This window comes from Pelobates fuscus, chromosome 3 (genome assembly GCF_036172605.1).
Source record: "Pelobates fuscus isolate aPelFus1 chromosome 3, aPelFus1.pri, whole genome shotgun sequence".
NCBI lineage: Eukaryota > Metazoa > Chordata > Amphibia > Anura > Pelobatidae > Pelobates > Pelobates fuscus.
In genome coordinates this window covers 217,954,639-218,098,817 of record NC_086319.1, presented here as the reverse complement: position 1 = coordinate 218,098,817, position 144,179 = coordinate 217,954,639, and positions in this window count along the sequence as shown.

Genomic DNA, 144,179 nt, shown 5'->3' with positions numbered 1-144,179 from the left:
CTGAAATACAATGTGAGTTCTTTTGTACTGTATTGCAGTACAAGGTGTGAAGTACATGTAAGTTTAAAGAATCTAGTTACAATAATTTACATTTATCACTGTGTGAAATCAAGTTATTTATTATCGCTGAAAAATCAGTAAAAAAAAAAGAATATAGATTTACCTTCACCTTGCTTATTTGTTTCATACAATTCTATAAAATAACATTTTGAAAATATTACATTACAGTGTATGTGATACTCATTTTTTAGACATCCAGTTTGATGTAAATACATTTTTTCTATATCAATCCAATAAATCTAATTATTTCTGATATCAAATAAAATTATTCATTACAACTAGGGAGGATGTAGTTTAAAAAAGTACATTATTATTCCTAACGAACCTAACTTTTGACCTTTAACCAAAAAGAAAATAAAACAGTATATTAGAAAATAAATTGTGTGCTACTTGTGTCTTTATGGATCTTGTTAGAACAAACTGTATACTTCTCTGTTTCAAACCAACTCATTTATTATTATTGAGTGTGCATTCAAATTAAAAATTACTTGACTTGATGTTTCTTGTGTTAAAGTGTGTTTGTTAGACACATGTCTTGGGCATACAGGTGCATCTAAAACATTAATTTTTATATCAAATTCAAAAATCTCATCAATTCGTCTTAATAAATACAATAATTTATTACAACTGCAGATGCAGTTTAAAAAAATATTTATTTTTGATCTGGTAGACCTACAGTTTATAATGTAAAATCCTGTTTAATTTAAATATCTGCTGAAATACAATGTGAGTTCTTTTGTACTGTATTGCAGTACAAGGTGTGAAGTACATGTAAGTTTAAAGAATCTAGTTACAATAATTTACATTTATCACTGTGTGAAATCAAGTTATTTATTATCGCTGAAAAATCAGTAAAAAAAGGATATAGATTTACCTTCACCTTGCTTATTTGTGTCATACAATTCTATAAAAAAACATTTTGAAAATATTACATTACAGTGTATGTGATACTCATTTTTTAGACATCCAGTTTGATATAAATACATTTTTTCTATATCAATCCAATAAATCTAATTATTTCTGATATCAAATAAAATTATTCATTACAACTAGGGAGGATGTAGTTTAAAAAAGTACATTATTATTCCTAACGAACCTAACTTTTGACCTTTAACCAAAAATAAAATAAAACAGTATATTAGAAAATAAATTGTGTGCTACTTGTGTCTTTATGGATCTTGTTAGAACAAACTGTATACTTCACTGTTTCAAACCAACTCATTTATTATTATTGAGTGTGCATTCAAATAAAAAATTACTTGACTTGATGTTTCTTGTGTTAAAGTGTGTTTGTTAGACACATGTCTTGGGCATACAGGTGCATCTAAAACATTATTTTTTATATCAAATTCAAAAATCTCATCAATTCGTCTTCTCAAATACAATAATTCATTACAACTGCAGATGCAGTTTTAAAAAAATATTTATTTTTGATCTGGTAGACCTACAGTTTATAATGTAAAATCCTGTTTAATTTAAATATCTGCTGAAATACAATGTGAGTTCTTTTGTACTGTATTGCAGTACAAGGTGTGAAGTACATGTAAGTTTAAAGAATCTAGTTACAATAATTTACATTTATCACTGTGTGAAATCAAGTTATTTTTTATCGCTGAAAAATCAGTAAAAAAAAGGATATAGATTTACCTTCACCTTGCTTATTTGTGTCATACAATTCTATAAAAAAACATTTTAAAAAAATTACATTACAGTGTATGTGATACTCATTTTTTAGACATCCAGTTTGATATAAATACATTTTTTCTATATCAATCCAATAAATCTAATTATTTCTGATATCAAATAAAATTATTCATTACAACTAGGGAGGATGTAGTTTAAAAAAGTACATTATTATTCCTAACAAACCTAACTTTTGACCTTTAACCAAAAATAAAATAAAACAGTATATTAGAAAATAAATTGTGTGCTACTTGTGTCTTTATGGATCTTGTTAGAACAAACTGTATACTTCACTGTTTCAAACCAACTCATTTATTATTATTGAGTGTGCATTCAAATAAAAAATTACTTGACTTGATGTTTCTTGTGTTAAAGTGTGTTTGTTAGACACATGTCTTGGGCATACAGGTGCATCTAAAACATTATTTTTTATATCAAATTCAAAAATCTCATCAATTCGTCTTCTCAAATACAATAATTCATTACAACTGCAGATGCAGTTTTAAAAAAATATTTATTTTTGATCTGGTAGACCTACAGTTTATAATGTAAAATCCTGTTTAATTTAAATATCTGCTGAAATACAATGTGAGTTCTTTTGTACTGTATTGCAGTACAAGGTGTGAAGTACATGTAAGTTTAAATAATCTAGTTACAATAATTTACATTTATCACTGTGTGAAATCAAGTTATTTATTATCGCTGAAAAATCAGTAAAAAAAGGATATAGATTTACCTTCACCTTGCTTATTTGTGTCAAACAATTCTATAAAAAAACATTTTGAAAATATTACATTACAGTGTATGTGATACTCATTTTTTAGACATCCAGTTTGATGTAAATACATTTTTTCTATATCAATCCAATAAATCTAATTATTTCTGATATCAAATAAAATTATTCATTACAACTAGGGAGGATGTAGTTTAAAAAAGTACATTATTATTCCTAACGAACGTAACTTTTGACCTTTAACCAAAAATAAAATAAAACAGTATATTAGAAAATAAATTGTGTGCTACTTGTGTCTTTATGGATCTTGTTAGAACAAACTGTATACTTCTCTGTTTCAAACCAACTCATTTATTATTATTGAGTGTGCATTCAAATTAAAAATTACTTGACTTGATGTTTCTTGTGTTAAAGTGTGTTTGTTAGACACATGTCTTGGGCATACAGGTGCATCTAAAACATTATTTTTTATATCAAATTCAAAAATCTCATCAATTCGTCTAATCAAATACAATAATTTATTACAACTGCAGATGCAGTTTAAAAAAATATTTATTTTTGATCTGGTAGACCTACAGTTTATAATGTAAAATCCTGTTTAATTTAAATATCTGCTGAAATACAATGTGAGTTCTTTTGTACTGTATTGCAGTACAAGGTGTGAAGTACATGTAAGTTTAACCCCTTCCCGACCGCGGACATATCAGGTACGTCTGGCAGAAAACAGTCCATAATGACCTTGGACGTACCTGGTACGTCTGCACCTATTTTGAGCTCTGGAAGCTCTGATAGTATAGCAGTGATGTACTGCATGTGATGAGTGCCTTGAGGGGTCCTGGCACTCCGTGCATATAAAATAATATATATAAAAAAATAAATATAAAATAAAGAAAATGATCAATATTAACTCCCCCCCCCTTTTTTTTCGAAAGGCAGTGAATCATGGGGCTTCTGGGGGCGTCCCTAGCATGCCGCATCATAAGGGGCAGGCTGGAGTCATACAATCACAGCTTGCCCCATTAGCAATTTCATCCCAAGTGTGTTCCCCATTTCTCTGATTAGTGTGGATCTGCCTCCCTCTCTTCACTTGTGTTTTAGTGTGAGAGAGAGAGAGAGAGATCTGTGGTTTAGCTAGAGAGATTTAGGTATTTATAGGTAGGGATTTGTAAAATCTTGAGACCCAAAGGCTCTTTTCAGAGCCATTAACCCCTGTCTTGCCAGTGATCACTATAATCACTGGCTCTTGCACAGCAGATCTTTTCTGCTGTTTGTGCCTTTTTTTTAGGGGTTCATTTTTTTGTGATCTTTTTTGAGACCCAAAAGCTCTTTTCAGAACGATTAACCCCTGCCCTGCCAGTGATCACTATACAGATCACAGGCTCTTGCACAGCATCACTTATTTTGCTGTCTGTTCATTTTTTCAGGGGTTATTTTTTTTTTTTTTTGTGACAGGTCACTAAGTAAAGCAATTGTGATCATGGCACACGGGTCACGGAAGACAACCCGCGCTGAGCAGTCATATGCCACCCTTGCGCTAGAGTCTGACGCGTCTATGTCAGACTCTGACCCTGATTTTGACCCTGCCAGGTGCTCAGATACATCATCACTCGATACAGTGTCTACTGCTAGTGATGTATCTGGTGATGTTGTATCTGTGCCTGCTAGTCCCCCTGCCAGAAGGAGACGTGCTGCTCCAGCTGGCAGAACTGTTGAGGAGTGGGTAGTGCCTCATAACCAGAGGCCAGACATCCCATCCTTTACTGCAAATCCTGGCATTAATTTGGATGTCACAGGATTTAGCCCTCAGCAGTTTATGGAGGTGTTTCTGGGCGATGATGTATTGGGGAACATTGTCGCCCAAACTAATTTATATGCCCATCAATTCCGAGCTAAAAAACCGGACTCTTTTTTGGCAAAGCAGCAATGGGCCCCCATCAATGTGCCATAATTTAAAAGATTCTGGGCATTGACTATGCTGATGGGCATCATAAAGAAGCCCTCCATCCGCTCCTACTGGAGCAGTAGCCCCATCTGCTCTACCCACATTTACTCCCAATGTATGTCGAGGAAGAGGTATGAAATGATTCTGCATTTCATGCACTTCAGCGACAACAGCCTGTGTCCCCCTAGGGAGCATCCCCAGTTTGACAGGCTGTATAAAATCCGCCCCCTGATTACCCACTTTGCTGCCAGGTTTGCAGAGGCTTATACACCTGGAAGGAATATATGCGTGGATGAATCCCTGATGAAGTATAAGGGAAGGCTGGGATTCAAGCAGTATGTTCCTTCCAAGCGCTCTAGGTATGGTGTAAAGATGTATAAGCTCTGTGATAGCGAGACTGGGTATACTCAGGCCTTCCGGGTGTACGAGGGAAAGGATAGCCACCTTGACCCTCCAGGTTGCCCAGAACATATGGGAACCAGTGGCAAGATTGTCTGGGACCTGATATTCCCCCTGATGAACAAAGGGTACCACTTGTATACTGACAATTTTTATACAAGTGTCCCTTTGTTCAAGCTACTGTACTGTTTTGATACAGTAGCTTGCGGCACAATTAAAAAGAACAGTACAGGTTTCCCAGGACAACTTGCACGCACCCGGCTACGGAGGGGGGAGACCTCAGCTCTGCGCCAAGAGGAGCTGTTGGCAGTTAAGTACAGAGACAAGAAGGATGTGTACCTTCTTACCACCATCCACACTGAGGGGACTGTGGAGGTCCCTGTACGTGGCAGAGCTGAGAGAACGAGGAAGCCAGTGTGCATCAAGGCCTATAACCGTCATATGGGTGGGGTTGATCTGGCAGATCAGCTGCTGCAGCCCTACCTAGTTATACGAAAGACAAGGGCCTGGTACAAAAAGGTTGCAATCTACCTAATGCAGATTGCAACCCACAACGCTTTCTTGTTGTTCAAAAAAGCAAACCCCGGGACGCAACTGAGATTTTTACAGTTTCAGCTCCAGATCATTTCGGGGATTTTGTACCGTGATGCACCTGCTCCCCGGGCGGTGATGGGAGAGAGCAGAGTTGGGGCTACACATTTTATTTTTAAAATCCCCCCTACTGTGGCAAAACAGAGTCCCCAAAAAAGATGCAGGGTCTGTTCTAAGAGGGGGCAGAGAAAAGACAGTGTATATTACTGTCCTGATTGCCCTGGGCAGCCTGGACTCTGCATTGGAGACTGTTTCAAACGATACCACACGCTGGCCCATTTTTAATTTATTTTTTGCCGTTCAGTTATTTTTTTTTGGTGTCTTTTTCTTTGGGGGGGGTTGTTACATTTACCCCGTGCATGGGGGGCATGGGTGTCCTTAGGAGGCCTCGCAGAAAACAACCCTGTAAGGGGTCCGTGGGCGGCTAGTAGGGGAGGCTGCTCGCAACTCGCAGCACTCACCCTCAGTCCATCGCCGCCCGCGGTCTCCCCTCCTCCTACCTGTCGGCGAGCGGCGTCTCCTCTCCGCCGCTCGCATCCGTCACGCCTCCCAGCGGCAGCATGTATAACGCTGCACGCTGAAAGGTCGTTGATTTATGCAAACGCCGGGGTCACGTGAGTGACCCGGCGTTAAAGCAACAGTACCACAATCACAGTGGGAGGCTTAGATATCTCCCACATGTGATTGTTAATTCTGATTGGAAGTTATCCAATCAGAATTTAACCTAGGGTATTTATACTCACCTTTCCTGTTCCTCCCTGCCCTGTTGTGGTCTTTGCTGTATAGTATTGATTCTGAACTTGTGATTTGTGGTTACGTACTCTCTGGCTTGTTAAGCTGACTTTGTGACTTTCTCCTACCCTTTGACCTCGGCTTGTTTCTCGTTATTCTGTTTTCTGGTTCCCCTGACTATTCTGTGTGTGCTTAGCCCGGCCACTCTAAGGTCCGGTACGGCACCTTTTCTGTGTGTGTGTGTGTGTGTCTGTTAGCGTGTTAGGTTCCCGGAATCGTGATAAACCCGGGGTGTGTTCCACAGTCAAAAAGCGGTGTGCGTGTCTACGTTTCAAGTATGTACCCTTTTGTGGCGATATATAAAACTGGGGTATGTGTTAAGCCCCAAGCTAAAGATAGGCCTATCAGAAGACATACTCTCAATTTCAACTCAAATGGCAAGTCATTCAATTGTTACCGTACCTTCCCCAAATCCTGGCAGACCTATGCATGGGGGGGGGCATGGGTGTCCTTAGGAGGCCTCGCAGAAAACAACCCGGGGTGTGTTCTTGCAATAACCAACAGCGGGCTCTCCTAAATCACAGTCAAATAGCGGTGTGCGTGTGTAAAATTGAGGATTGAACAGTTACCTCCACACACGTTCTTCAACTTGTTTTATCTTTTTTCTGGCTAAAAAAAAGTTGCATCAAAGCACTCCACATACATGCAATACCTCGGGGTGTCTACGTTTCAAGTATGTACCCTTTTGTGGCGATATATAAAACTGGGGTATGTGATAAGCCCCAATCTAAAGATAGGCCTATCAGAAGACATACTCTCAATTTCAACTCAAATGGCAAGTCATTCAATTGTTACCGTACCTTCCCCAAATCCTGGCAGACCTATGCATGGGGGGGGGGCATGGGTGTCCTTAGGAGGCCTCGCAGAAAACAACCCGGGGTGTGTTCTTGCAATAACCAACAGCGGGCTCTCCTAAATCACAGTCACATAGCGGTGTGCGTGTGTAAAATTGAGGATTGAACAGTTACCTCCACACACGTTCTTCAACTTGTTTTATCTTTTTTCTGGCTAAAAAAAAGTTGCATCAAAGCACTCCACATACATGCAATACCTCGGGGTGTCTACGTTTCAAGTATGTACCCTTTTGTGGCGATATATAAAACTGGGGTATGTGATAAGCCCCAATCTAAAGATAGGCCTATCAGAAGACATACTCTCAATTTCAACTCAAATGGCAAGTCATTCAATTGTTACCGTACCTTCCCCAAATCCTGGCAGACCTATGCATGGGGGGGGGGCATGGGTGTCCTTAGGAGGCCTCGCAGAAAACAACCCGGGGTGTGTTCTTGCAATAACCAACAGCGGGCTCTCCTAAATCACAGTCACATAGCGGTGTGCGTGTGTAAAATTGAGGATTGAACAGTTACCTCCACACACGTTCTTCAACTTGTTTTATCTTTTTTCTGGCTAAAAAAAAGTTGCATCAAAGCACTCCACATACATGCAATACCTCGGGGTGTCTACGTTTCAAGTATGTACCCTTTTGTGGCGATATATAATACTGGGGTATGTGATAAGCCCCAAAGCTAAAGATAGGCCTATCAGAAGACATACTCTCAATTTCAACTCAAATGGCAAGTCATTCAATTGTTACCGTACCTTCCCCAAATCCTGGCAGACCTATGCATGGGGGGGGCATGGGTGTCCTTAGGAGGCCTCGCAGAAAACAACCCGGGGTGTGTTCTTGCAATAACCAACAGCGGGCTCTCCTAAATCACAGTCACATAGCGGTGTGCGTGTGTAAAATTGAGGATTGAACAGTTACCTCCACACACGTTCTTCAACTTGTTTTATCTTTTTTCTGGCTAAAAAAAAGTTGCATCAAAGCACTCCACATACATGCAATACCTCGGGGTGTCTACGTTTCAAGTATGTACCCTTTTGTGGCGATATATAATACTGGGGTATGTGATAAGCCCCAAGCTAAAGATAGGCCTATCAGAAGACATACTCTCAATTTCAACTCAAATGGCAAGTCATTCAATTGTTACCGTACCTTCCCCAAATCCTGGCAGACCTATGCATGGGGGGGGCATGGGTGTCCTTAGGAGGCCTCGCAGAAAACAACCCGGGGTGTGTTCTTGCAATAACCAACAGCGGGCTCTCCTAAATCACAGTCACATAGCGGTGTGCGTGTGTAAAATTGAGGATTGAACAGTTACCTCCACACACGTTCTTCAACTTGTTTTATCTTTTTTCTGGCTAAAAAAAAGTTGCATCAAAGCACTCCACATACATGCAATACCTCGGGGTGTCTACGTTTCAAGTATGTACCCTTTTGTGGCGATATATAAAACTGGGGTATGTGATAAGCCCCAAGCTAAAGATAGGCCTATCAGAAGACATACTCTCAATTTCAACTCAAATGGCAAGTCATTCAATTGTTACCGTACCTTCCCCAAATCCTGGCAGACCTATGCATGGGGGGGGGGCATGGGTGTCCTTAGGAGGCCTCGCAGAAAACAACCCGGGGTGTGTTCTTGCAATAACCAACAGCGGGCTCTCCTAAATCACAGTCACATAGCGGTGTGCGTGTGTAAAATTGAGGATTGAACAGTTACCTCCACACACGTTCTTCAACTTGTTTTATCTTTTTTCTGGCTAAAAAAAAGTTGCATCAAAGCACTCCACATACATGCAATACCTCAGGGTGTCTACGTTTCAAGTATGTACCCTTTTGTGGCGATATATAAAACTGGGGTATGTGATAAGCCCCAAGCTAAAGATAGGCCTATCAGAAGACATACTCTCAATTTCAACTCAAATGGCAAGTCATTCAATTGTTACCGTACCTTCCCCAAATCCTGGCAGACCTATGCATGGGGGGGGCATGGGTGTCCTTAGGAGGCCTCGCAGAAAACAACCCGGGGTGTGTTCTTGCAATAACCAACAGCGGGCTCTCCTAAATCACAGTCACATAGCGGTGTGCGTGTGTAAAATTGAGGATTGAACAGTTACCTCCACACACGTTCTTCAACTACTGTGGGGTGTAAACTTTTCAAATATATGCACGCTCATGGCAAGAAAATACATTGGGATATCTGATAAGGCCCTCAAAACAAGATAGGCAAACAAGATATATAAAATTTGAAAAACGCATATCAGACATTTTGCTTTGCACCCCCCCAGTGAACCCGACAAACGTATGCATGAGTGTTATCGCTGTACTCGGGAGATGATGCCAAGTACATATTGTGGTGTCCTTTGGCAGTAACACCTAACAGGAGCTTAGAATCTATGCACAAAGTAGAATGTGTGAGTGAAAAATAACACCACAAAAACGTTTGACAGAGACTGGTGGTAGAATTAGTGCATGTAAAGTGTTCAAATGCCACCATGTGAAATGCCCTAGGGTGTGTACTTTTCAAAAACATACAGTTTGACTGAGGTGAATTACATTGGTCGGCTTCAGACATGTTCCAACTGGGACATGGGTGCATGATGGCCAGCTGTGTTTTTTTTTTGTTTGTTTTTTTATCATATTTTACTTTTTTTATTCTAGTACATTATATGATATGATGAAAATGATGGTATCTTTAGAATGAGCATTTAATAGCCAGAAAAATGGTATATAATATGTATGGGTACAGTAAATGTGTAAGAGGCAAATTACATCTAAACACAACCACTGCAGAAATGTAAAAAGAGCCCTGGTCCTTAACGGTAATACAATTGAAAAATGGCCTGGTCACTAAGGGGTTACAGAATCTAGTTACAATAATTTACATTTATCACTGTGTGAAATCAAGTTATTTATTATCGCTGAAAAATCAGTAAAAAAAAGGATATAGATTTACCTTCACCTTGCTTATTTGTGTCATACAATTCTATAAAAAAACATTTTGAAAATATTACATTACAGTGTATGTGATACTCATTTTTTAGACATCCAGTTTGATGTAAATACATTTTTTCTATATCAATCCAATAAATCTAATTATTTCTGATATCAAATAAAATTATTCATTACAACTAGGGAGGATGTAGTTTAAAAAAGTACATTATTATTCCTAACGAACCTAACTTTTGACCTTTAACCAAAAAGAAAATAAAACAGTATATTAGAAAATAAATTGTGTGCTACTTGTGTCTTTATGGATCTTGTTAGAACAAACTGTATTCTTCTCTGTTTCAAAACAACTCATTTATTATTATTGAGTGTGCATTCAAATAAAAAATTACTTGACTTGATGTTTCTTGTGTTAAAGTGTGTTTGTTAGACACATGTCTTGGGCATACAGGTGCATCTAAAACATTATTTTTTATATCAAATTCAAAAATCTCATCAATTCGTCTTATCAAATACAATAATTTATTACAACTGCAGATGCAGTTTAAAAAAATATTTATTTTTGATCTGGTAGACCTACAGTTTATAATGTAAAATCCTGTTTAATTTAAATATCTGCTGAAATACAATGTGAGTTCTTTTGTACTGTATTGCAGTACAAGGTGTGAAGTACATGTAAGTTTAAAGAATCTAGTTACAATAATTTACATTTATCACTGTGTGAAATCAAGTTATTTATTATCGCTGAAAAATCAGTAAAAAAAAAAAGGATATAGATTTACCTTCACCTTGCTTATTTGTGTCATACAATTCTATAAAAAAACATTTTGAAAATATTACATTACAGTGTATGTGATACTCATTTTTTAGACATCCAGTTTGATGTAAATACATTTTTTCTATATCAATCCAATAAATCTAATTATTTCTGATATCCAATAAAATTATTCAATACAACTAGGGAGGATGTAGTTTAAAAAAGTACATTATTATTCCTAACGAACCTAACTTTTGACCTTTAACCAAAAAGAAAATAAAACAGTATATTAGAAAATAAATTGTGTGCTACTTGTGTCTTTATGGATCTTGTTAGAACAAACTGTATACTTCTCTGTTTCAAACCAACTCATTTATTATTATTGAGTGTGCATTCAAATAAAAAATTACTTGACTTGATGTTTCTTGTGTTAAAGTGTGTTTGTTAGACACATGTCTTGGGCATACAGGTGCATCTAAAACATTATTTTTTATATCAAATTCAAAAATCTCATCAATTCGTCTTATCAAATACAATAATTCATTACAACTGCAGATGCAGTTTTAAAAAAATATTTATTTTTGATCTGGTAGACCTACAGTTTATAATGTAAAATCCTGTTTAATTTAAATATCTGCTGAAATACAATGTGAGTTCTTTTGTACTGTATTGCAGTACAAGGTGTGAAGTACATGTAAGTTTAAAGAATCTAGTTACAATAATTTACATTTATCACTGTGTGAAATCAAGTTATTTTTTTATCGCTGAAAAATCAGTAAAAAAAAGGATATAGATTTACCTTCACCTTGCTTATTTGTGTCAAACAATTCTATAAAAAACATTTTGAAAATATTACATTACAGTGTATGTGATACTCATTTTTTAGACATCCAGTTTGATGTAAATACATTTTTTCTATATCAATCCAATAAATCTAATTATTTCTGATATCAAATAAAATTATTCATTACAACTAGGGAGGATGTAGTTTAAAAAAGTACATTATTATTCCTAACGAACGTAACTTTTGACCTTTAACCAAAAAGAAAATAAAACAGTATATTAGAAAATAAATTGTGTGCTACTTGTGTCTTTATGGATCTTGTTAGAAAAAACTGTATACTTCTCTGTTTCAAACCAACTCATTTATTATTATTGAGTGTGCATTCAAATTAAAAATTACTTGACTTGATGTTTCTTGTGTTAAAGTGTGTTTGTTAGACACATGTCTTGGGCATGCAGGTGCATCTAAAACATTATTTTTTATATCAAATTCAAAAATCTCATCAATTCGTCTTATCAAATACAATAATTTATTACAACTGCAGATGCAGTTTAAAAAAATATTTATTTTTGATCTGGTAGACCTACAGTTTATAATGTAAAATCCTGTTTAATTTAAATATCTGCTGAAATACAATGTGAGTTCTTTTGTACTGTATTGCAGTACAAGGTGTGAAGTACATGTAAGTTTAAAGAATCTAGTTACAATAATTTACATTTATCACTGTGTGAAATCAAGTTATTTATTATCGCTGAAAAATCAGTAAAAAAAAAAAGAATATAGATTTACCTTCACCTTGCTTATTTGTGTCATACAATTCTATAAAAAAACATTTTGAAAATATTACATTACAGTGTATGTGATACTCATTTTTTAGACATCCAGTTTGATGTAAATACATTTTTTCTATATCAATCCAATAAATCTTATTATTTCTGATATCAAATAAAATTATTCATTACAACTAGGGAGGATGTAGTTTAAAAAAGTACATTATTATTCCTAACGAACCTAACTTTTGACCTTTAACCAAAAATAAAATAAAACAGTATATTAGAAAATAAAATGTGAGCTACTTGTGTCTTTATGGATCTTGTTAGAACAAACTGTATACTTCTCTGTTTCAAACCAACTCATTTATTATTATTGAGTGTGCATTCAAATTAAAAATTACTTGACTTGATGTTTCTTGTGTTAAAGTGTGTTTGTTAGACACATGTCTTGGGCATACAGGTGCATCTAAAACATTATTTTTTATATCAAATTCAAAAATCTCATCAATTCGTCTTATCAAATACATTAATTCATTACAACTGCAGATGCAGTTTTAAAAAAATATTTATTTTTGATCTGGTAGACCTACAGTTTATAATGTAAAATCTTGTTTAATTTAAATATCTGCTGAAATACAATGTGAGTTCTTTTGTACTGTATTGCAGTACAAGGTGTGAAGTACATGTAAGTTTAAAGAATCTAGTTACAATAATTTACATTTATCACTGTGTGAAATCAAGTTATTTATTATCGCTGAAAAATCAGTAAAAAAAGGATATAGATTTACCTTCACCTTGCTTATTTGTGTCATACAATTCTATAAAAAAACATTTTGAAAATATTACATTACAGTGTATGTGATACTCATTTTTTAGACATCCAGTTTGATGTAAATACATTTTTTCTATATCAATCCAATAAATCTAATTATTTCTGATATCCAATAAAATTATTCATTACAACTAGGGAGGATGTAGTTTAAAAAAGTACATTATTATTGCTAACGAACCTAACTTTTGACCTTTAACCAAAAAGAAAATAAAACAGTATATTAGAAAATAAATTGTGTGCTACTTGTGTCTTTATGGATCTTGTTAGAACAAACTGTATACTTCTCTGTTTCAAACCAACTCATTTATTATTATTGAGTGTGCATTCAAATAAAAAATTACTTGACTTGATGTTTCTTGTGTTAAAGTGTGTTTGTTAGACACATGTCTTGGGCATACAGGTGCATCTAAAACATTATTTTTTATATCAAATTCAAAAATCTCATCAATTCGTCTTCTCAAATACAATAATTCATTACAACTGCAGATGCAGTTTTAAAAAAATATTTATTTTTGATCTGGTAGACCTACAGTTTATAATGTAAAATCCTGTTTAATTTAAATATCTGCTGAAATACAATGTGAGTTATTTTGTACTGAATTGCAGTACAAGGTGTGAAGTACATGTAAGTTTAAAGAATCTAGTTACAATAATTTACATTTATCACTGTGTGAAATCAAGTTATTTATTATCGCTGAAAAATCAGTAAAAAAAGGATATAGATTTACCTTCACCTTGCTTATTTGTGTCAAACAATTCTATAAAAAAACATTTTGAAAATATTACATTACAGTGTATGTGATACTCATTTTTTAGACATCCAGTTTGATGTAAATACATTTTTTCTATATCAATCCAATAAATCTAATTATTTCTGATATCAAATAAAATTATTCATTACAACTAGGGAGGATGTAGTTTAAAAAAGTACATTATTATTCCTAACGAACCTAACTTTTGACCTTTAACCAAAAAGAAAATAAAACAGTATATTAGAAAATAAATTGTGTGCTACTTGTGTCTTTATGGATCTTGTTAGAACAAACTGTATACTTCTCTGTTTCAAACCAACTCATTTATTATTATTGAGTGTGCATTCAAATTAAAAAATACTTGACTTGATGTTTCTTGTGTTAAAGTGTGTTTGTTAGACACATGTCTTGGGCATACAGGTGCATCTAAAACATTATTTTTTATATCAAATTCAAAAATCTCATCAATTCGTCTTCTCAAATACAATAATTCATTACAACTGCAGATGCAGTTTTAAAAAAATATTTATTTTTGATCTGGTAGACCTACAGTTTATAATGTAAAATCCTGTTTAATTTAAATATCTGCTGAAATACAATGTGAGTTCTTTTGTACTGTATTGCAGTACAAGGTGTGAAGTACATGTAAGCTTAAAGAATCTAGTTACAATAATTTACATTTATCACTGTGTGAAATCAAGTTATTTATTATCGCTGAAAAATCAGTAAAAAAAAGGATATAGATTTACCTTCACCTTGCTTATTTGTGTCAAACAATTCTATAAAAAAAACATTTTGAAAATATTACATTACAGTGTATGTGATACTCATTTTTTAGACATCCAGTTTGATGTAAATACATTTTTTCTATATCAATCCAATAAATCTAATTATTTCTGATATCAAATAAAATTATTCATTACAACTAGGGAGGATGTAGTTTAAAAAAGTACATTATTATTCCTAACGAACCTAACTTTTGACCTTTAACCAAAAATAAAATAAAACAGTATATTAGAAAATAAATTGTGTGCTACTTGTGTCTTTATGGATCTTGTTAGAACAAACTGTATACTTCTCTGTTTCAAACCAACTCATTTATTATTATTGAGTGTGCATTCAAATTAAAAATTACTTGACTTGATGTTTCTTGTGTTAAAGTGTGTTTGTTAGACACATGTCTGCGGCATACAGGTGCATCTAAAACATTAATTTTTATATCAAATTCAAAAATCTCATCAATTCGTCTTATCAAATACAATAATTTATTACAACTGCAGATGCAGTTTAAAAAAATATTTATTTTTGATCTGGTAGACCTACAGTTTATAATGTAAAATCCTGTTTAATTTAAATATCTGCTGAAATACAATGTGAGTTCTTTTGTACTGTATTGCAGTACAAGGTGTGAAGTACATGTAAGTTTAAAGAATCTAGTTACAATAATTTACATTTATCACTGTGTGAAATCAAGTTATTTATTATCGCTGAAAAATCAGTAAAAAAAGGATATAGATTTACCTTCACCTTGCTTATTTGTGTCATACAATTCTATAAAAAAACATTTTGAAAATATTACATTACAGTGTATGTGATACTCATTTTTTAGACATCCAGTTTGATATAAATACATTTTTTCTATATCAATCCAATAAACCTAATTATTTCTGATATCAAATAAAATTATTCATTACAACTAGGGAGGATGTAGTTTAAAAAAGTACATTATTATTCCTAACGAACCTAACTTTTGACCTTTAACCAAAAAGAAAATAAAACAGTATATTAGAAAATATATTGTGTGCTACTTGTGTCTTTATGGATCTTGTTAGAACAAACTGTATACTTCTCTGTTTCAAACCAACTCATTTATTATTATTGAGTGTGCATTCAAATTAAAAAATACTTGACTTGATGTTTCTTGTGTTAAAGTGTGTTTGTTAGACACATGTCTTTGGCATACAGGTGCATCTAAAACATTATTTTTTATATCAAATTCAAAAATCTCATCAATTCGTCTTATCAAATACAATAATTTATTACAACTGCAGATGCAGTTTAAAAAAAATATTTATTTTTGATCTGGTAGACCTACAGTTAATAATGTAAAATCCTGTTTAATTTAAATATCTGCTGAAATACAATGTGAGTTCTTTTGTACTGTATTGCAGTACAAGGTGTGAAGTACATGTAAGTTTAAAGAATCTAGTTACAATAATTTACATTTATCACTGTGTGAAATCAAGTTATTTATTATCGCTGAAAAATCAGTAAAAAAAAGGATATAGATTTACCTTCACCTTGCTTATTTGTGTCATACAATTCTATAAAAAAACATTTTGAAAATATTACATTACAGTGTATGTGATACTCATTTTTTAGACATTCAGTTTGATGTAAATACATTTTTTCTATATCAATCCAATAAATCTAATTATTTCTGATATCCAATAAAATTATTCATTACAACTAGGGAGGATGTAGTTTAAAAAAGTACATTATTATTCCTAACGAACCTAACTTTTGACCTTTAACCAAAAAGAAAATAAAACAGTATATTAGAAAATAAATTGTGTGCTACTTGTGTCTTTATGTATCTTGTTAGAACAAACTGTATACTTCTCTGTTTCAAACCAACTCATTTATTATTATTGAGTGTGCATTCAAATAAAAAATTACTTGACTTGATGTTTCTTTTGTTAAAGTGTGTTTGTTAGACACATGTCTTGGGCATACAGGTGCATCTAAAACATTATTTTTTATATCAAATTCAAAAATCTCATCAATTCGTCTTATCAAATACAATAATTTATTACAACTGCAGATGCAGTTTAAAAAAATATTTATTTTTGATCTGGTAGACCTACAGTTTATAATGTAAAATCCTGTTTAATTTAAATATCTGCTGAAATACAATGTGAGTTCTTTTGTACTGTATTGCAGTACAAGGTGTGAAGTACATGTAAGTTTAAAGAATCTAGTTACAATAATTTACATTTATCACTGTGTGAAATCAAGTTATTTATTATCGCTGAAAAATCAGTAAAAAAAAAAGAATATAGATTTACCTTCACCTTGCTTATTTGTGTCATACAATTCTATAAAAAAACATTTTGAAAATATTACATTACAGTGTATGTGATACTCATTTTTTAGACATCCAGTTTGATGTAAATACATTTTTTCTATATCAATCCAATAAATCTAATTATTTCTGATATCAAATAAAATTATTCATTACAACTAGGGAGGATGTAGTTTAAAAAAGTACATTATTATTCCTAACGAACGTAACTTTTGACCTTTAACCAAAAAGAAAATAAAACAGTATATTAGAAAATAAATTGTGTGCTACTTGTGTCTTTATGGATCTTGTTAGAACAAACTGTATACTTCTCTGTTTCAAACCAACTCATTTATTATTATTGAGTGTGCATTCAAATTAAAAATTACTTGACTTGATGTTTCTTGTGTTAAAGTGTGTTTGTTAGACACATGTCTTGGGCATACAGGTGCATCTAAAACATTATTTTTTATATCAAATTCAAAAATCTCATCAATTCGTCTTATCAAATACAATAATTTATTACAACTGCAGATGCAGTTTAAAAAAATATTTATTTTTGATCTGGTAGACCTACAGTTTATAATGTAAAATCCTGTTTAATTTAAATATCTGCTGAAATACAATGTGAGTTCTTTTGTACTGTATTGCAGTACAAGGTGTGAAGTACATGTAAGTTTAAAGAATCTAGTTACAATAATTTACATTTATCACTGTGTGAAATCAAGTTATTTATTATCGCTGAAAAATCAGTAAAAAAAAAGAATATAGATTTACCTTCACCTTGCTTATTTGTTTCATACAATTCTATAAAAAAACATTTTGAAAATATTACATTACAGTGTATGTGATACTCATTTTTTAGACATCCAGTTTGATGTAAATACATTTTTTCTATATCAATCCAATAAATCTTATTATTTCTGATATCAAATAAAATTATTCATTACAACTAGGGAGGATGTAGTTTAAAAAAGTACATTATTATTCCTAACGAACCTAACTTTTGACCTTTAACCAAAAATAAAATAAAACAGTATTAGAAAATAAATTGTGTGCTACTTGTGTCTTTATGGATCTTGTTAGAACAAACTGTATACTTCTCTGTTTCAAACCAACTCATTTATTATTATTGAGTGTGCATTCAAATTAAAAATTACTTGACTTGATGTTTCTTGTGTTAAAGTGTGTTTGTTAGACACATGTCTTGGGCATACAGGTGCATCTAAAACATTAATTTTTATATCAAATTCAAAAATCTCATCAATTCGTCTTAATAAATACAATAATTTATTACAACTGCAGATGCAGTTTAAAAAAATATTTATTTTTGATCTGGTAGACCTACAGTTTATAATGTAAAATCCTGTTTAATTTAAATATCTGCTGAAATACAATGTGAGTTCTTTTGTACTGTATTGCAGTACAAGGTGTGAAGTACATGTAAGTTTAAAGAATCTAGTTACAATAATTTACATTTATCACTGTGTGAAATCAAGTTATTTATTATCGCTGAAAAATCAGTAAAAAAAGGATATAGATTTACCTTCACCTTGCTTATTTGTGTCATACAATTCTATAAAAAAACATTTTGAAAATATTACATTACAGTGTATGTGATACTCATTTTTTAGACATCCAGTTTGATATAAATACATTTTTTCTATATCAATCCAATAAATCTAATTATTTCTGATATCAAATAAAATTATTCATTACAACTAGGGAGGATGTAGTTTAAAAAAGTACATTATTATTCCTAACGAACCTAACTTTTGACCTTTAACCAAAAAGAAAATAAAACAGTATATTAGAAAATATATTGTGTGCTACTTGTGTCTTTATGGATCTTGTTAGAACAAACTGTATACTTCTCTGTTTCAAACCAACTCATTTATTATTATTGAGTGTGCATTCAAATTAAAAAATACTTGACTTGATGTTTCTTGTGTTAAAGTGTGTTTGTTAGACACATGTCTTTGGCATACAGGTGCATCTAAAACATTATTTTTTATATCAAATTCAAAAATCTCATCAATTCGTCTTATCAAATACAATAATTTATTACAACTGCAGATGCAGTTTAAAAAAAATATTTATTTTTGATCTGGTAGACCTACAGTTAATAATGTAAAATCCTGTTTAATTTAAATATCTGCTGAAATACAATGTGAGTTCTTTTGTACTGTATTGCAGTACAAGGTGTGAAGTACATGTAAGTTTAAAGAATCTAGTTACAATAATTTACATTTATCACTGTGTGAAATCAAGTTATTTATTATCGCTGAAAAATCAGTAAAAAAAAGGATATAGATTTACCTTCACCTTGCTTATTTGTGTCATACAATTCTATAAAAAACATTTTGAAAATATTACATTACAGTGTATGTGATACCCATTTTTTAGACATTCAGTTTGATGTAAATACATTTTTTCTATATCAATCCAATAAATCTAAATATTTCTGATATCCAATAAAATTATTCATTACAACTAGGGAGGATGTAGTTTTAAAAAGTACATTATTATTCCTAACGAACGTAACTTTTGACCTTTAACCAAAAAGAAAATAAAACAGTATATTAGAAAATAAATTGTGTGCTACTTGTGTCTTTATGGATCTTGTTAGAACAAACTGTATACTTCTCTGTTTCAAACCAACTCATTTATTATTATTGAGTGTGCATTCAAATTAAAAATTACTTGACTTGATGTTTCTTGTGTTAAAGTGTGTTTGTTAGACACATGTCTTGGGCATACAGGTGCATCTAAAACATTATTTTTTATATCAAATTCAAAAATCTCATCAATTCGTCTTATCAAATACAATAATTTATTACAACTGCAGATGCAGTTTAAAAAAATATTTATTTTTGATCTGGTAGACCTACAGTTTATAATGTAAAATCCTGTTTAATTTAAATATCTGCTGAAATACAATGTGAGTTCTTTTGTACTGTATTGCAGTACAAGGTGTGAAGTACATGTAAGTTTAAAGAATCTAGTTACAATAATTTACATTTATCACTGTGTGAAATCAAGTTATTTATTATCGCTGAAAAATCAGTAAAAAAAAAGGATATAGATTTACCTTCACCTTGCTTATTTGTGTCATACAATTCTATAAAAAAACATTTTGAAAATATTACATTACAGTGTATGTGATACTCATTTTTTAGACATCCAGTTTGATGTAAATACATTTTTTCTATATCAATCCAATAAATCTTATTATTTCTGATATCAAATAAAATTATTCATTACAACTAGGGAGGATGTAGTTTAAAAAAAGTACATTATTATTCCTAACGAACCTAACTTTTGACCTTTAACCAAAAATAAAATAAAACAGTATTAGAAAATAAATTGTGTGCTACTTGTGTCTTTATGGATCTTGTTAGAACAAACTGTATACTTCTCTGTTTCAAACCAACTCATTTATTATTATTGAGTGTGCATTCAAATTAAAAATTACTTGACTTGATGTTTCTTGTGTTAAAGTGTGTTTGTTAGACACATGTCTTGGGCATACAGGTGCATCTAAAACATTAATTTTTATATCAAATTCAAAAATCTCATCAATTCGTCTTAATAAATACAATAATTTATTACAACTGCAGATGCAGTTTAAAAAAATATTTATTTTTGATCTGGTAGACCTACAGTTTATAATGTAAAATCCTGTTTAATTTAAATATCTGCTGAAATACAATGTGAGTTCTTTTGTACTGTATTGCAGTACAAGGTGTGAAGTACATGTAAGTTTAAAGAATCTAGTTACAATAATTTACATTTATCACTGTGTGAAATCAAGTTATTTATTATCGCTGAAAAATCAGTAAAAAAAGGATATAGATTTACCTTCACCTTGCTTATTTGTGTCATACAATTCTATAAAAAAACATTTTGAAAATATTACATTACAGTGTATGTGATACTCATTTTTTAGACATCCAGTTTGATATAAATACATTTTTTCTATATCAATCCAATAAATCTAATTATTTCTGATATCAAATAAAATTATTCATTACAACTAGGGAGGATGTAGTTTAAAAAAGTACATTATTATTCCTAACGAACCTAACTTTTGACCTTTAACCAAAAATAAAATAAAACAGTATATTAGAAAATAAATTGTGTGCTACTTGTGTCTTTATGGATCTTGTTAGAACAAACTGTATACTTCTCTGTTTCAAACCAACTCATTTATTATTATTGAGTGTGCATTCAAATAAAAAATTACTTGACTTGATGTTTCTTGTGTTAAAGTGTGTTTGTTAGACACATGTCTTGGGCATACAGGTGCATCTAAAACATTATTTTTTATATCAAATTCAAAAATCTCATCAATTCGTCTTCTCAAATACAATAATTCATTACAACTGCAGATGCAGTTTTAAAAAAATATTTATTTTTGATCTGGTAGACCTACAGTTTATAATGTAAAATCCTGTTTAATTTAAATATCTGCTGAAATACAATGTGAGTTCTTTTGTACTGTATTGCAGTACAAGGTGTGAAGTACATGTAAGTTTAAAGAATCTAGTTACAATAATTTACATTTATCACTGTGTGAAATCAAGTTATTTATTATCGCTGAAAAATCAGTAAAAAAAAAAGAATATAGATTTACCTTCACCTTGCTTATTTGTTTCATACAATTCTATAAAAAAACATTTTGAAAATATTACATTACAGTGTATGTGATACTCATTTTTTAGACATCCAGTTTGATGTAAATACATTTTTTCTATATCAATCCAATAAATCTAATTATTTCTGATATCAAATAAAATTATTCATTACAACTAGGGAGGATGTAGTTTTAAAAAGTACATTATTATTCCTAACGAACGTAACTTTTGACCTTTAACCAAAAAGAAAATAAAACAGTATATTAGAAAATAAATTGTGTGCTACTTGTGTCTTTATGGATCTTGTTAGAACAAACTGTATACTTCTCTGTTTCAAACCAACTCATTTATTATTATTGAGTGTGCATTCAAATTAAAAATTACTTGACTTGATGTTTCTTGTGTTAAAGTGTGTTTGTTAGACACATGTCTTGGGCATACAGGTGCATCTAAAACATTATTTTTTATATCAAATTCAAAAATCTCATCAATTCGTCTTCTCAAATACAATAATTCATTACAACTGCAGATGCAGTTTTAAAAAAATATTTATTTTTGATCTGGTAGACCTACAGTTTATAATGTAAAATCCTGTTTAATTTAAATATCTGCTGAAATACAATGTGAGTTCTTTTGTACTGTATTGCAGTACAAGGTGTGAAGTACATGTAAGTTTAAAGAATCTCGTTACAATAATTTACATTTATCACTGTGTGAAATCAAGTTATTTATTATCGCTGAAAAATCAGTAAAAAAAGGATATAGATTTACCTTCACCTTGCTTATTTGTGTCAAACAATTCTATAAAAAAACATTTTGAAAATATTACATTACAGTGTATGTGATACTCATTTTTTAGACATCCAGTTTGATGTAAATACATTTTTTCTATATCAATCCAATAAATCTTATTATTTCTGATATCAAATAAAATTATTCATTACAACTAGGGAGGATGTAGTTTAAAAAAGTACATTATTATTCCTAACGAACCTAACTTTTGACCTTTAACCAAAAATAAAATAAAACAGTATTAGAAAATAAATTGTGTGCTACTTGTGTCTTTATGGATCTTGTTAGAACAAACTGTATACTTCTCTGTTTCAAACCAACTCATTTATTATTATTGAGTGTGCATTCAAATTAAAAATTACTTGACTTGATGTTTCTTGTGTTAAAGTGTGTTTGTTAGACACATGTCTTGGGCATACAGGTGCATCTAAAACATTAATTTTTATATCAAATTCAAAAATCTCATCAATTCGTCTTAATAAATACAATAATTTATTACAACTGCAGATGCAGTTTAAAAAAATATTTATTTTTGATCTGGTAGACCTACAGTTTATAATGTAAAATCCTGTTTAATTTAAATATCTGCTGAAATACAATGTGAGTTCTTTTGTACTGTATTGCAGTACAAGGTGTGAAGTACATGTAAGTTTAAAGAATCTAGTTACAATAATTTACATTTATCACTGTGTGAAATCAAGTTATTTATTATCGCTGAAAAATCAGTAAAAAAAGGATATAGATTTACCTTCACCTTGCTTATTTGTGTCATACAATTCTATAAAAAAACATTTTGAAAATATTACATTACAGTGTATGTGATACTCATTTTTTAGACATCCAGTTTGATATAAATACATTTTTTCTATATCAATCCAATAAATCTAATTATTTCTGATATCAAATAAAATTATTCATTACAACTAGGGAGGATGTAGTTTAAAAAAGTACATTATTATTCCTAACGAACCTAACTTTTGACCTTTAACCAAAAAGAAAATAAAACAGTATATTAGAAAATATATTGTGTGCTACTTGTGTCTTTATGGATCTTGTTAGAACAAACTGTATACTTCTCTGTTTCAAACCAACTCATTTATTATTATTGAGTGTGCATTCAAATTAAAAAATACTTGACTTGATGTTTCTTGTGTTAAAGTGTGTTTGTTAGACACATGTCTTTGGCATACAGGTGCATCTAAAACATTATTTTTTATATCAAATTCAAAAATCTCATCAATTCGTCTTATCAAATACAATAATTTATTACAACTGCAGATGCAGTTTAAAAAAAATATTTATTTTTGATCTGGTAGACCTACAGTTAATAATGTAAAATCCTGTTTAATTTAAATATCTGCTGAAATACAATGTGAGTTCTTTTGTACTGTATTGCAGTACAAGGTGTGAAGTACATGTAAGTTTAAAGAATCTAGTTACAATAATTTACATTTATCACTGTGTGAAATCAAGTTATTTATTATCGCTGAAAAATCAGTAAAAAAAAGGATATAGATTTACCTTCACCTTGCTTATTTGTGTCATACAATTCTATAAAAAACATTTTGAAAATATTACATTACAGTGTATGTGATACCCATTTTTTAGACATTCAGTTTGATGTAAATACATTTTTTCTATATCAATCCAATAAATCTAAATATTTCTGATATCCAATAAAATTATTCATTACAACTAGGGAGGATGTAGTTTTAAAAAGTACATTATTATTCCTAACGAACGTAACTTTTGACCTTTAACCAAAAAGAAAATAAAACAGTATATTAGAAAATAAATTGTGTGCTACTTGTGTCTTTATGGATCTTGTTAGAACAAACTGTATACTTCTCTGTTTCAAACCAACTCATTTATTATTATTGAGTGTGCATTCAAATTAAAAATTACTTGACTTGATGTTTCTTGTGTTAAAGTGTGTTTGTTAGACACATGTCTTGGGCATACAGGTGCATCTAAAACATTATTTTTTATATCAAATTCAAAAATCTCATCAATTCGTCTTATCAAATACAATAATTTATTACAACTGCAGATGCAGTTTAAAAAAATATTTATTTTTGATCTGGTAGACCTACAGTTTATAATGTAAAATCCTGTTTAATTTAAATATCTGCTGAAATACAATGTGAGTTCTTTTGTACTGTATTGCAGTACAAGGTGTGAAGTACATGTAAGTTTAAAGAATCTAGTTACAATAATTTACATTTATCACTGTGTGAAATCAAGTTATTTATTATCGCTGAAAAATCAGTAAAAAAAGGATATAGATTTACCTTCACCTTGCTTATTTGTGTCATACAATTCTATAAAAAAACATTTTGAAAATATTACATTACAGTGTATGTGATACTCATTTTTTAGACATCCAGTTTGATATAAATACATTTTTTCTATATCAATCCAATAAATCTAATTATTTCTGATATCAAATAAAATTATTCATTACAACTAGGGAGGATGTAGTTTAAAAAAGTACATTATTATTCCTAACGAACCTAACTTTTGACCTTTAACCAAAAATAAAATAAAACAGTATATTAGAAAATAAATTGTGTGCTACTTGTGTCTTTATGGATCTTGTTAGAACAAACTGTATACTTCTCTGTTTCAAACCAACTCATTTATTATTATTGAGTGTGCATTCAAATAAAAAATTACTTGACTTGATGTTTCTTGTGTTAAAGTGTGTTTGTTAGACACATGTCTTGGGCATACAGGTGCATCTAAAACATTATTTTTTATATCAAATTCAAAAATCTCATCAATTCGTCTTCTCAAATACAATAATTCATTACAACTGCAGATGCAGTTTTAAAAAAATATTTATTTTTGATCTGGTAGACCTACAGTTTATAATGTAAAATCCTGTTTAATTTAAATATCTGCTGAAATACAATGTGAGTTCTTTTGTACTGTATTGCAGTACAAGGTGTGAAGTACATGTAAGTTTAAAGAATCTAGTTACAATAATTTACATTTATCACTGTGTGAAATCAAGTTATTTATTATCGCTGAAAAATCAGTAAAAAAAAAAGAATATAGATTTACCTTCACCTTGCTTATTTGTTTCATACAATTCTATAAAAAAACATTTTGAAAATATTACATTACAGTGTATGTGATACTCATTTTTTAGACATCCAGTTTGATGTAAATACATTTTTTCTATATCAATCCAATAAATCTAATTATTTCTGATATCAAATAAAATTATTCATTACAACTAGGGAGGATGTAGTTTTAAAAAGTACATTATTATTCCTAACGAACGTAACTTTTGACCTTTAACCAAAAAGAAAATAAAACAGTATATTAGAAAATAAATTGTGTGCTACTTGTGTCTTTATGGATCTTGTTAGAACAAACTGTATACTTCTCTGTTTCAAACCAACTCATTTATTATTATTGAGTGTGCATTCAAATTAAAAATTACTTGACTTGATGTTTCTTGTGTTAAAGTGTGTTTGTTAGACACATGTCTTGGGCATACAGGTGCATCTAAAACATTATTTTTTATATCAAATTCAAAAATCTCATCAATTCGTCTTCTCAAATACAATAATTCATTACAACTGCAGATGCAGTTTTAAAAAAATATTTATTTTTGATCTGGTAGACCTACAGTTTATAATGTAAAATCCTGTTTAATTTAAATATCTGCTGAAATACAATGTGAGTTCTTTTGTACTGTATTGCAGTACAAGGTGTGAAGTACATGTAAGTTTAAAGAATCTCGTTACAATAATTTACATTTATCACTGTGTGAAATCAAGTTATTTATTATCGCTGAAAAATCAGTAAAAAAAGGATATAGATTTACCTTCACCTTGCTTATTTGTGTCAAACAATTCTATAAAAAAACATTTTGAAAATATTACATTACAGTGTATGTGATACTCATTTTTTAGACATCCAGTTTGATGTAAATACATTTTTTCTATATCAATCCAATAAATCTTATTATTTCTGATATCAAATAAAATTATTCATTACAACTAGGGAGGATGTAGTTTAAAAAAGTACATTATTATTCCTAACGAACCTAACTTTTGACCTTTAACCAAAAATAAAATAAAACAGTATTAGAAAATAAATTGTGTGCTACTTGTGTCTTTATGGATCTTGTTAGAACAAACTGTATACTTCTCTGTTTCAAACCAACTCATTTATTATTATTGAGTGTGCATTCAAATTAAAAATTACTTGACTTGATGTTTCTTGTGTTAAAGTGTGTTTGTTAGACACATGTCTTGGGCATACAGGTGCATCTAAAACATTAATTTTTATATCAAATTCAAAAATCTCATCAATTCGTCTTATCAAATACAATAATTTATTACAACTGCAGATGCAGTTTAAAAAAATATTTATTTTTGATCTGGTAGACCTACAGTTTATAATGTAAAATCCTGTTTAATTTAAATATCTGCTGAAATACAATGTGAGTTCTTTTGTACTGTATTGCAGTACAAGGTGTGATGTACATGTAAGTTTAAAGAATCTAGTTACAATAATTTACATTTATCACTGTGTGAAATCAAGTTATTTATTATCGCTGAAAAATCAGTAAAAAAAAGGATATAGATTTACCTTCACCTTGCTTATTTGTGTCATACAATTCTATAAAAAAACATTTTGAAAATATTACATTACAGTGTATGTGATACTCATTTTTTAGACATCCAGTTTGATATAAATACATTTTTTCTATATCAATCCAATAAATCTAATTATTTCTGATATCAAATAAAATTATTCATTACAACTAGGGAGGATGTAGTTTAAAAAAGTACATTATTATTCCTAACGAACCTAACTTTTGACCTTTAACCAAAAATAAAATAAAACAGTATATTAGAAAATAAATTGTGTGCTACTTGTGTCTTTATGGATCTTGTTAGAACAAACTGTATACTTCTCTGTTTCAAACCAACTCATTTATTATTATTGAGTGTGCATTCAAATAAAAAATTACTTGACTTGATGTTTCTTGTGTTAAAGTGTGTTTGTTAGACACATGTCTTGGGCATACAGGTGCATCTAAAACATTATTTTTTATATCAAATTCAAAAATCTCATCAATTCGTCTTCTCAAATACAATAATTCATTACAACTGCAGATGCAGTTTTAAAAAAATATTTATTTTTGATCTGGTAGACCTACAGTTTATAATGTAAAATCCTGTTTAATTTAAATATCTGCTGAAATACAATGTGAGTTCTTTTGTACTGTATTGCAGTACAAGGTGTGAAGTACATGTAAGTTTAAAGAATCTAGTTACAATAATTTACATTTATCACTGTGTGAAATCAAGTTATTTATTATCGCTGAAAAATCAGTAAAAAAAAGGATATAGATTTACCTTCACCTTGCTTATTTGTGTCATACAATTCTATAAAAAAACATTTTGAAAATATTACATTACAGTGTATGTGATACTCATTTTTTAGACATCCAGTTTGATGTAAATACATTTTTTCTATATCAATCCAATAAATCTAATTATTTCTGATATCAAATAAAATTATTCATTACAACTAGGGAGGATGTAGTTTTAAAAAGTACATTATTATTCCTAACGAACGTAACTTTTGACCTTTAACCAAAAAGAAAATAAAACAGTATATTAGAAAATAAATTGTGTGCTACTTGTGTCTTTATGGATCTTGTTAGAACAAACTGTATACTTCTCTGTTTCAAACCAACTCATTTATTATTATTGAGTGTGCATTCAAATTAAAAATTACTTGACTTGATGTTTCTTGTGTTAAAGTGTGTTTGTTAGACACATGTCTTGGGCATACAGGTGCATCTAAAACATTATTTTTTATATCAAATTCAAAAATCTCATCAATTCGTCTTATCAAATACAATAATTTATTACAACTGCAGATGCAGTTTAAAAAAATATTTATTTTTGATCTGGTAGACCTACAGTTTATAATGTAAAATCCTGTTTAATTTAAATATCTGCTGAAATACAATGTGAGTTCTTTTGTACTGTATTGCAGTACAAGGTGTGAAGTACATGTAAGTTTAAAGAATCTAGTTACAATAATTTACATTTATCACTGTGTGAAATCAAGTTATTTATTATCGCTGAAAAATCAGTAAAAAAAAAGGATATAGATTTATCTTCACCTTGCTTATTTGTGTCATACAATTCTATAAAAAAACATTTTGAAAATATTACATTACAGTGTATGTGATACTCATTTTTTAGACATCCAGTTTGATATAAATACATTTTTTCTATATCAATCCAATAAATCTAATTATTTCTGATATCAAATAAAATTATTCATTACAACTAGGGAGGATGTAGTTTAAAAAAGTACATTATTATTCCTAACGAACCTAACTTTTGACCTTTAACCGAAAATAAAATAAAACAGTGTATTAGGAAATAAATTGTGTGCTACTTGTGTCTTTATGGATCTTGTTAGAACAAACTCTATACTTCTCTGTTTCAAACCAACTCATTTATTATTATTGAGTGTGCATTCAAATTAAAAATTACTTGACTTGATGTTTCTTGTGTTAAAGTGTGTTTGTTAGACACATGTCTTGGGCATACAGGTGCATCTAAAACATTATTTTTTATATCAAATTCAAAAATCTCATCAATTCGTCTTATCAAATACAATAATTTATTACAACTGCAGATGCAGTTTAAAAAAATATTTATTTTTGATCTGGTAGACCTACAGTTTATAATGTAAAATCCTGTTTAATTTAAATATCTGCTGAAATACAATGTGAGTTCTTTTGTACTGTATTGCAGTACAAGGTGTGAAGTACATGTAAGTTTAAAGAATCTAGTTACAATAATTTACATTTATCACTGTGTGAAATCAAGTTATTTATTATCGCTGAAAAATCAGTAAAAAAAAGGATATAGATTTACCTTCACCTTGCTTATTTGTGTCATACAATTCTATAAAAAAACATTTTGAAAATATTACATTACAGTGTATGTGATACTCATTTTTTAGACATCCAGTTTGATATAAATACATTTTTTCTATATCAATCCAATAAATCTAATTATTTCTGATATCAAATAAAATTATTCATTACAACTAGGGAGGATGTAGTTTAAAAAAGTACATTATTATTCCTAACGAACCTAACTTTTGACCTTTAACCGAAAATAAAATAAAACAGTGTATTAGGAAATAAATTGTGTGCTACTTGTGTCTTTATGGATCTTGTTAGAACAAACTGTATACTTCTCTGTTTCAAGCCAACTCATTTATTATTATTGAGTGTGCATTCAAATTAAAAATTACTTGACTTGATGTTTCTTGTGTTAAAGTGTGTTTGTTAGACACATGTCTTGGGCATACAGGTGCATCTAAAACATTATTTTTTATATCAAATTCAAAAATCTCATCAATTCGTCTTATCAAATACAATAATTTATTACAACTGCAGATGCAGTTTAAAAAAATATTTATTTTTGATCTGGTAGACCTACAGTTTATAATGTAAAATCCTGTTTAATTTAAATATCTGCTGAAATACAATGTGAGTTCTTTTGTACTGTATTGCAGTACAAGGTGTGAAGTACATGTAAGTTTAAAGAATCTAGTTACAATAATTTACATTTATCACTGTGTGAAATCAAGTTATTTATTATCGCTGAAAAATCAGTAAAAAAAAAGGATATAGATTTACCTTCACCTTGCTTATTTGTGTCATACAATTCTATAAAAAAAACATTTTGAAAATATTACATTACAGTGTATGTGATACTCATTTTGTAGACATCCAGTTTGATATAAATACATTTTTTCTATATCAATCCAATAAATCTAATTATTTCTGATATCAAATAAAATTATTCATTACAACTAGGGAGGATGTAGTTTAAAAAAGTACATTATTATTCCTAACGAACCTAACTTTTGACCTTTAACCGAAAATAAAATAAAACAGTGTATTAGGAAATAAATTGTGTGCTACTTGTGTCTTTATGGATCTTGTTAGAACAAACTGTATACTTCTCTGTTTCAAACCAACTCATTTATTATTATTGAGTGTGCATTCAAATTAAAAATTACTTGACTTGATGTTTCTTGTGTTAAAGTGTGTTTGTTAGACACATGTCTTGGGCATACAGGTGCATCTAAAACATAATTTTTTATATCAAATTCAAAAATCTCATCAATTCGTCTAATCAAATACAATAATTTATTACAACTGCAGATGCAGTTTAAAAAAAATATTTATTTTTTTCTGGTAGACCTACAGTTTATAATGTAAAATCCTGTTTAATTTAAATATCTGCTGAAATACAATGTGAGTTCTTTTGTACTGTATTGCAGTACAAGGTGTGAAGTACATGTAAGTTTAAAGAATCTAGTTACAATAATTTACATTTATCACTGTGTGAAATCAAGTTATTTATTATCGCTGAAAAATCAGTAAAAAAAAAGGATATAGATTTACCTTCACCTTGCTTATTTGTGTCATACAATTCTATAAAAAAACATTTTGAAAATATTACATTACAGTGTATGTGATACTCATTTTTTAGACATCCAGTTTGATGTAAATACATTTTTTCTATATCAATCCAATAAATCTAATTATTTCTGATATCAAATAAAATTATTCATTACAACTAGGGAGGATGTAGTTTAAAAAAGTACATTATTATTCCTAACGAACCTAACTTTTGACCTTTAACCGAAAATAAAATAAAACAGTGTATTAGGAAATAAATTGTGTGCTACTTGTGTCTTTATGGATCTTGTTAGAACAAACTGTATACTTCTCTGTTTCAAACCAACTCATTTATTATTATTGAGTGTGCATTCAAATTAAAAATTACTTGACTTGATGTTTCTTGTGTTAAAGTGTGTTTGTTAGACACATGTCTTGGGCATACAGGTGCATCTAAAACATTATTTTTTATATCAAATTCAAAAATCTCATCAATTCGTCTTATCAAATACAATAATTTATTACAACTGCAGATGCAGTTTAAAAAAATATTTATTTTTGATCTGGTAGACCTACAGTTTATAATGTAAAATCCTGTTTAATTTAAATATCTGCTGAAATACAATGTGAGTTCTTTTGTACTGTATTGCAGTACAAGGTGTGAAGTACATGTAAGTTTAAAGAATCTAGTTACAATAATTTACATTTATCACTGTGTGAAATCAAGTTATTTATTATCGCTGAAAAATCAGTAAAAAAAAAGGATATAGATTTATCTTCACCTTGCTTATTTGTGTCATGCAATTCTATAAAAAAACATTTTGAAAATATTACATTACAGTGTATGTGATACTCATTTTTTAGACATCCAGTTTGATATAAATACATTTTTTCTATATCAATCCAATAAATCTAATTATTTCTGATATCAAATAAAATTATTCATTACAACTAGGGAGGATGTAGTTTAAAAAAGTACATTATTATTCCTAACGAACCTAACTTTTGACCTTTAACCGAAAATAAAATAAAACAGTGTATTAGGAAATAAATTGTGTGCTACTTGTGTCTTTATGGATCTTGTTAGAACAAACTGTATACTTCTCTGTTTCAAACCAACTCATTTATTATTATTGAGTGTGCATTCAAATTAAAAATTACTTGACTTGATGTTTCTTGTGTTAAAGTGTGTTTGTTAGACACATGTCTTGGGCATACAGGTGCATCTAAAACATTATTTTTTATATCAAATTCAAAAATCTCATCAATTCGTCTTATCAAATACAATAATTTATTACAACTGCAGATGCAGTTTAAAAAAATATTTATTTTTGATCTGGTAGACCTACAGTTTATAATGTAAAATCCTGTTTAATTTAAATATCTGCTGAAATACAATGTGAGTTCTTTTGTACTGTATTGCAGTACAAGGTGTGAAGTACATGTAAGTTTAAAGAATCTAGTTACAATAATTTACATTTATCACTGTGTGAAATCAAGTTATTTATTATCGCTGAAAAATCAGTAAAAAAAAAGGATATAGATTTACCTTCACCTTGCTTATTTGTGTCATACAATTCTATAAAAAAAACATTTTGAAAATATTACATTACAGTGTATGTGATACTCATTTTTTAGACATCCAGTTTGATATAAATACATTTTTTCTATATCAATCCAATAAATCTAATTATTTCTGATATCAAATAAAATTATTCATTACAACTAGGGAGGATGTAGTTTAAAAAAGTACATTATTATTCCTAACGAACCTAACTTTTGACCTTTAACCGAAAATAAAATAAAACAGTGTATTAGGAAATAAATTGTGTGCTACTTGTGTCTTTATGGATCTTGTTAGAACAAACTGTATACTTCTCTGTTTCAAACCAACTCATTTATTATTATTGAGTGTGCATTCAAATTAAAAATTACTTGACTTGATGTTTCTTGTGTTAAAGTGTGTTTGTTAGACACATGTCTTGGGCATACAGGTGCATCTAAAACATAATTTTTTATATCAAATTCAAAAATCTCATCAATTCGTCTAATCAAATACAATAATTTATTACAACTGCAGATGCAGTTTAAAAAAAATATTTATTTTTTTCTGGTAGACCTACAGTTTATAATGTAAAATCCTGTTTAATTTAAATATCTGCTGAAATACAATGTGAGTTCTTTTGTACTGTATTGCAGTACAAGGTGTGAAGTACATGTAAGTTTAAAGAATCTAGTTACAATAATTTACATTTATCACTGTGTGAAATCAAGTTATTTATTATCGCTGAAAAATCAGTAAAAAAAAAGGATATAGATTTACCTTCACCTTGCTTATTTGTGTCATACAATTCTATAAAAAAAACATTTTGAAAATATTACATTACAGTGTATGTGATACTCATTTTTTAGACATCCAGTTTGATATAAATACATTTTTTCTATATCAATCCAATAAATCTAATTATTTCTGATATCAAATAAAATTATTCATTACAACTAGGGAGGATGTAGTTTAAAAAAGTACATTATTATTCCTAACGAACCTAACTTTTGACCTTTAACCGAAAATAAAATAAAACAGTGTATTAGGAAATAAATTGTGTGCTACTTGTGTCTTTATGGATCTTGTTAGAACAAACTGTATACTTCTCTGTTTCAAACCAACTCATTTATTATTATTGAGTGTGCATTCAAATTAAAAATTACTTGACTTGATGTTTCTTGTGTTAAAGTGTGTTTGTTAGACACATGTCTTGGGCATACAGGTGCATCTAAAACATTATTTTTTATATCAAATTCAAAAATCTCATCAATTCGTCTAATCAAATACAATAATTTATTACAACTGCAGATGCAGTTTAAAAAAAATATTTATTTTTTTCTGGTAGACCTACAGTTTATAATGTAAAATCCTGTTTAATTTAAATATCTGCTGAAATACAATGTGAGTTCTTTTGTACTGTATTGCAGTACAAGGTGTGAAGTACATGTAAGTTTAAAGAATCTAGTTACAATAATTTACATTTATCACTGTGTGAAATCAAGTTATTTATTATCGCTGAAAAATCAGTAAAAAAAAAGGATATAGATTTACCTTCACCTTGCTTATTTGTGTCATACAATTCTATAAAAAAACATTTTGAAAATATTACATTACAGTGTATGTGATACTCATTTTTTAGACATCCAGTTTGATGTAAATACATTTTTTCTATATCAATCCAATAAATCTAATTATTTCTGATATCAAATAAAATTATTCATTACAACTAGGGAGGATGTAGTTTAAAAAAGTACATTATTATTCCTAACGAACCTAACTTTTGACCTTTAACCGAAAATAAAATAAAACAGTGTATTAGGAAATAAATTGTGTGCTACTTGTGTCTTTATGGATCTTGTTAGAACAAACTGTATACTTCTCTGTTTCAAACCAACTCATTTATTATTATTGAGTGTGCATTCAAATTAAAAATTACTTGACTTGATGTTTCTTGTGTTAAAGTGTGTTTGTTAGACACATGTCTTGGGCATACAGGTGCATCTAAAACATTATTTTTTATATCAAATTCCAAAATCTCATCAATTCGTCTTATCAAATACAATAATTTATTACAACTGCAGATGCAGTTTAAAAAAATATTTATTTTTGATCTGGTAGACCTACAGTTTATAATGTAAAATCCTGTTTAATTTAAATATCTGCTGAAATACAATGTGAGTTCTTTTGTACTGTATTGCAGTACAAGGTGTGAAGTACATGTAAGTTTAAAGAATCTAGTTACAATAATTTACATTTATCACTGTGTGAAATCAAGTTATTTATTATCGCTGAAAAATCAGTAAAAAAAAGGATATAGATTTACCTTCACCTTGCTTATTTGTGTCATTCAATTATATAAAAAAACATTTTGAAAATATTACATTACAGTGTATGTGATACTCATTTTTTAGACATCCAGTTTGATATAAATACATTTTTTTCTATATCAATCCAATAAATCTAATTATTTCTGATATCAAATAAAATTATTCATTACAACTAGGGAGGATGTAGTTTAAAAAAGTACATTATTATTCCTAACGAACCTAACTTTTGACCTTTAACCGAAAATAAAATAAAACAGTGTATTAGGAAATAAATTGTGTGCTACTTGTGTCTTTATGGATCTTGTTAGAACAAACTGTATACTTCTCTGTTTCAAGCCAACTCATTTATTATTATTGAGTGTGCATTCAAATTAAAAATTACTTGACTTGATGTTTCTTGTGTTAAAGTGTGTTTGTTAGACACATGTCTTGGGCATACAGGTGCATCTAAAACATTATTTTTTATATCAAATTCAAAAATCTCATCAATTCGTCTTATCAAATACAATAATTTATTACAACTGCAGATGCAGTTTAAAAAAATATTTATTTTTGATCTGGTAGACCTACAGTTTATAATGTAAAATCCTGTTTAATTTAAATATCTGCTGAAATACAATGTGAGTTCTTTTGTACTGTATTGCAGTACAAGGTGTGAAGTACATGTAAGTTTAAATAATCTAGTTACAATAATTTACATTTATCACTGTGTGAAATCAAGTTATTTATTATCGCTGAAAAATCAGTAAAAAAAAAAGGATATAGATTTACCTTCACCTTGCTTATTTGTGTCATACAATTCTATAAAAAAAACATTTTGAAAATATTACATTACAGTGTATGTGATACTCATTTTTTAGACATCCAGTTTGATATAAATACATTTTTTCTATATCAATCCAATAAATCTAATTATTTCTGATATCAAATAAAATTATTCATTACAACTAGGGAGGATGTAGTTTAAAAAAGTACATTATTATTCCTAACGAACCTAACTTTTGACCTTTAACCGAAAATAAAATAAAACAGTGTATTAGGAAATAAATTGTGTGCTACTTGTGTCTTTATGGATCTTGTTAGAACAAACTGTATACTTCTCTGTTTCAAACCAACTCATTTATTATTATTGAGTGTGCATTCAAATTAAAAATTACTTGACTTGATGTTTCTTGTGTTAAAGTGTGTTTGTTAGACACATGTCTTGGGCATACAGGTGCATCTAAAACATAATTTTTTATATCAAATTCAAAAATCTCATCAATTCGTCTAATCAAATACAATAATTTATTACAACTGCAGATGCAGTTTAAAAAAAATATTTATTTTTTTCTGGTAGACCTACAGTTTATAATGTAAAATCCTGTTTAATTTAAATATCTGCTGAAATACAATGTGAGTTCTTTTGTACTGTATTGCAGTACAAGGTGTGAAGTACATGTAAGTTTAAAGAATCTAGTTACAATAATTTACATTTATCACTGTGAGAAATCAAGTTATTTATTATCGCTGAAAAATCAGTAAAAAAAAAGGATATAGATTTACCTTCACCTTGCTTATTTGTGTCATACAATTCTATAAAAAAAACATTTTGAAAATATTACATTACAGTGTATGTGATACTCATTTTTTAGACATCCAGTTTGATGTAAATACATTTTTTCTATATCAATCCAATAAATCTAATTATTTCTGATATCAAATAAAATTATTCATTACAACTAGGGAGGATGTAGTTTAAAAAAGTACATTATTATTCCTAACGAACCTAACTTTTGACCTTTAACCGAAAATAAAATAAAACAGTGTATTAGGAAATAAATTGTGTGCTACTTGTGTCTTTATGGATCTTGTTAGAACAAACTGTATACTTCTCTGTTTCAAACCAACTCATTTATTATTATTGAGTGTGCATTCAAATTAAAAATTACTTGACTTGATGTTTCTTGTGTTAAAGTGTGTTTGTTAGACACATGTCTTTGGCATACAGGTGCATCTAAAACATTATTTTTTATATCAAATTCAAAAATCTCATCAATTCGTCTTATCAAATACAATAATTTATTACAACTGCAGATGCAGTTTAAAAAAAATATTTATTTTTTATCTGGTAGACCTACAGTTAATAATGTAAAATCCTGTTTAATTTAAATATCTGCTGAAATACAATGTGAGTTCTTTTGTACTGTATTGCAGTACAAGGTGTGAAGTACATGTAAGTTTAAAGAATCTAGTTACAATAATTTACATTTATCACTGTGTGAAATCAAGTTATTTATTATCGCTGAAAAATCAGTAAAAAAAGTATATAGATTTACCTTCACCTTGCTTATTTGTGTCATACAATTCTATAAAAAAACATTTTGAAAATATTACATTACAGTGTATGTGATACTCATTTTTTAGACATCCAGTTTGATGTAAATACATTTTTTCTATATCAATCCAATAAATCTAATTATTTCTGATATCAAATAAAATTATTCATTACAACTAGGGAGGATGTAGTTTAAAAAAGTACATTATTATTCCTAACGAACCTAACTTTTGACCTTTAACCCCTTAAGGACACAGCTTCAGAAGCTGGACATACCCTTAAGGACACAAGCATTTTTTGCATTTTTTGCTGTTTGTGTTCAACTGCAATTTGCATCTCTCTCATTTATTGTACCAACACATATTATATACCGTTTTTTAGACAACAAAAAGGGCTTTAATTTGATGTGACCTATACATGTATAAATTCTCATTTATTTAAAAAAAATGCAAAATAATGTGGAAAAATAAAAAAAAAACGCTTTTTTCCCCACGTTTTGGCAATAATAATGTGTGTATAATATGTACAGCTTAGGAAAAGTAATTCAAAATCAATTCATTGATGTGTCTTGATTTACAAAGTACATAATATGTGTAGGATTTCAGTTTATTTTGAAAGTTACAGGTCACAAACTACAAGGTCTAAAATAAAATTTAAATGTGAAACAATTTTAGAAGTTGGTATGTTTGTCTTGGAAGTTTAATACCCATTACAGGAAACAAAATTGCCACACAAAAGTATATATTTATATAAAGTAGACATCACAGGCTATTTACCTAAGGTTAGTTTGACACTTTTTGCGTAGCCATTTCACCGCCAATCTCTGCTAAACATTGTAGTAAAATTGTGTTTTTTCTCTATTTTGGCATATTCACATATAACAAGGTTTTTGTAATGTGTATTTCGTAAATCTAGTGTGTGCTATCCCTGTACAGAACCCCATATTGTGTTCAGCTACATCTTCTGAGTACAACGATACCCCCATTGTATACCTTTGCCCCTATTCTGTGAAGCTACAGTGCCATATAGGAGACCATGCTATTTCAGTTTCTATAGTTGGAATTTTCATAGATGGTCATATGTCTGAATTTGTGGCATTATAGCCATTTGACTGTTCAAATAACCCTATAAAGGCCTTCCATTTGAGAAAGCAGATACCCAAGGGTATGTTATTAGGCATATATTATACCTTAACTTGCCGCCATGTTTTCACAAATTTATTTCAAATTTTGTGGTGAGAAAAAAAAAAAAATATTTTTTACATACATGTTGCATTTTCGCTGGGTATTTCTTACATTTGATAAGTGCCACTGTCATAAATTCCCCCTAAGTATGCTCAGTTACCTCTTCTGAGTAAAACAATATGCCCAATATATGACCCAGACACTATTTTGTGAAGTTACAGTGCTGTGAAAGAGATGTGATAAGTTCAGGTTTTTAAGTGTGAATTTACATGGAGAGTTTTAATGGGTCCCTATTCTATTTTTAAATATGTTAGCAGGCTGCTTTTTCCAATTACCCCAAAAAGGCATACTATTTCTTAAAGAAGACGCCCAAAGGTATTTCTAATGGCAAATTTTGAACCTTAGCGTGGGATAATTTTTCCGTTAGCTTGTATCAAGTGCAGTGGTAAAAAGCATTTTTTTTCTGCCTTTTTGACACACAGTGAGTTTGTACTGTATATTTTGCAAACCTTATGTGTGCTACGGCTTTATAATACTTTATATATTGCTCAGCTATGTTGTCTGAGTACAGCAATACCCCCGTATGTACCTTTGCCACTTATATGGGGACGTTGAAGGGGCACATTTCAGACACAGCCATTGCAGGTTTTGTCAAACTTTTAATTTTTATGCTGTGTTGTTACCCCACTTTGAAGTTTTTTAGCGGGCTATATATTCCAACTATCCCATAAAAGCATACTATTTCTTAAAGAAGACATCCCAGGGTATTTCAAAAGGCATATTTTGAACCTTAGTGGGGGATCATTTTTCTGCTAGCTTGTACCAAGTGTAGTGGTAATAAGCATTTTTTCTGCTTTTTTGACACACACCGTGAGTTTGTACTGTGTATTTTGCAAACCTTATGTGCGCTACAGCTATATAATACTTCCTATCTTGCTCAGCTGTGTCATCTGAGCACAGCAATACCCCCATATGTACCTTTGCCAGGTATATGCGGACATTGAAGGGGCACATTTGAGACACAGCCATTTAAGTTTTTTCAAACTTTACATTTTTACGCTGTGTCCATACCCCACTTTGGAGGTGTGTTTGTAGGTAAATTATTCCAGCTACCCCATAAAGGCATACCATTTCTTAAAGAAGAGACCCTAGGGTATTTCAAAAGATGTATTTTGAACCTTAGCGTGAAATCATTTTTCCGCTAGCTTGTACCAAGTGTAGTGGTAATAAGCATTTTTTACTGCCTTTTTTACACACACAATGAGTTTGTACTGCATATTTTGCAAACCTTATGTGTGCTACGGCTATATAATACTTCCTATCTTGCTCAGCTATGTCGTCTGAGCACAGCAATACCCCCATATGTACCTTTGCCAGGTATATGCAGACATTGAAGGGGCACATTTGAGACACAGCCATTTAAGTTTTTTCAAACTTTAAATTTTTACGCTGTGTTCATACCCCACTTTGGAGGTGTGTTTGTAGATTAATTATTCCAGCTACCCCATAAAGGCATACCATTTCCTAAAGAAGACACCCCAGGGTGTTTCAAAAGGCATATTTGAAACCTTAGCGTGGTATCATTTTTTCGCTAGCCTGTACCAAGTGTAGCGGTAATACGCATTTACCCCCTTTTTTAAACATTTTTTTAACTTTTTAAAAGTTTTTTTTAACTTTTAAAAAGTTTTATTTAGCATTTAACAACTTATTTTACTATTTTAAAACTTTGTTTAAACTTTTCAAAAGTTTTTTTAACTTTTTATTGTTTTTTTTTTACTTTTAACCCCTAACTAGCCTAACCGTAAATCCCCAAATTTTCCCACTAACTTCTACCCACCTTAGCTAAATAAATAAATATTTTAAAATATTTAAAAGAATTAATTAAATACATTTAACCCCTGAGGATTAAAAAAAATAAAAGTTAACCCTCAGGGGTTAAAAGAAAAAAATCAGATCACAGTGAAATACTGTGATCTGTATTTTGATCACTGCAGGCAGTGATCAAAGTGCAGGGAAGGGGTTAAATTTTATTTGAAAGAGGTGAGGGGGGGTGGGATTTTGCAACAAACACTTTTTTTTTTTACAGCCAGAGACAGATCAGCACCGATCTGTCTCTCTGCTGTTCACAGCTCACACGGAGCTGCAGGGAAACAGATCGGGTTTCACTGCAGCATGTGTGATCACTCTGACTCCCGGTCAGAGCGATCACATGGGCTGTGAAAGTGAAACTGCCTGTGTTAGTGTGCCTCCGATAGGGAGACACACTACAGGAAGATTAACCCCACGATTGCCGCGATTGTGGCAATCAGGGGTTAATTTTCATTTTGGACGGAAATTTTCCGTCCAGCGTCCTTAAGGGGAGTGCTGCAATGACGGAAAATTTCCGTCCAGCGTCCTTAAGGGGTTAACCAAAAAGAAAATAAAACAGTATATTAGAAAATAAATTGTGTGCTACTTGTGTCTTTATGGATCTTGTTAGAACAAACTGTATACTTCTCTGTTTCAAACCAACTCATTTATTATTATTGAGTGTGCATTCAAATTAAAAATTACTTGACTTGATGTTTCTTGTGTTAAAGTGTGTTTGTTAGACACATGTCTTGGGCATACAGGTGCATCTAAAACATAATTTTTTATATCAAATTCAAAAATCTCATCAATTCGTCTTATCAAATACAATAATTTATTACAACTGCAGATGCAGTTTAAAAAAAATATTTATTTTTGATCTGGTAGACCTACAATTTATAATGTAAAATCCTGTTTAATTTAAATATCTGCTGAAATACAATGTGAGTTCTTTTGTACTGTATTGCAGTACAAGGTGTGAAGTACATGTAAGTTTAAAGAATCTAGTTACAATAATTTACATTTATCACTGTGTGAAATCAAGTTATTTATTATCGCTGAAAAATCAGTAAAAAAAAGGATATAGATTTACCTTCACCTTGCTTATTTGTGTCATACAATTCTATAAAAAAACATTTTGAAAATATTACATTACAGTGTATGTGATACTCATTTTTTAGACATCCAGTTTGATGTAAATACATTTTTTCTATATCAATCCAATAAATCTAATTATTTCTGATATCAAATAAAATTATTCATTACAACTAGGGAGGATGTAGTTTAAAAAAGTACATTATTATTCCTAACGAACCTAACTTTTGACCTTTAACCAAAAAGAAAATAAAACAGTATATTAGAAAATAAATTGTGTGCTACTTGTGTCTTTATGGATCTTGTTAGAACAAACTGTATACTTCTCTGTTTCAAACCAACTCATTTATTATTATTGAGTGTGCATTCAAATTAAAAATTACTTGACTTGATGTTTCTTGTGTTAAAGTGTGTTTGTTAGACACATGTCTTGGGCATACAGGTGCATCTAAAACATAATTTTTTATATCAAATTCAAAAATCTCATCAATTCGTCTTATCAAATACAATAATTTATTACAACTGCAGATGCAGTTTAAAAAAAATATTTATTTTTGATCTGGTAGACCTACAATTTATAATGTAAAATCCTGTTTAATTTAAATATCTGCTGAAATACAATGTGAGTTCTTTTGCACTGTATTGCAGTACAAGGTGTGAAGTACATGTAAGTTTAAAGAATCTAGTTACAATAATTTACATTTATCACTGTGTGAAATCAAGTTATTTATTATCGCTGAAAAATCAGTAAAAAAAAGGATATAGATTTACCTTCACCTTGCTTATTTGTGTCATACAATTCTATAAAAAAACATTTTGAAAATATTACATTACAGTGTATGTGATACTCATTTTTTAGACATCCAGTTTGATGTAAATACATTTTTTCTATATCAATCCAATAAATCAAATTATTTCTGATATCAAATAAAATTATTCATTACAACTAGGGAGGATGTAGTTTAAAAAAGTACATTATTATTCCTAACGAACCTAACTTTTGACCTTTAACCAAAAAGAAAATAAAACAGTATATTAGAAAATAAATTGTGTGCTACTTGTGTCTTTATGGATCTTGTTATAACAAACTGTATACTTCTCTGTTTCAAACCAACTCATTTATTATTATTGAGTGTGCATTCAAATTAAAAATTACTTGACTTGATGTTTCTTGTGTTAAAGTGTGTTTGTTAGACACATGTCTTGGGCATACAGGTGCATATAAAACATTATTTTTTATATCAAATTCAAAAATCTCATCAATTCGTCTTATCAAATACAATAATTCATTACAACTGCAAATGCAGTTTAAAAAAAATATTTATTTTTGATCTGGTAGACCTACAGTTTATAATGTAAAATCCTGTTTAATTTAAATATCTGCTGAAATACAATGTGAGTTCTTTTGTACTGTATTGCAGTACAAGGTGTGAAGTACATGTAAGTTTAAAGAATCTAGTTACAATAATTTACATTTATCACTGTGTGAAATCAAGTTATTTATTATCGCTGAAAAATCAGTAAAAAAAAAAGGATATAGATTTACCTTCACCTTGCTTATTTGTGTCATACAATTCTATAAAAAAACATTTTGAAAATATTACATTACAGTGTATGTGATACTCATTTTTTAGACATCCAGTTTGATATAAATAAATGTTTTCTATATCAATCCAATAAATCTAATTATTTCTGATATCAAATAAAATTATTCATTACAACTAGGGAGGATGTAGTTTAAAAAAGTACATTATTATTCCTAACGAACCTAACTTTTGACCTTTAACCGAAAATAAAATAAAACAGTGTATTAGAAAATAAATTGTGTGCTACTTGTGTCTTTATGGATCTTGTTAGAACAAACTGTATACTTCTCTGTTTCAAACCAACTCATTTATTATTATTGAGTGTGCATTCAAATTAAAAATTACTTGACTTGATGTTTCTTGTGTTAAAGTGTGTTTGTTAGACACATGTCTTGGGCATACAGGTGCATCTAAAACATTATTTTTTATATCAAATTCAAAAATCTCATCAATTCGTCTAATCAAATACAATAATTTATTACAACTGCAGATGCAGTTTAAAAAATATATTTATTTTTGATCTGGTAGACCTACAGTTTATAATGTAAAATTCTGTTTAATTTAAATATCTGCTGAAATACAATGTGAGTTCTTTTGTACTGTATTGCAGTACAAGGTGTGAAGTACATGTAAGTTTAAAGAATCTAGTTACAATAATTTACATTTATCACTGTGTGAGATCAAGTTATTTATTATCGCTGAAAAATCAGTAAAAAAAAGGATATAGATTTACCTTCACCTTGCTTATTTGTGTCATACAATTCTATAAAAAACATTTTGAAAATATTACATTACAGTGTATGTGATACTCATTTTTTAGACATCCAGTTTGATGTAAATACATTTTTTCTATATCAATCCAATAAATCTAATTATTTCTGATATCAAATAAAATTATTCATTACAACTAGGGAGGATGTAGTTTAAAAAAGTACATTATTATTCCTAACGAACCTAACTTTTGACCTTTAACCGAAAATAAAATAAAACAGTATATTAGAAAATAAATTGTGTGCTACTTGTGTCTTTATGGATCTTGTTAGAACAAACTGTATACTTCTCTGTTTCAAACCAACTCATTTATTATTATTGAGTGTGCATTCAAATTAAAAATTACTTGACTTGATGTTTCTTGTGTTAAAGTGTGTTTGTTAGACACATGTCTTGGGCATACAGGTGCATATAAAACATTATTTTTTATATCAAATTCAAAAATCTCATCAATTCGTCTTATCAAATACAATAATTCATTACAACTGCAAATGCAGTTTAAAAAAAATATTTATTTTTGATCTGGTAGACCTACAGTTTATAATGTAAAATCCTGTTTAATTTAAATATCTGCTGAAATACAATGTGAGTTCTTTTGTACTGTATTGCAGTACAAGGTGTGAAGTACATGTAAGTTTAAAGAATCTAGTTACAATAATTTACATTTATCACTGTGTGAAATCAAGTTATTTATTATCGCTGAAAAATCAGTAAAAAAAGGATATAGATTTACCTTCACCTTGCTTATTTGTGTCATACAATTCTATGAAAAAACATTTTGAAAATATTACATTACAGTGTATGTGATACTCATTTTTTAGACATCCAGTTTGATGTAAATAAATGTTTTCTATATCAATCCAATAAATCTAATTATTTCTGATATCAAATAAAATTATTCATTACAACTAGGGAGGATGTAGTTTAAAAAAGTACATTATTATTCCTAACGAACCTAACTTTTGACCTTTAACCGAAAATAAAATAAAACAGTGTATTAGAAAATAAATTGTGTGCTACTTGTGTCTTTATGGATCTTGTTAGAACAAACTGTATACTTCTCTGTTTCAAACCAACTCATTTATTATTATTGAGTGTGCATTCAAATTAAAAATTACTTGACTTGATGTTTCTTGTGTTAAAGTGTGTTTGTTAGACACATGTCTTGGGCCTACAGGTGCATCTAAAACATAATTTTTTATATCAAATTCAAAAATCTCATCAATTCGTCTTATCAAATACAATAATTTATTACAACTGCAGATGCAGTTTAAAAAAATATTTATTTTTGATCTGGTAGACCTACAGTTTATAATGTAAAATCCTGTTTAATTTAAATATCTGCTGAAATACAATGTGAGTTCTTTTGTACTGTATTGCAGTACAAGGTGTGAAGTACATGTAAGTTTAAAGAATCTAGTTACAATAATTTACATTTATCACTGTGTGAAATCAAGTTATTTATTATCGCTGAAAAATCAGTAAAAAAAAGGATATAGATTTACCTTCACCTTGCTTATTTGTGTCATACAATTCTATAAAAAAACATTTTGAAAATATTACATTACAGTGTATGTGATACTCATTTTTTAGACATCCAGTTTGATATAAATACATTTGTTCTATATCAATCCAATAAATCTAATTATTTCTGATATCAAATAAAATTATTCATTACAACTAGGGAGGATGTAGTTTAAAAAAGTACATTATTATTCCTAACGAACCTAACTTTTGACCTTTAACCGAAAATAAAATAAAACAGTGTATTAGGAAATAAATTGTGTGCTACTGTTGTCTTTATGGATCTTGTTAGAACAAACTGTATACTTCTCTGTTTCAAACCAACTCATTTATTATTATTGAGTGTGCATTCAAATTAAAAATTACTTGACTTGATGTTTCTTGTGTTAAAGTGTGTTTGTTAGACACATGTCTTGGGCATACAGGTGCATCTAAAACATAATTTGTTATATCAAATTCAAAAATCTCATCAATTCGTCTAATCAAATACAATAATTTATTACAACTGCAGATGCAGTTTAAAAAAAATATTTATTTTTGATCTGGTAGACCTACAGTTTATAATGTAAAATCCTGTTTAATTTAAATATCTGCTGAAATACAATGTGAGTTCTTTTGTACTGTATTGCAGTACAAGGTGTGAAGTACATGTAAGTTTAAAGAATCTAGTTACAATAATTTACATTTATCACTGTGTGAAATCAAGTTATTTATTATCGCTGAAAAATCAGTAAAAAAAGGATATAGATTTACCTTCACCTTGCTTATTTGTGTCATACAATTCTATAAAAAAACATTTTGAAAATATTACATTACAGTGTATGTGATACTCATTTTTTAGACATCCAGTTTGATGTAAATACATTTTTTCTATATCAATCCAATAAATCTAATTATTTCTGATATCAAATAAAATTATTCATTACAACTAGGGAGAATGTAGTTTAAAAAAGTACATTATTATTCCTAACGAACCTAACTTTTGACCTTTAACCAAAAAGAAAATAAAACAGTATATTAGAAAATAAATTGTGTGCTACTTGTGTCTTTATGGATCTTGTTAGAACAAACTGTATACTTCTCTGTTTCAAACCAACTCATTTATTATTATTGAGTGTGCATTCAAATTAAAAATTACTTGACTTGATGTTTCTTGTGTTAAAGTGTGTTTGTTAGACACATGTCTTGGGCATACAGGTGCATATAAAACATTATTTTTTATATCAAATTCAAAAATCTCATCAATTCGTCTTATCAAATACAATAATTCATTACAACTGCAAATGCAGTTTAAAAAAAATATTTATTTTTGATCTGGCAGACCTACAGTTTATAATGTAAAATCCTGTTTAATTTAAATATCTGCTGAAATACAATGTGAGTTCTTTTGTACTGTATTGCAGTACAAGGTGTGAAGTACATGTAAGTTTAAAGAATCTAGTTACAATAATTTACATTTATCACTGTGTGAAATCAAGTTATTTATTATCGCTGAAAAATCAGTAAAAAAAGGATATAGATTTACCTTCACCTTGCTTATTTGTGTCATACAATTCTATAAAAAAACATTTTGAAAATATTACATTACAGTGTATGTGATACTCATTTTTTAGACATCCAGTTTGATGTAAATAAATGTTTTCTATATCAATCCAATAAATCTAATTATTTCTGATATCAAATAAAATTATTCATTACAACTAGGGAGGATGTAGTTTAAAAAAGTACATTATTATTCCTAACGAACCTAACTTTTGACCTTTAACCGAAAATAAAATAAAACAGTGTATTAGAAAATAAATTGTGTGCTACTTGTGTCTTTATGGATCTTGTTAGAACAAACTGTATACTTTTCTGTTTCAAACCAACTCATTTATTATTATTGAGTGTGCATTCAAATTAAAAATTACTTGACTTGATGTTTCTTGTGTTAAAGTGTGTTTGTTAGACACATGTCTTGGGCCTACAGGTGCATCTAAAACATAATTTTTTATATCAAATTCAAAAATCTCATCAATTCGTCTTATCAAATACAATAATTTATTACAACTGCAGATGCAGTTTAAAAAAATATTTATTTTTGATCTGGTAGACCTACAGTTTATAATGTAAAATCCTGTTTAATTTAAATATCTGCTGAAATACAATGTGAGTTCTTTTGTACTGTATTGCAGTACAAGGTGTGAAGTACATGTAAGTTTAAAGAATCTAGTTACAATAATTTACATTTATCACTGTGTGAAATCAAGTTATTTATTATCGCTGAAAAATCAGTAAAAAAAAAAGGATATAGATTTACCTTCACCTTGCTTATTTGTGTCATACAATTCTATAAAAAAACATTTTGAAAATATTACATTACAGTGTATGTGATACTCATTTTTTAGACATCCAGTTTGATATAAATACATTTTTTCTATATCAATCCAATAAATCTAATTATTTCTGATATCAAATAAAATTATTCATTACAACTAGGGAGGATGTAGTTTAAAAAAGTACATTATTATTCCTAACGAACCTAACTTTTGACCTTTAACCGAAAATAAAATAAAACAGTGTATTAGGAAATAAATTGTGTGCTACTTGTGTCTTTATGGATCTTGTTAGAACAAACTGTATACTTCTCTGTTTCAAACCAACTCATTTATTATTATTGAGTGTGCATTCAAATTAAAAATTACTTGACTTGATGTTTCTTGTGTTAAAGTGTGTTTGTTAGACACATGTCTTGGGCATACAGGTGCATCTAAAACATAATTTTTTATATCAAATTCAAAAATCTCATCAATTCGTCTTATCAAATACAATAATTTATTACAACTGCAGATGCAGTTTAAAAAAATATTTATTTTTGATCTGGTAGACCTACAGTTTATAATGTAAAATCCTGTTTAATTTAAATATCTGCTGAAATACAATGTGAGTTCTTTTGTACTGTATTGCAGTACAAGGTGTGAAGTACATGTAAGTTTAAAGAATCTAGTTACAATAATTTACATTTATCACTGTGTGAAATCAAGTTATTTATTATCGCTGAAAAATCAGTAAAAAAAAGGATATAGATTTACCTTCACCTTGCTTATTTGTGTCATACAATTCTATAAAAAAACATTTTGAAAATATTACATTACAGTGTATGTGATACTCATTTTTTAGACATCCAGTTTGATATAAATACATTTTTTCTATATCAATCCAATAAATCTAATTATTTCTGATATCAAATAAAATTATTCATTACAACTAGGGAGGATGTAGTTTAAAAAAGTACATTATTATTCCTAACGAACCTAACTTTTGACCTTTAACCGAAAATAAAATAAAACAGTGTATTAGGAAATAAATTGTTTGCTACTTGTGTCTTTATGGATCTTGTTAGAACAAACTGTATACTTCTCTGTTTCAAACCAACTCATTTATTATTATTGAGTGTGCATTCAAATTAAAAATTACTTGACTTGATGTTTCTTGTGTTAAAGTGTGTTTGTTAGACACATGTCTTGGGCATACAGGTGCATCTAAAACATAATTTTTTATATCAAATTCACAAATCTCATCAATTCGTCTAATCAAATACAATAATTTATTACAACTGCAGATGCAGTTTAAAAAAAATATTTATTTTTGATCTGGTAGACCTACAGTTAATAATGTAAAATCCTGTTTAATTTAAATATCTGCTGAAATACAATGTGAGTTCTTTTGTACTGTATTGCAGTACAAGGTGTGAAGTACATGTAAGTTTAAAGAATCTAGTTACAATAATTTACATTTATCACTGTGTGAAATCAAGTTATTTATTATCGCTGAAAAATCAGTAAAAAAAAGGATATAGATTTACCTTCACCTTGCTTATTTGTGTCATACAATTCTATAAAAAAAACATTTTGAAAATATTACATTACAGTGTATGTGATACTCATTTTTTAGACATCCAGTTTGATGTAAATACATTTTTTCTATATCAATCCAATAAATCTAATTATTTCTGATATCAAATAAAATTATTCATTACAACTAGGGAGGATGTAGTTTAAAAAAGTACATTATTATTCCTAACGAACCTAACTTTTGACCTTTAACCAAAAAGAAAATAAAACAGTATATTAGAAAATAAATTGTGTGCTACTTGTGTCTTTATGGATCTTGTTAGAACAAACTGTATACTTCTCTGTTTCAAACCAACTCATTTATTATTATTGAGTGTGCATTCAAATTAAAAATTACTTGACTTGATGTTTCTTGTGTTAAAGTGTGTTTGTTAGACACATGTCTTTGGCATACAGGTGCATCTAAAACATTATTTTTTATATCAAATTCAAAAATCTCATCAATTCGTCTTATCAAATACAATAATTTATTACAACTGCAGATGCAGTTTAAAAAAATATTTATTTTTGATCTGGTAGACCTACAGTTTATAATGTAAAATCCTGTTTAATTTAAATATCTGCTGAAATACAATGTGAGTTCTTTTGTACTGTATTGCAGTACAAGGTGTGAAGTACATGTAAGTTTAAAGAATCTAGTTACAATAATTTACATTTATCACTGTGTGAAATCAAGTTATTTATTATCGCTGAAAAATCAGTAAAAAAAAGGATATAGATTTACCTTCACCTTGCTTATTTGTGTCATACAATTCTATAAAAAAACATTTTGAAAATATTACATTACAGTGTATGTGATACTCATTTTTTAGACATCCAGTTTGATATAAATACATTTGTTCTATATCAATCCAATAAATCTAATTATTTCTGATATCAAATAAAATTATTCATTACAACTAGGGAGGATGTAGTTTAAAAAAGTACATTATTATTCCTAACGAACCTAACTTTTGACCTTTAACCGAAAATAAAATAAAACAGTGTATTAGGAAATAAATTGTGTGCTACTGTTGTCTTTATGGATCTTGTTAGAACAAACTGTATACTTCTCTGTTTCAAACCAACTCATTTATTATTATTGAGTGTGCATTCAAATTAAAAATTACTTGACTTGATGTTTCTTGTGTTAAAGTGTGTTTGTTAGACACATGTCTTGGGCATACAGGTGCATCTAAAACATAATTTGTTATATCAAATTCAAAAATCTCATCAATTCGTCTAATCAAATACAATAATTTATTACAACTGCAGATGCAGTTTAAAAAAAATATTTATTTTTGATCTGGTAGACCTACAGTTTATAATGTAAAATCCTGTTTAATTTAAATATCTGCTGAAATACAATGTGAGTTCTTTTGTACTGTATTGCAGTACAAGGTGTGAAGTACATGTAAGTTTAAAGAATCTAGTTACAATAATTTACATTTATCACTGTGTGAAATCAAGTTATTTATTATCGCTGAAAAATCAGTAAAAAAAGGATATAGATTTACCTTCACCTTGCTTATTTGTGTCATACAATTCTATAAAAAAACATTTTGAAAATATTACATTACAGTGTATGTGATACTCATTTTTTAGACATCCAGTTTGATGTAAATACATTTTTTCTATATCAATCCAATAAATCTAATTATTTCTGATATCAAATAAAATTATTCATTACAACTAGGGAGAATGTAGTTTAAAAAAGTACATTATTATTCCTAACGAACCTAACTTTTGACCTTTAACCAAAAAGAAAATAAAACAGTATATTAGAAAATAAATTGTGTGCTACTTGTGTCTTTATGGATCTTGTTAGAACAAACTGTATACTTCTCTGTTTCAAACCAACTCATTTATTATTATTGAGTGTGCATTCAAATTAAAAATTACTTGACTTGATGTTTCTTGTGTTAAAGTGTGTTTGTTAGACACATGTCTTGGGCATACAGGTGCATCTAAAACATAATTTTTTATATCAAATTTAAAAATCTCATCAATTCGTCTTATCAAATACAATAATTTATTACAACTGCAGATGCAGTTTAAAAAAAATATTTATTTTTGATCTGGTAGACCTACAATTTATAATGTAAAATCCTGTTTAATTTAAATATCTGCTGAAATACAATGTGAGTTCTTTTGTACTGTATTGCAGTACAAGGTGTGAAGTACATGTAAGTTTAAAGAATCTAGTTACAATAATTTACATTTATCACTGTGTGAAATCAAGTTATTTATTATCGCTGAAAAATCAGTAAAAAAAGGATATAGATTTACCTTCACCTTGCTTATTTGTGTCATACAATTCTATAAAAAAACATTTTGAAAATATTACATTACAGTGTATGTGATACTAATTTTTTAGACATCCAGTTTGATGTAAATACATTTTTTCTATATCAATCCAATAAATCTAATTATTTCTGATATCAAATAAAATTATTCATTACAACTAGGGAGGATGTAGTTTAAAAAAGTACATTATTATTCCTAACGAACCTAACTTTTGACCTTTAACCGAAAATAAAATAAAACAGTGTATTAGAAAATAAATTGTGTGCTACTTGTGTCTTTATGGATCTTGTTAGAACAAACTGTATACTTCTCTGTTTTAAACCAACTCATTTATTATTATTGAGTGTGCATTCAAATAAAAAATTACTTGACTTGATGTTTCTTGTGTTAAAGTGTGTTTGTTAGACACATGTCTTGGGCATACAGGTGCATCTAAAACATTATTTTTTATATCAAATTCAAAAATCTCATCAATTCGTCTAATCAAATACAATAATTTATTACAACTGCAGATGCAGTTTAAAAAAAAATATTTATTTTTGATCTGGTAGACCTACAGTTCATAATGTAAAATCCTGTTTAATTTAAATATCTGCTGAAATACAATGTGAGTTCTTTTGTACTGTATTGCAGTACAAGGTGTGAAGTACATGTAAGTTTAAAGAATCTAGTTACAATAATTTACATTTATCACTGTGTGAAATCAAGTTATTTATTATCGCTGAAAAATCAGTAAAAAAAAGGATATAGATTTACCTTCACCTTGCTTATTTGTGTCATACAATTCTATAAAAAAACATTTTGAAAATATTACATTACAGTGTATGTGATACTCATTTTTTAGACATCCAGTTTGATGTAAATACATTTTTTCTATATCAATCCAATAAATCTAATTATTTCTGATATCAAATAAAATTATTCATTACAACTAGGGAGGATGTAGTTTAAAAAAGTACATTATTATTCCTAACGAACCTAACTTTTGACCTTTAACCGAAAATAAAATAAAACAGTATATTAGAAAATAAATTGTGTGCTACTTGTGTCTTTATGGATCTTGTTAGAACAAACTGTATACTTCTCTGTTTCAAACCAACTCATTTATTATTATTGAGTGTGCATTCAAATTAAAAATTACTTGACTTGATGTTTCTTGTGTTAAAGTGTGTTTGTTAGACACATGTCTTGGGCATACAGGTGCATCTAAAACATAATTTTTTATATCAAATTCAAAAATCTCATAAATTTGTCTTATCCAATACAATAATTTATTACAACTGCAGATGCAGTTTAAAAAAATATTTATTTTTGATCTGGTAGACCTACAGTTTATAATGTAAAATCCAGTTTAATTTAAATATCTGCTGAAATACAATGTGAGTTCTTTTGTACTGTATTGCAGTACAAGGTGTGAAGTACATGTAAGTTTAAAGAATCTAGTTACAATAATTTACATTTATCACTGTGTGAAATCAAGTTATTTATTATCGCTGAAAAATCAGTAAAAAAAAGGATATAGATTTACCTTCACCTTGCTTATTTGTGTCATACAATTCTATAAAAAAACATTTTGAAAATATTACATTACAGTGTATGTGATACTCATTTTTTAGACATCCAGTTTGATATAAATACATTTTTTCTATATCAATCCAATAAATCTAATTATTTCTGATATCAAATAAAATTATTCATTACAACTAGGGAGGATGTAGTTTAAAAAAGTACATTATTATTCCTAACGAACCTAACTTTTGACCTTTAACCGAAAATAAAATAAAACAGTGTATTAGAAAATAAATTGAGTGCTACTTGTGTCTTTATGGATCTTGTTAGAACAAACTGTATACTTCTCTGTTTCAAACCAACTCATTTATTATTATTGAGTGTGCATTCAAATTAAAAATTACTTGACTTGATGTTTCTTGTGTTAAAGTGTGTTTGTTAGACACATGTCTTGGGCATACAGGTGCATCTAAAACATTTTTTATATCAAATTCAAAAATCTCATCAATTCGTCTAATCAAATACAATAATTTATTACAACTGCAGATGCAGTTTAAAAAATATATTTATTTTTGATCTGGTAGACCTACAGTTTATAATGTAAAATCCTGTTTAATTTAAATATCTGCTGAAATACAATGTGAGTTCTTTTGTACTGTATTGCAGTACAAGGTGTGAAGTACATGTAAGTTTAAAGAATCTAGTTACAATAATTTACATTTATCACTGTGTGAAATCAAGTTATTTATTATCGCTGAAAAATCAGTAAAAAAAGGATATAGATTTACCTTCACCTTGCTTATTTGTGTCATACAATTCTATAAAAAAACATTTTGAAAATATTACATTACAGTGTATGTGATACTCATTTTTTAGACATCCAGTTTGATGTAAATACATTTTTTCTATATCAATCCAATAAATCTAATTATTTCTGATATCAAATAAAATTATTCATTACAACTAGGGAGGATGTAGTTTAAAAAAGTACATTATTATTCCTAACGAACCTAACTTTTGACCTTTAACCGAAAATAAAATAAAACAGTGTATTAGAAAATAAATTGTGTGCTACTTGTGTCTTTATGGATCTTGTTAGAACAAACTGTATACTTCTCTGTTTTAAACCAACTCATTTATTATTATTGAGTGTGCATTCAAATAAAAAATTACTTGACTTGATGTTTCTTGTGTTAAAGTGTGTTTGTTAGACACATGTCTTGGGCATACAGGTGCATCTAAAACATTATTTTTTATATCAAATTCAAAAATCTCATCAATTCGTCTAATCAAATACAATAATTTATTACAACTGCAGATGCAGTTTAAAAAAAAATATTTATTTTTGATCTGGTAGACCTACAGTTCATAATGTAAAATCCTGTTTAATTTAAATATCTGCTGAAATACAATGTGAGTTCTTTTGTACTGTATTGCAGTACAAGGTGTGAAGTACATGTAAGTTTAAAGAATCTAGTTACAATAATTTACATTTATCACTGTGTGAAATCAAGTTATTTATTATCGCTGAAAAATCAGTAAAAAAAAGGATATAGATTTACCTTCACCTTGCTTATTTGTGTCATACAATTCTATAAAAAAACATTTTGAAAATATTACATTACAGTGTATGTGATACTCATTTTTTAGACATCCAGTTTGATGTAAATACATTTTTTCTATATCAATCCAATAAATCTAATTATTTCTGATATCAAATAAAATTATTCATTACAACTAGGGAGGATGTAGTTTAAAAAAGTACATTATTATTCCTAACGAACCTAACTTTTGACCTTTAACCGAAAATAAAATAAAACAGTATATTAGAAAATAAATTGTGTGCTACTTGTGTCTTTATGGATCTTGTTAGAACAAACTGTATACTTCTCTGTTTCAAACCAACTCATTTATTATTATTGAGTGTGCATTCAAATTAAAAATTACTTGACTTGATGTTTCTTGTGTTAAAGTGTGTTTGTTAGACACATGTCTTGGGCATACAGGTGCATCTAAAACATAATTTTTTATATCAAATTCAAAAATCTCATAAATTTGTCTTATCCAATACAATAATTTATTACAACTGCAGATGCAGTTTAAAAAAATATTTATTTTTGATCTGGTAGACCTACAGTTTATAATGTAAAATCCAGTTTAATTTAAATATCTGCTGAAATACAATGTGAGTTCTTTTGTACTGTATTGCAGTACAAGGTGTGAAGTACATGTAAGTTTAAAGAATCTAGTTACAATAATTTACATTTATCACTGTGTGAAATCAAGTTATTTATTATCGCTGAAAAATCAGTAAAAAAAAGGATATAGATTTACCTTCACCTTGCTTATTTGTGTCATACAATTCTATAAAAAAACATTTTGAAAATATTACATTACAGTGTATGTGATACTCATTTTTTAGACATCCAGTTTGATATAAATACATTTTTTCTATATCAATCCAATAAATCTAATTATTTCTGATATCAAATAAAATTATTCATTACAACTAGGGAGGATGTAGTTTAAAAAAGTACATTATTATTCCTAACGAACCTAACTTTTGACCTTTAACCGAAAATAAAATAAAACAGTGTATTAGAAAATAAATTGAGTGCTACTTGTGTCTTTATGGATCTTGTTAGAACAAACTGTATACTTCTCTGTTTCAAACCAACTCATTTATTATTATTGAGTGTGCATTCAAATTAAAAATTACTTGACTTGATGTTTCTTGTGTTAAAGTGTGTTTGTTAGACACATGTCTTGGGCATACAGGTGCATCTAAAACATTTTTTATATCAAATTCAAAAATCTCATCAATTCGTCTAATCAAATACAATAATTTATTACAACTGCAGATGCAGTTTAAAAAATATATTTATTTTTGATCTGGTAGACCTACAGTTTATAATGTAAAATCCTGTTTAATTTAAATATCTGCTGAAATACAATGTGAGTTCTTTTGTACTGTATTGCAGTACAAGGTGTGAAGTACATGTAAGTTTAAAGAATCTAGTTACAATAATTTACATTTATCACTGTGTGAAATCAAGTTATTTATTATCGCTGAAAAATCAGTAAAAAAAGGATATAGATTTACCTTCACCTTGCTTATTTGTGTCATACAATTCTATAAAAAAACATTTTGAAAATATTACATTACAGTGTATGTGATACTCATTTTTTAGACATCCAGTTTGATGTAAATACATTTTTTCTATATCAATCCAATAAATCTAATTATTTCTGATATCAAATAAAATTATTCATTACAACTAGGGAGGATGTAGTTTAAAAAAGTACATTATTATTCCTAACGAACCTAACTTTTGACCTTTAACCGAAAATAAAATAAAACAGTATATTAGAAAATAAATTGTGTGCTACTTGTGTCTTTATGGATCTTGTTAGAACAAACTGTATACTTCTCTGTTTCAAACCAACTCATTTATTATTATTGAGTGTGCATTCAAATTAAAAATTACTTGACTTGATGTTTCTTGTGTTAAAGTGTGTTTGTTAGACACATGTCTTGGGCATACAGGTGCATCTAAAACATAATTTTTTATATCAAATTCAAAAATCTCATAAATTTGTCTTATCAAATACAATAATTTATTACAACTGCAGATGCAGTTTAAAAAAATATTTATTTTTGATCTGGTAGACCTACAGTTTATAATGTAAAATCCTGTTTAATTTAAATATCTGCTGAAATACAATGTGAGTTCTTTTGTACTGTTTTAATAGGAGATGGCCAAAAAGGGGTCAAAGTTTATTAATCATATGAGAGCAGAGTAAAGGACGGGGGGTAACCCACAGACAATTAGAGGTAAATGGGGAGAAGGAGAGTCTGATCTCATTGCCTATAGTAGGATAATGTAAACAATTTAAAAATGAACTAAGCTTTAATCATTGGTATAAAGATGCCAATAGAAAAAGAGACTCGGCCGTCGCTGTCTTACTAGACCACAAGTCAATAGTGGCAGCCACGGTAGAGGGCATGAAGAGAAAAAATTAAAGTAGTAAAAGTATAGTAAGTGGTACAAGGGTATGTACAATACAGAGGAAGAAAGAGGGAGAGGGTTAAATAGTAACACCACCCTCACGAATCATGAGGGATGAAACTAAAGATAGGATGCCTGGGCAATTCTCGTCAACTGATGGCGAGAAGCCCACGCAATTTCTTAGTTGGATCTAGTTGTTGGGTTCCTGTGTATTGACAGGAGTATAATCTGTCGCATGTCCCGGGTGGTTGAACAACGTTAATATTGTACACCGTACTTATGTCAATGTATCGGGGTCTAGGATACAATACAGTGTTAACGTCAGTGATTCAACTGAGGGGGATGCTGCTGCAGATTAGGTTTTGTGTATCAATAGTGGTGTACACTGTAGCATGTCCCCGGAGGTCAAATCTAGATCTTCACATACACTGTATTTGTGTCAGAGTGTGAGACACAATATGCAATATAATGTCTTGTGATACAATTTGACTGAGGAGGGATATCGCTACAGAGAAAGTATAACTTGTTCCTATCACAGCGGTTAAGTCTGTAGTCAGGGTTGTATGCCGAGGAGTGTGTGTCCAACAGCGCATACAGGTGTCTAAGTCCGTTATGAGGGGTCAGGAGTTCGCTTTATCGGTAGCAGAAATATCTACCATAAATGCCTATAGCGATGATACCGTGATGGCTAGTGACTTGGGTCGACAGGATCTCAAATGTATAGGTAGAGATAGTGAGAGAAAGGTGCCTTCGAGGGTACCCGGTATAGGAAAGAAGGATAAGAAAGTTTGACTACTAGAGAACTGACACACTGACCCCTTCGTTTACGGAAAGGTACTCGGCTACAGAATTCCTTGCTGACACCTGTTGTATATCTTGGTCGATATGTGTCTCTGACTGTTCGTCCGCTGTCTCCCCATAGCGAGTAAGTAACAGTGGTAAAGTAAAGTGTCGGGGGGGAGAGGAGATGACGAGAGACACGGCAGGCAGGGTCGGAAGGATATGATGATAGGAACAAAACAATCGTCGCGCCCCGACGCGCGTTTCGCCTTGCTTCAAAGGCTCATCAGGGGGAAATGATTTCCCGTCATGCTGGGGTTTAAAAAGGGGCCGTCCCTGCATTTGATTGGTTTGCCGATTTGTGCAGGGAGTATGGTGGCCGAGATGGCTGAAAAAGGTTTAGGAGAAGCCTAAATCCTTGAATACATAGAACTGGCTGGACAGACTAAGTTCAAGCATCAGTGGACTTGAGTTTATTGGTGTGTTAGCCAATGTAGGGGATATTCAGATGACTAATCGTCGTAGAGGTGACGATAGTCTTAGTGGGTTACTGTTTTAACGGTACTCCAGTACAGGTGCATGTGTACTTAGGGTTTTCAATTTGTCCAAATTGGTGTGTACGGATCACAAGCTAAAGGTAGCTTGTTGTGGGTAAATGGAGGTACATGCACAGTTGGATATTGTCCGGTGGTATGGTGCGGACGCCTAATTCGCCGGTTGAATGGCATAAATTCTGGATGCGAGACCCGTAGAGTCAGGTGAGTCCCTCTAAATCAAAGGGGCTCATGATGTCTAAGGGTGATCATATCTATAGTGTAGGGATAGGGATATCTGCATCGAGGGTGCAGTGGTTTGGTGGAGATGCCCAATCACTAATGAGAGTTCAGAATATCGTTAAGGCAGTTTGGTGGTTAAATTTTGGTGTCATAGACAGAGTACATAATGTTGCATGCTGAGATGCACAAAGGAGGTGATTCATTCTTGTAGGATAACTAGGCAACCATACGGAATCCGAAAGGGACCTGTCTGGAGTATTAAGTGTCAAAAATAATGATACATATTCGTGGTTTGGTGGTTAAATTTTGGTGTCATAGACAGAGTACATAATGTTGCATGCTGAGATGCACAAAGGAGGTGATTCATTCTTGTAGGATAACTAGGCAACCATACGGAATCCGAAAGGGACCTGTCTGGAGTATTAAGTGTCAAAAATAATGATACACATTCGTAGCTTTTTGCAGGTACATAGAGATACCTGTACGGTTAAAAGTTGTCTGGTGAAATGGTACGGACGCCTAGTATGCCGGTTGGGTGGCATGAGTCGTGGATACAAGATCCGTGAAGTCAGATAAGTTCCGCTCAAACTTGAGGGGATCATGATATCCTGGGATAATGATGTCCTTGGTTTAGAGGTAGGGATATCTGCCTGGTGGGTGCAGTAGTATGGTTGAGGTGCCCAAACAATGGTGAGCGTACTGGATATCATTGAGGCAGTTTGATGGTTAAGTTTGGGTGTCATGAACAGAATACACAATGTTACATGCTGAAATGTGGCCAAGAGGTAAACCATAGTTGTCAGATAACTGAACAGCCGACGGAATTCAAGAGGAACCTGTCTGGAGTGTTAGGTACCACAATAAATTTTAGTGTTGATATTATTGATGTATGAATGCCGTGTAGTTAAACTCCTCATTCAAGCCCAGAGGGGTCAACGTCTTGAAGGAGAAGATCCATTGTGATTCTTTTCTGAGTAAGGTTTTGTTGAAGTCGCCCTTCCGCGGATTCGGTAGTAGTTTCTCAATTACCTGGAATCTTAAGTTATCAGGATTCCCATTGTGGAAATTGAGGATGTGTCTTGCAATCGGAGTAGGCGTGATGGTATTCTTGATAGATGTTATATGCTGTAGAATCCTCCGTCTAAGTTGTTGAAAGGTTTTTCCAATATATTGTGCACCACACCTGCAGGTGATCAGGTAGATCACTCTTGTAGAGCTGCAGTTAACAAGAGCGTTGGTCTCGATTTTGACTTTAGTTTGGGTTGATGTGGTGAATTTGGAAGGTAGAATGTATTGACAAGCCTTACAATGTCCGCACTTGTACGTCCCTTTTGTGTTGGATAGCCAATTCGATGGTGATGTAGAGGATGACAGATGGCTGTGGACCAGTTGGTCCTGTAGATTGGTTGATCGCCGTGCTGTTAATGATGGGTATTTGGGTAATATCTGTTGAAGTTCTGTATTGTGCAGAAGTATCGGCCAGTTTTTCTTGAGGACTTGTGACATCGGACCCCAGCCTTGATCAAATGTGGCAATACATCGTGGGGCCTTGCTGTCATCTTTTGGTTTGGAGGAATGAAGGCTAGTGTGTCTGTCGATACTGCAGACCCTCTGAAAGGCGCGTTTGAGGACACGATTCGGGTAGCCAAGTTCCTTAAATCGGTACTTCAGAATCTTGCATTCATTATAGAATGTTTGTTCAACAGAGCAGTTACGTCTGGCTCGCAAGTATTGGCTGAAAGGGATAGATGCTTTCAATCTATACGGGTGGTGGCTTTTCCAATGTAACAGACTGTTAGTCGCTGTTGTTTTTCTAAACAGTTCTGTTTCTATTGAGCCATCTTGTTCCAGTAGAATTTTTAAGTCTAAGAATACCAATTCGTGTTCGTCTATTACATGTGTTAGTTTAAGGTTCACATCATTTATGTTGAGAGCTTCAACAAAATCCTCAAACATGGGGACAGAGCCTGTCCAAAATAGCAACATGTCGTCAATGTATCGATGCCAGCTCAGAACATATTCATAAAAGCGGCTATATTCTGGTGTCATGACGACATGTTGCTCCCACCACCCCAGAAAGAGGTTGGCGTAGGTGGGTGCACAGGCTGTCCCCATGGCTGTCCCGGAGATTTGTAGGTAATAACGTCCATCGAACATGAAGTAGTTGTGTTTGAGGATGAATTCCAGGGATGACAGGATGAAATTCTTCTGTTTGTTATCATATGTGGTGTTCTCCAAGAAAAATTTACATGCCTTTAGCCCGATATCGTGCGGGATATTCGTGTATAGTGATACGACATCAAGACTTGCCAATTGGGTATAAGGTGGAACTCTCATGTTTTGCAATGCTATTAAGGTTGACTTGGTGTCTTGCAGGTAAGAGGGTAGTGTGCATACCATAGGATGCAGAATTCTGTCTATAAATTTACTGAGGGATACAGTTAGGCAATTATTGCCGGATACGATGGGTCTGCCTGGGGGAGGTCTAGAGCCCTTGTGGACCTTTGGCAGACAGTAGAATGTCGCAATTGTCGGATTTAGAGGTGTTAGGAATCTGAACTCGTCCTTACAGATCACTTGTTCGTCAAGGGCGTCTTGAAGTAAAGTTTTTAGTTCGCCTAAAAACTTAGTGGTGGGATCTGAAGGGAGGGTCCTGTAATGTGTGGTGTCCTCAAGGTGTGACATGCACATTTTGATGTAATCTGGGCGGTTCATAAGGACGATGTTCCCGCCCTTATCCGCTGGTTTAATTATCACATCCTCTAGTCCTTTAAGTTCTTTTAGGGCTTTGCACTCACAGTAACTCAAATTCTTTTCTAGGGGTGGGTTGTTAGTATTGTCAAATTCTTGTAGTGACATTTGTACAAATAGGTCAACTTGTGGGGTGTCAATAAAATTTGGAGTGAAGTAACTCTGAGGTTTAAAGTCTGTCAGAGGTCTTGCAGGGTTATTTTCTTCTGCAAGGCTCTCTAACGTTTTGGTGAGTTCATAATCTATTAGTGACAAGCCCAATTCGTTGGCTTCTGTGGAGTTCTTTTTGGCATGCATTATGTTGAGAGCTAACTTTCTACCGAACAGGTTCACGTCTTTGGACCAGTTAAAGTTATTACAGGAGGGTGTTGGTACAAAGGACAGACCTCTGTTTAACAGGGTGATATGATGGGTAGATAGTTGAAAAGTGGACAGGTTGATTATCTTATTGGAGGCTGGGGCCTCTGTGTCCGACTCTGGTTCTTGTAGGCCCACCGATCCCTGTCCCTCAAACGGCCTCTTTGTTGGCGTGGCTGGTCCTGTTCTAAAAAAGAGTTCGATATACTGGAGGTGGTGGTTTGAGAGTTATTGATGTCAGTGGGGATTGGTATATCTAAGAATGATACTGCTTTATCGGGGATCTTCAAGATACTCCTGTTATAGTTAGGTTGGGAACTAAGGTCCCTAATCTGTTCTTTGTTCCGATTATTGGGAGTTCTACGTCTGGTTTGTGGTGGCTGATCCTGATCTGACCAGTCCGTCTCACCCGAGGATGAGCCTCTATTGGAGTTTTTACGTCTTGGGTATCTACTGGTTTGTCTAAAGATTTTCCCGTTCTTAAAGTCTTTAAAGTCCCTTTGAAATTGGGTGTGTTTTTTTATCTTTAGAAGATGTCGGAAATTGTTGATATTTTGCTGCAGTTTGGTTTCCATCCGAACATATAGGTCATCGGTTTTGTGTTTTTTGATCAGAGTGATATCCTCTTTAAGTTTTGTGTTCACCAATTCAAAGTTATTTGATTCTAGTCTGACCAGAAAGTCCATTAGTTTGAAGGAGCAGTCCAGTAGAATAGTGTTCCATTCACTGAGCTGCTCCTCCGTTTGGACTTTGTCGGGTAGTAAAATATCAGGGCGCAGTCCTCTAGGGACTAATTTTTGTTCTAGGTATTGCTTAAGGCTTGTAAGCTCCCAGAAGCTTTTTATTTGGTCCTGATATGATTTTTGTATCTCGAAAAAGGCTGTGTTAATGTTGCTACTAGTAACGTTTTGTACAGATAGTGGGTTAATTGAGAAGACATTAACGATCTCCTCTTGTCCAAGGCTTGGGTCTATTAGTCTGTCGAGGACGTCAGCCATTGATTAGATAGATGCTATATGACAAGTCGAAAAATATTTTTATTAGTAAATAAATTGTTATCAAATAAGATGGCCAGAGGAGGTATTGAAACCTTGAGAAATAGAATTTTAATAGGAGATGGCCAAAAAGGGGTCAAAGTTGATTAATCATATGAGAGCAGAGTAAAGGACGGGGGGTAACCCACAGACAATTAGAGGTGAATGGGGAGAAGGAGAGTCTGATCTCATTGCCTATAGTAGGATAATGTAAACAATTTAAAAATGAACTAAGCTTTAATCATTGGTATAAAGATGCCAATAGAAAAAGAGACTCGGCCGTCGCTGTCTTACTAGACCACAAGTCAATAGTGGCAGCCACGGTAGAGGGCATGAAGAGAAAAAATTAAAGTAGTAAAAGTATAGTAAGTGGTACAAGGGTATGTACAATACAGAGGAAGAAAGAGGGAGAGGGTTAAATAGTAACACCACCCTCACGAATCATGAGGGATGAAACTAAAGATAGGATGCCTGGGCAATTCTCGTCAACTGATGGCGAGAAGCCCACGCAATTTCTTAGTTGGATCTAGTTGTTGGGTTCCTGTGTATTGACAGGAGTATAATCTGTCGCATGTCCCGGGTGGTTGAACAACGTTAATATTGTACACCGTACTTATGTCAATGTATCGGGGTCTAGGATACAATACAGTGTTAACGTCAGTGATTCAACTGAGGGGGATGCTGCTGCAGATTAGGTTTTGTGTATCAATAGTGGTGTACACTGTAGCATGTCCCCGGAGGTCAAATCTAGATCTTCACATACACTGTATTTGTGTCAGAGTGTGAGACACAATATGCAATATAATGTCTTGTGATACAATTTGACTGAGGAGGGATATCGCTACAGAGAAAGTATAACTTGTTCCTATCACAGCGGTTAAGTCTGTAGTCAGGGTTGTATGCCGAGGAGTGTGTGTCCAACAGCGCATACAGGTGTCTAAGTCCGTTATGAGGGGTCAGGAGTTCGCTTTATCGGTAGCAGAAATATCTACCATAAATGCCTATAGCGATGATACCGTGATGGCTAGTGACTTGGGTCGACAGGATCTCAAATGTATAGGTAGAGATAGTGAGAGAAAGGTGCCTACGAGGGTACCCGGTATAGGAAAGAAGGATAAGAAAGTTTGACTACTAGAGAACTGACACACTGACCCCTTCGTTTACGGAAAGGTACTCGGCTTTTTTTTTTTATTGCAGTACAAGGTGTGAAGTACATGTAAGTTTAAAGAATCTAGTTACAATAATTTACATTTATCACTGTGTGAAATCAAGTTATTTATTATCGCTGAAAAATCAGTAAAAAAAGGATATAGATTTACCTTCACCTTGCTTATTTGTGTCATACAATTCTATAAAAAAACATTTTGAAAATATTACATTACAGTGTATGTGATACTCAGGTTTTACACATCCAGTTTGATGTAAATACATTTTTCAATAACAATCCAATAAATCGAATTATTTCTGATATCAAATAAAATTATTCATTACACCTAGGGAGGATGTAGTTTAAAAAAGTACATTATTAGTCCTAACGAACCTAAGTTTTGACCTTTAAGCAAAAATAAAATAAAACAGTATATTAGAAAATAAATTGTGTGCTACTTGAGTCTTTATGGATCTAGTTAGAACAAACTGTATACTTCTCTGTTTCAAACCAACTCATTTATTATTATTGAGGGTGCATTCAAATTAAAAACTACTTTACTCTATGTTTCTTTTGTTAAAGTGTGTTTGTTAGACACATGTCTTGGGCATACAGGTGCTTCTAAAACATTATTTTGTATATCAAATTCAACTATCTTATCAATTAGTCTTATCAAATACAATAATTTATTACAACTGCAGATGCAGTTTTAAAAAAAAAAAAGCATTTTTGATCTGGTGGACCTACAGTTTATCATGTAAAATCATGTTTGCTTTCAATGTCTACAGAAATACAATGTGAGTAAATTTGTACTGTGTTGTAATACAACGTGTGAGCTTCTTACGGTGTGAGCTTCTTATCTAGTTACCATTTTGTACATGTATTAATGCGTTAAATCAATTAATTTATTATAATTGAGGATGTGGTCAAGAAAAATATTATTTTACCAGGTATAGATGGTGGTCCATTTGTATCTACTATAAAATAAAATAAAACACACATAACATTAAAAAGGGTTTTTAATACAGAAATTTCTTGAACAGTTTGATCTAAACATATGTTTTTTTATAGCTCATACCATAAGTTATTTTTTAAAATAATATAAGTGATTACATCTCCATATTCAGTTTTAAAAATATAAATATTAAACCTGGTGAAAAGCAAGTCCTTTAAACAACAAATTTATAAAAAATTAAGTGTTTCCCAGTGGTTCTATTATTGCCCTGTGCGTAACATTAGGTGGTAGGAGTTTTCACCTCGCCGCCACTACATTCTGTAACGCCAACTACCCTCAACCTACCACACAGCTGGCCATGTCATTGTTACACTATGTAATTTATCATTTGGTTTGTCCCGATGTTGTCACGCGACTAACTTGCTTTGTTCACTAACTGCACAATAAAATGAAGATTTACAAAAAAATTTAAAATAAGTCTATTGTGAATATATTGTTTTTGCTAGTTATGTCTGTGAAGGTCCATTTAGATCTAAATACATCATTTATGTATCAAATCAAGAGATTTATTATTAATGAGGTCTCTGTAAAATAAGATATTGTTTTACCTTCTAGACCTGGTGTTCCATATCGTTTAAGTGTAAAATTAAGAAAATTGTATAACTGGTGTTCCTGCCCAGTGATCACTCCAAATTGGGCTATGGTGCATTCTAAAACCCGTGAGATTACGGGCACAGACCTCCCACTACAACCTTTTCCAATGCTTCTACACCACATGAGTTGTCCCATAGCCTCATAAAAGAAGTCCCTAACTAGCTACTTATGGCGGCAAAGTCCCTTATCACGACACTATGGAAACAGACAGGTGCACCTATCTTTCAGTAATGGGCCTCCAGGATCTAAGAGATGCATAACATGGAGACCCTGACTGTGGACCTGAGAGGCCGCTCTGACAAATGTGCCTTAACTTTGCACCCCTGGTTAGACTTTATCACCAAAACTAGAATTTGAAACACTAACCCCCCACCCCCCACATCCAGATGTGCCTGTCCTCCCACCAAGAGTACAGTCCGTGACAGACCAGATGAGACACCTAGACCCCCGAAGGCTGAGGAAAGTTAGTCCACCCACATACTAACAACACCCTTTCCATCAACCACTACTGTGTCGAACCAAACACCTGAACTACACTACTGCAACCCCCCCTCCCCTCCTTTTTTTCCTCTTACTCTCTCTCATTCTTTCATGTCTTCTTCATAATCTCACTTCCTTCCCCTTCAAACCCATTCATCTCCCACTTCCCTATCCCCTCCCATCCAACTCACACACACCTACGTGACAGAACATCAATACGAACGCAATTGCTCACTATCAGCCCAACCAAGTCTACCTGCAGATGCCTATAATGCTAGGAAACCTAGCTAGGAGAACTGCACATCCATAGCCTAAGGCAATATCAGCAGCACACAAAATATGGCTCGACTCAGATCTTAAGCTTCATAATACGCATTGCTCATTGTATACTGTCAAAACAATTGAATTAACAGTAAGAAAATTGATGTGTAGTACAAATGATCTATGTCATAACATATGCTCCAAGTTTTACCTACTCTGTGGAAAAAAACATACTCAAACAAATATTGTCAAAAAAAAGTAGGACATTACAGTGTGATAGTCAGATCGTTGGGTGTCCTGTTGTATATAAAAAAAATGTTCTATATCAAATTCAATCATTTCTTATTGCAAATTCAATATTTCATTAGATCTAAGAACATAGTTTTAAAGGTACAATTTTTAAACTGGTTGACCTTTACACGCCCATAACCACTACAGCCCACTGTATTTTGTCAGTGGTTTCCTTCTTTCCTGATACTATCAAATACTTTGTCTCCTCCATAGGTGGTTGTGCTGTACATCAGGCTTCTGTAGTTCTGCAGGGCTGGGTGCCGATCCAGACAGCCTTTTATAAACTGATAATATAACCGCACAACTCTCAGCCAAGGATTGCAATTCAATGCATAGAAATATGCACAGAATTAATATTAGGAAGACTGGAACTGTATTTCTGGGCTGGATGATAACATCATAATTTTGATCAAATCTATTACAGTGTGTGCTACTTGTGACTTTGTTGATACAGTTATAACTAAATAAATTAAATTCTGTATGAAATCAAGTAATGTATTATTCCTGAGAAATCATTAAATAAAGGATATAATTGTACCTTCTTGAGCTTCTGTTCCATATGCGTCTATAATAAAATACATTTTAAAAAAAATTACAGTTTGTGTGATACTCAGGTCTTGGACATCCAGTTCATCTTAACACAATCAAATCTAATATATCAAATAATTTCTTATATCAAATAAAATGATTAATTACAACTACGGAGGATGGAGTTTAAAATAAAAGTAAATTATTAATCCTACTGGACCTAATTTTTCATTTTTAATCCAAAAAAATAAAACAAAAAAGTATATTACAATACAATGTGTATGCTACGTGTATCTTTAGGGATCAAGGTAGAACAAACTACATACCTTTCTGTATCAAATCAACTAATTTATTATCATTGAGAATGCATTCAAATTTAAAATTACTTTACCTTCTGGTTTTCCATCTGTTTCCAATATAAAATAAAATGTAAATGAGTACCTTATATTAAAGAGTGTTTGTTTTACTCATGTCTTGGGCATACATGTGCATCTAACAACCCTATTTTTATATCAAACTTTAAAAAGGCTAATTTATTTTATCAAATACAATGATTTATGATAACTGTAGATGCACTTTTTTTTTTAGCTTTTTTGGTCTGGTGGACCTTCAGTTTATCTTGTAAAATCATTTTTCCTTGATATGTCTATTGCAATACAATGTGAGTTTTTTTTTACTGTATTGCAATACAATATGTGTGCCACTTATGTGTTTAAGGATCTAGTAAAAAAGTTACATTAATTACTGTGTCAAATCAAGCAATTTATTATAATTAAGGGTGCTGTTAAAAAAATATTATTTTACCATGTATAGTTGGTTCTTCATATAAATCTATTGTAAAATAAAATAAAAAATACATAACATTAAAGAGTGTTTGAAATACTAATTCCTTGGGCAAGCAATTGGATCTACATGCATTTTTTCGATAGCTTATAAAAAAATACAGTCAGTTACGTTATAAAAAAAAAATATTATTTACTTCTGCAGATGCAGTTTTTAAAATATAGATATTAAACCTGGTGAAAATCAAGAACATAAAATAAAACAAATAATACAAAATTAAGTCTACTGTGAATATATTGCTTGTGCTAGTTATAACTGTGAAGGTCAATTTAGAACTAAGAAAATATTTTCGGTATCAAATCAAGAGATTATAAATGAGGTCTCAGTAAAATAAGATATTGTTTTACCTTGTAGACCTGGTATTCTATATGTTTCAAGTGAAAAATAAAAAAAATGTCTGACATTACAGTGTGTGTGATACTCATATCTTTGGGTGTCCTGTTGTACATAAATATTTTCTTTATATCAAATCCAACCTATTATTATATCAATTCTATATTCTTTTAGATCTAAGAACATAGTTTTAAAGGTACATTTTTTTTAAACTGGTTGACCTTTACAAGCCTATAACCACTACAGCCTAATGTTCTGTTTCAGTGGTATCCTTCTTTCCAGGTCCTATCAACCACTGTGTCGCCTTCATGTGTAAGAAATTGATATGCAAAACACTGCAATATTGCATATAGCTTTCTGCATATGTGACTGGTTTCAAACTTGAGCTACTTGATAACAGTGTGATAATGATCAAAACTTGCAATTGCATTTTACAGCACCCAACCAAAACAAAATCTTGCATCCCTCCAGCAGTTCTCCAGCCAACCAGCTTTCCATGCATGTTATCAGGAGATCAGAACACCAGAGTAATTAACATCTAGGTGTAACCATGGAAGTAGAAATTTTCCCAAGTGATCCGGTCTCTAAAAGCAGTCCAGGCCTAACTGGTCACTTCTTACAGAATGTAAGCTGTAGCTGAAGGGAAGAGATCAAAGGGAATGACTTGTGTCAAGACAGAACTCTCTGGAACAACTGACTGGACTAACCACTTTTTGGGAGGCGAAAAGAGTTGTGGGATATGTAGTTAAGGATTGCAAGATTCATTCTTTAAAAAGGACAACAACCAAGGTCAGTTTCTTGTCTCTTTTGAGGAGGATAGTGCAGCAAGCAGAAGTGCCATGGTGAACTGAAAGAGATTGTCACAGACTACCCAGGATAAAGGCGCAAGGGAAAGATCTTTATTTAAATGTTTAAGTATTGCTCTTTTCCTACGTATCTGTAGTGTGTATATACTCTGAAAATCTGTAACAGTATCCTAAATCAATATTAACAATGACATTTTTATACACTTTTATTTGTGTTTCACAAATAATAAACTTGTAAGAGGGTCATAATTCCTTGGCGAGCCAGGTAGGAGGGATTTAGTGTGACTTAGAAGCATTTTTATAAGTGCATAGAATGTATAATGAATTGGGATGCTGTTCAGATATTGTGTATAGGAATATCAGCGAATTCTGTTTTGTCAATGATGGAGAGTTTATTGTAAAAGATTGCAAAGTTCTCTAATACTGAAGCGATAATTAAATGTATGGAGGGAGCATTAGATCAGTGGCTTAATGCTCAGGACTGTGTGGCCAGGGCAATTATTGAAAATAAATTGTCGACATCTAGTGGTAAAATTGCTTTAATTTATGCTGCCTATTGGAATGCGAAGAAATACAAATCTTTAAATGAGCAAAAAAAAAAAAATTAGAGGCAAATGTTTCTAGTTTAAAGAAGGATGTTGAATCGTTCAAACTGTCTGCGCAAAGTGCTGCTGCTTTGTTTGTAGGCAGTCAGCAAATGCTTTAAGAAAATAAGGATTTGCATAGTTGTAATGAGCAGCTTTTAGAAAGGTTGAAAGATGCAGAGGGAGCTATTAGGATCCTTGCTTCTAGCAGCCAGAAAGAAGCTGATAATTCAGACTGCATGTCTCAAATTAATTCATTGAAATGACAATAAGAAAAAATAAATGCTGTTGTAACTGCATGCAATGCTGCAGAACTTGATACAAAGGTTGTGCATAACAGAGTGTGATTTTTTTGCAGATGTTCATGGCAATTGTGAGTTCAGTATTCCTCCAAAAACGGCACCAATTTATGTTAAAACTAAGATGGATTCTCAGTGGATTTTAATTTCTCAAAAATGTGTGTCTAGACCCTTGTCCATAGCAGACATTGAGTTAGTTTACAAAGAGTTTTGAAAAATAGTCTTTCTTGATAACCCAGTGGAAGTGTTGATAAATATTCAGCAGTTTTATAAAGTCAAATCAAATTTATTAGATGCAGACAAATTTGAAGTACTTTTGAGTAGTCTTGACCTGTAACGAGTATATACCCCTACACACAGGATCCAGCCAAACAGAAGACAGCACAGAGGAGAGATACGTCTACCGGACCTTAGAGTGGCCGGACTCGACGTAATAGGAGAAGTACAGAGTCAGGGACGATCCGAGGTCAAGGGCACAAAGAGACAGCGTAAACGAGAACTAGCCGGGGTCTGGTACACAGGAATCAGCAAGCCGGAAAACAGTACAGACAAGGATAAAGCAAAAACGAAGTCAGAATACAAAGCCAAGGTCAAATACGGAGAAACACAACTGAACACAACAAGCACTAAAGGGAACTGTAGCAGAAACCACGATAGGGCAAGGAACTAAGGGAAAAGGGTGAGTATAAGTAGCCTTCAAACTAATGTGATTGGCTCCTGTCACTTCCACACCCCCAACAGGTAAGTGTATGGGGTGATTGGCATGACAGGAGCCAATGGGAGCCTTTTTGCAATTTAGGCTCCCACTGTCTCTTTAAGAGCGCGCCCGAGACTCGCGGCGCGCTCTTAGCTGCAGGCGGCACACGTGACCGCATCTCGCGGTCACTGCCCGTCTTCCTGTTAGGAGAGTCGGATGAGTCGCGCGCGGCTCGTGCAGCCACAGGACCGCGCGCGGCTTGAAGAGAGGACCGCGGCCGGCCCCCGGATAAGGTAAGTAACGCTACAGTACCCCCCCTGAGGACACGCCCTCCGGGCGGGCAGGACCAGGCCTGGCAGGAAAACGCGAATGGAAAGAACGTACAAGGCGGGGAGCATGAACAGCATCCGCAGAAATCCAACTGCGCTCCTCAGGCCCATAACCCTTCCAATGTACCAAGTACTGAAGCCGACCCCTAAGGAAACGAGAGTCAATAACAGCAGACACTTCGAACTCCTCATGACCCTCCACAGAGACAGGAGGGGGAGGGGGATTATGCCGGGTATAGCGGTTGCGTACGTAAGGCTTCAACAACGAGGTGTGAAATACATTAGGTATACGCAGATTCTTAGGCAGACCCAAGGCATAAGAAACGGGATTAACCTTATGTATAATGTGATAAGGACCAATGAAGCGGGGAGCCAATTTCATAGAAGGCACCCGGAGGCGAATATTCCGTGTGGAAAGCAAAACCCTGTCCCCCACAACATAGGAAGGAGCCGCTCTGCGATGCTTGTCAGCCTGAGCCTTCTGGCGGGCAGCAGAGTCCACCAAAGAACGCTGAACCTGCTCCCAAGTATTACGCAAACCAGCCAAATGCTCATCCAGAACTGGCATGCCCTGTGAGGAGAATGCAGCCGGAAGAACCACGGGATGCTGGCCATAGACAACGTAAAAAGGGCTTTTGCCGGAAGAATCATGAGTGGCGTTATTCCGAGAAAATTCAGCCCAAGGAAGCAGGTCAGACCAATTGTCCTGATGGTGAGACACAAAACAACGGAGGTACTGCTCCAGAGACTGGTTGGCACGTTCAGCAGCTCCATTAGACTGGGGATGGTAAGCGGAAGAAAATGCGAGAGATATACCCATCTCCGAACAAAAGGCTTTCCAGAACCTGGAAATAAATTGGCTACCCCTATCGGATACAATAGATAAGGGAATACCATGTAATCGAAACACTTCTCTAGCGAAGATAAGAGCCAGTTCCTTGGAAGTGGGCAACTTGCGAAGAGACACAAAGTGAGCCATTTTGGAAAACCGATCCACTATCATTAGGATGACTGTGTTACCATTCGAAGGGGGTAATTCAACAATAAAATCCATTGATAGATTAGACCAAGGTCTCTCGGGAACGGGTAACGGATGCAACAGCCCACAAGGAACTCTACGAGAGGATTTCATACATGCACAAGTAGTACAAGCACTTATATAGTCAGTAACATCCTTATGTAAGGTATCCCACCAGAAATACCGAGAAACGGCTGACACCGTTTTGGAAATACCAGGATGTCCAGCAGTCTTAGTATCATGATACAGTGACAGAATATCCCGTCTCTCTGGAACGTCAACAAACAATTTATCATTAGGCCTCTGGCTAGGTGCCATGCTTTGTTTCGCTTGTATGGCCTGCAAGAGGGACGAGGAAATAGACAATATAGTAGTTGCTATTATCCTATCTGGAGGAATGACAGGAGTGACATCAATCTCCTGTTTGTCAATAGTCTCAAACTGTCTGGACAGAGCGTCCGCTTTAGTGTTCCGATCACCTGGCCTATAGGTGATTATATAATTAAAATGAGACAAGAACAGTGACCACCTAGCCTGCCTGGAAGACAATCTTTTAGCTTCGCTAAGGTAGGATAGGTTCTTATGATCCGTAAATATGAGGATAGGATCCTTAGTGCCCTCTAACAAATGTCTCCATTCTTTGAGTGCTAAAATGATAGCAAGGAGTTCGCGATTACCCACATCATAATTCCTTTCTGCTTTGGACATTTGTTTAGAAAAGAAGCCACAAGGATGCAATGGCTTGTCAGGAGACTCTCTTTGGGATAAGACAGCACCTACCCCTATATCGGAAGCATCAACCTCAAGTATATATGGCAATGAGGGAACTGGATGCTGTAAAATAGGTGCAGAGGCGAACGTAGTCTTAAGAAACTCAAAAGCCTGAAGTGCCTCGGTAGACCAGGCACGTGTATTGCCATCCTTTTTAGTCATACGAGTAATAGGTGCTACGATAGACGAAAAACCTTTGATAAAACATTTATAATAATTAGAGAAACCCAGAAAACGCTGGATGGCTTTCAGACCTTGCGGCAGAGGCCATTCTATGACCGCAGCGAACTTCTGGGGATCCATCCGAAAACCCTTAGCGGAAATCAAATACCCTAAAAACTGGACCTCGGATTGGTCGAATAGACATTTTTCTAGTTTGCAATAAAGACCATTAGCAAGAAGGGTCTTCAGAACTGTCGTAACATGTCTGTGATGAGTGTGTAAGTCTGTAGAATATATTAAAATGTCATCCAAGTACACAATAACAAATGAGTGAATAAAGTCCCTTAAGACATCATTAATACATTCTTGGAATACTGCTGGGGCATTGCAAAGCCCAAATGGCATGACGGTATACTCATAATGACCTTACCTAGTGTTAAAGGCTGTCTTCCATTCGTGGTCCTTTTTTATACGTATCAAATTGTATGCTCCTCTAAGATCTAATTTGGTGAATATCGTAGCATGTTTGAGCCTGTCAAACAATTCTGTTATTAGTGGTATAGGGTAAGCATTTTTGATGGCGATTTTATTAAGACCTCTATAATCAATGCAAGGTCTTAAATCACCTTCTTTCTTTGATACAAAGAAGAACCCCGCTCCAGCCGGAGAAGAGGATCTCCTAATAAATCCCTTGTCTAATGATTCTTTAATGTACTCCTCCATGACACGGTTTTCTTGAACCGATAGAGGGTACACCCTGCCCTTGGGAGGTATAGTGCCAGGCAACAAGTCAATCGCACAATCGTAGGGTCTGTGAGGCGGTAATTTGTCAGCCTCTCTTTTATCAAAGACAGTCTTTAAAGATAAATACTGAGAGGGTAGCCGTAGACAAAGGAGAAATGGTAGGAACATTAATAGAATTCACAGGCGTGACTTCAATAGTACATGACTCATGGCAGGCTTCACTCCATGATTTTATCTGCCCTGTCTCCCAGTCAAAAATGGGATTGTGGGCACGTAACCATGGATACCCTAACACCAACTGTGAAGAGGGAGAGGTGATGACCTGGAACCGAATGGTTTCATAGTGTAGAACCCCTGTGTACATGTGTAGCGGTGCAGTCTCGTGAGTAACAACTGGAGATATCAATGGTCTACCATCTATGGCCTCAACGGCCAAGGGTATCTCCTTCTCCCTGATGGGAATATTGTTTTTCTTTACAAAACCAGAGTCTATAAAATTCTCAGCTGCCCCAGAGTCAACCAGGGCGTATATATTTTCAACTATACAACTCTCTCCCATATGTAAAGAAACAGGGAGAAGCAGTCGGTTAGGAGGCAATGTAGGAGACTTAGAAATCACACCCAAGGCCAGTCCCCTATAAGGTCTTAGGTGCGAGAGTTTTCCGGGAGCAAAGGACACTCCTTTACCATATGGTCTCTCTTACCACAATATAGGCAGAGTCCCTCCCTTCTCCTATGTAATTTTTCATTATCAGAGAGTAGGGCAACCCCTAATTGCATGGGTTCCTCTTCAGATACTTTTACACTCTCCGGTGTATTAACTCTGGGGTGAATAGGTGTAAACGTCTATTCCTGTTCTTGGTATAGAGCCTGTCACGAATCCTATTATCTATATCGATGAGGTAGTCAATAAGGTCCTCTAAGGCAACAGGAAGCTCCTTAGCTGCTACCTCATCCAATATAGAGTCTGATAAGCCTTCCATGAAGGCAGTAGTTAACCCATTGTTGGTCCAATCTACCTGTGAGGCAAGGGTACGAAACTGAATAGCGTAATCAGCCACAGACCTAGAACCCTGTTTAACCCTCATTAATGCTCTTGCGGCATTCTTAGACCCTTTCATAGTGTCAAAAGTTCTGCGAAAAGCTGTCAGGAAACTGTGAAAGTCATGCACCATAGGTCCATTAGCCTCCCAAATAGGGTTTGCCCACTCAAGTGCTTTGTCGGTAAGTTGGTGCATAAAGAACCCAACTTTAGACCTCTCTGTGGGAAATGAACGTGGATACATCTCAAAATGAAACTCTATTTGGTTAATGAACCCTCTGCATGTCTTAGAATCCCCTTCATACCTAGGAGGAGGCGTTAAATGGGCCGTAGTATTACGCACAGTCGATACTTCAGGAAGCAGGGGTGTAGGAGGGTTAGGTGCGGTTGCTGGAATGGTTCTAGCTAAGAGCGTCTGGAGAGCCTGAGCTATCTGATCCATACGGTGATCCTGCTCTACAAATCTAGCCTCATGGGACGCCATCTGTTGAGCTAAATCTGCAGGGTCCATGGCCCTATCGTAAGGTAACGAGTATATACCCCTACACGCAGGATCCAGCCAAACAGAAGACAGCACAGAGGAGAGATACATCTACCGGACCTTAGAGCGGCCTGACTCGACGTAATAGGAGAAGTACAGAGTCAGGAACGATCCGAGGTCAAGGGCACAAAGAGACAGCGTAAACGAGAACTAGCCGGGGTCTGGTACACAGGAATCAGCAAGCCGGCAAACAGTACAGACAAGGATAAAGCGAAAACGAAGTCAGAATACAAAGCCAAGGTCAAATACAGAGAAACACAACTGAACACAACAAGCACTAAAGGGAACTGTAGCAGAAACCACGATAGGGCAAGGAACTAAGGGAAAAGGGTGAGTATAAGTAGCCTTCAAACTAATGTGATTGGCTCCTGTCACTTCCACACCCCCAACAGGTAAGTGTATGGGGTGATTGGCATGACAGGAGCCAATGGGAGCCTTTTTTGCAATTTAGACTTGCGGCGCGCTCTTAGCTGCAGGCAGGACACGTGACCGCATCACTGCCCGTCTTCCTGTTAGGAGAGTCGGATGAGCCGCACGCGGCTCGTGCAGCCACAGGACCGCGCGCGGCTTGAAGAGAGGACCGCGGCCAGCCCCCGGATAAGGTAAGTAATGCTACATGACCACACCTTAAAGGCTAGTTTACCCGCTGAAGTGTTTCTAGAGCACAGAAATAAAGATTTGTTCTCACATAAAATCCTAAAAACCTTAGGCATAGAGGAGACAAACCTCCATGCTTCATTTGCAAACTGTTTTCAAAGAAATGTACAGTCTGAACAGAAGTATAGTTAGTGATAGGTTGTTCATGCTTAATACTCCCAGCTGGATGTTTGTTAGACTCATGTCTTGGGTACACAGTTGCATCTAAAAACCTTATTTTTCATATCAAATTCAAAAAATCTCTTCAATTATTTTTATCAAATACAATAATTTATGACAACTGCCGATGCAGTTTTAAAAAAACATTTTGATCTGGTTGACCTACAGTTTATCATGTAAAATAATGTTTGATTTAAATATCTGCTGAAATACAATGTGAGTTCTCTTTTACTGTATTGCAATACAAGGTATGAGCTACTTATGAAAAAACAAACAATAAACCTTAGATGGTTCAGTGTGAACACTTTCCCACCATTGGTAAGAGTGTAGCGCTTGTAGGTGTATTTGCAGAGTGCTCAAAAGTACAAATATACACTTACCATTCAGGGTGAAACCAAAATACATATATAGAAGAAAAAAACACAAAAAACATACATAAGGTGATATTGTAAAACCTTTGTTAGGTGGTATTTAGTTGTGTACAGATAAACTCACATTTGTTAGAGCCCAAGTGTTTAGAGCTTATACCCATATAAAAGGCTCTAACAAATGTGATTTTATCTGTACACAACTAAATAACACCTAACATAGGTTTTACAATATCACCCTATGTATGTTTTTGTGTTTTTTTCATCTATATATGTATTTTGGTATCACCCTGAGTGGTAAGTGTATATTTGTACTTTTGAGCACTCTGCAAATACACCTACAAGCGCTACACTCTTACCAATGGTGGGAAAGTGTTCACACTGACCCATCTAAGGTTTATTGTTTGTTTTTTGCATGTCGAGAGTGGTTTCTGGAGTACCCTCATGAGTGTTTTATAGCAGCTTTTTAAAATTATTCTGTATCACATTCACCAGCGCCATACATTTCCACACCTTTCTCTGTGTTGTTTATATGAGCTACTTATGAGTTTAGAGAATCTAGTTAGAATTATTTACAATTATTACTGTGTGAAAACAAGTCATTTATAATCGCTGAAAAATAAGTAAATAAAGGATATAAGTTTACCTTCATCATACTTATTTGTGTCATATGAGTCGATAATAAAAACACATTTAAAATAAAATTACAGTGTGTGTGATACTCAGGCTTTAGACATCCAGTTTGATGTAAATACATTTTTTTCTATATCAATCCAATAAATCTAATTATTTCTGATATCAAATAAAATGATTCATTACAACTAGGGAGGATGTAGTTTAAAAAAGTACATTATTAGTCCTAACGAACCTAAGTTTTGACCTTTAACCAAAAATAAAATAAAACAGTATATTAGAAACTAAATTGTGTGCTAGTTGTGTCTTTATGGATCTAGTTAGAACAAACTGTATACTTCTCTGTTTCAAACCAACTCATTTATTATTATTGAGTGTGCATTCAAATTAAAAATTACTTGACTTGATGTTTCTTGTGTTAAAGTGTGTTTGTTAGACACATGATTTGGGCATACAGGTGCATCTAAAACATTATTTTTTATATCAAATTCAAAAATCTCATCAATTCGTCTTATCAAATACAATAATTTATTACAACTGCAGATACAGTTTAAACAAATATTTATTTTTGATCTGGTAGACCTACAGTTTATAATGTAAAATCCTGTTTAATTTAAATATCTGCTGAAATACAATGTGAGTTCTTTTGTACTGTATTGCAGTACAAGGTGTGAAGTACATGTAAGTTTAAAGAATCTAGTTACAATAATTTACATTTATCACTGTGTGAAATCAAGTTATTTATTATCGCTGAAAAATCAGTAAAAAAAGGATATAGATTTACCTTCACCTTGCTTATTTGTGTCATACAATTCTATAAAAAAACATTTTGAAAATATTACATTACAGTGTATGTGATACTCATTTTTTAGACATCCAGTTTGATGTAAATACATTTTTTCTATATCAATCCAATAAATCTAATTATTTCTGATATCAAATAAAATTATTCATTACAACTAGGGAGGATGTAGTTTAAAAAAGTACATTATTATTCCTAACGAACCTAACTTTTGACCTTTAACCAAAAAGAAAATAAAACAGTATATTAGAAAATAAATTGTGTGCTACTTGTGTCTTTATGGATCTTGTTAGAACAAACTGTATACTTCTCTGTTTCAAACCAACTCATTTATTATCATTGAGTGTGCATTCAAATTAAAAATTACTTGACTTGATGTTTCTTGTGTTAAAGTGTGTTTGTTAGACACATGTCTTGGGCATACAGGTGCATGTAAAACATTATTTTTTATATCAAATTCAAAAATTTCATCAATTCGTCTTATCAAATACAATAATTTATTACAACTGCAGATGCAGTTTAAAAAAATATTTATTTTTGATCTGGTAGACCTACAGTTTATAATGTAAAATCCTGTTTAATTTAAATATCTGCTGAAATACAATGTGAGTTCTTTTGTACTGTATTGCAGTACAAGGTGTGAAGTACATGTAAGTTTAAAGAATCTAGTTACAATAATTTACATTTCTCACTGTGTGAAATCAAGTTATTTATTATCGCTGTAAAAAAGGATATAGATTTACCTTCACCTTGCTTATTTGTGTCATACAATTCTATAAAAAAACATTTTGAAAATATTACATTACAGTGTATGTGATACTCATTTTTTAGACATCCAGTTTGATGTAATTACATTTTTTCAATATCAATCCAATAAATCTAATTATTTCTGATATCAAATAAAATTATTCATTACAACTAGGGAGGATGTAGTTTACAAAAGTACATTATTATTCCTAACGAACCTAACTTTTGACCTTTAACCAAAAAGAAAATAAAACAGTATATTAGAAAATAAATTGTGTGCTACTTGTGTCTTTATGGATCTTGTTAGAACAAACTGTATACTTCTCTGTTTCAAACCAACTCATTTATTATTATTGAGTGTGCATTCAAATAAAAAATTACTTGACTTGATGTTTCTTGTGTTAAAGTGTGTTTGTTAGACACATGTCTTGGGCATACAGGTGCATCTAAAACATTATTTTTTATATCAAATTCAAAAATCTCATCAATTCGTCTTATCAAATACAATAATTTATTACAACTGCAGATGCAGTTTAAAAAAAATATTTATTTTTGATCTGGTAGACCTACAGTTTATAATGTAAAATCCTGTTTAATTTAAATATCTGCTGAAATACAACGTGAGTTCTTTTGTACTGTATTGCAGTACAAGGTGTGAAGTACATGTAAGTTTAAAGAATCTAGTTACAATAATTTACATTTATCACTGTGTGAAATCAAGTTATTTATTATCGCTGAAAAATCAGTAAAAAAAGGATATAGATTTACCTTCACCTTGCTTATTTGTGTCATACAATTCTATAAAAAAACATTTTGAAAATATTACATTACAGTGTATGTGATACTCATTTTTTAGACATCCAGTTTGATGTAAATACATTTTTTCTATATCAATCCAATAAATCTAATTATTTCTGATATCAAATAAAATTATTCATTACAACTAGGGAGGGTGTAGTTTAAAAAAGTACATTATTATTCCTAACGAACCTAACTTTTGACCTTTAACCAAAAAGAAAATAAAACAGTATATTAGAAAATAAATTGTGTGCTACTTGTGTCTTTATGGATCTTGTTAGAACAAACTGTATACTTCTCTGTTTCAAACCAACTTATTTATTATCATTGAGTGTGCATTCAAATTAAAAATTACTTGACTTGATGTTTCTTGTGTTAAAGTGTGTTTGTTAGACACATGTCTTGGGCATACAGGTGCATGTAAAACATTATTTTTTATATCAAATTCAAAAATCTCATCAATTCGTCTTATCAAATACAATAATTTATTACAACTGCAGATGCAGTTTAAAAAAATATTTATTTTTGATCTGGTAGACCTACAGTTTATAAAGTAAAATCCTGTTTAATTTAAATATCTGCTGAAATACAATGTGAGTTCTTTTGTACTGTATTGCAGTACAAGGTGTGAAGTACATGTAAGTTTAAAGAATCTAGTTACAATAATTTACATTTATCACTGTGTGAAATCAAGTTATTTATTATCGCTGAAAAATCAGTTAAAAAAAGGATATAGATTTACCTTCATCTTGCTTATTTGTGTCATACAATTCTATAAAAAAAACATTTTGAAAATATTACATTACAGTGTATGTGATACTCATTTTTTTATACATCCAGTTTGATGTAAATACATTTTTTTCTATATCAATCCAATAAATCTAATTATTTCTGATATCAAATAAAATTATTCATTACAACTAGGGAGGATGTAGTTTAAAAAAGTACATTATTATTCCTAACGAACCTAACTTTTGACCTTTAACCAAAAAGAAAATAATACAGTATATTAGAAAATAAATTGTGTGCTACTTGTGTCTTTATGGATCTTGTTAGAACAAACTGTATACTTCTCTGTTTCAAACCAACTCATTTATTATCATTGAGTGTGCATTCAAATTAAAAATTACTTGACTTGATGTTTCTTGTGTTAAAGTGTGTTTGTTAGACACATGTCTTGGGCATACAGGTGCATGTAAAACATTATTTTTTATATCAAATTCAAAAATTTCATCAATTCGTCTTATCAAATACAATAATTTATTACAACTGCAGATGCAGTTTAAAAAAATATTTATTTTTGATCTGGTAGACCTACAGTTTATAATGTAAAATCCTGTTTAATTTAAATATCTGCTGAAATACAATGTGAGTTCTTTTGTACTGTATTGCAGTACAAGGTGTGAAGTACATGTAAGTTTAAAGAATCTAGTTACAATAATTTACATTTCTCACTGTGTGAAATCAAGTTATTTATTATCGCTGTAAAAAAGGATATAGATTTACCTTCACCTTGCTTATTTGTGTCATACAATTCTATAAAAAAACATTTTGAAAATATTACATTACAGTGTATGTGATACTCATTTTTTAGACATCCAGTTTGATGTAATTACATTTTTTCAATATCAATCCAATAAATCTAATTATTTCTGATATCAAATAAAATTATTCATTACAACTAGGGAGGATGTAGTTTACAAAAGTACATTATTATTCCTAACGAACCTAACTTTTGACCTTTAACCAAAAAGAAAATAAAACAGTATATTAGAAAATAAATTGTGTGCTACTTGTGTCTTTATGGATCTTGTTAGAACAAACTGTATACTTCTCTGTTTCAAACCAACTCATTTATTATTATTGAGTGTGCATTCAAATAAAAAATTACTTGACTTGATGTTTCTTGTGTTAAAGTGTGTTTGTTAGACACATGTCTTGGGCATACAGGTGCATCTAAAACATTATTTTTTATATCAAATTCAAAAATCTCATCAATTCGTCTTATCAAATACAATAATTTATTACAACTGCAGATGCAGTTTAAAAAAAATATTTATTTTTGATCTGGTAGACCTACAGTTTATAATGTAAAATCCTGTTTAATTTAAATATCTGCTGAAATACAACGTGAGTTCTTTTGTACTGTATTGCAGTACAAGGTGTGAAGTACATGTAAGTTTAAAGAATCTAGTTACAATAATTTACATTTATCACTGTGTGAAATCAAGTTATTTATTATCGCTGAAAAATCAGTAAAAAAAGGATATAGATTTACCTTCACCTTGCTTATTTGTGTCATACAATTCTATAAAAAAACATTTTGAAAATATTACATTACAGTGTATGTGATACTCATTTTTTAGACATCCAGTTTGATGTAAATACATTTTTTCTATATCAATCCAATAAATCTAATTATTTCTGATATCAAATAAAATTATTCATTACAACTAAGGAGGATGTAGTTTAAAAAAGTACATTATTATTCCTAACGAACCTAACTTTTGACCTTTAACCAAAAAGAAAATAAAACAGTATATTAGAAAATAAATTGTGTGCTACTTGTGTCTTTATGGATCTTGTTAGAACAAACTGTATACTTCTCTGTTTCAAACCAACTTATTTATTATCATTGAGTGTGCATTCAAATTAAAAATTACTTGACTTGATGTTTCTTGTGTTAAAGTGTGTTTGTTAGACACATGTCTTGGGCATACAGGTGCATGTAAAACATTATTTTTTATATCAAATTCAAAAATCTCATCAATTCGTCTTATCAAATACAATAATTTATTACAACTGCAGATGCAGTTTAAAAAAATATTTATTTTTGATCTGGTAGACCTACAGTTTATAAAGTAAAATCCTGTTTAATTTAAATATCTGCTGAAATACAATGTGAGTTCTTTTGTACTGTATTGCAGTACAAGGTGTGAAGTACATGTAAGTTTAAAGAATCTAGTTACAATAATTTACATTTATCACTGTGTGAAATCAAGTTATTTATTATCGCTGAAAAATCAGTTAAAAAAAGGATATAGATTTACCTTCATCTTGCTTATTTGTGTCATACAATTCTATAAAAAAAACATTTTGAAAATATTACATTACAGTGTATGTGATACTCATTTTTTTATACATCCAGTTTGATGTAAATACATTTTTTTCTATATCAATCCAATAAATCTAATTATTTCTGATATCAAATAAAATTATTCATTACAACTAGGGAGGATGTAGTTTAAAAAAGTACATTATTATTCCTAACGAACCTAACTTTTGACCTTTAACCAAAAAGAAAATAATACAGTATATTAGAAAATAAATTGTGTGCTACTTGTGTCTTTATGGATCTTGTTAGAACAAACTGTATACTTCTCTGTTTCAAACCAACTCATTTATTATCATTGAGTGTGCATTCAAATTAAAAATTACTTGACTTGATGTTTCTTGTGTTAAAGTGTGTTTGTTAGACACATGTCTTGGGCATACAGGTGCATCTAAAACATTATTTTTTATATCAAATTCAAAAATCTCATCAATTCGTCTTATCAAATACAATAATTTATTACAACTGCAGATGCAGTTTAAAAAAATATTTATTTTTGATCTGGTAGACCTACAGTTTATAATGTAAAATCCTGTTTAATTTAAATATCTGCTGAAATACAATGTGAGTTCTTTTGTACTGTATTGCAGTACAAGGTGTGAAGTACATGTAAGTTTAAAGAATCTAGTTACAATAATTTACATTTATCACTGTGTGAAATCAAGTTATTTATTATCGCTGAAAAATCAGTAAAAAAAAGGATATAGATTTACCTTCACCTTGCTTATTTGTGTCATACAATTCTATAAAAAACATTTTGAAAATATTACATTACAGTGTATGTGATACTCATTTTTTAGACATCCAGTTTGATGTAAATACATTTTTTCTATATCAATCCAATAAATCTAATTATTTCTGATATCAAATACAATTATTCATTACAAATAGGGAGGATGTAGTTTAAAAAAGTACATTATTATTCCTAACGAACCTAACTTTTGACCTTTAACCAAAAAGAAAATAAAACAGTATATTAGAAAATAAATTGTGTGCTACTTGTGTCTTTATGGATCTTGTTAGAACAAACTGTATACTTCTCTGTTTCAAACTACCTCATTTATTATTATTGAGTGTGCATTCAAATTAAAAATTACTTGACTTGATGTTTCTTGTGTTAAAGTGTGTTTGTTAGACACATGTCTTGGGCATACAGGTGCATCTAAAACATTATTTTTTATATCAAATTCAAAAATCTCATCAATTCGTCTGATCAAATACAATAATTTATTACAACTGCAGATGCAGTTTAAAAAAATATTTATTTTTGATCTGGTAGACCTACAGTTTATAATGTAAAATCCTGTTTAATTTAAATATCTGCTGAAATACAATGTGAGTTCTTTTGTACTGTATTGCAGTACAAGGTGTGAAGTACATGTAAGTTTAAAGAATCTAGTTACAATAATTTACATTTATCACTGTGTGAAATCAAGTTATTTATTATCGCTGTAAAAAAGGATATAGATTTACCTTCACCTTGCTTATTTGTGTCATACAATTCTATAAAAAAACATTTTGAAAATATTACATTACAGTGTATGTGATACTCATTTTTTAGACATCCAGTTTGATGTAAATACATTTTTTCTATATCAATCCAATAAATCTAATTATTTCTGATATCAAATAAAATTATTCATTACAACTAGGGAGGATGTAGTTTAAAAAAGTACATTATTATTCCTAACGAACCTAACTTTTGACCTTTAACCAAAAAGAAAATAAAACAGTATATTAGAAAATAAATTGTGTGCTACTTGTGTCTTTATGGATCTTGTTAGAACAAACTGTATACTTCTCTGTTTCAAACCAACTCATTTATTATTATTGAGTGTGCATTCAAATTAAAAATTACTTGACTTGATTTTCTCTTGTGTTAAAGTGTGTTTGTTAGACACATGTCTTGGGCATACAGGTGCATGTAAAACATTATTTTTTATATCAAATTCAAAAATCTCATCAATTCGTCTTATCAAATACAATAATTTATTACAACTGCAGATGCAGTTTAAAAACAAATGTATTTTTGATCTGGTAGGCCTACAGTTTATAATGTAAAATCCTGTTTAATTTAAATATCTGCTGAAATACAATGTGAGTTCTTTTGTACTGTATTGCAGTACAAGGTGTGAAGTACATGTAAGTTTAAAGAATCTAGTTACAATAATTTACATTTATCACTGTGTGAAATCAAGTTATTTATTATCGCTGAAAAATCAGTAAAAAAGGATATAGATTTACCTTCACCTTGCTTATTTGTGTCATACAATTCTATAAAAAAACATTTTGAAAATATTACATTACAGTGTATGTGATACTCATTTTTTAGACATCCAGTTTGATGTAAATACATTTTTTCTATATCAATCCAATAAATCTAATTATTTCTGATATCAAATAAAATTATTCATTACAACTAGGGAGGATGTAGTTTAAAAAAGTACATTATTATTCCTAACGAACCTAACTTTTGACCTTTAACCAAAAAGAAAATAAAACAGTATATTAGAAAATAAATTGTGTGCTACTTGTGTCTTTATGGATCTTGTTAGAACAAACTGTATACTTCTCTGTTTCAAACCAACTCATTTATTATCATTGAGTGTGCATTCAAATTAAAAATTACTTGACTTGATGTTTCTTGTGTTAAAGTGTGTTTGTTAGACACATGTCTTGGGCATACAGGTGCATGTAAAACATGATTTTTTATATCAAATTCAAAAATTTCATCAATTCGTCTTATCAAATACAATAATTTATTACAACTGCAGATGCAGTTTAAAAAAATATTTATTTTTGATCTGGTAGACCTACAGTTTATAATGTAAAATCCTGTTTAATTTAAATATCTGCTGAAATACAATGTGAGTTCTTTTGTACTGTATTGCAGTACAAGGTGTGAAGTACATGTAAGTTTAAAGAATCTAGTTACAATAATTTACATTTCTCACTGTGTGAAATCAAGTTATTTATTATCGCTGTAAAAAAGGATATAGATTTACCTTCACCTTGCTTATTTGTGTCATACAATTCTATAAAAAAACATTTTGAAAATATTACATTACAGTGTATGTGATACTCATTTTTTAGACATCCAGTTTGATGTAATTACATTTTTTCAATATCAATCCAATAAATCTAATTATTTCTGATATCAAATAAAATTATTCATTACAACTAGGGAGGATGTAGTTTACAAAAGTACATTATTATTCCTAACGAACCTAACTTTTGACCTTTAACCAAAAAGAAAATAAAACAGTATATTAGAAAATAAATTGTGTGCTACTTGTGTCTTTATGGATCTTGTTAGAACAAACTGTATACTTCTCTGTTTCAAACCAACTCATTTATTATTATTGAGTGTGCATTCAAATAAAAAATTACTTGACTTGATGTTTCTTGTGTTAAAGTGTGTTTGTTAGACACATGTCTTGGGCATACAGGTGCATCTAAAACATTATTTTTTATATCAAATTCAAAAATCTCATCAATTCGTCTTATCAAATACAATAATTTATTACAACTGCAGATGCAGTTTAAAAAAAATATTTATTTTTGATCTGGTAGACCTACAGTTTATAATGTAAAATCCTGTTTAATTTAAATATCTGCTGAAATACAACGTGAGTTCTTTTGTACTGTATTGCAGTACAAGGTGTGAAGTACATGTAAGTTTAAAGAATCTAGTTACAATAATTTACATTTATCACTGTGTGAAATCAAGTTATTTATTATCGCTGAAAAATCAGTAAAAAAAGGATATAGATTTACCTTCACCTTGCTTATTTGTGTCATACAATTCTATAAAAAAACATTTTGAAAATATTACATTACAGTGTATGTGATACTCATTTTTTAGACATCCAGTTTGATGTAAATACATTTTTTCTATATCAATCCAATAAATCTAATTATTTCTGATATCAAATAAAATTATTCATTACAACTAGGGAGGATGTAGTTTAAAAAAGTACATTATTATTCCTAACGAACCTAACTTTTGACCTTTAACCAAAAAGAAAATAAAACAGTATATTAGAAAATAAATTGTGTGCTACTTGTGTCTTTATGGATCTTGTTAGAACAAACTGTATACTTCTCTGTTTCAAACCAACTTATTTATTATCATTGAGTGTGCATTCAAATTAAAAATTACTTGACTTGATGTTTCTTGTGTTAAAGTGTGTTTGTTAGACACATGTCTTGGGCATACAGGTGCATGTAAAACATTATTTTTTATATCAAATTCAAAAATCTCATCAATTCGTCTTATCAAATACAATAATTTATTACAACTGCAGATGCAGTTTAAAAAAATATTTATTTTTGATCTGGTAGACCTACAGTTTATAAAGTAAAATCCTGTTTAATTTAAATATCTGCTGAAATACAATGTGAGTTCTTTTGTACTGTATTGCAGTACAAGGTGTGAAGTACATGTAAGTTTAAAGAATCTAGTTACAATAATTTACATTTATCACTGTGTGAAATCAAGTTATTTATTATCGCTGAAAAATCAGTTAAAAAAAGGATATAGATTTACCTTCATCTTGCTTATTTGTGTCATACAATTCTATAAAAAAAACATTTTGAAAATATTACATTACAGTGTATGTGATACTCATTTTTTTATACATCCAGTTTGATGTAAATACATTTTTTTCTATATCAATCCAATAAATCTAATTATTTCTGATATCAAATAAAATTATTCATTACAACTAGGGAGGATGTAGTTTAAAAAAGTACATTATTATTCCTAACGAACCTAACTTTTGACCTTTAACCAAAAAGAAAATAATACAGTATATTAGAAAATAAATTGTGTGCTACTTGTGTCTTTATGGATCTTGTTAGAACAAACTGTATACTTCTCTGTTTCAAACCAACTCATTTATTATCATTGAGTGTGCATTCAAATTAAAAATTACTTGACTTGATGTTTCTTGTGTTAAAGTGTGTTTGTTAGACACATGTCTTGGGCATACAGGTGCATCTAAAACATTATTTTGTATATCAAATTCAAAAATCTCATCAATTCGTCTTATCAAATACAATAATTTATTACAACTGCAGATGCAGTTTAAAAAAATATTTATTTTTGATCTGGTAGACCTACAGTTTATAATGTAAAATCCTGTTTAATTTAAATATCTGCTGAAATACAATGTGAGTTCTTTTGTACTGTATTGCAGTACAAGGTGTGAAGTACATGTAAGTTTAAAGAATCTAGTTACAATAATTTACATTTATCACTGTGTGAAATCAAGTTATTTATTATCGCTGAAAAATCAGTAAAAAAAAGGATATAGATTTACCTTCACCTTGCTTATTTGTGTCATACAATTCTATAAAAAACATTTTGAAAATATTACATTACAGTGTATGTGATACTCATTTTTTAGACATCCAGTTTGATGTAAATACATTTTTTCTATATCAATCCAATAAATCTAATTATTTCTGATATCAAATACAATTATTCATTACAAATAGGGAGGATGTAGTTTAAAAAAGTACATTATTATTCCTAATGAACCTAACTTTTGACCTTTAACCAAAAAGAAAATAAAACAGTATATTAGAAAATAAATTGTGTGCTACTTGTGTCTTTATGGATCTTGTTAGAACAAACTGTATACTTCTCTGTTTCAAACTACCTCATTTATTATTATTGAGTGTGCATTCAAATTAAAAATTACTTGACTTGATGTTTCTTGTGTTAAAGTGTGTTTGTTAGACACATGTCTTGGGCATACAGGTGCATCTAAAACATTATTTTTTATATCAAATTCAAAAATCTCATCAATTCGTCTGATCAAATACAATAATTTATTACAACTGCAGATGCAGTTTAAAAAAATATTTATTTTTGATCTGGTAGACCTACAGTTTATAATGTAAAATCCTGTTTAATTTAAATATCTGCTGAAATACAATGTGAGTTCTTTTGTACTGTATTGCAGTACAAGGTGTGAAGTACATGTAAGTTTAAAGAATCTAGTTACAATAATTTACATTTATCACTGTGTGAAATCAAGTTATTTATTATCGCTGTAAAAAAGGATATAGATTTACCTTCACCTTGCTTATTTGTGTCATACAATTCTATAAAAAAACATTTTGAAAATATTACATTACAGTGTATGTGATACTCATTTTTTAGACATCCAGTTTGATGTAAATACATTTTTTCTATATCAATCCAATAAATCTAATTATTTCTGATATCAAATAAAATTATTCATTACAACTAGGGAGGATGTAGTTTACAAAAGTACATTATTATTCCTAACGAACCTAACTTTTGACCTTTAACCAAAAAGAAAATAAAACAGTATATTAGAAAATAAATTGTGTGCTACTTGTGTCTTTATGGATCTTGTTAGAACAAACTGTATACGTATCTGTTTCAAACTACCTCATTTATTATTATTGAGTGTGCATTCAAATTAAAAATTACTTGACTTGATGTTTCTTGTGTTAAAGTGTGTTTGTTAGACACATGTCTTGGGCATACAGGTGCATCTAAAACATTATTTTTTATATCAAATTCAAAAATCTCATCAATTCGTCTGATCAAATACAATAATTTATTACAACTGCAGATGCAGTTTAAAAAAATATTTATTTTTGATCTGGTAGACCTACAGTTTATAATGTAAAATCCTGTTTAATTTAAATATCTGCTGAAATACAATGTGAGTTCTTTTGTACTGTATTGCAGTACAAGGTGTGAAGTACATGTAAGTTTAAAGAATCTAGTTACAATAATTTACATTTATCACTGTGTGAAATCAAGTTATTTATTATCGCTGAAAAATCAGTAAAAAAAGATATAGATTTACCTTCACCTTGCTTATTTGTGTCATACAATTCTATAAAAAAACATTTTGAAAATATTACATTACAGTGTATGTGATACTCATTTTTTAGACATCCAGTTTGATGTAAATACATTTTTTCTATATCAATCCAATAAATCTAATTATTTCTGATATCAAATAAAATTATTCATTACAACTAGGGAGGATGTAGTTTAAAAAAGTACATTATTATTCCTAACGAACCTAACTTTTGACCTTTAACCAAAAAGAAAATAAAACAGTATATTAGAAAATAAATTGTGTGCTACTTGTGTCTTTATGGATCTTGTTAGAACAAACTGTATACTTCTCTGTTTCAAACCAACTCATTTATTATTATTGAGTGTGCATTCAAATTAAAAATTACTTGACTTGATTTTCTCTTGTGTTAAAGTGTGTTTGTTAGACACATGTCTTGGGCATACAGGTGCATGTAAAACATTATTTTTTATATCAAATTCAAAAATCTCATCAATTCGTCTTATCAAATACAATAATTTATTACAACTGCAGATGCAGTTTAAAAACAAATGTATTTTTGATCTGGTAGACCTACAGTTTATAATGTAAAATCCTGTTTAATTTAAATATCTGCTGAAATACAATGTGAGTTCTTTTGTACTGTATTGCAGTACAAGGTGTGAAGTACATGTAAGTTTAAAGAATCTAGTTACAATAATTTACATTTATCACTGTGTGAAATCAAGTTATTTATTATCGCTGAAAAATCAGTAAAAAAGGATATAGATTTACCTTCACCTTGCTTATTTGTGTCATACAATTCTATAAAAAAACATTTTGAAAATATTACATTACAGTGTATGTGATACTCATTTTTTAGACATCCAGTTTGATGTAAATACATTTTTTCTATATCAATCCAATAAATCTAATTATTTCTGATATCAAATAAAATTATTCATTACAACTAGGGAGGATGTAGTTTAAAAAAGTACATTATTATTCCTAACGAACCTAACTTTTGACCTTTAACCAAAAAGAAAATAATACAGTATATTAGAAAATAAATTGTGTGCTACTTGTGTCTTTATGGATCTTGTTAGAACAAACTGTATACTTATCTGTTTCAAACCAACTCATTTATTATTATTGGGTGTGCATTCAAATTAAAAATTACTTCACTTGATGTTTCTTGTGTTAAAGTGTGTTTGTTAGACACATGTCTTGGGCATACAGGTGCATCTAAAACATTATTTTTTATATCAAATTCAAAAATCTCATCAATTTGTCTTATCAAATACAAAAATTTATTACAACTGCAGATGCAGTTTAAAAAAATATTTATTTTTGATCTGGTAGACCTACAGTTTATAATGTAAAATCCTGTTTAATTTAAATATCTGCTGAAATACAATGTGAGTTCTTTTGTACTGTATTGCAGTACAAGGTGTGAAGTACATGTAAGTTTAAAGAATCTAGTTACAATAATTTACATTTATCACTGTGTGAAATCAAGTTATTTATTATCGCTGAAAAATCAGTAAAAAAATGGATATAGATTTACCTTCACCTTGCTTATTTGTGTCATACAATTCTATAAAAAATTTTTTTGAAAATATTACATTACAGTGTATGTGATACTCATTTTTTAGACATCCAGTTTGATGTAAATACATTTTTTCTATATCAATCCAATAAATCTAATTATTTCTGATATCAAATAAAATTATTCATTACAACTAGGGAGGATGTAGTTTAAAAAAGTACATTATTATTCCTAACGAACCTAACTTTTGACCTTTAACCAAAAAAGAAAATAAAACAGTATATTAGAAAATAAATTGTGTGCTACTTGTGCCTTAATGGATCTTGTTAGAACAAACTGTATACTTCTCTGTTTCAAACCAACTCATTTATTATTATTGAGTGTGCATTCAAATTAAAAATTACTTGACTTGATGTTTCTTGTGTTAAAGTGTGTTTGTTAGACACATGTCTTGGGCATACAGGTGCATCTAAAACATTATTTTTTATATCAAATTCAAAAATCTCATCAATTCGTCTTATCAAATACAATAATTTATTACAACTGCAGATGCAGTTTAAAAAAATATTTATTTTTGATCTGGTAGACCTACAGTTTATAATGTAAAATCCTGTTTAATTTAAATATCTGCTGAAATACAATGTGAGTTATTTTGTACTGTATTGCAGTACAAGGTGTGAAGTACATGTAAGTTTAAAGAATCTAGTTACAATAATTTACATTTATCACTGTGTGAAATCAAGTTATTTATTATCGCTGAAAAATCAGTAAAAAAAGGATATAGATTTACCTTCACCTTGCTTATTTGTGTCATACAATTCTATAAAAAAACATTTTGAAAATATTACATTACAGTGTATGTGATACTCATTTTTTAGACATCCAGTTTGATGTAAATACATTTTTTCTATATCAATCCAATAAATCTAATTATTTCTGATATCAAATAAAATTATTCATTACAACTAGGGAGGATGTAGTTTAAAAAAGTACATTATTATTCCTAACGAACCTAACTTTTGACCTTTAACCAAAAAGAAAATAATACAGTATATTAGAAAATAAATTGTGTGCTACTTGTGTCTTTATGGATCTTGTTAGAACAAACTGTATACTTATCTGTTTCAAACCAACTCATTTATTATTATTGAGTGTGCATTCAAATTAAAAATTACTTGACTTGATGTTTCTTGTGTTAAAGTGTGTTTGTTAGACACATGTCTTGGGCATACAGGTGCATCTAAAACATTATTTTTTATATCAAATTCAAAAATCTCATCAATTCGTCTTATCAAATACAATAATTTATTACAACTGCAGATGCAGTTTAAAAAAATATTTATTTTTGATCTGGTAGACCTACAGTTTATAATGTAAAATCCTGTTTAATTTAAATATCTGCTGAAATACAATGTGAGTTATTTTGTACTGTATTGCAGTACAAGGTGTGAAGTACATGTAAGTTTAAAGAATCTAGTTACAATAATTTACATTTATCACTGTGTGAAATCAAGTTATTTATTATCACTGAAAAATCAGTAAAAAAAGGATATAGATTTACCTTCACCTTGCTTATTTGTGTCATACAATTCTATAAAAAAACATTTTGAAAATATTACATTACAGTGTATGTGATACTCATTTTTTAGACATCCAGTTTGATGTAAATACATTTTTTCTATATCAATCCAATAAATCTAATTATTTCTGATATCAAATAAAATTATTCATTACAACTAGGGAGGATGTAGTTTAAAAAAGTACATTATTATTCCTAACGAACCTAACTTTTGACCTTTAACCAAAAAGAAAATAATACAGTATATTAGAAAATAAATTGTGTGCTACTTGTGTCTTTATGGATCTTGTTAGAACAAACTGTATACTTATCTGTTTCAAACCAACTCATTTATTATTATTGAGTGTGCATTCAAATTAAAAATTACTTGACTTGATGTTTCTTGTGTTAAAGTGTGTTTGTTAGACACATGTCTTGGGCATACAGGTGCATCTAAAACATTATTTTTTATATCAAATTCAAAAATCTCATCAATTCGTCTTATCAAATACAATAATTTATTACAACTGCAGATGCAGTTTAAAAAAATATTTATTTTTGATCTGGTAGACCTACAGTTTATAATGTAAAATCCTGTTTAATTTAAATATCTGCTGAAATACAATGTGAGTTATTTTGTACTGTATTGCAGTACAAGGTGTGAAGTACATGTAAGTTTAAAGAATCTAGTTACAATAATTTACATTTATCACTGTGTGAAATCAAGTTATTTATTATCACTGAAAAATCAGTAAAAAAAGGATATAGATTTACCTTCACCTTGCTTATTTGTGTCATACAATTCTATAAAAAAACATTTTGAAAATATTACATTACAGTGTATGTGATACTCATTTTTTAGACATCCAGTTTGATGTAAATACATTTTTTCTATATCAATCCAATAAATCTAATTATTTCTGATATCAAATAAAATTATTCATTACAACTAGGGAGGATGTAGTTTAAAAAAGTACATTATTATTCCTAACAAACCTAACTTTTGACCTTTAACCAAAAAGAAAATAAAACAGTATATTAGAAAATAAATTGTGTGCTACTTGTGTCTTTATGGATCTTGTTAGAACAAACTGTATACTTCTCTGTTTCAAACCAACTCATTTATTATCATTGAGTGTGCATTCAAATTAAAAATTACTTGACTTGATGTTTCTTGTGTTAAAGTGTGTTTGTTAGACACATGTCTTGGGCATACAGGTGCATCTAAAACATTATTTTTTATATCAAATTCAAAAATCTCATCAATTCGTCTTATCAAATACAATAATTTATTACAACTGCAGATGCAGTTTAAAAAAATATTTATTTTTGATCTGGTAGACCTACAGTTTATAATGTAAAATCCTGTTTAATTTAAATATCTGCTGAAATACAATGTGAGTTCTTTTGTACTGTATTGCAGTACAAGGTGTGAAGTACATGTAAGTTTAAAGAATCTAGTTACAATAATTTACATTTATCACTGTGAGAAATCAAGTTATTTATTATCGCTGAAAAATCAGTAAAAAAAGGATATAGATTTACCTTCACCTTGCTTATTTGTGTGATACAATTCTATAAAAAAACATTTTGAAAATATTACATTACAGTGTATGTGATACTCATTTTTTAGACATCCAGTTTGATGTAAATACATTTTTTCTATATCAATCCAATAAATCTAATTATTTCTGATATCAAATAAAATTATTCATTACAACTAGGGAGGATGTAGTTTAAAAAAGTACATTATTATTCCTAACGAACCTAACTTTTGACCTTTAACCAAAAAGAAAATAATACAGTATATTAGAAAATAAATTGTGTGCTACTTGTGTCTTTATGGATCTTGTTAGAACAAACTGTATACTTCTCTGTTTCAAACCAACTCATTTATTATCATTGAGTGTGCATTCAAATTAAAAATTACTTGACTTGATGTTTCTTGTGTTAAAGTGTGTTTGTTAGACACATGTCTTGGGCATACAGGTGCATCTAAAACATTATTTTTTATATCAAATTCAAAAATCTCATCAATGCGTCTTATCAAATACAATAATTTATTACAACTGCAGATGCAGTTTTAAAAAATATTTATTTTTGATCTGGTAGACCTACAGTTTATAATGAAAAATCCTGTTTAATTTAAATATCTGCTGAAATACAATGTGAGTTCTTTTGTACTGTATTGCAGTACAAGGTGTGAAGTACATGTAAGTTTAAAGAATCTAGTTACAATAATTTACATTTATCACTGTGTGAAATCAAGTTATTTATTATCGCTGAAAAATCAGTAAAAAAAGGATATAGATTTACCTTCACCTTGCTTATTTGTGTCATACAATTCTATAAAAAAACATTTTGAAAATATAACATTACAGTGTATGTGATACTCATTTTTTAGACATCCAGTTTGATGTAAATACATTTTTTCTATATCAATCCAATAAATCTAATTATTTCTGATATCAAATAAAATTATTCATTACAACTAGGGAGGATGTAGTTTAAAAAAGTACATTATTATTCCTAACGAACCTAACTTTTGACCTTTAACCAAAAAGAAAATAAAACAGTATATTAGAAAATAAATTGTGTGCTACTTGTGTCTTTATGGATCTTGTTAGAACAAACTGTATACTTCTCTGTTTCAAACCAACTCATTTATTATTATTGAGTGTGCATTCAAATTAAAAATTACTTGACTTGATTTTCTCTTGTGTTAAAGTGTGTTTGTTAGACACATGTCTTGGGCATACAGGTGCATGTAAAACATTATTTTTTATATCAAATTCAAAAATCTCATCAATTCGTCTTATCAAATACAATAATTTATTACAACTGCAGATGCAGTTTAAAAACAAATGTATTTTTGATCTGGTAGACCTACAGTTTATAATGTAAAATCCTGTTTAATTTAAATATCTGCTGAAATACAATGTGAGTTCTTTTGTACTGTATTGCAGTACAAGGTGTGAAGTACATGTAAGTTTAAAGAATCTAGTTACAATAATTTACATTTATCACTGTGTGAAATCAAGTTATTTATTATCGCTGAAAAATCAGTAAAAAAGGATATAGATTTACCTTCACCTTGCTTATTTGTGTCATACAATTCTATAAAAAAATATTTTGAAAATATTACATTACAGTGTATGTGATACTCATTTTTTAGACATCCAGTTTGATGTAAATACATTTTTTCTATATCAATCCAATAAATCTAATTATTTCTGATATCAAATAAAATTATTCATTACAACTAGGGAGGATGTAGTTTAAAAAAGTACATTATTATTCCTAACGAACCTAACTTTTGACCTTTAACCAAAAAGAAAATAATACAGTATATTAGAAAATAAATTGTGTGCTACTTGTGTCTTTATGGATCTTGTTAGAACAAACTGTATACTTATCTGTTTCAAACCAACTCATTTATTATTATTGGGTGTGCATTCAAATTAAAAATTACTTCACTTGATGTTTCTTGTGTTAAAGTGTGTTTGTTAGACACATGTCTTGGGCATACAGGTGCATCTAAAACATTATTTTTTATATCAAATTCAAAAATCTCATCAATTTGTCTTATCAAATACAAAAATTTATTACAACTGCAGATGCAGTTTAAAAAAATATTTATTTTTGATCTGGTAGACCTACAGTTTATAATGTAAAATCCTGTTTAATTTAAATATCTGCTGAAATACAATGTGAGTTCTTTTGTACTGTATTGCAGTACAAGGTGTGAAGTACATGTAAGTTTAAAGAATCTAGTTACAATAATTTACATTTATCACTGTGTGAAATCAAGTTATTTATTATCGCTGAAAAATCAGTAAAAAAATGGATATAGATTTACCTTCACCTTGCTTATTTGTGTCATACAATTCTATAAAAATTTTTTTTGAAAATATTACATTACAGTGTATGTGATACTCATTTTTTAGACATCCAGTTTGATGTAAATACATTTTTTCTATATCAATCCAATAAATCTAATTATTTCTGATATCAAATAAAATTATTCATTACAACTAGGGAGGATGTAGTTTAAAAAAGTACATTATTATTCCTAACGAACCTAACTTTTGACCTTTAACCAAAAAAGAAAATAAAACAGTATATTAGAAAATAAATTGTGTGCTACTTGTGCCTTAATGGATCTTGTTAGAACAAACTGTATACTTCTCTGTTTCAAACCAACTCATTTATTATTATTGAGTGTGCATTCAAATTAAAAATTACTTGACTTGATGTTTCTTGTGTTAAAGTGTGTTTGTTAGACACATGTCTTGGGCATACAGGTGCATCTAAAACATTATTTTTTATATCAAATTCAAAAATCTCATCAATTCGTCTTATCAAATACAATAATTTATTACAACTGCAGATGCAGTTTAAAAAAATATTTATTTTTGATCTGGTAGACCTACAGTTTATAATGTAAAATCCTGTTTAATTTAAATATCTGCTGAAATACAATGTGAGTTCTTTTGTACTGTATTGCAGTACAAGGTGTGAAGTACATGTAAGTTTAAAGAATCTAGTTACAATAATTTACATTTATCACTGTGTGAAATCAAGTTATTTATTATCGCTGAAAAATCAGTAAAAAAAAAAGAATATAGATTTACCTTCACCTTGCTTATTTGTGTGATACAATTCTATAAAAAAACATTTTGAAAATATTACATTACAGTGTATGTGATACTCATTTTTTAGACATCCAGTTTGATGTAAATACATTTTTTCTATATCAATCCAATAAATCTAATTATTTCTGATATCAAATAAAATTATTCATTACAACTAGGGAGGATGTAGTTTAAAAAAGTACATTATTATTCCTAACGAACCTAACTTTTGACCTTTAACCAAAAAGAAAATAATACAGTATATTAGAAAATAAATTGTGTGCTACTTGTGTCTTTATGGATCTTGTTAGAACAAACTGTATACTTCTCTGTTTCAAACCAACTCATTTATTATCATTGAGTGTGCATTCAAATTAAAAATTACTTGACTTGATGTTTCTTGTGTTAAAGTGTGTTTGTTAGACACATGTCTTGGGCATACAGGTGCATCTAAAACATTATTTTTTATATCAAATTCAAAAATCTCATCAATGCGTCTTATCAAATACAATAATTTATTACAACTGCAGATGCAGTTTTAAAAAATATTTATTTTTGATCTGGTAGACCTACAGTTTATAATGAAAAATCCTGTTTAATTTAAATATCTGCTGAAATACAATGTGAGTTCTTTTGTACTGTATTGCAGTACAAGGTGTGAAGTACATGTAAGTTTAAAGAATCTAGTTACAATAATTTACATTTATCACTGTGTGAAATCAAGTTATTTATTATCGCTGAAAAATCAGTAAAAAAAGGATATAGATTTACCTTCACCTTGCTTATTTGTGTCATACAATTCTATAAAAAAACATTTTGAAAATATAACATTACAGTGTATGTGATACTCATTTTTTAGACATCCAGTTTGATGTAAATACATTTTTTCTATATCAATCCAATAAATCTAATTATTTCTGATATCAAATAAAATTATTCATTACAACTAGGGAGGATGTAGTTTAAAAAAGTACATTATTATTCCTAACGAACCTAACTTTTGACCTTTAACCAAAAAGAAAATAATACAGTATATTAGAAAATAAATTGTGTGCTACTTGTGTCTTTATGGATCTTGTTAGAACAAACTGTATACTTATCTGTTTCAAACCAACTCATTTATTATTATTGAGTGTGCATTCAAATTAAAAATTACTTGACTTGATGTTTCTTGTGTTAAAGTGTGTTTGTTAGACACATGTCTTGGGCATACAGGTGCATCTAAAACATTATTTTTTATATCAAATTCAAAAATCTCATCAATTCGTCTTATCAAATACAATAATTTATTACAACTGCAGATGCAGTTTAAAAAAATATTTATTTTTGATCTGGTAGACCTACAGTTTATAATGTAAAATCCTGTTTAATTTAAATATCTGCTGAAATACAATGTGAGTTATTTTGTACTGTATTGCAGTACAAGGTGTGAAGTACATGTAAGTTTAAAGAATCTAGTTACAATAATTTACATTTATCACTGTGTGAAATCAAGTTATTTATTATCACTGAAAAATCAGTAAAAAAAGGATATAGATTTACCTTCACCTTGCTTATTTGTGTCATACAATTCTATAAAAAAACATTTTGAAAATATTACATTACAGTGTATGTGATACTCATTTTTTAGACATCCAGTTTGATGTAAATACATTTTTTCTATATCAATCCAATAAATCTAATTATTTCTGATATCAAATAAAATTATTCATTACAACTAGGGAGGATGTAGTTTAAAAAAGTACATTATTATTCCTAACAAACCTAACTTTTGACCTTTAACCAAAAAGAAAATAAAACAGTATATTAGAAAATAAATTGTGTGCTACTTGTGTCTTTATGGATCTTGTTAGAACAAACTGTATACTTCTCTGTTTCAAACCAACTCATTTATTATCATTGAGTGTGCATTCAAATTAAAAATTACTTGACTTGATGTTTCTTGTGTTAAAGTGTGTTTGTTAGACACATGTCTTGGGCATACAGGTGCATCTAAAACATTATTTTTTATATCAAATTCAAAAATCTCATCAATTCGTCTTATCAAATACAATAATTTATTACAACTGCAGATGCAGTTTAAAAAAATATTTATTTTTGATCTGGTAGACCTACAGTTTATAATGTAAAATCCTGTTTAATTTAAATATCTGCTGAAATACAATGTGAGTTCTTTTGTACTGTATTGCAGTACAAGGTGTGAAGTACATGTAAGTTTAAAGAATCTAGTTACAATAATTTACATTTATCACTGTGAGAAATCAAGTTATTTATTATCGCTGAAAAATCAGTAAAAAAAGGATATAGATTTACCTTCACCTTGCTTATTTGTGTGATACAATTCTATAAAAAAACATTTTGAAAATATTACATTACAGTGTATGTGATACTCATTTTTTAGACATCCAGTTTGATGTAAATACATTTTTTCTATATCAATCCAATAAATCTAATTATTTCTGATATCAAATAAAATTATTCATTACAACTAGGGAGGATGTAGTTTAAAAAAGTACATTATTATTCCTAACGAACCTAACTTTTGACCTTTAACCAAAAAGAAAATAATACAGTATATTAGAAAATAAATTGTGTGCTACTTGTGTCTTTATGGATCTTGTTAGAACAAACTGTATACTTCTCTGTTTCAAACCAACTCATTTATTATCATTGAGTGTGCATTCAAATTAAAAATTACTTGACTTGATGTTTCTTGTGTTAAAGTGTGTTTGTTAGACACATGTCTTGGGCATACAGGTGCATCTAAAACATTATTTTTTATATCAAATTCAAAAATCTCATCAATGCGTCTTATCAAATACAATAATTTATTACAACTGCAGATGCAGTTTTAAAAAATATTTATTTTTGATCTGGTAGACCTACAGTTTATAATGAAAAATCCTGTTTAATTTAAATATCTGCTGAAATACAATGTGAGTTCTTTTGTACTGTATTGCAGTACAAGGTGTGAAGTACATGTAAGTTTAAAGAATCTAGTTACAATAATTTACATTTATCACTGTGTGAAATCAAGTTATTTATTATCGCTGAAAAATCAGTAAAAAAAGGATATAGATTTACCTTCACCTTGCTTATTTGTGTCATACAATTCTATAAAAAAACATTTTGAAAATATAACATTACAGTGTATGTGATACTCATTTTTTAGACATCCAGTTTGATGTAAATACATTTTTTCTATATCAATCCAATAAATCTAATTATTTCTGATATCAAATAAAATTATTCATTACAACTAGGGAGGATGTAGTTTAAAAAAGTACATTATTATTCCTAACGAACCTAACTTTTGACCTTTAACCAAAAAGAAAATAAAACAGTATATTAGAAAATAAATTGTGTGCTACTTGTGTCTTTATGGATCTTGTTAGAACAAACTGTATACTTCTCTGTTTCAAACCAACTCATTTATTATTATTGAGTGTGCATTCAAATTAAAAATTACTTGACTTGATTTTCTCTTGTGTTAAAGTGTGTTTGTTAGACACATGTCTTGGGCATACAGGTGCATGTAAAACATTATTTTTTATATCAAATTCAAAAATCTCATCAATTCGTCTTATCAAATACAATAATTTATTACAACTGCAGATGCAGTTTAAAAACAAATGTATTTTTGATCTGGTAGACCTACAGTTTATAATGTAAAATCCTGTTTAATTTAAATATCTGCTGAAATACAATGTGAGTTCTTTTGTACTGTATTGCAGTACAAGGTGTGAAGTACATGTAAGTTTAAAGAATCTAGTTACAATAATTTACATTTATCACTGTGTGAAATCAAGTTATTTATTATCGCTGAAAAATCAGTAAAAAAGGATATAGATTTACCTTCACCTTGCTTATTTGTGTCATACAATTCTATAAAAAAATATTTTGAAAATATTACATTACAGTGTATGTGATACTCATTTTTTAGACATCCAGTTTGATGTAAATACATTTTTTCTATATCAATCCAATAAATCTAATTATTTCTGATATCAAATAAAATTATTCATTACAACTAGGGAGGATGTAGTTTAAAAAAGTACATTATTATTCCTAACGAACCTAACTTTTGACCTTTAACCAAAAAGAAAATAATACAGTATATTAGAAAATAAATTGTGTGCTACTTGTGTCTTTATGGATCTTGTTAGAACAAACTGTATACTTATCTGTTTCAAACCAACTCATTTATTATTATTGGGTGTGCATTCAAATTAAAAATTACTTCACTTGATGTTTCTTGTGTTAAAGTGTGTTTGTTAGACACATGTCTTGGGCATACAGGTGCATCTAAAACATTATTTTTTATATCAAATTCAAAAATCTCATCAATTTGTCTTATCAAATACAAAAATTTATTACAACTGCAGATGCAGTTTAAAAAAATATTTATTTTTGATCTGGTAGACCTACAGTTTATAATGTAAAATCCTGTTTAATTTAAATATCTGCTGAAATACAATGTGAGTTCTTTTGTACTGTATTGCAGTACAAGGTGTGAAGTACATGTAAGTTTAAAGAATCTAGTTACAATAATTTACATTTATCACTGTGTGAAATCAAGTTATTTATTATCGCTGAAAAATCAGTAAAAAAATGGATATAGATTTACCTTCACCTTGCTTATTTGTGTCATACAATTCTATAAAAATTTTTTTTGAAAATATTACATTACAGTGTATGTGATACTCATTTTTTAGACATCCAGTTTGATGTAAATACATTTTTTCTATATCAATCCAATAAATCTAATTATTTCTGATATCAAATAAAATTATTCATTACAACTAGGGAGGATGTAGTTTAAAAAAGTACATTATTATTCCTAACGAACCTAACTTTTGACCTTTAACCAAAAAAGAAAATAAAACAGTATATTAGAAAATAAATTGTGTGCTACTTGTGCCTTAATGGATCTTGTTAGAACAAACTGTATACTTCTCTGTTTCAAACCAACTCATTTATTATTATTGAGTGTGCATTCAAATTAAAAATTACTTGACTTGATGTTTCTTGTGTTAAAGTGTGTTTGTTAGACACATGTCTTGGGCATACAGGTGCATCTAAAACATTATTTTTTATATCAAATTCAAAAATCTCATCAATTCGTCTTATCAAATACAATAATTTATTACAACTGCAGATGCAGTTTAAAAAAATATTTATTTTTGATCTGGTAGACCTACAGTTTATAATGTAAAATCCTGTTTAATTTAAATATCTGCTGAAATACAATGTGAGTTCTTTTGTACTGTATTGCAGTACAAGGTGTGAAGTACATGTAAGTTTAAAGAATCTAGTTACAATAATTTACATTTATCACTGTGTGAAATCAAGTTATTTATTATCGCTGAAAAATCAGTAAAAAAAAAAGAATATAGATTTACCTTCACCTTGCTTATTTGTGTGATACAATTCTATAAAAAAACATTTTGAAAATATTACATTACAGTGTATGTGATACTCATTTTTTAGACATCCAGTTTGATGTAAATACATTTTTTCTATATCAATCCAATAAATCTAATTATTTCTGATATCAAATAAAATTATTCATTACAACTAGGGAGGATGTAGTTTAAAAAAGTACATTATTATTCCTAACGAACCTAACTTTTGACCTTTAACCAAAAAGAAAATAATACAGTATATTAGAAAATAAATTGTGTGCTACTTGTGTCTTTATGGATCTTGTTAGAACAAACTGTATACTTCTCTGTTTCAAACCAACTCATTTATTATCATTGAGTGTGCATTCAAATTAAAAATTACTTGACTTGATGTTTCTTGTGTTAAAGTGTGTTTGTTAGACACATGTCTTGGGCATACAGGTGCATCTAAAACATTATTTTTTATATCAAATTCAAAAATCTCATCAATGCGTCTTATCAAATACAATAATTTATTACAACTGCAGATGCAGTTTTAAAAAATATTTATTTTTGATCTGGTAGACCTACAGTTTATAATGAAAAATCCTGTTTAATTTAAATATCTGCTGAAATACAATGTGAGTTCTTTTGTACTGTATTGCAGTACAAGGTGTGAAGTACATGTAAGTTTAAAGAATCTAGTTACAATAATTTACATTTATCACTGTGTGAAATCAAGTTATTTATTATCGCTGAAAAATCAGTAAAAAAAGGATATAGATTTACCTTCACCTTGCTTATTTGTGTCATACAATTCTATAAAAAAACATTTTGAAAATATAACATTACAGTGTATGTGATACTCATTTTTTAGACATCCAGTTTGATGTAAATACATTTTTTCTATATCAATCCAATAAATCTAATTATTTCTGATATCAAATAAAATTATTCATTACAACTAGGGAGGATGTAGTTTAAAAAAGTACATTATTATTCCTAACGAACCTAACTTTTGACCTTTAACCAAAAAGAAAATAAAACAGTATATTAGAAAATAAATTGTGTGCTACTTGTGTCTTTATGGATCTTGTTAGAACAAACTGTATACTTCTCTGTTTCAAACCAACTCATTTATTATTATTGAGTGTGCATTCAAATTAAAAATTACTTGACTTGATTTTCTCTTGTGTTAAAGTGTGTTTGTTAGACACATGTCTTGGGCATACAGGTGCATGTAAAACATTATTTTTTATATCAAATTCAAAAATCTCATCAATTCGTCTTATCAAATACAATAATTTATTACAACTGCAGATGCAGTTTAAAAACAAATGTATTTTTGATCTGGTAGACCTACAGTTTATAATGTAAAATCCTGTTTAATTTAAATATCTGCTGAAATACAATGTGAGTTCTTTTGTACTGTATTGCAGTACAAGGTGTGAAGTACATGTAAGTTTAAAGAATCTAGTTACAATAATTTACATTTATCACTGTGTGAAATCAAGTTATTTATTATCGCTGAAAAATCAGTAAAAAAGGATATAGATTTACCTTCACCTTGCTTATTTGTGTCATACAATTCTATAAAAAAATATTTTGAAAATATTACATTACAGTGTATGTGATACTCATTTTTTAGACATCCAGTTTGATGTAAATACATTTTTTCTATATCAATCCAATAAATCTAATTATTTCTGATATCAAATAAAATTATTCATTACAACTAGGGAGGATGTAGTTTAAAAAAGTACATTATTATTCCTAACGAACCTAACTTTTGACCTTTAACCAAAAAGAAAATAATACAGTATATTAGAAAATAAATTGTGTGCTACTTGTGTCTTTATGGATCTTGTTAGAACAAACTGTATACTTATCTGTTTCAAACCAACTCATTTATTATTATTGGGTGTGCATTCAAATTAAAAATTACTTCACTTGATGTTTCTTGTGTTAAAGTGTGTTTGTTAGACACATGTCTTGGGCATACAGGTGCATCTAAAACATTATTTTTTATATCAAATTCAAAAATCTCATCAATTTGTCTTATCAAATACAAAAATTTATTACAACTGCAGATGCAGTTTAAAAAAATATTTATTTTTGATCTGGTAGACCTACAGTTTATAATGTAAAATCCTGTTTAATTTAAATATCTGCTGAAATACAATGTGAGTTCTTTTGTACTGTATTGCAGTACAAGGTGTGAAGTACATGTAAGTTTAAAGAATCTAGTTACAATAATTTACATTTATCACTGTGTGAAATCAAGTTATTTATTATCGCTGAAAAATCAGTAAAAAAATGGATATAGATTTACCTTCACCTTGCTTATTTGTGTCATACAATTCTATAAAAATTTTTTTTGAAAATATTACATTACAGTGTATGTGATACTCATTTTTTAGACATCCAGTTTGATGTAAATACATTTTTTCTATATCAATCCAATAAATCTAATTATTTCTGATATCAAATAAAATTATTCATTACAACTAGGGAGGATGTAGTTTAAAAAAGTACATTATTATTCCTAACGAACCTAACTTTTGACCTTTAACCAAAAAAGAAAATAAAACAGTATATTAGAAAATAAATTGTGTGCTACTTGTGCCTTAATGGATCTTGTTAGAACAAACTGTATACTTCTCTGTTTCAAACCAACTCATTTATTATTATTGAGTGTGCATTCAAATTAAAAATTACTTGACTTGATGTTTCTTGTGTTAAAGTGTGTTTGTTAGACACATGTCTTGGGCATACAGGTGCATCTAAAACATTATTTTTTATATCAAATTCAAAAATCTCATCAATTCGTCTTATCAAATACAATAATTTATTACAACTGCAGATGCAGTTTAAAAAAATATTTATTTTTGATCTGGTAGACCTACAGTTTATAATGTAAAATCCTGTTTAATTTAAATATCTGCTGAAATACAATGTGAGTTCTTTTGTACTGTATTGCAGTACAAGGTGTGAAGTACATGTAAGTTTAAAGAATCTAGTTACAATAATTTACATTTATCACTGTGTGAAATCAAGTTATTTATTATCGCTGAAAAATCAGTAAAAAAAAAAGAATATAGATTTACCTTCACCTTGCTTATTTGTGTGATACAATTCTATAAAAAAACATTTTGAAAATATTACATTACAGTGTATGTGATACTCATTTTTTAGACATCCAGTTTGATGTAAATACATTTTTTCTATATCAATCCAATAAATCTAATTATTTCTGATATCAAATAAAATTATTCATTACAACTAGGGAGGATGTAGTTTAAAAAAGTACATTATTATTCCTAACGAACCTAACTTTTGACCTTTAACCAAAAAGAAAATAATACAGTATATTAGAAAATAAATTGTGTGCTACTTGTGTCTTTATGGATCTTGTTAGAACAAACTGTATACTTCTCTGTTTCAAACCAACTCATTTATTATCATTGAGTGTGCATTCAAATTAAAAATTACTTGACTTGATGTTTCTTGTGTTAAAGTGTGTTTGTTAGACACATGTCTTGGGCATACAGGTGCATCTAAAACATTATTTTTTATATCAAATTCAAAAATCTCATCAATGCGTCTTATCAAATACAATAATTTATTACAACTGCAGATGCAGTTTTAAAAAATATTTATTTTTGATCTGGTAGACCTACAGTTTATAATGAAAAATCCTGTTTAATTTAAATATCTGCTGAAATACAATGTGAGTTCTTTTGTACTGTATTGCAGTACAAGGTGTGAAGTACATGTAAGTTTAAAGAATCTAGTTACAATAATTTACATTTATCACTGTGTGAAATCAAGTTATTTATTATCGCTGAAAAATCAGTAAAAAAAGGATATAGATTTACCTTCACCTTGCTTATTTGTGTCATACAATTCTATAAAAAAACATTTTGAAAATATTACATTACAGTGTATGTGATACTCATTTTTTAGACATCCAGTTTGATGTAAATACATTTTTTCTATATCAATCCAATAAATCTAATTATTTCTGATATCAAATAAAATTATTCATTACAACTAGGGAGGATGTAGTTTAAAAAAGTACATTATTATTCCTAACGAACCTAACTTTTGACCTTTAACCAAAAAGAAAATAAAACAGTATATTAGAAAATAAATTGTGTGCTACTTGTGTCTTTATGGATCTTGTTAGAACAAACTGTATACTTCTCTGTTTCAAACCAACTCATTTATTATTATTGAGTGTGCATTCAAATTAAAAATTACTTGACTTGATTTTCTCTTGTGTTAAAGTGTGTTTGTTAGACACATGTCTTGGGCATACAGGTGCATGTAAAACATTATTTTTTATATCAAATTCAAAAATCTCATCAATTCGTCTTATCAAATACAATAATTTATTACAACTGCAGATGCAGTTTAAAAACAAATGTATTTTTGATCTGGTAGACCTACAGTTTATAATGTAAAATCCTGTTTAATTTAAATATCTGCTGAAATACAATGTGAGTTCTTTTGTACTGTATTGCAGTACAAGGTGTGAAGTACATGTAAGTTTAAAGAATCTAGTTACAATAATTTACATTTATCACTGTGTGAAATCAAGTTATTTATTATCGCTGAAAAATCAGTAAAAAAGGATATAGATTTACCTTCACCTTGCTTATTTGTGTCATACAATTCTATAAAAAAACATTTTGAAAATATTACATTACAGTGTATGTGATACTCATTTTTTAGACATCCAGTTTGATGTAAATACATTTTTTCTATATCAATCCAATAAATCTAATTATTTCTGATATCAAATAAAATTATTCATTACAACTAGGGAGGATGTAGTTTAAAAAAGTACATTATTATTCCTAACGAACCTAACTTTTGACCTTTAACCAAAAAGAAAATAATACAGTATATTAGAAAATAAATTGTGTGCTACTTGTGTCTTTATGGATCTTGTTAGAACAAACTGTATACTTATCTGTTTCAAACCAACTCATTTATTATTATTGGGTGTGCATTCAAATTAAAAATTACTTCACTTGATGTTTCTTGTGTTAAAGTGTGTTTGTTAGACACATGTCTTGGGCATACAGGTGCATCTAAAACATTATTTTTTATATCAAATTCAAAAATCTCATCAATTTGTCTTATCAAATACAAAAATTTATTACAACTGCAGATGCAGTTTAAAAAAATATTTATTTTTGATCTGGTAGACCTACAGTTTATAATGTAAAATCCTGTTTAATTTAAATATCTGCTGAAATACAATGTGAGTTCTTTTGTACTGTATTGCAGTACAAGGTGTGAAGTACATGTAAGTTTAAAGAATCTAGTTACAATAATTTACATTTATCACTGTGTGAAATCAAGTTATTTATTATCGCTGAAAAATCAGTAAAAAAATGGATATAGATTTACCTTCACCTTGCTTATTTGTGTCATACAATTCTATAAAAAATTTTTTTGAAAATATTACATTACAGTGTATGTGATACTCATTTTTTAGACATCCAGTTTGATGTAAATACATTTTTTCTATATCAATCCAATAAATCTAATTATTTCTGATATCAAATAAAATTATTCATTACAACTAGGGAGGATGTAGTTTAAAAAAGTACATTATTATTCCTAACGAACCTAACTTTTGACCTTTAACCAAAAAAGAAAATAAAACAGTATATTAGAAAATAAATTGTGTGCTACTTGTGCCTTAATGGATCTTGTTAGAACAAACTGTATACTTCTCTGTTTCAAACCAACTCATTTATTATTATTGAGTGTGCATTCAAATTAAAAATTACTTGACTTGATGTTTCTTGTGTTAAAGTGTGTTTGTTAGACACATGTCTTGGGCATACAGGTGCATCTAAAACATTATTTTTTATATCAAATTCAAAAATCTCATCAATTCGTCTTATCAAATACAATAATTTATTACAACTGCAGATGCAGTTTAAAAAAATATTTATTTTTGATCTGGTAGACCTACAGTTTATAATGTAAAATCCTGTTTAATTTAAATATCTGCTGAAATACAATGTGAGTTCTTTTGTACTGTATTGCAGTACAAGGTGTGAAGTACATGTAAGTTTAAAGAATCTAGTTACAATAATTTACATTTATCACTGTGTGAAATCAAGTTATTTATTATCGCTGAAAAATCAGTAAAAAAAAAAGAATATAGATTTACCTTCACCTTGCTTATTTGTGTCATACAATTCTATAAAAAAACATTTTGAAAATATTACATTACAGTGTATGTGATACTCAGTTTTTAGACATCCAGTTTGATGTAAATACATTTTTTCTATATCAATCCAATAAATCTAATTATTTCTGATATCAAATAAAATTATTCATTACAACTAGGGAGGATGTAGTTTAAAAAAGTACATTATTATTCCTAACGAACCTAACTTTTGACCTTTAACCAAAAAGAAAATAATACAGTATATTAGAAAATAAATTGTGTGCTACTTGTGTCTTTATGGATCTTGTTAGAACAAACTGTATACTTATCTGTTTCAAACCAACTCATTTATTATTATTGAGTGTGCATTCAAATTAAAAATTACTTGACTTGATGTTTCTTGTGTTAAAGTGTGTTTGTTAGACACATGTCTTGGGCATACAGGTGCATCTAAAACATTATTTTTTATATCAAATTCAAAAATCTCATCAATTCGTCTTATCAAATACAATAATTTATTACAACTGCAGATGCAGTTTAAAAAATATTTATTTTTGATCTGGTAGACCTACAGTTTATAATGTAAAATCCTGTTTAATTTAAATATCTGCTGAAATACAATGAAAGTGCTTTTGTACTGTATTGCAGTACAAGGTGTGAAGTACATGTAAGTTTAAAGAATCTAGTTACAATAATTTACATTTATCACTGTGTGAAATCAAGTTATTTATTATCAATGAAAAATCAGTAAAAAAAGGATATAGATTTACTTTCACCTTGCTTATTTGTGTCATACAATTCTATAAAAAAACATTTTGAAAATATTACATTACAGTGTATGTGATACTCATTTTTTAGACAACCAGTTTGATGTAAATACATTTTTTCTATATCAATCCAATAAATCTAATTATTTCTGATATCAAATAAAATTATTCATTACAACTAGGGAGGATGTAGTTTAAAAAAGTACATTATTATTCCTAACGAACCTAACTTTTGACCTTTAACCAAAAATAAAATAAAACAGTATATTAGAAAATAAATTGTGTGCTACTTGTGTCTTTATGGATCTTGTTAGAACAAACTGTATACTTCTCTGTTTCAAACCAACTCGTTTATTATTATTGAGTGTGCATTCAAATTAAAAATTACTTGACTTGATGTTTCTTGTGTTAAAGTGTGTTTGTTAGACACATGTCTTGGGCATACAGGTGCATCTAAAACATTATTTTTATATCAAATTCAAAAATCTAATCAATTCGTCTTATCAAATACAATAATTTATTACAACTGCAGATGCAGTTTAAAAAATATATTTATTTTTGATCTGGTAGAACTACAGTTTATAATGTAAAATCCTGTTTAATTTAAATATCTGCTGAAATACAATGTGAGTTCTTTTGTACTGTATTGCAGTACAAGGTGTGAAGTACATGTAAGTTTAAAGAATCTAGTTACAATAATTTACATTTATCACTGTGTGAAATCAAGTTATTTATTATCGCTGAAAAATCAGTAAAAAAAGGATATAGATTTACCTTCACCTTGCTTATTTGTGTCATACAATTCTATAAAAAAACATTTTGAAAATATTACATTACAGTGTATGTGATACTCATTTTTTAGACATCCAGTTTGATGTAAATACATTTTTTCTATATCAATCCAATAAATCTAATTATTTCTGATATCAAATAAAATTATTCATTACAACTAGGGAGGATGTAGTTTAAAAAAGTACATTATTATTCCTAACGAACCTAACTTTTGACCTTTAACCAAAAAGAAAATAATACAGTATATTAGAAAATAAATTGTGTGCTACTTGTGTCTTTATGGATCTTGTTAGAACAAACTGTATACTTCTCTGTTTCAAACCAACTCATTTATTATCATTGAGTGTGCATTCAAATTAAAAATTACTTGACTTGATGTTTCTTGTGTTAAAGTGTGTTTGTTAGACACATGTCTTGGGCATACAGGTGCATCTAAAACATTATTTTTTATATCAAATTCAAAAATCTCATCAATGCGTCTTATCAAATACAATAATTTATTACAACTGCAGATGCAGTTTTAAAAAATATTTATTTTTGATCTGGTAGACCTACAGTTTATAATCAAAAATCCTATTTAATTTAAATATCTGCTGAAATACAATGTGAGTTCTTTTGTACTGTATTGCAGTACAAGGTGTGAAGTACATGTAAGTTTAAAGAATCTAGTTACAATAATTTACATTTATCACTGTGTGAAATCAAGTTATTTATTATCACTGAAAAATCAGTAAAAAAAGGATATAGATTTACCTTCACCTTGCTTATTTGTGTCATACAATTCTATAAAAAAACATTTTGAAAATATTACATTACAGTGTATGTGATACTCATTTTTTAGACATCCAATTTGATGTAAATACATTTTTTCTATATCAATCCAATAAATCTAATTATTTCTGATATCAAATAAAATTATTCATTACAACTAGGGAGGATGTAGTTTAAAAAAGTACATTATTATTCCTAATGAACCTAACTTTTGACCTTTAACCAAAAAGAAAATAATACAGTATATTAGAAAATAAATTGTGTGCTACTTGTGTCTTTATGGATCTTGTTAGAACAAACTGTATACTTCTCTGTTTCAAACCAACTCATTTATTATCATTGAGTGTGCATTCAAATTAAAAATTACTTGACTTGATGTTTCTTGTGTTAAAGTGTGTTTGTTAGACACATGTCTTGGGCATACAGGTGCATCTAAAACATTATTTTTTATATCAAATTCAAAAATCTCATCAATTCGTCTTATCAAATACAATAATTTATTACAACTGCAGATGCAGTTTAAAAAATATTTATTTTTGATCTGGTAGACCTACAGTTTATAATGTAAAATCCTGTTTAATTTAAATATCTGCTGAAATACAATGAAAGTGCTTTTGTACTGTATTGCAGTACAAGGTGTGAAGTACATGTAAGTTTAAAGAATCTAGTTACAATAATTTACATTTATCACTGTGTGAAATCAAGTTATTTATTATCAATGAAAAATCAGTAAAAAAAGGATATAGATTTACCTTCACCTTGCTTATTTGTGTCATACAATTCTATAAAAAACATTTTGAAAATATTACATTACAGTGTATGTGATACTCATTTTTTAGACAACCAGTTTGATGTAAATACATTTTTTCTATATCAATCCAATAAATCTAATTATTTCTGATATCAAATAAAATTATTCATTACAACTAGGGAGGATGTAGTTTAAAAAAGTACATTATTATTCCTAACGAACCTAACTTTTGACCTTTAACCAAAAATAAAATAAAACAGTATATTAGAAAATAAATTGTGTGCTACTTGTGTCTTTATGGATCTTGTTAGAACAAACTGTATACTTCTGTGTTTCAAACCAACTCATTTATTATTATTGAGTGTGCATTCAAATTAAAAATTACTTGACTTGATGTTTCTTGTGTTAAAGTGTGTTTGTTAGACACATGTCTTGGGCATACAGGTGCATCTAAAACATTATTTTTTATATCAAATTCAAAAATCTCATCAATTCGTCTTATCAAATACAATAATTTATTACAACTGCAGATGCAGTTTAAAAAATATATTTATTTTTGATCTGGTAGAACTACAGTTTATAATGTAAAATCCTGTTTAATTTAAATATCTGCTGAAATACAATGTGAGTTCTTTTGTACTGTATTGCAGTACAAGGTGTGAAGTACATGTAAGTTTAAAGAATCTAGTTACAATAATTTACATTTATCACTGTGTGAAATCAAGTTATTTATTATCGCTGAAAAATCAGTAAAAAAAGGATATAGATTTACCTTCACCTTGCTTATTTGTGTCATACAATTCTATAAAAAAACATTTTGAAAATATTACATTACAGTGTATGTGATACTCATTTTTTAGACATCCAGTTTGATGTAAATACATTTTTTCTATATCAATCCAATAAATCTAATTATTTCTGATATCAAATAAAATTATTCATTACAACTAGGGAGGATGTAGTTTAAAAAAGTACATTATTATTCCTAACTAACCTAACTTTTGACCTTTAACCAAAAAGAAAATAATACAGTATATTAGAAAATAAATTGTGTGCTACTTGTGTCTTTATGGATCTTGTTAGAACAAACTGTATACTTCTCTGTTTCAAACCAACTCATTTATTATCATTGAGTGTGCATTCAAATTAAAAATTACTTGACTTGATGTTTCTTGTGTTAAAGTGTGTTTGTTAGACACATGTCTTGGGCATACAGGTGCATCTAAAACATTATTTTTTATATCAAATTCAAAAATCTCATCAATGCGTCTTATCAAATACAATAATTTATTACAACTGCAGATGCAGTTTTAAAAAATATTTATTTTTGATCTGGTAGACCTACAGTTTATAATCAAAAATCCTATTTAATTTAAATATCTGCTGAAATACAATGTGAGTTCTTTTGTACTGTATTGCAGTACAAGGTGTGAAGTACATGTAAGTTTAAAGAATCTAGTTACAATAATTTACATTTATCACTGTGTGAAATCAAGTTATTTATTATCACTGAAAAATCAGTAAAAAAAGGATATAGATTTACCTTCACCTTGCTTATTTGTGTCATACAATTCTATAAAAAAACATTTTGAAAATATTACATTACAGTGTATGTGATACTCATTTTTTAGACATCCAATTTGATGTAAATACATTTTTTCTATATCAATCCAATAAATCTATATATTTCTGATATCAAATAAAATTATTCATTACAACTAGGGAGGATGTAGTTTAAAAAAGTACATCATTATTCCTAACGAACCTAACTTTTGACCTTTAACCAAAAAGAAAATAATACAGTATATTAGAAAATAAATTGTGTGCTACTTGTGTCTTTATGGATCTTGTTAGAACAAACTGTATACTTCTCTGTTTCAAACCAACTCATTTATTATCATTGAGTGTGCATTCAAATTAAAAATTACTTGACTTGATGTTTCTTGTGTTAAAGTGTGTTTGTTAGACACATGTCTTGGGCATACAGGTGCATCTAAAACATTATTTTTTATATCAAATTCAAAAATCTCATCAATTCGTCTTATCAAATACAATAATTTATTACAACTGCAGATGCAGTTTAAAAAATATATTTATTTTTGATCTGGTAGAACTACAGTTTATAATGTAAAATCCTGTTTAATTTAAATATCTGCTGAAATACAATGTGAGTTCTTTTGTACTGTATTGCAGTACAAGGTGTGAAGTACATGTAAGTTTAAAGAATCTAGTTACAATAATTTACATTTATCACTGTGTGAAATCAAGTTATTTATTATCGCTGAAAAATCAGTAAAAAAAGGATATAGATTTACCTTCACCTTGCTTATTTGTGTCATACAATTCTATAAAAAAACATTTTGAAAATATTACATTACAGTGTATGTGATACTCATTTTTTAGACATCCAGTTTGATGTAAATACATTTTTTCTATATCAATCCAATAAATCTAATTATTTCTGATATCAAATAAAATTATTCATTACAACTAGGGAGGATGTAGTTTAAAAAAGTACATTATTATTCCTAACTAACCTAACTTTTGACCTTTAACCAAAAAGAAAATAATACAGTATATTAGAAAATAAATTGTGTGCTACTTGTGTCTTTATGGATCTTGTTAGAACAAACTGTATACTTCTCTGTTTCAAACCAACTCATTTATTATCATTGAGTGTGCATTCAAATTAAAAATTACTTGACTTGATGTTTCTTGTGTTAAAGTGTGTTTGTTAGACACATGTCTTGGGCATACAGGTGCATCTAAAACATTATTTTTTATATCAAATTCAAAAATCTCATCAATGCGTCTTATCAAATACAATAATTTATTACAACTGCAGATGCAGTTTTAAAAAATATTTATTTTTGATCTGGTAGACCTACAGTTTATAATCAAAAATCCTATTTAATTTAAATATCTGCTGAAATACAATGTGAGTTCTTTTGTACTGTATTGCAGTACAAGGTGTGAAGTACATGTAAGTTTAAAGAATCTAGTTACAATAATTTACATTTATCACTGTGTGAAATCAAGTTATTTATTATCACTGAAAAATCAGTAAAAAAAGGATATAGATTTACCTTCACCTTGCTTATTTGTGTCATACAATTCTATAAAAAAACATTTTGAAAATATTACATTACAGTGTATGTGATACTCATTTTTTAGACATCCAATTTGATGTAAATACATTTTTTCTATATCAATCCAATAAATCTATATATTTCTGATATCAAATAAAATTATTCATTACAACTAGGGAGGATGTAGTTTAAAAAAGTACATCATTATTCCTAACGAACCTAACTTTTGACCTTTAACCAAAAAGAAAATAATACAGTATATTAGAAAATAAATTGTGTGCTACTTGTGTCTTTATGGATCTTGTTAGAACAAACTGTATACTTCTCTGTTTCAAACCAACTCATTTATTATCATTGAGTGTGCATTCAAATTAAAAATTACTTGACTTGATGTTTCTTGTGTTAAAGTGTGTTTGTTAGACACATGTCTTGGGCATACAGGTGCATCTAAAACATTATTTTTTATATCAAATTCAAAAATCTCATCAATTCGTCTTATCAAATACAATAATTTATTACAACTGCAGATGCAGTTTAAAAAATATTTATTTTTGATCTGGTAGACCTACAGTTTATAATGTAAAATCCTGTTTAATTTAAATATCTGCTGAAATACAATGAAAGTGCTTTTGTACTGTATTGCAGTACAAGGTGTGAAGTACATGTAAGTTTAAAGAATCTAGTTACAATAATTTACATTTATCACTGTGTGAAATCAAGTTATTTATTATCAATGAAAAATCAGTAAAAAAAGGATATAGATTTACCTTCACCTTGCTTATTTGTGTCATACAATTCTATAAAAAACATTTTGAAAATATTACATTACAGTGTATGTGATACTCATTTTTTAGACAACCAGTTTGATGTAAATACATTTTTTCTATATCAATCCAATAAATCTAATTATTTCTGATATCAAATAAAATTATTCATTACAACTAGGGAGGATGTAGTTTAAAAAAGTACATTATTATTCCTAACGAACCTAACTTTTGACCTTTAACCAAAAATAAAATAAAACAGTATATTAGAAAATAAATTGTGTGCTACTTGTGTCTTTATGGATCTTGTTAGAACAAACTGTATACTTATCTGTTTCAAACCAACTCATTTATTATTATTGAGTGTGCATTCAAATTAAAAATTACTTGACTTGATGTTTCTTGTGTTAAAGTGTGTTTGTTAGACACATGTCTTGGGCATACAGGTGCATCTAAAACATTATTTTTTATATCAAATTCAAAAATCTCATCAATTCGTCTTATCAAATACAATAATTTATTACAACTGCAGATGCAGTTTAAAAAAATATTTATTTTTGATCTGGTAGACCTACAGTTTATAATGTAAAATCCTGTTTAATTTAAATATCTGCTGAAATACAATGTGAGTTATTTTGTACTGTATTGCAGTACAAGGTGTGAAGTACATGTAAGTTTAAAGAATCTAGTTACAATAATTTACATTTATCACTGTGTGAAATCAAGTTATTTATTATCGCTGAAAAATCAGTAAAAAAAGGATATAGATTTACCTTCACCTTGCTTATTTGTGTCATACAATTCTATAAAAAAACATTTTGAAAATATTACATTACAGTGTATGTGATACTCATTTTTTAGACATCCAGTTTGATGTAAATACATTTTTTCTATATCAATCCAATAAATCTAATTATTTCTGATATCAAATAAAATTATTCATTACAACTAGGGAGGATGTAGTTTAAAAAAGTACATTATTATTCCTAACGAACCTAACTTTTGACCTTTAACCAAAAAGAAAATAATACAGTATATTAGAAAATAAATTGTGTGCTACTTGTGTCTTTATGGGTCTTGTTAGAACAAACTGTATACTTCTCTGTTTCAAACCAACTCATTTATTATTATTGAGTGTGCATTCAAATTAAAAATTACTTGACTTGATGTTTCTTGTGTTAAAGTGTGTTTGTTAGACACATGTCTTGGGCATACAGGTGCATCTAAAACATTATTTTTTATATCAAATTCAAAAATCTCATCAATTCGTCTTATCAAATACAATAATTTATTACAACTGCAGATGCAGTTTAAAAAAATATTTATTTTTGATCTGGTAGACCTACAGTTTATAATGTAAAATCCTGTTTAATTTAAATATCTGCTGAAATACAATGTGAGTTATTTTGTACTGTATTGCAGTACAAGGTGTGAAGTACATGTAAGTTTAAAGAATCTAGTTACAATAATTTACATTTATCACTGTGTGAAATCAAGTTATTTATTATCGCTGAAAAATCAGTAAAAAAAGGATATAGATTTACCTTCACCTTGCTTATTTGTGTCATACAATTCTATAAAAAAACATTTTGAAAATATTACATTACAGTGTATGTGATACTCATTTTTTAGACATCCAGTTTGATGTAAATACATTTTTTCTATATCAATCCAATAAATCTAATTATTTCTGATATCAAATAAAATTATTCATTACAACTAGGGAGGATGTAGTTTAAAAAAGTACATTATTATTCCTAACAAACCTAACTTTTGACCTTTAACCAAAAAGAAAATAAAACAGTATATTAGAAAATAAATTGTGTGCTACTTGTGTCTTTATGGATCTTGTTAGAACAAACTGTATACTTCTCTGTTTCAAACCAACTCATTTATTATCATTGAGTGTGCATTCAAATTAAAAATTACTTGACTTGATGTTTCTTGTGTTAAAGTGTGTTTGTTAGACACATGTCTTGGGCATACAGGTGCATCTAAAACATTATTTTTTATATCAAATTCAAAAATCTCATCAATGCGTCTTATCAAATACAATAATTTATTACAACTGCAGATGCAGTTTAAAAAAATATTTATTTTTGATCTGGTAGACCTACAGTTTATAATGTAAAATCCTGTTTAATTTAAATATCTGCTGAAATACAATGAAAGTGCTTTTTTACTTTATTGCAGTACAAGGTGTGAAGTACATGTAAGTTTAAAGAATCTAGTTACAATAATTTACATTTATCACTGTGTGAAATCAAGTTATTTATTATCGCTGAAAAATCAGTAAAAAAAGGATATAGATTTACCTTCACCTTGCTTATTTGTGTCATACAATTCTATAAAAAAACATTTTGAAAATATTACATTACAGTGTATGTGATACTCATTTTTTAGACATCCAGTTTGATGTAAATACATTTTTTCTATATCAATCCAATAAATCTAATTATTTATGATATCAAATAAAATTATTCATTACAACTAGGGAGGATGTAGTTTAAAAAAGTACATTATTATTCCTAACGAACCTAACTTTTGACCTTTAACCAAAAAGAAAATAAAACAGTATATTAGAAAATAAATTGTGTGCTACTTGTGTCTTTATGGATCTTGTTAGAACAAACTGTATACTTCTCTGTTTCAAACCAACTCATTTATTGTCATTGAGTGTGCATTCAAATTAAAAATTACTTGACTTGATGTTTCTTGTGTTAAAGTGTGTTTGTTAGACACATGTCTTGGGCATACAGGTGCATCTAAAACATTATTTTTTATATCAAATTCAAAAATCTCATCAATTCGTCTTATCAAATACAATAATTTATTACAACTGCAGATGCAGTTTAAAAAATATTTATTTTTGATCTGGTAGACCTACAGTTTATAATGTAAAATCCTGTTTAATTTAAATATCTGCTGAAATACAATGAAAGTGCTTTTGTACTGTATTGCAGTACAAGGTGTGAAGTACATGTAAGTTTAAAGAATCTAGTTACAATAATTTACATTTATCACTGTGTGAAATCAAGTTATTTATTATCGCTGAAAAATCAGTAAAAAAAGGATATAGATTTACCTTCACCTTGCTTATTTGTGTCATACAATTCTATAAAAAAACATTTTGAAAATATTACATTACAGTGTATGTGATACTCATTTTTTAGACAACCAGTTTGATGTAAATACATTTTTTCTATATCAATCCAATAAATCTAATTATTTCTGATATCAAATAAAATTATTCATTACAACTAGGGAGGATGTAGTTTAAAAAAGTACATTATTATTCCTAACGAACCTAACTTTTGACCTTTAACCAAAAAGAAAATAATACAGTATATTAGAAAATAAATTGTGTGGTACTTGTGTCTTTATGGATCTTGTTAGAACAAACTGTATACTTCTCTGTTTCAAACCAACTCATTTATTATCATTGAGTGTGCATTCAAATTAAAAATTACTTGACTTGATGTTTCTTGTGTTAAAGTGTGTTTGTTAGACACATGTCTTGGGCATACAGGTGCATCTAAAACATTATTTTTTATATCAAATTCAAAAATCTCATCAATGCGTCTTATCAAATACAATAATTTATTACAACTGCAGATGCAGTTTTAAAAAATATTTATTTTTGATCTGGTAGACCTACAGTTTATAATGAAAAATCCTGTTTAATTTAAATATCTGCTGAAATACAATGTGAGTTATTTTGTACTCGATTGCAGTACAAGGTGTGAAGTACATGTAAGTTTAAAGAATCTAGTTACAATAATTTACATTTATCACTGTGTGAAATCAAGTTATTTATTATCACTGAAAAATCAGTAAAAAAAGGATATAGATTTACCTTCACCTTGCTTATTTGTGTCATACAATTCTATAAAAAAACATTTTGAAAATATTACATTACAGTGTATGTGATACTCATTTTTTAGACATCCAGTTTGATGTAAATACATTTTTTCTATATCAATCCAATAAATCTAATTATTTCTGATATCAAATAAAATTATTCATTACAACTAGGGAGGATGTAGTTTAAAAAAGTACATTATTATTCCTAACAAACCTAACTTTTGACCTTTAACCAAAAAGAAAATAAAACAGTATATTAGAAAATAAATTGTGTGCTACTTGTGTCTTTATGGATCTTGTTAGAACAAACTGTATACTTCTCTGTTTCAAACCAACTCATTTATTGTCATTGAGTGTGCATTCAAATTAAAAATTACTTGACTTGATGTTTCTTGTGTTAAAGTGTGTTTGTTAGACACATGTCTTGGGCATACAGGTGCATCTAAAACATTATTTTTTATATCAAATTCAAAAATCTCATCAATTCGTCTTATCAAATACAATAATTTATTACAACTGCAGATGCAGTTTAAAAAATATTTATTTTTGATCTGGTAGACCTACAGTTTATAATGTAAAATCCTGTTTAATTTAAATATCTGCTGAAATACAATGAAAGTGCTTTTGTACTGTATTGCAGTACAAGGTGTGAAGTACATGTAAGTTTAAAGAATCTAGTTACAATAATTTACATTTATCACTGTGTGAAATCAAGTTATTTATTATCGCTGAAAAATCAGTAAAAAAAGGATATAGATTTACCTTCACCTTGCTTATTTGTGTCATACAATTCTATAAAAAAACATTTTGAAAATATTACATTACAGTGTATGTGATACTCATTTTTTAGACAACCAGTTTGATGTAAATACATTTTTTCTATATCAATCCAATAAATCTAATTATTTCTGATATCAAATAAAATTATTCATTACAACTAGGGAGGATGTAGTTTAAAAAAGTACATTATTATTCCTAACGAACCTAACTTTTGACCTTTAACCAAAAATAAAATAAAACAGTATATTAGAAAATAAATTGTGTGCTACTTGTGTCTTTATGGATCTTGTTAGAACAAACTGTATACTTCTCTGTTTCAAACCAACTCATTTATTATTATTGAGTGTGCATTCAAATAAAAAATTACTTGACTTGATGTTTCTTGTGTTAAAGTGTGTTTGTTAGACACATGTCTTGGGCATACAGGTGCATCTAAAACATTATTTTTATATCAAATTCAAAAATCTCATCAATTCGTCTTATCAAATACAATAATTTATTACAACTGCAGATGCAGTTTAAAAAATATATTTATTTTTGATCTGGTAGAACTACAGTTTATAATGTAAAATCCTGTTTAATTTAAATATCTGCTGAAATACAATGTGAGTTCTTTTGTACTGTATTGCAGTACAAGGTGTGAAGTACATGTAAGTTTAAAGAATCTAGTTACAATAATTTACATTTATCACTGTGTGAAATCAAGTTATTTATTATCGCTGAAAAATCAGTAAAAAAAGGATATAGATTTACCTTCACCTTGCTTATTTGTGTCATACAATTCTATAAAAAAACATTTTGAAAATATTACATTACAGTGTATGTGATACTCATTTTTTAGACATCCAGTTTGATGTAAATACATTTTTTCTATATCAATCCAATAAATCTAATTATTTTTGATATCAAATAAAATTATTCATTACAACTAGGGAGGATGTAGTTTAAAAAAGTACATTATTATTCCTAACGAACCTAACTTTTGACCTTTAACCAAAAAGAAAATAATACAGTATATTAGAAAATAAATTGTGTGCTACTTGTGTCTTTATGGATCTTGTTAGAACAAACTGTATACTTCTCTGTTTCAAACCAACTCATTTATTATCATTGAGTGTGCATTCAAATTAAAAATTACTTGACTTGATGTTTCTTGTGTTAAAGTGTGTTTGTTAGACACATGTCTTGGGCATACAGGTGCATCTAAAACATTATTTTTTATATCAAATTCAAAAATCTCATCAATGCGTCTTATCAAATACAATAATTTATTACAACTGCAGATGCAGTTTTAAAAAATATTTATTTTTGATCTGGTAGACCTACAGTTTATAATCAAAAATCCTATTTAATTTAAATATCTGCTGAAATACAATGTGAGTTCTTTTGTACTGTATTGCAGTACAAGGTGTGAAGTACATGTAAGTTTAAAGAATCTAGTTACAATAATTTACATTTATCACTGTGTGAAATCAAGTTATTTATTATCACTGAAAAATCAGTAAAAAAAGGATATAGATTTACCTTCACCTTGCTTATTTGTGTCATACAATTCTATAAAAAAACATTTTGAAAATATTACATTACAGTGTATGTGATACTCATTTTTTAGACATCCAGTTTGATGTAAATACATTTTTTCTATATCAATCCAATAAATCTAATTATTTCTGATATCAAATAAAATTATTCATTACAACTAGGGAGGATGTAGTTTAAAAAAGTACATTATTATTCCTAACAAACCTAACTTTTGGCCTTTAACCAAAAAGAAAATAAAACAGTATATTAGAAAATAAATTGTGTGCTACTTGTGTCTTTATGGATCTTGTTAGAACAAACTGTATACTTCTCTGTTTCAAACCAACTCATTTATTATCATTGAGTGTGCATTCAAATTAAAAATTACTTGACTTGATGTTTCTTGTGTTAAAGTGTGTTTGTTAGACACATGTCTTGGGCATACAGGTGCATCTAAAACATTATTTTTTATATCAAATTCAAAAATCTCATCAATTCGTCTTATCAAATACAATAATTTATTACAACTGCAGATGCAGTTTAAAAAAATATTTATTTTTGATCTGGTAGACCTACAGTTTATAATGTAAAATCCTGTTTAATTTAAATATCTGCTGAAATACAATGAAAGTGCTTTTTTACTTTATTGCAGTACAAGGTGTGAAGTACATGTAAGTTTAAAGAATCTAGTTACAATAATTTACATTTATCACTGTGTGAGATCAAGTTATTTATTATCAATGAAAAATCAGTAAAAAAAGGATATAGATTTACCTTCACCTTGCTTATTTGTGTCATACAATTCTATAAAAAAACATTTTGAAAATATTACATTACAGTGTATGTGATACTCATTTTTTAGACAACCAGTTTGATGTAAATACATTTTTTCTATATCAATCCAATAAATCTAATTATTTCTGATATCAAATAAAATTATTCATTACAACTAGGGAGGATGTAGTTTAAAAAAGTACATTATTATTCCTAACGAACCTAACTTTTGACCTTTAACCAAAAAGAAAATAATACAGTATATTAGAAAATAAATTGTGTGCTACTTGTGTCTTTATGGATCTTGTTAGAACAAACTGTATACTTATCTGTTTCAAACCAACTCATTTATTATTATTGAGTGTGCATTCAAATTAAAAATTACTTGACTTGATGTTTCTTGTGTTAAAGTGTGTTTGTTAGACACATGTCTTGGGCATACAGGTGCATCTAAAACATTATTTTTTATATCAAATTCAAAAATCTCATCAATTCGTCTTATCAAATACAATAATTTATTACAACTGCAGATGCAGTTTAAAAAATATATTTATTTTTGATCTGGTAGACCTACAGTTTATAATGAAAAATCCTGTTTAATTTAAATATCTGCTGAAATACAATGTGAGTTCTTTTGTACTGTATTGCAGTACAAGGTGTGAAGTACATGTAAGTTTAAAGAATCTAGTTACAATAATTTACATTTATCACTGTGTGAAATAAAGTTATTTATTATCGCTGAAAAATCAGTTAAAAAAAGGATATAGATTTACCTTCACCTTGCTTATTTGTGTCATACAATTCTATAAAAAAAACATTTTGAAAATATTACATTACAGTGTATGTGATACTCATTTTTTTATACATCCAGTTTGATGTAAATACATTTTTTCTATATCAATCCAATAAATCTAATTATTTCTGATATCAAATAAAATTATTCATTACAACTAGGGAGGATGTAGTTTAAAAAAGTACATTATTATTCCTAACAAACGTAACTTTTGACCTTTAACCAAAAAGAAAATAAAACAGTATATTAGAAAATAAATTGTGTGCTACTTGTGTCTTTATGGATCTTGTTAGAACAAACTGTATACTTCTCTGTTTCAAACCAACTCATTTATTATCATTGAGTGTGCATTCAAATTAAAAATTACTTGACTTGATGTTTCTTGTGTTAAAGTGTGTTTGTTAGACACATGTCTTGGGCATACAGGTGCATCTAAAACATTATTTTTTATATCAAATTCAAAAATCTCATCAATTTGTCTTATCAAATACAATAATTTATTACAACTGCAGATGCAGTTTAAAAAAATATTTATTTTTGATCTGGTAGACCTACAGTTTATAATGTAAAATCCTGTTTAATTTAAATATCTGCTGAAATACAATGTGAGTTCTTTTGTACTGTATTGCAGTACAAGGTGTGAAGTACATGTAAGTTTAAAGAATCTAGTTACAATAATTTACATTTATCACTGTGTGAAATCAAGTTATTTATTATCGCTGAAAAATCAGTAAAAAAAAGGATATAGATTTACCTTCACCTTGCTTATTTGTGTCATACAATTCTATAAAAAAACATTTTGAAAATATTACATTACAGTGTATGTGATACTCATTTTTTAGACATCCAGTTTGATGTAAATACGTTATTTCTATATCAATCCAATAAATCTAATTATTTCTGATATCAAATAAAATTATTCATTACAACTAGGGATGATGTAGTTTAAAAAAGTACATTATTATTCCTAACGAACCTAACTTTTGACCTTTAACCAAAAAGAAAATAATACAGTATATTAGAAAATAAATTGTGTGCTACTTGTGTCTTTATGGATCTTGTTAGAACAAACTGTATACTTCTCTGTTTCAAACCAACTCATTTATTATCATTGAGTGTGCATTCAAATTAAAAATTACTTGACTTGATGTTTCTTGTGTTAAAGTGTGTTTGTTAGACATATGTCTTGGGCATACAGGTGCATCTAAAACATTATTTTTTATATCAAATTCAAAAATCCCATCAATTCGTCTTATCAAATACAATAATTTATTACAACTGCAGATGCAGTTTAAAAAAATATTTATTTTTGATCTGGTAGACCTACAGTTTATAATGTAAAATCCTGTTTAATTTAAATATCTGCTGAAATACAATGTGAGTTCTTTTGTACTGTATTGCAGTACAAGGTGTGAAGTACATGTAAGTTTAAAGAATCTAGTTACAATAATTTACATTTATCACTGTGTGAAATCAAGTTATTTATTATCGCTGAAAAATCAGTAAAAAAAAGGATATAGATTTACCTTCACCTTGCTTATTTGTGTCATACAATTCTATAAAAAAACATTTTGAAAATATTACATTACAGTGTATGTGATACTCATTTTTTAGACATCCAGTTTGATGTAAATACGTTTTTTCTATATCAATCCAATAAATCTAATTATTTCTGATATCAAATAAAATTATTCATTACAACTAGGGAGGATGTAGTTTAAAAAAGTACATTATTATTCCTAACAAACCTAACTTTTGACCTTTAACCAAAAAGAAAATAAAACAGTATATTAGAAAATAAATTGTGTGCTACTTGTGTCTTTATGGATCTTGTTAGAACAAACTGTATACTTCTCTGTTTCAAACCAACTCATTTATTATCATTGAGTGTGCATTCAAATTAAAAATTACTCGACTTGATGTTTCTTGTGTTAAAGTGTGTTTGTTAGACACATGTCTTGGGCATACAGGTGCATCTAAAACATTAAATGTAACAAAAAAGATTCCACCTGTGAGGATGGGTCCAGAAGATGGGAACCTTCCCACTGGTGGAAAAACACCTTTGTGGACACTCCAGTAGTGTCCTGGGGCTTAACCCCGCTAAGAGAACAAACAAAAAATTATTCAAACAGCTGGAACAATCCAGACTGTCCGAATATAACTGGATATGATAGGGAAATAAATAAATAGAATCAATACAGTCAAGTGAAAATTACTTGTATTTTAGATAGTGTGAAACTTGCCTTAGTGGCTCACCTCTCTAATGCCAAGTGATACTCAAAAACCCATGAAACTCCAATTTGCTAACTGGCTACTGACTTTATTGAGCATAAGACTGGTCAAGTCCAGAGCTAGGAGCGGAGAGGGTAGGTGTATGACACTTGGCTGACATAGGTATCTTTGGTATGGTTCCTGAAGTGTAAAAAAATTACAACGCCGTATTGCTAGTAGCTGGCTCCAGACTATAGGTCATCTGAATATACGTAGTAACAGTAGTAAACCGAGTCATGGACCAAGCCGGCATAAGGGGCAGCATATGGCTATTCCCTGTGGAGATAAAGTCTAGCTATTAAGGGAGAGATACGGAGATCCCTTGAAAATATTGAGCTAGGAAACTGCAACATCCAGCAAATAACTGTTGCAGTTGAAACCAGGGGTCCCCTAATTCAGTGAGAGTAAATTCTCAGCAGGCTGTTATAAAGTAACCATAACCAAAATTAGAGAGAGGTGAAATGAAACAAAGTTAAAGTGGCTCCATGTGCAGAACCATACTTAGAATGTTGGTTGCCTGCACATGGTGATAGATAACCTCAAGTGTATAAATGGTGAAAAGAAAAGAGCCCATAGAGCCCGACGCGCGTTTCGGTGCTTTCTTAGATGCACCTTCGTCAGGGGCTGATAGGAGACTGGGTGCTAGTCTCCTTTTAAATGTATTCAGGTCTCTGTAGATTAAGTGGCTGTCCAATCAGATACCCAGGATCGAGCGCCAAGAGTCCCACGTGGGCATATGCTAATGACCCTGACTGGTCAACCAATCATATGCCTTGTGTCCTGACGTAATTCCAAGATCGTTCAACCAACAATGTGCCATGAAGGAGAAAGAAACACCGAGCTGTCAGTGTAGATCAGGGTATGCGGAGCTGTGTTATTGAACTTAGCAACAGTAACTACGTAGCCTAAGGAGTCCTTCTTGTTATATGTACCGGCACACGTAATACAGTTTAGCTTAACGTAATACGATGTGTCTGTATACATATTAGTATTCCGTCGGCATATGCTAATTGGCTGGTACGAAACAGCCTATCATTAGCATAGTGGTCTGACGTGTACGAGTTAGATTAGATGAACCTGCTGGATAATCTGGTGGAGCTTCTTAATAGCAATGATCCATCCAACACACAAACAGCACCCTTTACTAACCTAAAACCAAAGAGTAAATTTACGCCCTATATACCTGAATATAAATATATAGACCTGTTTGTAGAATTGTCCTGCAAGGAAATCGAGGCAATAGATACTGACTCTCATTCCAGTGGCCAGCTTAACAACCTAAGTACCCTAGAAACCAAAGCACTAGCCAAACTAAAAAGAAATGAGACGATTATCATCAAACCGTCTGATAAAGGTGGCAACTTGGTAATATTAGATAGGACACAATATGTCCAAATGGTGCTTAGAACCCTGGATGACAAGGATACCTATATAGCACTCCCTACAGACCCTACCAAAAGATTTTACCTGGAATTGAAAATTATCCTTGATCAAGCCCTTGAGAATGAACTAATAACCATGGACGAATACAAGTTCATGCTCAACAAAAAACCGACTATAGCAACTTTCTACTCATTGCCCAAGATACACAAACAGCAGAAAATATTAACCGGCAGACCCATTGTATCAGGCAATAATAATCTCACTCAAAACTGCAGTATCTATGTAGAACGTATTCTGAGCGGAATAGTCAAGACCCTCCCATCCTATCTGAGGGATACGAAACAGACCCTAAAAGCATTGAATGATCTGACACTACAGAGCGAGGCAAAATTATGTAGCCTCGATGTAGAAGGGCTGTACAGCTCCATCCCCCATAAGATAGGCCTTAACAACATACAATGGTTCCTTCAGACACGTGATTCGTCTCTAAACGATCACAACCAATTTGTACTGCGACTCTTGCAATTTATCCTAATGCACAATTACTTTCTGTTTGAGGGCACCCACTACCACCAGGTGAGAGGGACTGCTATGGGGACAACTTGTGCACCCTCATATGCAAACCTCCACCTGGGGTGGTGGGAACATAACATTGTCTTTGGTCATGAATTTGCAGACTATCATGGCCACATCCAAATGTGGAAGCGGTACATTGATGACGTGATAATTGTCTGGACAGGTTCCAATGAGTGTTTTGAAGAATTTGTAAAGACACTTAACATCAATAATTTAAACCTCAAGTTTACCCATGAAATAGGCGGTAAACAGATTAACTTCTTGGACCTGACTTTACAAATCACAGAAGATGAACATCATGTCTCCACTACCCTGTTTAAGAAACCTACCGCCACTAACAACCTCTTGAACTGGCAAAGTCACCACCCCAGCACTCTGAAGAAAGGCATACCGGTAGGCCAGTACTTGCGCGTTAGACGGAATTGCTCCACCCTGGAGGAATTCAAAATTAAAGCTAAGTCTCTGAGATCTCAGTTCAAAACCAAGGGATACTCGAATAGATGCCTCAAGTCAGCGTACAAGAGGGCTCTAATGACGGAACGAGAAACTCTCCTTGAAGATAATCACAAGAAAGACAAGCCTCAAAACTTAATCAGGTGCATTGGTACTTTTGATTCCGGTTGGGACCCAGTAAAACGGATCCTAGACAGATACTGGCCTCTCATTTTCCAAGACCAACACCTTAAAGAAGTCCTAACTCCACATGTTTCGCTTACAGCCAGGAGAGGTCGCAATCTCAAGGACCTTCTGGTACCCAGCCATTTGTCACTAGCCAAATCTGAGAGTACATGGCTGAAAACACCAGCTATTGGCACTTTCCAATGTGGCCGATGTAAGGCATGTAAGTTCATCCGCAAGAATTCTAAAACCTTTTCGAATTCCACAAATACCCAGACACATGCGGTTAAGACCTTCTTTAATTGCCAAACTGCAGGTTTGATCTATCTTTTAACATGCAGTTGTGATCAAAAATATGTAGGAAAAACCTTTAGACCATTTAAAAACCGGATCCTAGAACATGTTAACTCAGTGAACCCCACTAGACAAACTGATACAGTGATCTCCAGGCACTTGAAACTAAAACACGGAGGCTCAGCAAATGGTTTACGGTTCAGTGGAATCGAAAAAATAAAGCTTGGTCCCAGGAAAGGGGATATAGACAACAAACTACTCCAAAGAGAAAGTTATTGGATCTTTACATTAAAAACGTTGTCCCCAAATGGTCTGAACGAGGGCTTCTCCTACACTCCGTTTATATGAGAACTATCTATAAAATATACTGACCGTATCATGTCCTATGTTGGCTACATATAAATAATTATTATCTATAATACTATATCCATCTTTTAAGCACGCTTTTGTTAATACTCATTACCAAATTGTAAATATATGTGTATATACTGTAAATACTTGTAAATATTAATATATAACTTCTCTTCCCCTTTTTTCTATTATCTAAAGTTTTGTACCTGTAGGTCCTATGATTATCTGTCCTTACAACCAATATTTCGATACCTTATCGTCCAAGACCGAAGTATATTATGCAAACCTAGGCACTGTCTATCAAACTTAAGAGACCTTACATCCATATTACCCCCATCACTCGGATGTTCCTTTAATCCCATCCAGAGACATATTGAATTATGTATATACTTTACGAACAGCAGATTAGCCATTTAGCACTCTAGGGACATATGGAATAATCCTTTATTGGGATATTTTTTGATGGGTCGTTACAGTCTCCTGTTTGCATTTATGTACTAGTATAAACCAACGACTGTTAGACTATACGTACGGCTGAAGTTAGAACCGACAAGTTGTGGAAGTTTGGCATCCCCATTTTGATTTAGAAACTGTGACAATCTATAACCGCCACAGCCTCATAGGGACCCAACTCTAGACACTTATAGACCCCACTCGGCAGTGAGAGGGTTAAATCTAACTCGTACACGTCAGAACACTATGCTAATGATAGGCTGTTTCGTACCAGCCAATTAGCATATGCCGACGGAATACTAATATGTATACAGACACATCGTATTACGTTAAGCTAAACTGTATTACGTGTGCCGGTACATATAACAAGAAGGACTCCTTAGGCTACGTAGTTACTGTTGCTAAGTTCAATAACACAGCTCCGCATACCCTGATCTACACTGACAGCTCGGTGTTTCTTTCTCCTTCATGGCACATTGTTGGTTGAACGATCTTGGAATTACGTCAGGACACAAGGCATATGATTGGTTGACCAGTCAGGGTCATTAGCATATGCCCACGTGGGACTCTTGGCGCTCGATCCTGGGTATCTGATTGGACAGCCACTTAATCTACAGAGACCTGAATACATTTAAAAGGAGACTAGCACCCAGTCTCCTATCAGCCCCTGACGAAGGTGCATCTAAGAAAGCACCGAAACGCGCGTCGGGTTCTATGGGCTCTTTTTTTTTCACCATTTATACACTTGAGGTTATCTATAACCATGTGCAGGCAACCAACATTCTAAGTATGGTTCTGCACATGGAGCCACTTTAACTTTGTTTCATTTCACCTCTCTCTAATTTTGGTTATGGTTACTTTATAACAGCCTGCTGAGAATTTACTCTCACTGAATTAGGGGACCCCTGGTTTCAACTGCAACAGTTATTTGCTGGATGTTGCAGTTTCCTAGCTCAATATTTTCAAGGGATCTCCGTATCTCTCCCTTAATAGCTAGACTTTATCTCCACAGGGAATAGCCATATGCTGCCCCTTATGCCGGCTTGGTCCATGACTCGGTTTACTACTGTTACTACGTATATTCAGATGACCTATAGTCTGGAGCCAGCTACTAGCCATACGGCGTTGTAATTTTTTTACACTTCAGGAACCATACCAAAGATACCTATGTCAGCCAAGTGTCATACACCTACCCTCTCCGCTCCTAGCTCTGGACTTGACCAGTCTTATGCTCAATAAAGTCAGTAGCCAGTTAGCAAATTGGAGTTTCATGGGTTTTTGAGTATCACTTGGCATTAGAGAGGTGAGCCACTAAGGCAAGTTTCACACTATCTAAAATACAAGTAATTTTCACTTGACTGTATTGATTCTATTTATTTATTTCCCTATCATATCCAGTTATATTCGGACAGTCTGGATTGTTCCAGCTGTTTGAATAATTTTTTGTTTGCATCTAAAACATTATTTTTTATATCAAATTCAAAAATCTCATCAATTCGTCTTATCAAATACAATAATTTATTACAACTGCAGATGCAGTTTAAAAAAATATTTATTTTTGATCTGGTAGACCTACAGTTTATAATGTAAAATCCTGTTTAATTTAAATATCTGCTGAAATACAATGTGAGTTCTTTTGTACTGTATTGCAGTACAAGGTGTGAAGTACATGTAAGTTTAAAGAATCTAGTTACAATAATTTACATTTATCACTGTGTGAAATCAAGTTATTTATTATCGCTGAAAAATCAGTTAAAAAAAAGGATATAGATTTACCTTCACCTTGCTTATTTGTGTCATACAATTCTATAAAAAAAACATTTTGAAAATATTACATTACAGTGTATGTGATACTCATTTTTTATACATCCAGTTTGATGTAAATACATTTTTTCTATATCAATCCAATAAATCTAATTATTTCTGATATCAAATAAAATTATTCATTACAACTAGGGAGGATGTAGTTTAAAAAAGTACATTATTATTCCTAACGAACCTAACTTTTGACCTTTAACCAAAAAGAAAATAATACAGAATATTAGAAAATAAATTGTGTGCTACTTGTGTCTTTATGGATCTTGTTAGAACAAACTGTATACTTCTCTGTTTCAAACCAACTCATTTATTATCATTGAGTGTGCATTCAAATTAAAAATTACTTGACTTGATGTTTCTTGTGTTAAAGTGTGTTTGTTAGACACATGTCTTGGGCATACAGGTGCATCTAAAACATTATTTTTTATATCAAATTCAAAAATCTCATCAATTCGTCTTATCAAATACAATAATTTATTACAACTGCAGATGCAGTTTAAAAAAATATTTATTTTTGATCTGGTAGACCTACAGTTTATAATGTAAAATCCTGTTTAATTTAAATATCTGCTTAAATACAATGTGAGTTATTTTGTACTGTATTGCAGTACAAGGTGTGAAGTACATGTAAGTTTAAAGAATCTAGTTACAATAATTTACATTTATCACTGTGTGAAATCAAGTTATTTATTATTGCTGAAAAATCAGTAAAAAAAGGATATAGATTTACCTTCACCTTGCTTATTTGTGTCATACAATTCTATAAAAAAACATTTTGAAAATATTACATTACAGTGTATGTGATACTCATTTTTTAGACATCCAGTTTGATGTAAATACGTTTTTTCTATATCAATCCAATAAATCTAATTATTTCTGATATCAAATAAAATTATTCATTACAACTAGGGAGGATGTAGTTTAAAAAAGTACATTATTATTCCTAACGAACCTAACTTTTGACCTTTAACCAAAAAGAAAATAAAACAGTATATTAGAAAATAAATTGTGTGCTACTTGTGTCTTTATGGATCTTGTTAGAACAAACTGTATACTTATCTGTTTCAAACCAACTCATTTATTATTATTGAGTGTGCATTCAAATTAAAAATTACTTGACTTGATGTTTCTTGTGTTAAAGTGTGTTTGTTAGACACATGTCTTGGGCATACAGGTGCATCTAAAACATAATTTTTATATCAAATTCAAAAATCTCATCAATTCGTCTTATCAAATACAATAATTTATTACAACTGCAGATGCAGTTTAAAAAAAATATTTATTTTTGATCTGGTAGACCTACAGTTTATAATGAAAAATCCTGTTTAATTTAAATATCTGCTGAAATACAATGTGAGTTATTTTGTACTGTATTGCAGTACAAGGTGTGAAGTACATGTAAGTTTAAAGAATCTAGTTACAATAATTTACATTTATCACTGTGTGAAATAAAGTTATTTATTATCGCTGAAAAATCAGTTAAAAAAGGATATAGATTTACCTTCACCTTGCTTATTTGTGTCATACAATTCTATAAAAAAAACATTTTGAAAATATTACATTACAGTGTATGTGATACTCATTTTTTTATACATCCAGTTTGATGTAAATACATTTTTTCTATATCAATCCAATAAATCTAATTATTTCTGATATCAAATAAAATTATTCATTACAACTAGGGAGGATGTAGTTTAAAAAAGTACATTATTATTCCTAACAAACCTAACTTTTGACCTTTAACCAAAAAGAAAATAAAACAGTATATTAGAAAATAAATTGTGTGCTACTTGTGTCTTTATGGATCTTGTTAGAACAAACTGTATACTTCTCTGTTTCAAACCAACTCATTTATTATCATTGAGTGTGCATTCAAATTAAAAATTACTTGACTTGATGTTTCTTGTGTTAAAGTGTGTTTGTTAGACACATGTCTTGGGCATACAGGTGCATCTAAAACATTATTTTTTATATCAAATTCAAAAATCTCATCAATTCGTCTTATCAAATACAATAATTTATTACAACTGCAGATGCAGTTTAAAAAAATATTTATTTTTGATCTGGTAGACCTACAGTTTATAATGTAAAATCCTGTTTAATTTAAATATCTGCTGAAATACAATGTGAGTTCTTTTGTACTGTATTGCAGTACAAGGTGTGAAGTACATGTAAGTTTAAAGAATCTAGTTACAATAATTTACATTTATCACTGTGTGAAATCAAGTTATTTATTATCGCTGAAAAATCAGTAAAAAAAAGGATATAGATTTACCTTCACCTTGCTTATTTGTGTCATACAATTCTATAAAAAAACATTTTGAAAATATTACATTACAGTGTATGTGATACTCATTTTTTAGTCATCCAGTTTGATGTAAATACGTTTTTTCTATATCAATCCAATAAATCTAATTATTTCTGATATCAAATAAAATTATTCATTACAACTAGGGATGATGTAGTTTAAAAAAGTACATTATTATTCCTAACGAACCTAACTTTTGACCTTTAACCAAAAAGAAAATAATACAGTATATTAGAAAATAAATTGTGTGCTACTTGTGTCTTTATGGATCTTGTTAGAACAAACTGTATACTTCTCTGTTTCAAACCAACTCATTTATTATCATTGAGTGTGCATTCAAATTAAAAATTACTTGACTTGATGTTTCTTGTGTTAAAGTGTGTTTGTTAGACACATGTCTTGGGCATACAGGTGCATCTAAAACATTATTTTTTATATCAAATTCAAAAATCCCATCAATTCGTCTTATCAAATACAATAATTTATTACAACTGCAGATGCAGTTTTAAAAAATATTTATTTTTGATCTGGTAGACCAACAGTTTATAATAAAAAATCCTGTTTAATTTAAATATCTGCTGAAATACAATGTGAGTTCTTTTGTACTGTATTGCAGTACAAGGTGTGAAGTACATGTAAGTTTAAAGAATCTAGTTACAATAATTTACATTTATCACTGTGTGAGATCAAGTTATTTATTATCGCTGAAAAATCAGTTAAAAAAAAGGATATAGATTTACCTTCACCTTGCTTATTTGTGTCATACAATTCTATAAAAAAAACATTTTGAAAATATTACATTACAGTGTATGTGATACTCATTTTTTATACATCCAGTTTGATGTAAATACATTTTTTCTATATCAATCCAATAAATCTAATTATTTCTGATATCAAATAAAATTATTCATTACAACTAGGGAGGATGTAGTTTAAAAAAGTACATTATTATTCCTAACGAACCTAACTTTTGACCTTTAACCAAAAAGAAAATAATACAGAATATTAGAAAATAAATTGTGTGCTACTTGTGTCTTTATGGATCTTGTTAGAACAAACTGTATACTTCTCTGTTTCAAACCAACTCATTTATTATCATTGAGTGTGCATTCAAATTAAAAATTACTTGACTTGATGTTTCTTGTGTTAAAGTGTGTTTGTTAGACACATGTCTTGGGCATACAGGTGCATCTAAAACATTATTTTTTATATCAAATTCAAAAATCTCATCAATTCGTCTTATCAAATACAATAATTTATTACAACTGCAGATGCAGTTTAAAAAAATATTTATTTTTGATCTGGTAGACCTACAGTTTATAATGTAAAATCCTGTTTAATTTAAATATCTGCTTAAATACAATGTGAGTTATTTTGTACTGTATTGCAGTACAAGGTGTGAAGTACATGTAAGTTTAAAGAATCTAGTTACAATAATTTACATTTATCACTGTGTGAAATCAAGTTATTTATTATTGCTGAAAAATCAGTAAAAAAAGGATATAGATTTACCTTCACCTTGCTTATTTGTGTCATACAATTCTATAAAAAAACATTTTGAAAATATTACATTACAGTGTATGTGATACTCATTTTTTAGACATCCAGTTTGATGTAAATACGTTTTTTCTATATCAATCCAATAAATCTAATTATTTCTGATATCAAATAAAATTATTCATTACAACTAGGGAGGATGTAGTTTAAAAAAGTACATTATTATTCCTAACGAACCTAACTTTTGACCTTTAACCAAAAAGAAAATAAAACAGTATATTAGAAAATAAATTGTGTGCTACTTGTGTCTTTATGGATCTTGTTAGAACAAACTGTATACTTATCTGTTTCAAACCAACTCATTTATTATTATTGAGTGTGCATTCAAATTAAAAATTACTTGACTTGATGTTTCTTGTGTTAAAGTGTGTTTGTTAGACACATGTCTTGGGCATACAGGTGCATCTAAAACATAATTTTTATATCAAATTCAAAAATCTCATCAATTCGTCTTATCAAATACAATAATTTATTACAACTGCAGATGCAGTTTAAAAAAAATATTTATTTTTGATCTGGTAGACCTACAGTTTATAATGAAAAATCCTGTTTAATTTAAATATCTGCTGAAATACAATGTGAGTTCTTTTGTACTGTATTGCAGTACAAGGTGTGAAGTACATGTAAGTTTAAAGAATCTAGTTACAATAATTTACATTTATCACTGTGTGAAATCAAGTTATTTATTATCGCTGAAAAATCAGTTAAAAAAGGATATAGATTTACCTTCACCTTGCTTATTTGTGTCATACAATTCTATAAAAAAAACATTTTGAAAATATTACATTACAGTGTATGTGATACTCATTTTTTTATACATCCAGTTCGATGTAAATACATTTTTTCTATATCAATCCAATAAATCTAATTATTTCTGATATCAAATAAAATTATTCATTACAACTAGGGAGGATGTAGTTTAAAAAAGTACATTATTATTCCTAACAAACCTAACTTTTGACCTTTAACCAAAAAGAAAATAAAACAGTATATTAGAAAATAAATTGTGTGCTACTTGTGTCTTTATGGATCTTGTTAGAACAAACTGTATACTTCTCTGTTTCAAACCAACTCATTTATTATCATTGAGTGTGCATTCAAATTAAAAATTACTTGACTTGATGTTTCTTGTGTTAAAGTGTGTTTGTTAGACACATGTCTTGGGCATACAGGTGCATCTAAAACATTATTTTTTATATCAAATTCAAAAATCTCATCAATTCGTCTTATCAAATACAATAATTTATTACAACTGCAGATGCAGTTTAAAAAAATATTTATTTTTGATCTGGTAGACCTACAGTTTATAATGTAAAATCCTGTTTAATTTAAATATCTGCTGAAATACAATGTGAGTTCTTTTGTACTGTATTGCAGTACAAGGTGTGAAGTACATGTAAGTTTAAAGAATCTAGTTACAATAATTTACATTTATCACTGTGTGAAATCAAGTTATTTATTATCGCTGAAAAATCAGTAAAAAAAAGGATATAGATTTACCTTCACCTTGCTTATTTGTGTCATACAATTCTATAAAAAAACATTTTGAAAATATTACATTACAGTGTATGTGATACTCATTTTTTAGACATCCAGTTTGATGTAAATACGTTTTTTCTATATCAATCCAATAAATCTAATTATTTCTGATATCAAATAAAATTATTCATTACAACTAGGGATGATGTAGTTTAAAAAAGTACATTATTATTCCTAACGAACCTAACTTTTGACCTTTAACCAAAAAGAAAATAATACAGTATATTAGAAAATAAATTGTGTGCTACTTGTGTCTTTATGGATCTTGTTAGAACAAACTGTATACTTCTCTGTTTCAAACCAACTCATTTATTATCATTGAGTGTGCATTCAAATTAAAAATTACTTGACTTGATGTTTCTTGTGTTAAAGTGTGTTTGTTAGACACATGTCTTGGGCATACAGGTGCATCTAAAACATTATTTTTTATATCAAATTCAAAAATCCCATCAATTTGTCTTATCAAATACAATAATTTATTACAACTGCAGATGCAGTTTTAAAAAATATTTATTTTTGATCTGGTAGACCAACAGTTTATAATAAAAAATCCTGTTTAATTTAAATATCTGCTGAAATACAATGTGAGTTCTTTTGTACTGTATTGCAGTACAAGGTGTGAAGTACATGTAAGTTTAAAGAATCTAGTTACAATAATTTACATTTATCACTGTGTGAAATCAAGTTATTTATTATCGCTGAAAAATCAGTAAAAAAAGGATATAGATTTACCTTCACCTTGCTTATTTGTGTCATACAATTCTATAAAAAAACATTTTGAAAATATGACATTACAGTGTATGTGATACTCATTTTTTAGACATCCAGTTTGATGTAAATACATTTTTTCTATATCAATCCAATAATTCTAATTATTTCTGATATCAAATAAAATTATTCATTACAACTAGGGAGGATGTAGTTTAAAAAAGTACATTATTATTCCTAACAAACCTAACTTTTGACCTTTAACCAAAAATAAAATAAAACAGTATATTAGAAAATAAATTGTGTGCTACTTGTGTCTTTATGGATCTTGTTAGAACAAACTGTATACTTCTCTGTTTCAAACCAACTCATTTATTATCATTGAGTGTGCATTCAAATTAAAAATTACTCGACTTGATGTTTCTTGTGTTAAAGTGTGTTTGTTAGACACATGTCTTGGGCATACAGGTGCATCTAAAACATTATTTTTTATATCAAATTCAAAAATCTCATCAATTCGTCTTATCAAATACAATAATTTATTACAACTGCAGATGCAGTTTAAAAAAATATTTATTTTTGATCTGGTAGACCTACAGTTTATAATGTAAAATCCTGTTTAATTTAAATATCTGCTGAAATACAATGTGAGTTCTTTTGTACTGTATTGCAGTACAAGGTGTGAAGTACATGTAAGTTTAAAGAATCTAGTTACAATAATTTACATTTATCACTGTGTGAAATCAAGTTATTTATTATCGCTGAAAAATCAGTAAAAAAAGGATATAGATTTACCTTCACCTTGCTTATTTGTGTCATACAATTCTATAAAAAAACATTTTGAAAATATTACATTACAGTGTATGTGATACTCATTTTTTAGACATCCAGTTTGATGTAAATAGGTTTTTTCTATATCAATCCAATAAATCTAATTATTTCTGATATCAAATAAAATTATTCATTACAACTAGGGAGGATGTAGTTTAAAAAAGTACATTATTATTCCTAACAAACCTAACTTTTGACCTTTAACCAAAAAGAAAATAAAACAGTATATTAGAAAATAAATTGTGTGCTACTTGTGTCTTTATGGATCTTGTTAGAACAAACTGTATACTTCTCTGTTTCAAACCAACTCATTTATTATCATTGAGTGTGCATTCAAATTAAAAATTACTTGACTTGATGTTTCTTGTGTTAAAGTGTGTTTGTTAGACACATGTCTTGGGCATACAGGTGCATCTAAAACATTATTTTTATATCAAATTCAAAAATCTCATCAATTTGTCTTATCAAATACAATAATTTATTACAACTGCAGATGCAGTTTAAAAAAATATTTATTTTTGATCTGGTAGACCTACAGTTTATAATGTAAAATCCTGTTTAATTTAAATATCTGCTGAAATACAATGAAAGTGCTTTTGTACTGTATTGCAGTACAAGGTGTGAAGTACATGTAAGTTTAAAGAATCTAGTTACAATAATTTACATTTATCACTGTGTGAGATCAAGTTATTTATTATCAATGAAAAATCAGTAAAAAAAGGATATAGATTTACCTTCACCTTGCTTATTTGTGTCATACAATTCTATAAAAAAACATTTTGAAAATATTACATTACAGTGTATGTGATACTCATTTTTTAGACAACCAGTTTGATGTAAATACATTTTTTCTATATCAATCCAATAAATCTAATTATTTCTGATATCAAATAAAATTATTCATTACAACTAGGGAGGATGTAGTTTAAAAAAGCACATTATTATTCCTAACGAACCTAACTTTTGACCTTTAACCAAAAAGAAAATAAAACAGTATATTAGAAAATAAATTGTGTGCTACTTGTGTCTTTATGGATCTTGTTAGAACAAACTGTATACTTCTCTGTTTCAAACCAACTCATTTATTATTATTGAGTGTGCATTCAAATTAAAAATTACTTGACTTGATGTTTCTTGTGTTAAAGTGTGTTTGTTAGACACATGTCTTGGGCATACAGGTGCATCTAAAACATAATTTTTATATCAAATTCAAAAATCTCATCAATTCGTCTTATCAAATACAATAATTTATTACAACTGCAGATGCAGTTTAAAAAAATATTTATTTTTGATCTGGTAGACCTACAGTTTTCAATGAAAAATCCTGTTTAATTTAAATATCTGCTGAAATACAATGTGAGTTCTTTTGTACTGTATTGCAGTACAAGGTGTGAAGTACATGTAAGTTTAAAGAATCTAGTTACAATAATTTACATTTATCACTGTGTGAAATCAAGTTATTTATTATCGCTGAAAAATCAGTTAAAAAAAGGATATAGATTTACCTTCACCTTGCTTATTTGTGTCATACAATTCTATAAAAAAAACATTTTGAAAATATTACATTACAGTGTATGTGATACTCATTTTTTAGACATCCAGTTTGATGTAAATACATTTTTTCTATATCAATCCAATAAATCTAATTATTTCTGATATCAAATAAAATTATTCATTACAACTAGGGAGGATGTAGTTTAAAAAAGTACATTATTATTCCTAACGAACCTAACTTTTGACCTTTAACCAAAAAGAAAATAATACAGAATATTAGAAAATAAATTGTGTGCTACTTGTGTCTTTATGGATCTTGTTAGAACAAACTGTATACTTCTCTGTTTCAAACCAACTCATTTATTATCATTGAGTGTGCATTCAAATTAAAAATTACTTGACTTGATGTTTCTTGTGTTAAAGTGTGTTTGTTAGACACATGTCTTGGGCATACAGGTGCATCTAAAACATTATTTTTTATATCAAATTCAAAAATCTCATCAATTCGTCTTATCAAATACAATAATTTATTACAACTGCAGATGCAGTTTAAAAAAATATTTATTTTTGATCTGGTAGACCTACAGTTTATAATGTAAAATCCTGTTTAATTTAAATATCTGCTTAAATACAATGTGAGTTATTTTGTACTGTATTGCAGTACAAGGTGTGAAGTACATGTAAGTTTAAAGAATCTAGTTACAATAATTTACATTTATCACTGTGTGAAATCAAGTTATTTATTATTGCTGAAAAATCAGTAAAAAAAGGATATAGATTTACCTTCACCTTGCTTATTTGTGTCATACAATTCTATAAAAAAACATTTTGAAAATATTACATTACAGTGTATGTGATACTCATTTTTTAGACATCCAGTTTGATGTAAATACATTTTTTCTATATCAATCCAATAAATCTAATTATTTCTGATATCAAATAAAATTATTCATTACAACTAGGGAGGATGTAGTTTAAAAAATACATTATTATTCCTAACGAACCTAACTTTTGACCTTTAACCAAAAAGAAAATAAAACAGTATATTAGAAAATAAATTGTGTGCTACTTGTGTCTTTATGGATCTTGTTAGAACAAACTGTATACTTCTCTGTTTCAAACCAACTCATTTATTATTATTGAGTGTGCATTCAAATTAAAAATTACTTGACTTGATGTTTCTTGTGTTAAAGTGTGTTTGTTAGACACATGTGTTGGGCATACAGGTGCATCTAAAACATTATTTTTTATATCAAATTCAAAAATCTCATCAATTCGTCTTATCAAATACAATAATTTATTACAACTGCAGATGCAGTTTAAAAAATATATTTATTTTTGATCTGGTAGACCTACAGTTTATAATGTAAAATCCTGTTTAATTTAAATATCTGCTGAAATACAATGTGAGTTCTTTTGTACTGTATTGCAGTACAAGGTGTGAAGTACATGTAAGTTTAAAGAATCTAGTTACAATAATTTACATTTATCACTGTGTGAAATCAAGTTATTTATTATCGCTGAAGAATCAGTAAAAAAAAGGATATAGATTTACCTTCACCTTGCTTATTTGTGTCATACAATTCTATAAAAAAAACATTTTGAAAATATTACATTACAGTGTATGTGATACTCATTTTTTATACATCCAGTTTGATGTAAATACATTTTTTCTATATCAATCCAATAAATCTAATTATTTCTGATATCAAATAAAATTATTCATTACAACTAGGGAGGATGTAGTTTAAAAAAGTACATTATTATTCCTAACGAACCTAACTTTTGACCTTTAACCAAAAAGAAAATAAAACAGTATATTAGAAAATAAATTGTGTGCTACTTGTGTCTTTATGGATCTTGTTAGAACAAACTGTATACTTCTCTGTTTCAAACCAACTCATTTATTATTATTGAGTGTGCATTCAAATTAAAAATTACTTGACTTGATGTTTCTTGTGTTAAAGTGTGTTTGTTAGACACATGTCTTGGGCATACAGGTGCATCTAAAACATTATTTTTTATATCAAATTCAAAAATCTCATCAATTCGTCTTATCAAATACAATAATTTATTACAACTGCAGATGCAGTTTAAAAAAATATTTATTTTTGATCTGGTAGACCTACAGTTTATAATGAAAAATCCTGTTTAATTTAAATATCTGCTGAAATACAATGTGAGTTCTTTTGTACTGTATTGCAGTACAAGGTGTGAAGTACATGTAAGTTTAAAGAATCTAGTTACAATTATTTACATTTATCACTGTGTGAAATAAAGTTATTTATTATCGCTGAAAAATCAGTTAAAAAAAGGATATAGATTTACCTTCACCTTGCTTATTTGTGTCATACAATTCTATAAAAAAAACATTTTGAAAATATTACATTACAGTGTATGTGATACTCATTTTTTTATACATCCAGTTTGATGTAAATACATTTTTTCTATATCAATCCAATAAATCTAATTATTTCTGATATCAAATAAAATTATTCATTACAACTAGGGAGGATGTAGTTTAAAAAAGTACATTATTATTCCTAACAAACCTAACTTTTGACCTTTAACCAAAAAGAAAATAATACAGTATATTAGAAAATAAATTGTGTGCTACTTGTGTCTTTATGGATCTTGTTAGAACAAACTGTATACTTCTCTGTTTCAAACCAACTCATTTATTATCATTGAGTGTGCATTCAAATTAAAAATTACTTGACTTGATGTTTCTTGTGTTAAAGTGTGTTTGTTAGACACATGTCTTGGGCATACAGGTGCATCTAAAACATTATTTTTTATATCAAATTCAAAAATCTCATCAATTCGTCTTATCAAATACAATAATTTATTACAACTGCAGATGCAGTTTAAAAAAATATTTATTTTTGATCTGGTAGACCTACAGTTTATAATGAAAAATCCTGTTTAATTTAAATATCTGCTGAAATACAATGTGAGTTCTTTTGTACTGTATTGCAGTACAAGGTGTGAAGTACATGTAAGTTTAAAGAATCTAGTTACAATAATTTACATTTATCACTGTGTGAAATCAAGTTATTTATTATCGCTGAAAAATCAGTTAAAAAAAGGATATAGATTTACCTTCACCTTGCTTATTTGTGTCATACAATTCTATAAAAAAAACATTTTGAAAATATTACATTACAGTGTATGTGATACTAATTTTTTATACATCCAGTTTGATGTAAATACATTTTTTCTATATCAATCCAATAAATCTAATTATTTCTGATATCAAATAAAATTATTCATTACAACTAGGGAGGATGTAGTTTAAAAAAGTACATTATTATTCCTAACGAACCTAACTTTTGACCTTTAACCAAAAAGAAAATAATACAGTATATTAGAAAATAAATTGTGTGCTACTTGTGTCTTTATGGATCTTGTTAGAACAAACTGTATACTTATCTGTTTCAAACAAACTCATTTATTATTATTGAGTGTGCATTCAAATTAAAAATTACTTGACTTGATGTTTCTTGTGTTAAAGTGTGTTTGTTAGACACATGTCTTGGGCATACAGGTGCATCTAAAACATTATTTTTTATATCAAATTCAAAAATCTCATCAATTCGTCTTATCAAATACAATAATTTATTACAACTGCAGATGCAGTTTAAAAAAATATTTATTTTTGATCTGGTAGACCTACAGTTTATAATGTAAAATCCTGTTTAATTTAAATATCTGCTGAAATACAATGTGAGTTCTTTTGTACTGTATTGCAGTACAAGGTGTGAAGTACATGTAAGTTTAAAGAATCTAGTTACAAGAATTTACATTTATCACTGTGTGAAATCAAGTTATTTATTATCGCTGAAAAATCAGTAAAAAAAGGATATAGATTTACCTTCACCTTGCTTATTTGTGTCATACAATTCTATAAAAAAACATTTTGAAAATATTACATTACAGTGTATGTGATACTCATTTTTTAGACATCCAGTTTGATGTAAATACGTTTTTTCTATATCAATATAATAAATCTAATTATTTCTGATATCAAATAAAATTATTCATTACAACTAGGGAGGATGTAGTTTAAAAAAGTACATTATTATTCCTAACGAACCTAACTTTTGACCTTTAACCAAAAAGAAAATAAAACAGTATATTAGAAAATAAATTGTGTGCTACTTGTGTCTTTATGGATCTTGTTAGAACAAACTGTATACTTCTCTGTTTCAAACCAACTCATTTATTATTATTGAGTGTGCATTCAAATTAAAAATTACTTGACTTGATGTTTCTTGTGTTAAAGTGTGTTTATTAGACACATGTCTTGGGCATACAGGTGCATCTAAAACATTATTTTTTATATCAAATTCAAAAATCTCATCAATTCGTCTTATCAAATAAAATAATTTATTACAACTGCAGATGCAGTTTAAAAAAATATTTATTTTTGATCTGGTAGACCTACAGTTTATAATGTAAAATCCTGTTTAATTTAAATATCTGCTGAAATACAATGTGAGTTATTTTGTACTGTATTGCAGTACAAGGTGTGAAGTACATGTAAGTTTAAAGAATCTAGTTACAATAATTTACATTTATCACTGTGTGAAATCAAGTTATTTATTATCGCTGAAAAATCAGTAAAACAAGGATATAGATTTACCTTCACCTTGCTTATTTGTGTCATACAATTCTATAAAAAAAACATTTTGAAAATATTACATTACAGTGTATGTGATACTCATTTTTTAGACATCCAGTTTGATGTAAATACATTTTTTCTATATCAATCCAATAAATCTAATTATTTCTGATATCAAATAAAATTATTCATTACAACTAGGGAGGATGTAGTTTAAAAAAGTACATTATTATTCCTAACGAACCTAACTTTTGACCTTTAACCAAAAAGAAAATAAAACAGTATATTAGAAAATAAATTGTGTGCTACTTGTGTCTTTATGGATCTTGTT